The sequence below is a fragment of the Eptatretus burgeri genome, chromosome 7, assembly GCF_056783735.1.
Source record: "Eptatretus burgeri isolate ZD-2024b chromosome 7, Ebu_testis_v1, whole genome shotgun sequence".
In the NCBI taxonomy this organism is placed as follows: domain Eukaryota; kingdom Metazoa; phylum Chordata; class Myxini; order Myxiniformes; family Myxinidae; genus Eptatretus; species Eptatretus burgeri.
Genome location: NC_140967.1, coordinates 19,999,003 through 20,143,181, shown reverse-complemented (window position 1 = coordinate 20,143,181; position 144,179 = coordinate 19,999,003). Strand labels below are relative to the sequence as shown.

At 43.5% G+C, this 144,179-nt stretch overlaps 2 long non-coding RNA genes and 1 pseudogene across 3 annotated transcripts in view; 2 read left to right on the top strand and 1 right to left on the bottom strand.

Moving 5' to 3' along the window:
- LOC147022783 (uncharacterized) overlaps positions 1-1,534 on the bottom strand; it is a 3,793-nt gene extending 2,259 nt beyond the window's left edge. Inside the window, exon 1 of the long non-coding RNA XR_015059705.1 lies at positions 1,404-1,534. This is a non-coding gene — a long non-coding RNA (uncharacterized LOC147022783). The remainder of the gene's footprint in view (positions 1-1,403) is intronic.
- A 6,190-nt stretch (positions 1,535-7,724) lies between these two features.
- LOC147022782 (uncharacterized) lies at positions 7,725-17,950 on the top strand (annotated as a pseudogene).
- A 65,559-nt stretch (positions 17,951-83,509) lies between these two features.
- On the top strand, positions 83,510-132,819 carry LOC147022781 (uncharacterized). 2 transcript variants are annotated; one of them, XR_015059915.1, is made up of 5 exons: positions 83,510-83,624; positions 84,774-84,832; positions 106,673-106,768; positions 132,035-132,266; positions 132,563-132,819. It is a non-coding gene; the product is annotated as an uncharacterized LOC147022781 (long non-coding RNA). The 2 variants fall into 2 exon arrangements; XR_015059914.1 differs by lacking the exon at positions 84,774-84,832 and having other exon boundaries at positions 83,515-83,624.
- Positions 132,820-144,179: the final 11,360 nt, after the last annotated feature.

Sequence of the window (144,179 nt, the reverse complement as noted above, 5' to 3'; positions counted from 1 at the left end):
GCATGCAACACGTTCTTCTGACACACACCTTTACTTGGGCGGTGTATCGGCAATTGACAGCTGCCTCAATTGCTCCAGAAAATAATAATAAAAAAAAACCTGGGTTACATGCATGAAGCAAAAAAATACCCACTGCTTATAATTCAAAACACCTCACTACACTGGAAAACAGGACAGAAATATACTGTACTGTACTGTACTGTACTGTAGGTGGTGGAGACTTGTAATACCCTCGCTCACCTGGAGGTGGCGCTACACGATATACATTTACATTGGAAATTGCTGGCCCCCATCCCTCTCCCAAGACCACAGGCAAAGATAAAAACACCCCTATGCACAAATTAGGGTCATGCTGATCCTATGTAGCAAGTCTGGATGTAATAGGCCCAGAGCTGTAAGAAGATAGTGCGACAAACAAACATACAACGGTCTGTGAATTACAGTAAGGATACAGGTTAACGATATTCCATCATATAGTGACCTTTCAACTCACAAGGTTTACCTATCAAAAATTCAATGCCAAGTTCAACAAATACATATTCAGAATCTCTGCATTGTATAGCTCACACAGCTAGTTACATTGGTTTGAAAGAAATTAACCGTTGAGGTTAATTCCTCATTGAGAAGACACCAGCAATGCAAAATTATATTGAAATAGATATTTAATGGAGTTTTAAAGCCATTTGGGCTGGTGGGATATCCTTGAGGTGAAAACACTCACCTCTTTGCTGCCTAGCCTAGGTTCGAATCTCAGCCCAGCTATAAACTGTGATCCTCGTGTTTTGTCGGTAGGGTGATTCATCAACGTGTGTGCCGTCCCTCAGATGGATTTAAACTGGGTGTCCCGTCTGCTGGCATTAGTTGGTGGACGTTAAAGATCCCACGGCTTCCTTTGTGAAGAGTGGGTGACCTAGCGCCAGCACCATGGCCAAATTCCAAATTCGTGGCATAACGTTCGTCGAACATCAGGCCTGGCCAGCTGGTTTCTGAAAGATTTGGGCCAAGATTCCCTCGGCCAACCCCCAAGAACATGGGAATAATTCTGGCTTTTAAAAAGAGAAGAAATATATGAACACACCACCATTCGCATGGTGTGCACATACACATGATCACCCCGTCCTCCTGGTCACTCCCATCGGGAGCTGGTGTTTCTAGTGTTTGAAATTTTCCAAAGGTGAAGACTTCCTACCCCCCAGTATACTATGTAGTCTAACATTTTGTGAATAAAGGCCAAAGTTGTGACGAATCATACAAAATGAAAAATGAACATGTACTCATGTAATGGGATTATTCATTCCCCATCACCTTCGTCTTCTTCCTGTGCATCACCTACAACTAATATGTGGGATAATTACAAAACACGAGCAAATCTACACTGTATCCGTATAGTATTCCATACTCACATCTCAGTGACTTTTGCTTCTTCCTCTGCCAGCAAAATGTGGGTGTTTTGGAACCTCCACTTCCTTATTTCCAATCCAAGTTGGGAAGTACTGGAGAAGGAGACACAGGGAACTTCAACACAAGAGGCGACAAGATTCCTGCGCTATATCGACACTACATTAAACCAATCTCTTAGTTTATTGACTCCTGGGGGAGTTAGGGCGAGAACAGCCGGGCAAGCACAGGGAGTATAACATTGTTGTATAATATTGATATAAGAGAACCGACACTTCCTTTATTACTTAACTCTGCAAATGCCCATGAAATATACAACTTCTTATTAATTACATGAGATGGCTGGTCACGTGATCTTAATTACAAGAGATGGTTGGTCATGTGATCCATGATGTATGCAATAAGATACAGTAACTTATCACTGTTTTTGCCACTCGTTAGTCTCAGCCGAGTGTGCAAAATGAAACGAAATAACAGTACGACATCCCAGGACCTGCTGATACATTTGGGTATTCCATTTTTGTTCGAACAGTGTAATGCAAAGGAAGTGCAATCCTCGTTGGAATTGTATATATATATATTTTAAATACACGCTGATATGAGTTTGTTCATCCTGCCACAAGTAATCAGTGTGACCACTCCTTGGCTTTTTTCACAAGATCTTGGCTATTTGTTGTTCACCCTGGCATCTTGGTTTTCTAGAGGTTTTCTTGGCGTATAGGTTTTCTATTTTCATCGCTTTTCTGAAACCTTGTGAATTCTTGGCTTTTTTTTCATTGGCCCACCTTGGCATTTATGAAAATGAGGAGTGGTCACACTGCAAGTAATAGCTCATAGATGTAGTGAAAAAAGTTCTTCCTGGATGCTTTATTTGTGAGCTGCCACAATTGTTTTCTTCCTGGAGGAGAGAGAGGAGAGAGACAGAGACAGAGAGAGAGGCGTAACAAGTCAAAGTTGTGCATATGGCCTGTAGGCTTTCCTTTCCAGACAGCCGCTGTCCAATCGTCCTGACTTATGCACATCAAAACACTTTTATTGTTCACTATGGACAGCTCTGTGCAAATGTCCCTAATCAATGCGACGACGGAGCTTACATGCATTCCCAACGGCAAACTCTCGGATGGTGTTGACGGTGGCATGACAACTGCAGCACCCATCTTATTGAGGTCACGTCTGTGCCTCGATAACAATCACCCCGTTCCCGTCACCTGGAGAATACGGCGAGCGGCAAGAAGGGAAAGAATTTCACAAGTTAATCTGATTATATAGGAAATCAACTGAATCATTGAGGAATACTTTCTGACTGATCTCCAGTGATACAACACATCAATTGCTTTCTGGTTCATAACCCCAGGCCACTGAAGGCACCAATTTCCATTGCAATCTAATTTCCATTCACCTAATATTATGCCGGGCGACTGAACTGTCAATTTATCCACATAATTGGAGCCTGCAAGCTTCACGGCTGTCTTTGATTGGTGCGGGGATTGCTTTGCACAAAGATGAAAACCCACTGCGGCTTTTTGGAGTCGCTCTGCATAAAGGCTTGTCGGATATCCGCACGTGTCGTGGAACTGATCAGTCGGCCATGCCTTTGCACTAATGATGCTTTGGCCAGTGGAATTCACATCATTGCCCTCCGTCGTTCCCCTCTGCCGCTCTCGCAAGTTTAAATGAGAGAAATGAACGGCATTCATGGCCTTGGAATGCTCTTTTTTTCCTTTTCTTTCTGTGAGATCGCGCACATGCTGAGATGCGATGCATTATACATCAGCTGTCATCTTTGTGAAGGCTTTTCACGTGATGCTAGAAGTCCGCTCCGACTGTTTGCAGCTTCGAGGTCCAGAACATTGTTCGTAGTCTAATTTTATCAGTTTTCATCCGGTGGTATTTTGTTTGTGGATGCCAAGAACCGGACTTGGCATCCTGAGAAATTGGGCGAAATTGCTACCGGAAGGTCATTTTTAAAGATGGTGAAAAATAATTAAACAAAACAATGACTAGCAGTTGAGGTTTAAATTCTGTTGTTTGATGAACTTTGTTTTTTGTTTTTGAAATCTGAGATTAAAAAAAAAAGTTCCAAAAGAAAAATGAAAATATGTTTCATATCGGTTTGATTCTTCTCAGATATTAAATTTGACGGATAGCAATTGCGGACAAGGCTGTCGTGCCATATTGAGTGTACTGCATATGGTCAATGGAGAGAGGGAATTTCTGTGATGGGAAAGGAAACTAAACAGCGATGGGAATCGACAACGAATATCGATGTGAATAGAAGTTTAACAACTCTACATGAATAGAAACTGAACAAGAATTGGAATGGATATTGAATTGAACATAAATAGAAATTCTCATTGACAAGGTTACAGGCTGTTTAAAAGACCATTTTCTGTACGTTAGGCAATAAGATATTAGTAGCAGTTGGTTTAATATGTCTGTGAAGCTGCTTGGAGATGGCCTTTAACTGAATTTGTCCTTGGTTTTTGGTAAGGGAACCGTTGTACCGTTAGTTTGTCTTAATCTCTTTGGCCGACTGCGAACTGAGTGTCATGTAGCCTTGAGATGGTGGTTAGGTGATTGTAAAATGGACATAATCTCGTTGCAGGCTGGCTGCGAGACGGTTTCCGTGTCTGCACACAAGCAGCAAAAAACATACATTGTAAAAATGTCAAAAAAGGGAAATTGACATCCTAAAAATATACAGGAGCCAGTATTACAATGAAGTTCTAGGTTCATAATTTGTACGACAGGGTGCCCCACAGAAAACCAGGAAATTTGAGATTTTGAGATTTATTTTGCCGTATTTTACCATACCAATAAACTAACATATAAATAAAGTGTATCTTTGTTTTACACTACATCTAAGTTTCCTTTTGTTTTGTTTTAAATAAACTGTACCAAATTTCCTGGTTTTCTGTGGGGCAGCCTGCATAAGAGATGTTTGTCTGTATTGCCATTTTCCCAGAAATGGCCAAAAAGATCTTCGTCAAACTTTCAGAGGTTCATCAGTGACTGTTGGGGAGTGTTTTAGGCAAAAAACGTTTTTGAAAATTTTGAAAAAAATAAACAAGTTTAATTTTTTTTATTTATTGTAGCTGCATGAAAGGTGATATTAAATGATCCCCCAACCCCATTCCCGAGTGGATGTAGGGAAGTGTTCAGGCCCCCCGCACAAAAAAATTTGAAAAACTGGAACAACACTCTGCAGAGGGCATACCTCCACCAGGCTGAACAGTTTACATTTTGTATCCCACTCATAGGCCGGATCTGGATCTTGACCTGAACCAAAATCAAATCGGCTTGTTCTTGTCACCCAACCAACTCATCCACCTCGTTTTGTTATAGCTCATCAATAACTTTTTTGAGAACTCTTGCTATATATAGATTTTGACCCATTTCTCAATGGTCAATTAAAAAAATTATCGGATCCGGATCCGAATTCGGATCTTCACTAAAATCGAATAATTGACTCCTTGGCACACACCCAACCTGTCCACAAAGTTTCGTCTGAATCCTTCCACAACTTTTTGAGATATTGTGCTATATAATGTTTTTGACTTTTAAAAGTTCTAGTATCTGGATCTTCACCAAAATCTAATCGTTTCGTCATTGTCATACTCTAAACCACTCCAACAAATTTCGTCCAAATGCGTCCATAACTTTTTTGAGATATCTTGCTTACAGACAGACAAACAAATGGACCAGCCGGTAGGTGGCGATGGGTCGCTGAACATGGAAACTATAAAATATAGAACAAAATGGATGTCATATAGCAGATAGGAAATCACCTTAAGATTATGCATATCAAATCTCATCCAGTTCCATCTTCTGATAACTACTCGGTATCCATTTGAATGAAAAGTACTGAAAATGCGGTTTGAAATCGGAAATCCCCAAAGTTCGAGGGGGTGCTGTGGGTGAACAAAGATCGAAATCGAAAATCCGGCTCGATCATTTATGCACAATGTATTCCAGACGATCAGTGTGAATTTTCATGACCATCCGACCATAACCCAAGGAGTAGCATTTGGCGCGAAGGCACCTCCAGCTCTCGCATATTATCGATTTTTACACTAATTGACCTTTGACCCCTGACCTAAGCGAAATCGGTCAATATGTCCTGAGGCAAAGTTGTCGTACTCGTTGAGTACCATGAACCTGCAAAGTTTCATTCGTATCGATGCACTCACCTGGTCGCTAGGGGGCCTTCAATTTTCGCGTATACCCTAATTGTAGGGGGCGCTGCGGGTAAACTGTTCCATATATCACAAAAACCGGAATATATTTGATAGAGCATCACCTGTAGATCATTCATGCCAAATTTCATAACCCTACGTGGCATAATGGCTTTTGGAATTGATTTCGCGTGAACGGTACCGATTTTGAAGGTTTTTCGGCTGTTGCTAGGGAACCAAAGCGTCCCTAGCAACCATCACAATGTCCAAAGCACTCGGTCACAAGGTGCACCTACCACCCGAGTTTGGTCAAAATCCGCCCACGTTTACTACCAATTATGCTGATGACAAACGAACAAACATCCAAACAGACAGACAGAATTACTGACAATATGGGTCACCTATTTCGGTGACCCAATGGACAGACAGGGGTGAAAACATAACCTCCATCCACCTTCAGTGGTGCCGGGTATCCCTGCTCGTCTTCGATAAAACATCTTTCTCAGATACAAGGCTCCCGATGTTTGTCCGATTTCAAAGTAGACACCTTGTGGAGCAACGAACTTTAACCTCATGCAACTTGAGTTGCTTGATCCATCACTCAAAAGCTTCTTTTGGAAAACTCAGTGTCCTGTGGTTTATTTGCAACAGAGGAATGTACTCAATGTGACCGTAATATGGAAGGCCTTTCATTTTTTTCTATTTAACCCAAGAAGAAAATGAAAAGTCACAGGCTCCCAGTTCACACAAATATGGAGTACGAGTGAGAACAACAACCGGCTGCCAGAATGCAAATGTGCAACGAACTGAAATTGTCATGAGGACAAAGGCCCGAGCGTACAAGGACGCACTGCGGATGCACATTTTGCTCAGTTGGTTGAGATTGGTCTTCCCGACAGCAATTTTTATTTTAATTTATAACATTGTATTTTGCCAAAAGCTCAAACACCGGCATGACTGTCGATGGAGCAATCTTGTGCAACAGGAAAAGCGCCCTCTCACTAATGACAATTAAAAGTGACAGCTTCTGATCTTTGATCCAAGCCATTCCAGCTGCGCATAATCTTCCTCTTTAACATGTACGTGACGGCAAAATTATTTTGTCGACTTGCAATTACTTTGTTATTCAGTCGACAAATGCACGCAGAATTGTTTATGATCCCAGTGTGTATATCTAATGATTTTTCATATGGTCTGGTAGGCAAACATTGATGACACAATAATAGAAAGCGCTTACAAAATATTTGGACAATTTCATTATGTGGAAACAATGTATCATTGACAGAATATAAAAACTTTTAACTATCTTTATTTTTTATTCATAATACTTATTTGGAAGCGACAACAAGCAGGAATCTCTCGTTCCTAGTTCGATTACAACCATAGATACATTTAGTCAACAACATACACAAGATGTTCTTCAGTAGAGGCTCCAAAATGTTTACCGGTACTTGATTTCTATAATTATAGGCAAAAGTGAGGATGCCTACAGGTCTGTGACCCAGACAACTGACAATTTCTCAAATGAAGAATCGAATGTGCCTTCGACTTTCCCAAATAAGTTTTGAAGTCTACACTAAACGTTAGATACATCTATGTGATGTCATCTGTAGTCCAACGGAGGTATGGAGTTTGGTCAAAATTGATGCAGGAGGTTAAGTCAAAGTTGTGATTTACCATAACCAATGCTATGAGGGGTGATCATGAGGCCAACAGTTGAACGATGCAGCTGCCTGCATGAAGTGCTCGGTGGACTCGGGATGTGACCGGGCTGAAAATTTAGTCAGAGAGAGAGAAAGAGAAAGCCAGGAAATCCATGATCTGACAATCAACCACAACAAATCTCAAACACCCAGTCTGTCTCTCCGAAAGGACTGTCTGGCAAACCCTCTCATCTACTTCCAAAACAAACCACTTGAAGAGGTTAAGTCACTCAAACGTTGGGGCCTCACCAACACCCATGATCTTTCTTGGCCAAACCATACTTCCAAGATCGCCTCCAAAGCCAGCCACGGACTGGGCATCCTTTGTTTTTGCAAGGTCTTTCCTTGGCCAATCTGAAATTTTGGCAAGGCCTTAATTCACAGGTTGGAGTATTGCTGTCCACCTTGGGCTGGTGCCCCTGCCTCACACCTTGCCCTTCATGATGCCATGGAAAGCAAGGCCCTCAAAATCGATGAGGTCCTCAAGGCCCCCATGACATGGCTGAGTGTCTATGCTTATTACTCTTACACCGCAGACAGGTTGTTGGGCTCTCTGTATACTACCTCTGTATTCTGCCACCTCAGTGTATACTATCTCTGTATTCTGCCACCTTGTTTTTGGTATTGCATCCTCAACCCTCTCTTGGCTCTGTCCCTTCCAGGTTCCTGCAATATGCACATGGTCTGACAGTAACCCTCTTCTTGTTAAACCCACAATATCTCTGCTCACTGCTCACCTCCAGTCATTTGTTCCTCTTTTCTCTCACCTATGAAACCAACTTTTCTATTCTGTTCAGTCCCATATTCTTCCCTCCAGGGCTTCAAGAAATCTGTTCACCACTACCTCAGGTCATCCCCCACCGATACCCATGACGTTTTCTACCTCAAATGACTCCATTCTCAAGCACTCCTTTTTTGTGAATTTTTCCCTGGTTCTCCCTCATCTCTTTGGGGTTGTTAGTTAGTGTGTTCCTTTTCTGTTTCATCCTCACTTTCACCTTCCTCTTCTTGTAGTGTTTCATTCAACTTGTGTACAGCTTGTTCACCACCATGTGTCCTTCTACCCCTCCCCTTGATCTCTCTCACTGTCCCTTCTACACTGCTGCTGGTGTTTCCCACTTTCCATTTTGTTCCTTTCCTTTCTGCTCTAGCTTTTCCATGAGCCTCCATCATGTATACAAAAAAAATGAAAGTCAGTCATCGACTCCTGGAAATGTCCAGCTCCATTTGAAGCAGGAATATAGTGGAAATGAATCGGCATGCACTTATAAACACAACCTTACAATGTGAATGGTGCGACCTTTGAATACGGCTTGCTAATTCCACCGCGGAAGCATTTGGGCCAAAACAGTACATTCACCGAAGTCCTTGGAGCTTTTGGAACCTCTCCCCCCCCCCCCCAAAAAAAAAAATCATGTCTTGTTCATTGATGAGGCAAATTTTCCTTTGGATGGCAATGTGAACAGGCATTTCAGTTATTTGATCAGGAAATGCAACAAAATACAACTTCTGACTTTCCACGGTGCTTGAGAAAGCGGCGGCCACTTTTAAGGAGTTCACAAAGAAGCTTTGAAATATAGTGGGGCAACTTAGCTAAATATAGCATAACAATTGTGCATTTTGTGAGGAAAGCACCAAATTTGGCACACTAGTAGCCTATCATATTATGAACAGATTTGGATATTGGGCCATCTCAAATTCAGCTGCTGATGGCTGTGGCAGCCATTTTCCACTGCCATCAAAAATTTTGAGATGGCCCAATATCCAAATCTGTTCATAATATGATAGGCTACTCGTGTGCCAAATTTGGTGCTTTTCGCACAAAATGCACAATTGTTATGCTAAGTTGCCCCACTAATACCTTCATTGCATCCAAATAAATCTCTCAACTTCTCCCCCTTCATTCATTCCTGTTTTCATTGAAATCCTTTCACATTTGCAGGTGCTATTTCATAAATAATGGTCCAGTCTTACGCGGAAGCACCTTGTATTTTTACAACAATTTACACCTTTTTATATGTTGAGACTTCTATGTGGAATTTGCGGAGAGGGCTCTTCGAGAGTAAGGGGATTTTGCTCGCGGTGCTCACGTACCGAGTTTACAGCGAGCAAAGGGGGTGAGACTGCTCGAAGAACAGAATTTCAGCTCGAAGGCCTCAAGGGAGGGTTTGTCACAGCACCACCTGGGTGATGTTTAGAAGGTGTTCATGGTATTAAAGTACCATACAGTCACTACGCCGTAATGCACTACAAGTGATATTGTGGGGGTCCTGGCGATAAGGTATCCATTACAATGAATACACATATTTGTAGGTATATCCCGTTGGCATTATATCTCGAACATATATGTTGTTGACGACTTCGCACTGACCTATACAAAAGTTTAAACTTTTCACAGGGATGTAAAGGCTACAGGATTCACAGGTGCATCAAAACAGGTAATTGATATTGAACGATAATGAAGACAAACTGAGCACAAAATCGGCTTAACAATGGAGCAGAATGCCATGTAATTAAGAGATCAATGTGAGAACGCTTGGCCCCGTGATGCTAGTCTAAGAGGAATTGCGCTCATGTTGGTCGATATATCACATTCACTGAAGTTACACTCGGTGTTGCACGTGTTTCCAACGGTGAAGGATTATTCGAGGTTAAAAAGGTGCAATGGCGAAGATGATACGTTGGAAGTTCTTTGTAAACCGGTACACACACCAACCCCTGCGTGAAATTGTGGATGAATGCGAAACGTGCATTTGAGAATTGAGTCAAAAAATTGTTTTCGCGTCAATCCGATGCAGTTTTATTTGAGATCCTGCGATGGTCAAGCTCACTCTTATGGGCCTGTCACTTCGCCATTGCAGACAGGTCGGTGGTCTCTCTGTCTTCTTCTGTCTCCTTTCTGGTCTTGCACACTCTGTTCTCTCTGTGCTCTGTCTGCCACTCCTACCCCCCACCCCAGGTATCTGCAGGGTGCTTGCGGTCCACCAGCAACTGCCTCCATGTGAAACTCACAAAATCCCAAAGCACTGCTCACCAAAACTCATTACCTCCACCATCTAAGGTAGACGGAGGTTATGTTTTCACCACTGTTTGTTTGTCCGTTTGAACAGGATATCTCAAAGAGTTGTGAATGTATTCGGACGAAACTTGGTGGACAGGTTGAGTAGGTGACAAGAACCAGTCGATTCGATTTTGTTTAAGGTCCGGATGCAGATACAGCCTATCCGTGGGATATAAAATGTAAACTGTTCAGCCTGGCAGAGGTATGCGCTCTACCGAGTGCCGTTCTAGTTTGTTCGTTTCCCCCCCCCCCCCACCTGTGGAACCAACTTCCACATTCTCTTGCATCTCATTTTCCCTCCAGGTCTTCAAGAAAGATGTTCACCACCATCTCAGATCGTCCCTCATCCAAACCCATGATATTTTCTACCCTCGTTAAACCATCCCTGCCCCACTCCAATTTTGCTTCTGTATCCATCTTGTATCCACCCCTTGCATTCTACATTCTACCCAACCTCTCATTGTTACCTGCAGCTGTTGCTTGTCCATCTCCATCTGTTTTCTCCATAGGCCCTGCCATTCCCATTTCTCCCTTCTCTTTCTGTTGTTCATTTTGTCCTGTTGTGTCCTGATCTGTTCTGCGTTCTCGCTCTTTGATGAGCTTTGACAGTATGCAAAAAAAGATGGATCTTGACGGTAGGAATATTCAAGTGCACTTTTTTTGTTCGTTTAAAACTATTTTACTTTTGTATTCACTGTCCTGTAATGCAAGGATCATGGAAGAGCTTGCACATGTATCAGGTGCAAAAACAAAACACATTAGGAGAATCGAGTGTGCATCAATGTGAATGATAAGGATCCAACCCTGCATTGCCAGAATCCTAAACAACACATTCATATGGGAATGCTAATAAACATAGGGGTAATACCCCTGGGCGCTCACCTGGTCGTGGCTGGATAACAAAACCAGGAAACTACTGGTAGGCATGGATGACCCACAAAACACAAAATGGAGGAGAAAGTAAATACCTCTGGATTTATTTTTTGATGCCATGAACAAAGCTCGGTACATCACGGGTGATAAAGGTTGCGGTCAAGTTTCATCTAAATTGTCGGTGGTTTCAGAGAAGAAAGAAACACCTCTTTTGAGAGGAAACCCCCCCAAACCCTCACAGGAGACACCTTTAGACCCCGATTTTTATTATTATTATTTTTTTAATGATGTGATCAATCTTTGGTACATCATAGGTGATGAACGTTGTGGTCAAGTTTCATTGAAATTATGTGTGTAGTTTCGGGAAAAAAAGAAAATACATATTTTGTGGGGCAACCCCACCTTACACCCCCTTAGAACCTGATTTTTTTTTTTTAATATAATGAACAAACTTTGGTGCATCACGGGTGATGAAGGTTGTGGTAAAGCTTCATTGGAAATGTGTGTTGTTTCTGAGAAGAAAGCAAATACCTCTTTTCGGGGGCAACCCCCACCCCCCGGTAGACCCTCTTCGGGCTCAAATTTTTTAATGGCATGAAAACACTTTGGCACATAATAGGTGATGAAGGTTGTGGTTAAGTTGATTTCAAATTGTGTGTAGTTTGAGAAGAAAGCAAATCCTTATTTGGAGGGGGGGGGCAACCCCCCCCACCCTTCGATCCCCTGAGGCCTCAATTTTTAGCAGCGTCTCGCGTAGCCAACGCTGCTCATAGAGAGCTCTGCGTTGTTCTTCTTCTTGTTGTAGTGGGGCAACTTAGCATAACAATTGTGCATTTTGTGAGGAAAGCACCAAATTTGGCACACTAGTAACCTATCATATTATGAACAGATTTGGATATTGGGCCATCTCAAAATTTTTGATGGCAGTGGAAAATGGCTGCCACAGCCATCAGCGGCTGAATTTGAGATGGCCCAATATCCAAATCTGTTCATAATATGATAGACTACTTGTGTGCCAAATTTGGTGCTTTCCTCACAAAATGCACAATTGTTATGCTATATTTAGCTAAGTTGCCCCACTAATGTTCTTCTTGTGAAGACAAAACCTTAACCTCTAGGACTTGGCACTTCTATATACAAGGTCCAGATCTCCTTAAATACTCATCACATGTCCACATCCTCGCATTGACGGTACCTTTTGAGAGCGTCTATCATGAACTTTTAAATATATTCGGACATTTGCTTTAAAGTTTCGAAAAGTTCACGTTACTATTTAAAGATTATTCCATTTATCGTATTGTAATTTCATAAATACATTATTTATTTCGTAAATACACTATATATCGTAAATACATTATGACGGGTCTCGCTATTGACTTAATCAAGGTACGTGATGAAATATCGGAAGTTGTTGTTTTTTATTTATTTTTTAGCCAACAAAACCTTTAGGACGCTGCTCTTGGACACATTTGTCCTTGTTTGTAATGCCATGAACAAACTTTGGTACATACATGGTGATGAACATTGTGGTGAAGTTTCATCAAAACCATTTGTTTAGTTTCAGAGAAGTTGAAAGTATTTGTGGACAGACGGACAGATGACGCACCACCACATAATATACAGGGAATTACATTTCAGGTGAGCTCAAAATCAAGTCAAAACAAAGTAATTAATTAATTCCCTTTTTGCCTTTTTCTTTTTCATCTTTTTATATGTTGGTCTCCATTTGATTCTATTTTTTGATTTGTCAGATTGCTTAAATGACTTATCTTCTGTGGTCTTCGACTCTCAAGATCTACTCATGGACAAGTCATAACTCCCATAGTGGTTCTTTCATTTCCGTGCACACCAGTTTGCATGGCATTAAATCATTACTGTAAAAAAGAGGAGGGACTTATCCCCAGTCTAGCAGTGAGCAGACCATGAGCTTGATCTGCCGCATGCTTGGAGGTCATGCTTGTTGAATCTCACGAGAATTGCACCGACACAGAGGCAGGGAGCCACGAGCTTTGATTCGAATCTCGTGGCCTTCCGAGACTGTTCAATCAGGACGTGAGTTTCGTCTCGTGGTCCAGTCAAGGCAACACGTATAATAATCATGGCAGCTTTGACAGCTTTTCAAAAAATCTGAACCTCATTAGATATGGAAATTAAAATACCTATAATTATTGTGTGCATGTGATGATGACAGGATTTTGAAATTGTAATTACAAATTGCTGGCATGAGTATTGATTATTTAACAGATATATAGTTCATTGGGTGATGCCTAAGACGTGCACATGTTTAGGAAGCTTTATTTATTTATTTTTTGACACGTACAATGTCTGAAAATTCCAAATTTATCTAAATTGGCTTTTATCCACCTCCACTCCTTTGTCCCCATTATCTCTCAACTGTGGAATCACCTCCGGCAGTCAATCTCTCATGTTGTCTTCTACACAGAGTCATGAGCTCATTTCAAGTTCTTGCTAACCCCAATACTCTCTGTTTGCCTCCAGCAATATCTACTCATTCTGATGTTAATTGTCTTTCTGTCTCTTGTTCAGCTGTTCATCTTGCTTGGTTTGTTTACCTTCCAGCTGTCCCCCAATAAACCTTGACTTCTGCACAATCCTTGGGTTAATGGGTTTCATTTTCTTTCTTTGCTGTTGCAATGTGGGCGTTGCATGTTGATTTGACAAGATACTGATGGGCTTTCTTTGAAACCACGGTAGTCTCAATCGTGATGGTGAGGGGAATATCTGGAGCACTGGTATTAAGTACTATATCTGGGATAACCTATATTGATTAAAATGATTATTATTTCATCTGCAGCCTGCGGCTGCTGGTTGCATCATTGCTGGGGGCACGGCTCTGCCGCTGATTTAGTACCCCCTGTTTCCAATCAGCTGGGTAGACAGGGCCCAGCCAAGGAAAAACTGCTATTTTTCTGTTAAAGTTTTCTCAGTGGTTCCATCTTCCTGAACCTATGCCCTTTGAAGCCAGCTTGGGGCCACCTAGGATATGGCCACCAAAATCCAAAATGGCCATCAAATTTTTGAAGGTACTCTTTGCCCCATCAATGAACGTTTTGTGTCTAATATGGGGTTTGTATGGTACAGGAAGTGAATTTTGTGATCTAGAATACTCACCTGAGCTCTATTATCATGTAAATATGCCAATTTAGCTCACAATAGGCAAAAATAATGCCAATGTTCAGGTGAGATATTCAAGTTTACAGCATTGTCCAGGCAGTTTTTAGATCCTCGTCAGAGGATCTCTAAGTCTTACTCACGTTGTTGTTCTTGTTCTTCTTTTTGTGGACTTTTTTGTTTCACAGCCAACAGTTTTCATCGAAATTCCTGAAACTTGGCATACATATGTAAAAAGACCCTGTGCAGACAGTAACCATCTCCGATTGTGAAAATTAATCCTAGAAAAAAAAGTTATGATGTCATAATGTCTCCGCTAATGGGAATCGCCCAAAAAAATTATCTCTGAAACTAGGAATGCTTTTTGAATTCTGTTTGCGGGAATGGAACGGGGCATTAGCGCAGATGATTTGATGCCAATCTGATACATCACAATGACGTCATATTCGTTTTATGACTTCATCACTATTTTCTGAAATATTTTGTTTCACAACCAAGAGTTTTCATCAGAACATCTTGAAACTTCACATGTTCATGCAGAAAGCTCACACGCAGACAGTAACCATCTCAGATTGAGGAAATTTTTCCAAGAAAAAAGTTATGACGTCATAATATCGCAATGGAAATCGCATAAACAGTTATCTCCGAAACGACGCAAGCTTTTTGAATACTTCAGATGGAATCGAAAAGGGCATTAGAGATAATTTACCGCACACATGATACATAACTGATAACTATGACGTCATCACTAAGAGGACGAGGATCTTAGCTCATTTGAGCGTGTTCCTTCACTGGGCCCTGTCTATTATATGTTCTTCTTGTCCAAGTTTATTGTAATTCAAGAACGAAAATTTAATAACTTGAACAATTCTGTTTCTTCAGGATCAGCACAATAGTGGCTACCCCCTTTTTTGAGTACAGGAGCAGATGACAGAAGAAGGTGCCTGTTTTGCAATGAAAATATCAAGGACAAGGAAGACATCTTAAATGTAACAATAGCTGGATTGTAATCTCTCCAAACACTTGCCGACATATGGTTAAGCATTGATAGGAGTTTATGTACTCAGCCTCCTTATGCTGAAATCCAATTCGCTGTGCTAAGACTGTCCAGCCACCACAAGGATATGCTTGTTCACGAAGGGTGCCATATCACATTTCGAAATTGAGTGAAACTCAGTCCTGTCATCTTGAGCAGTCCAGTTCAGAGTCTGTTCCTGAGTCCATTGGAATAGATAGTCAACCAAATAGGTTCCCCAGGGAATCAACACAGAAGAAGTGTGTGTCTTTCATTTGCAATTTGGAGAAAAGGGCTGACAGTAACTGATATAACAATGGTTGGCTTGGGAGATGTTCGGAAGAGAATACTTTTAGTGGAATTAAAAAATTCAATGGACTTGAAAATCAATGATGAGGAGAACAAGTACCATGCTGCAGCTAAGAGTTTGGATGTATTACTTTGTGGCGTATCCTATGATGTATTTGCACTTAATCTTTACCACCACAAGACATGTTACATTAACTTCACCAATGGTTATGATAAAAAGAACCCCGCTGCACGTGACATCAGAAACGATGAGTTAAGAGTCAGAAGTTATTGACAAGTTTTTTTTCCGGCTATTTCACTGTAAAGTGATCAAGGATCAGGAAGCCTATCTTTTTACAGAGTTTTTGGAAGATGTGAAAGAGATAAGTGAAGATTATGACCTCGATGACCCACCAATCAATAAACCATTTGCTCCAAAGCAAAAGCTGATAGAGAAATTTGGGGATTCCATTGATTTTCATGTGGTTAGTCGGCGGCTCATTGTGCACCCTAATGTAATAAATCCCTTCATGTTTTCAGCAGCTACACTTCAAGGCCATGGACTCCGAGAAGATGACTTAATCAAAGCGTTCTCGAGACTGATTCGTCGTAAGATTTCGCAGAGGGAACCTGTAAAATGGCCTCTTGAAGTGCAAGAGTTGCTTGGTTTGCTTCATACCTTCAAACAACTGTGCTGTATCTATAATGTTCTTTGCTGGTCAAGAGATATCAGGAGATCTAAAAATATCCTTGGCTATGTCACAGTTCCGAGCAAGATGCAAGCAGAGAAAAATATCAGCTATGAACCAGAGTTGGGAAAAGATGGCCACTGGTAAGCGATCACCATTAGGAGCTGCCCTGAGTCTGACCATCCATGGACTTGCAGGTAGTGAAGAAACAACCACCTTGCTTTATCGATGTGGAGTTGGAATACCCTACACCGATGTCCGCCACTTGAACATCAAATGGGTGAAGTCTGCAACAATAGAGCACAGGAAGATGCTGCCTCCAGGTTTCACCAAGGGTCGCAGTGTGCACGTAGTGTTTGATAACTCGGACAGGAAACGACAGACTGACCGGAGCACATACCACTTACCACACAACTGGAACCATATTCCAGGCTACATATCCAAGTGATACCATGAACAACCCAGCATCCAAACCAGTGCAGTTGGAGATCAGTGATCAAGAGAAATCTGATTATGGATCCTTCAAAATCCCCAGAAAAAGATACATCCTCCATCATTCCCCAAGTTCAATGATGATGACAAAAACTCCCGTTGCTAGATGATGCGATGGCACGGGACATCACCTGGGTTTTGGTTGGTACCGTTAGTGACGACTGCCAAGAAAAATGATTTTCAGAAGTAGAAAAAGTTGCACTGGGGCCGTTTAGTTCTTAGACAACACTCATGATGGGTGTAACTGGTTGCGCAACAACAAAATGCAAGCTAGAGTATTTTCCTGTGGTTAATTTGCCTCTGGATGACAATGTCATTAAGAATATGATAATGCAGATTGCAAATGACCTCGAGTTGGGTCACACATTTGCCCATGACGATGAGGCAATTAACTGAAGATGTTGATCATTTCGTGGATCAATTAGAAAAAGGTATGACAAAATCATACCTCTCATGTGAGAATTCCACACAATTTGGGTGAACCTCAATATTCTGTTTCAAAAATATGGCTGTCTGAGTTTCAGTGTTTGTTAGATGGATGCTGGAGCTATAGCTGAAGGATCTGTGGCTCAAGCAATTGAGGGCCACCATTACTGCAGAAGCATCCATCTGCACAGACATTTGAAGCTCTAATTAGGAACCGGATGAAGGCAAGCAATATCGGCGCCAATTTGGACCTGCTCATGAAAGAAGCAATTGCTCAACCTCAGACATCTTTGTCCAGAAATTCTTGAATCACGAATGAGTCTGCCTGGGTTCAAAGGCATCTATTATTCATTGATATCATCAGAAAAGACAGGCAAAGATGATTGTGGAATATCTCACGGACGTTTCAGTGATTTTGCGTCTAATGAGTGCAGTCAGAGAAATTCACCGAAAGACACTTAGCAGCAGAACGGGCCATATTTCCAAAATGATTCGCCTTTGGGCATATCAGCTATGCCAGACACCTTACATTCCAGCATGTTAACCTCCAAGATGTCAAGATGAATAATAAAGAAGCATGGGGTAACCTGGCCCAAAATGGGTTTGTCGGGTCATTGTCTGGTGAGCCCTTCTCTACAATCCATGGGGATTTGATAACTGATTTAGCGGCTAATTGGAATTCAGCATCAGGAGGCTGAGAACATAAACTCATATTGATGCTGAACCACCCATCAGCAAGTGTTTGGAAAGATTCTATTCCAGATATTGTTGCATTTGAGATTTCCTCCTTGTCCTTGATACTGTTACGGCTGTGGAAATTTGCAATACACCAGAAAGGTCCTCAGGTTAGATATATCGATAAGTTCATGTGTAGTCAGTCCACACCCGTTGCTTAGAGGGAATATGTGTGATTCATCCGGGCTGCGACGCTTTGAGTTGGCCATTTTTCTTTACCTGTCGTTATTTTGGAACAACCACGCCATCTCAACAACCACGCCATCCACACCACAATGCCAGTAAAGGAGCAACGAAACCAGCCCCACCCCAATTTCTCCTGCGGTAAACAAGTTTGACAGTTGGAAACCAGCCCCACCCCAATTTCTCCTCCGGTAAACAAGTTTGACAGTTGGAAACCAACTCCCGCCCCAATTTCTCTGGAATGTTCCTCCCCCCACCGACGCGCCGCGAAGGGCGGGGCAAATGCAGGAGAAATAAAAGGGCAAGAGGAGTGCCGGGAGAGCGCGGATAGCAGAGACTTGGGGCAGTCGTGTGGAAGTCTTGGTCGTCGTGGTCTTGGTCCAAGTCTGTCGTGGTCCAAGTCTTTGTCGTAGACAGACTTGGGGCAGTCGGGTGGAAGTCTTGTCCTAGTGGTCGTGGGGAGAAGGCGTCACGACCTGCCCACCGTTGCAAGGCCCGAGATCAGGCGCGGCTGTCCGAGTGGCCGTGGGGAGAAGGCGTCACGACCTGCCCACCGTTGCAAGGCCCGAGATCAGGCGCGGCTACGCGAGTTGCCGTGGGGACGAGACGTCGCGACCTGCCCACCGTCTCACCACGAGGGTGCGGGTAAGACCCTTCAGTCTCGTGGGCATTTTCGGTCATCCACGGCCCACGACCATAAAGGTCTACGGACCCCGTCTATCCCCTTGCCTGTGAGGGAGGTCTTTCTTTGTTTTTGTATGCATGCTGTGGCGCCATGTCCTGCCAAGTAGAAACTGTGTAAGTGCTTGTAAATAATAATTATAGTCGGTCATATTTCTTTTGCATTCTATTTGTTGCTTGTATATTCCATGGTTCCTTGCTTGTGTTGCGTGTGCAATATGTGCTTTGTAATAAGTGTGCTTGTGTGAAATGTATCCCATTCGTTTATTGTGCTTGTGTGAAATGTATCCCATTCGTCGTCTCTTTCCCCATTGAAAGTGCCATCTTGCATCACGTAAGGGATTGGTAATGGGTTGAGACACCCAGTAAATAATCTGAACCGTCGAGGTCGGCGATAACTTCGCTCGGTTATCCCTGCAGCACGGAACAAGCCGCTTAAGCGGTTCGTGTCCGGGGTCGACCTGCGGCGTGGTTAACTCCTCGGTACGCTACCCACGCGGGTTCTTAGGTATATCGACATTTGGCGATTCACCCTATTTCGCGCGGGTAGAATGCGGACTGGGTTGTGGTGAGGTTAAACCCCCACCCGTGGCTAGCTCCTTGGCGGTAGTTCCAAGAGGGTCACGACTGAATTGTCCGTTCCGGTGGACGACGCATCGTGATTTGAGTTACGTGGCCGATCACACGCCGGGCGGGCAAAATTTGCAACAATATTTTCATTGCAAAACAGGCACCTTCATCTGTCATCTGCTCCTGTACTCAAAAAGGGCGTAACCACCATTATGCTGATCCCAAAAAGTACAATTGTAAAAGTTATTCAATTTTCGTTCTTGAATCGCAATAAACTTGGAAAAGAATAACATATAAGAGAAAGGGCCCAGCGAATGAAAAACTGCCCAGACTATGCGGTAAACTTGAATATCTCAACTGAACATTGACGTGGTGTTTTTTGCCTATCGTGGACTAACTTGCCATATTTACATGATAATATAACACAGATGAGTATTCTAGATCACAGAATCGATTTCGTTTACCATGTAAACTCCATATTAGATACAAAGAGTTAGTTGATGGGGTAAAGAGACCATTCAGAAATGTCATTTGAGGGAATTTGGTGGCCATTTTGGATGTTTCAGAGCAACTGCTTTACCACAGGATTCAGTGTACCATGGGCAGGGAGAAGGGTAGTATAATTGAAGACAAGATGGGATGGATGTTTGCGTAAGCGAGAGTAGGTTTTTGCACAAAATTCGCAGCCTGACTTAATATCAGTGGAAGTCGATGCCTGACAACAGTCCTGAACTACGATGACCGGTTGCAATTCCTGACAATCTGCCTGCGTGAACTGTCAGACTTACTGGCACTGAGATAGATGTTGGCTCTCACAAGGACATTATCAGATGAACCAATTGGAGCAGAGGAAGATCGGTAGACATTTGTGGGAAAGGTAGTCATCACCAAGTCCAGAAGGAAGGATTTGCCATTGGGAGAAATCCGGGATGGAAAGTTCACAGATTGAGTCAGTCCCATGGAGTCACAGATGTCCTTTGCTGAACTGCCATGGTTGGTGAGAGAGATACCAACACCTTGCCAAGTTGCATGGTGACGATTGTAATCACCACATATGAGGAACAGAGAGTTGTGATGATGGTTAAACGTTTGTCCATGTTGTCTGAGATGGAGTCATCACTGTTTGAAGGACAGTATAACACACGGACAAAAAATACATGGGAACGGAGGGGAAGTCACAGCCAAAGGTACGAATGAGGGTTGGGAGGTGTTAGATCAGTACATGGACAGTGGGAATTTTGAGTTTTTGATGTAAAGTGCAACTCCACTGCCGGGGCATGGTTAAGAGCTATCAAATCAAAGGAGCCAATAACCAGGGAGATACACTAATGAGTCAGAGACATCCTGTGGGAAGAAGGCTCTGTTAAACAGATGATGTCTGGCCTGTCAGCAGCGGCCTGAATTGAGAGATTGAGAGATCTATCAGGTTAGAGCAGAGTGAGGTCCACACAGTAAGGGATAGTGGAGTAGGCATTTGGAGGGTGGTGGGACAGGGGGAGGGGACTGGGAGAGTGAGGGACAAGGGTGTAGAGGTTGGAAGATTGTGGGATTTGGGGGGGGAGCAGCTGAGAGGAGTTGGGGAGAGGAGGAAACAGAGGAAGTGGGATGAGGGCGAAGCTAAGAGTGGGCAGGATGAGGGGAAAGCTGAGATGGGGTAGGACTGGGGACTAGGAAATCTAAACATTTCGTAAGTAACAAGCAGTCATAGACTGGTACTTACGAAATCGTCAACTTGACCTCTGACCTTGTCTAATAAAAGCTGTCTCTGGAGAAGGTAGCGAGGCAAACCAAAAGTTTCTATGATGATTCTGTACCAAACCATCAAAAATCGAATGTTTGACCTCACTGTGACCTTGACCTTTGACCGATTTTGACCAAAATCTAATCAGCACTAGCCACCACCCTCCTCAATCACGTGGTGTAATTTGACATTGGTAGCTTCTTCCGTTCTCGAGTTATCGTGCCTACAAACAAACAAACACACACACAAACAAACACACAAACAGATGACGGAAGTCATCAATATACTTACGAAATCTAAAGATTTCGTAAGTGACAAATGAAAAATCGTGCTTGGCACAACACTTGGCGAATTAGTTGACCTTTCCGTGTGGTGGTCCAAGCTGTAATGTCATGGAATGTGTGGTGTTTATTTGTTCGTACATTAATAAAATGACGCGACGTCACAAATAACAATTATCAGGCACGTGTTGTCATGGCAACTGCAGCAGATTGAAAATTTTCACAACTCATTTAAAGCCACCATGTGGCATTCAACAACTCATCATCGGTGCTTGTTGCCTTCATTCTGATCGTAGAAAATATTTGAAAATACCTAGGAACGTTGCTTTTCAACCAGCTTTACGATCCCGTTATCAGGTTTGAAATATGTTGTAAAACAAAAATATGTATTTTATATGTGTGTTTTTCATGTTTTGGGTGACCCTGACCTTGACCTTGGGTCAATTTCGATCAAACTTTGTACACATGTTAATATTGCATGCATAAATAGACAGTATAAGTTTCAATATAATAAGTGCAAAACTGTTTGAGAAATAGCCATGTGTAATTCACAAAATTCCCCATTGGTTTATAATGGGCGATAATATAAAGTGATGCAGAATCCAAATCCTGATCTTGAACATCACCAAAAGTCACATATCTTTTTGCCCTGTGGATTTCTATCAGCTGTTAAAATTTCATCCAAATCGGTTTAGAATCGTGACCTGTTGAACGAATAGAATTTTTTTAAAATCACACCAATAGCTTAAAATTTTGACGTCATACGCTTGCGAAAACTGTGCATAATTTGTACTAACATGCATTTTAAAACATTTAGATATTCCATTGAAGTTTGTTTTGGCGTCAACAGGAAGTCGCTACGACTTCCGGTTACTGAGTTGTGTTCAAAAGCTTGTTTTCACCTTTTTTTGACATAACGTCGTGATGTTAAGTGCGATTATGACGTGATTTGATCCAAGACTATTTCAGCAAGATTGGCTATCATGTGTTGAAAATTTGAGAACGATTGCTTCAGTAGTTTCGGCTGCACACGAGCGTAAATATTTTTAAAAAAAATGACGTCAATAGGCAAAATTTTGACGTCATACGCTTGCGGAAACTATGCGTAATTTGTAATAAGATGCATTTAGTAATCATTGAGATATTTGAATGAAGTTTAATTTGGCGTCAACCGGAAGTCGCTACGACTTCCGGTCACTGAGTTATGTCCAAAAATGTGTTTTCACGTTGTGTGATGTCACGTCGTGACGTTTCGTCCGATTAAGACGGGGTTTGGACGCGGACCGTCTCAGGTGGATTGCCTATCAGGTGTAAAAATTTAAGAACGACTGGTCCAGCCGTTTGGGCTGTAGACGACCGGACAAACAAACAAACAAACAAACCAACAAACGGAACAGACCAACATACTTGACAAAATCGAAGATTTCGCCAACTAACAAACAGCTAAACAAGCAGTCATAGACTGGTACTTACGAACTCGTCAACTTGACCTCTGACCTTGTCTAATAAAAGCTGTCTCTGGAGAAGGTAGCGACGCAAACCAGAAGTTTCTACGATGATTCCGTACCAAACCATCAGAAATCGAATGTTTGACCTCACTGTGACCTTGACCTTTGACCGATTTTGACCAAAATCTAATCAGTGCTTGCCATCACCCTCCTGAATCACGTGGCGTAATATGACATTGGTAGCTTCTTCCGTTCTCGAGTTATCGTGCCTACAAACAAACACACACAAACAGTGGACGGAAGTCATCAATGTACTTATGAAATCTAAAACGGACCAAAATTCAGTGAGGGTAAAGATTGACTGAGCTATTGGTTGAACCAGTTAGTATGGGCGCGTGCAGAAGTAACAAACAGCACATCTCTGAACATAAAAAAAATGTATTGCTCTTCACATATTTACATCTTTACAACTAACGGTATTGATATGATTACAGAGCCAAATAAAGATTTAAAATTTTTCAATCTGATAAAACAATTAACCACAAAGAGAATTGAAATGCTTCACTCCGATAAAAAAAACAAAGAACATTAATTATGAATACAATTTAACGAAATATGTCTCCACGCAGAGAAATATCATCAATGAACATGTACAAAGATAGAAAAACATAAGGTTAATGTTGGGAGCTCCCTTTTAACTCTTTCTCCATCTGCCCAAACTCACAATCTATGGGGTTTTAAATCAGTGTGTTTCGGCTGGTCTGGAAATGGAAGCTTCAGAAGTTACAGGTCATGCTTACATTGGTAAAATAGGAAAATCTAATTTGTGGCTACGGCGCTTAGGGTGCCCTCCCCCTGCTGTGCCCCTTGATTTGCATCATTGCGGAAACGTCATTTGTGAGGTCCAAAAAATCCCGAATGCAATGTCGGTGGAGCTGTCCATCAACTGTTTTGGCTGGGTGGTCCAGGGCATATCCCCCCAAAAATTATTGAAATTGGTAGTCCTGAAATCAATGTCATGTCAATTGCCTTTTCCACATTTTATTTCATGAAACAAGGACTAAATATAATATTGATAGGTTGACGTAGATAGCATTGGTAATTGTAATAAGAACTTAAAGGGCACTCTTCAACATCATGAGGTCACCAGGTATGCCCTCCACCCACATTATTACATCATTATACATATTTGTTTGCAATTTGGTTTAAATCCCTGAACCCAAATTAAAAAAAATTTAAATATTTCTGGTTGCCAGACCACGCATCTAGTCAGGTTGAAATTTAATACACATATTCTCCATGACTACTAGATCATAATTGTGATGTTTCACTTTGATTGATGAAGTGGTTCAAGCAAAATAACTTTTTTTTGTTAAATACAATATGGCTGACAGACCATGTCACTCATTAATCATTCGTGAACACCGTGGTATCCCCAAGGCTTGGGGACCATGTGGGCAAAGTTTTCCTTCAACCTGTCCAGACTTTCTGGAGAAGAATATTTTAAAAGGTTTATTCTTCAAAAAATCATCACTGCCAAACCATGTGACCTATGACATCATAGGTGAAGAAGGTGAGTTTTTTTGGTAGTCCACCACCATCAATGGTGGACTTTTTGTTCCTCATGAATAGGCAATCATACTTATCAAGTTTCACCTCGATCTGTTCAGCCGTTTCGGAGAAGAAGATTTTTGAAGGTTTTTATTTTACATACAATATGGCTGCCAAACCACGTGACCGATGATATCATCAATTTTTTTTCCCCCATACAATTTAGCCCGAGATGACCCTCACAAACGAAGCCACTGATGACATCATCAAAAAATCGCCCTTGTTTCCCATGGGGAGTATTTGACATCTGGCAAGTTTCAATTTTTTCTACAAAGCGGTTTCGGGGATACAGAGGCCCAAAGTTTTTCCTTCTTTCCAATATGGCTGCCACACCATCTGATCTATGTTGTCATAATTATCATAAAAACTTCTACATGACTCGTCACCCCTGTGGTGCCCCTGTGGAAAGTCACCCCAATGTTTAAAATTTTGTGTCAATCGGATATGTGGTTGCAGAGAAAACAGAGAAAATTTAAATTGACGGACGTACATATGTATGTACTAACGTATGGGTGGACGGACAACCCGAAAACATAATGTCTCCGGCGACTTCATCAGCGAAGGCATAAAAACACAACTCTGAGTGCACTGAAACATCTTGATATAAACCATCTTGATACACCACTCTGAAAGCATCCAAATACAGATAGCTGGTGTTTAGAATGACTGACAAACTGGAGGTGATGGCTGGAGGACTCAAGGCATCTGTATGCTCCTTGTGGACATGGAGTAGAAGAAGGTAATTAAAGTGACATGACTTCATTGTTGTCCACAAGTAGGTTTACAGACACCTCAATGCATTGAAAGGTTGCTCGCTCACAGCGTTGGTGCAGGGAATTACCAAGATTAACTTCGAGGCTGTAATAACTTCGCTGATTAGCTGACGCTCCTGCTCTGACAGTTCAAGAATGTGCAACTTAATGTCAGACATCCCAACATCACCGTTGTGTTAAAACGTCGCCAAAAGAAGTTCAATGTGCAGTTTCAGCTGCTCAGAGTTGAGGTCATTGGAGTTGAAGGTCGTGACTATCTTGAAGCCCTCATTCCAGTTTTCATCACAAAGAGCCTTCAACAGCAGATCTTGGAGGTTGCGATACAGTTTCAATCTGGTCTGGTCAAACCGGTCAACAGGAGCAGCATTGACATTCAGATCCACAGCTTCAAGGTATTTCTGTACCATGCTTTGGCATCCTCAGCAAAATCTATCTCAGCATTGCCAGTTTTAAAACGTTGAGCCCCTTTTCTTCATCGTGGTAACTTCAGCTCATTTACCTCAACCTGCGCTTTCTTCAAATTCACTGAGTGCCAGAACCAGTCAAACTCGCCATCAACTTTGAGCTTTTGCAAAGTAGCCACAGTCATCTTTGCAACCCATTGACCTTCTGATGCTGACATATTAGGTGACTGCAGGGTCTTGCTCAAATTGTCTGTTTGGCACAGAATGGACTCTTCAAGCATAAGACCGAAGAGATAATGGAAGGTCTGCAATTGGGCCTGCACACCAATGATTCAACCCTTCATGGTTGGATCGGATGCTTGGTCCTTGGACATATCCCAAAGCTCTTAAAGTACTTCATATAATCATTATGTCGACCACAGATCTCAGGCAGTTTGTTCGTACAGTCCAACGTGTGGGGCATAGTACTCTGAAGCCTGGTGATTCAGGCACAAGGGTGGTCTTCAGCTTCCCAAACTGCACATCATGCTTTGGGGAGTACTTAACTAACTTTGAGACTTCGAAAGTAGTGACCAAAGCGTTTTTCATAACTTCACATTTCTTTATTGTATCTCATTTCTATATTGTACAGTCCAGCTGCGAGATTGAGAGCATGTCCATGATAATATGTGAACAATTCTCAAGGTTCCTCGTGCATCAGTTGTTTGGCGACGACAGCCTTGGTTCTGCTCATATTTGAGGTGTCATCATAACCCTGACTACGACACTTTGATCGGGACATATTTATGTGGATCAAAGTGTCTTTGATCCTGGTAAGGATGGTCTTGCCACTGATGTCGTCAACCTTGTATCATCCAAGCTAATGCACTCATCACACATAATAGAAAAGAAGTTGGAATTGTTATCAATGGATGTAGCAATTACTCAGAGCACAGATAATCCCATCACCTTCAGCAACTCATTCCAAGCATCATGGGAAACATACTTGTTAGTTTTGTTTTAGCCAGCCAGCAATCCTTGGATCATCCATTCCACTTAACTCCAGAAATCAGGTGAAATTGGAGTCTCCATCATCTCGGTCTGCACGAATATGTAGCCTTTGTCTTGACAGGAACTTGAGGTTTGAGGGAATTTTCAGAAGACATTCTCTGTTGGATATCTTCTAGTTTGCCAACTCGCTGGAAAACAAAAACAAAACAAACTCCCCGACATCTTTGCATGTAGTCGGTAAAATATCTTTGTCATTTGCAGTTTTTTGTGTGGATGTCAGAGGACTCGTGCTTTTTGAATGCCAGGGAGACATCCTTCCTCTTCAAGAAGCCTTTGGACAAGAATGCAAAAGTCCCCTCTCTTGATAGTCATCTTCTTGGACCTCATCACAGAAACGTACATGTAACAGAGGATGATAACCATCTGCTCATCATAATGAAGCCAAGGCCACATCTAAACCCACTCGTATTTGCAGCTATAGTACGTTTGACACCAACATTCTTACCAAATGAAACAGCTGGCTAAGTTTCTCTGGAAGATTGGATCGTTTAACGTCAGCAGTTAACTTGGATAATACCACCAAGTGACACACAACAAGCAACAAAATGCCGACATGTAGCGCACATGATACACGAGGAGCACATGCAGATCTACATATGTGGCCACATGTGACAGGCCGCCTGTTCTCGTCGGAATCCTTGTACATGCTGTACTATGGGGTCTTTTTGTGGGTGAATTTTTTTTTTCATGACAGGTAAAAATTGGTCCGGCCATGACCGATTCCAACCGTATGAGCTCTGTCAGCCCAGGAGTATCTTCCCGCTTTTCACCAAGGTATAGTTAGAGCTGAACTGGGGTGAAAAGCAGAGCAGAAAAAAAAGACCTTTGATGCTTTGTCAATGGGTTAAGGCTGTAAAAATCAGCTGCACCACGTTTCCCATGGTGGTGACCACACTCACCAACTTTAGTTGATAACATCCATTGTTGATCTTGCCCTCCAATTCAGAGCCACAATGACCTTCCCAAAGAAGAGTATGCTATTATATTGATACAGCTGGTCTCAAAATGGGTCATTGGAATCGCCAAAAGGGTGAGGAGGGAGGGGGGGGGAGGAAGAGTGTAACTCACTCAATCCTCAAAGGCAAATCGAGATCTCAAAGTTGTGAATGAGACATTTGATACACTAATAATGCCAAATTTGGTCGAGATTAGCACAGGTGTTTTCAATTTTGTAATTATCAAACATACATACAAAAACAGATAATTACCTTATTTTGTATACAGTACTGTAGTAGGTTGGCTTTAGAACAATGAATAAAGCCTCGAGTGCTGATTGTTTGTAAATGTTTTCATGCACCACACTGGCATGCCTGGTGTTGGCTTCCTGGTAAGTGTGTTAGGTTTGGGATCTTAGGGTCCTGGGTTCAAATCCTTCTTGGCTGTAGCATTAAACCAGGTAGGGTTGGCTCAGACTGAAGTTGGCAAAATGAGCTCCAGCTTTCTGGGCTGATTGAATCATTCAAGTATCCTGTGTTGGAGTGGAAACCCATCCAGGATTGTGCCAAATAGCCCAGGAGACTGCATTGGCAGCACTGATGCTCTGTACAGAGTATGGTCCAAATGGATGGATGGACCACACTGGCAGAAACTCATTTCACATTTACCTATCTTTTAACTTCTGCCCTCCAAGAATCAGACAAAAAACAATAAACATGAGACAATGTCATTCAGCAAACACGTGAAGCAAAGTCTGTGAAGTTCAATCCACACATCGACATGCAATTTACAAAATTAATAAATTAACTCACTCGTGCAGTATATTACCCCCCCACCCCCCTCCCTGGCTATTCATACCACTGCATCAGTATTTTCCACCAGATATTAAATATTCAGTTCTTCAAATCAATTAGTGTACAAATTGGGACAATGTACTAATAGTGTAATTATTATTATGAATTTTTTTCCCATCATTTCCAAAGAGTGTTTTTTGAACTTCTTTGAAGTTTTTCTGTCTCTTATCACAGTATGTGCGATCAAACCCAAGTCGACTGGATTTCCAGCCTCACTGCGAAACCTGTTTCCACAGTGGCTTACAGTATGGAGCTTGGACCTCAAAATGTTTGTCCTTGCGCTTGGATCACTTTATCTGTCCCTGGCACAGCTTGCAAATGGAACTTTTTGGTAACTTAACCACACTTCTGGGTTTGTTTATTCAAACCTGTATGTGATCTGCAAAGCTTGTTTATTGCTTCAAGTTTGTCTGCATTGCTGTAGCCGATAGCAGAGCTCAGTTGGAAGTATGCTTAACCCTAAAGCTGCCTCGTCTCGGTTTGATCCCCGACAGGGTCTCGGTTTGACTTCACCAACGACTGCCTTCTGCAGTCGTTGATTCACTCATTCTTCTGAAATCTGTACAGATCGTAGAATCGTCGTGGCCTGTTTTGCACTGGCTGGTCGACTCCTCGCAAAACAAGCCTGTAATTGTTTCAGTGAGATTAACTCTGCTCAATGTTACTTTGGCTGAGCACAGCATTCTTTCCTCCAATTGCATTTCCTCACCATGTTGAAGAACAAAATAGCCCTTTCTCTTTATTTTCACATTTTGATTGCATTTCTCATATCGCTTCTGGCTGAAATGAAGTTGCAATGCATTTTGCATCCAGGATGTCAACCATCCACTAAAAGAGCTTGGCATGCTTGACCACTTAGTGATGGTAAACTCTGCAGTTATTACTTCCACCACCAAAGGTGAAGGAGGTTATGTTTTTAGCACCTTTCTGTCTGTTTGTCCGTTTGTCAAAAAGTTGTGGACGGATCCGGACGAAATTTTTTGGGCGGGTTGGTTGTGCGACAAGGGTGAACTGATTAGATTTTGGTGAAAATCCGGATCTGACGACTGGAATATTTTAAAGTGATTCTTCACCACTGAGAGATAGGGCCAAAAACGATATATAGCATGATATTTCAAAAATGTATTGGGCCCAATATGTTCTCGTGGATCAAGCATTGTGTGGTGGAGGTATACGCTCCACCGAGTGCCCTTCTAGTTATATACCGTACAAGCAAAGGTACCCGGCGTTGCCCAGCAACGCTGGGTCTCTCTTCCCTCCGTTTCCCCTCCCTCCACCTACCCCTTCCTTGTCTTCTACCACCCCACCCCCTCCCTCTGGATGTCCACTCCAAGCCTTCCTCTCCCTCCTCCCGCCTCCACCCTTCTCCTCCCTCCTCCCACAAAGGTACACGGCATTGTCCAGGATCTAACGTACATCTCTTGGACTACCACAATTAGGCACATATTTTGAGACAAACATTTTATTTATCAAGCTGCAAAATATTGAACAGAAATGTATATATGGAGAGGTTAACTAAGCTTGTAACCTTTTTTTCTTTCTTTCTACAAACTCTTCCTTCACCCTTGAGAGTTATGTCATGAGATGAGCAGTAAAATACCTTTAAATCGATGTATAGGTTCTGTTTGTACTATTTTCATTTTTTGAAGAATTAGCAATTAGCGCATTTGAGAGGTCACGTCACTCCGCCAATCTTACCCATCGTTGTAAGATCCTAATTAATATTTACTTTTCACATCTGATACCATATTTGACGATCGGAGCTCTCACCACCCCACCAATTATATCGGCATCTGGGTTTAAATCCCCCAAAAAATTGTTTTTTTTTGTAGAGCATTGTATAGATGGATCTGTATCCTCGGAGATGGTGACAAGTGGTGACTCATGCATTTATAACTTATGAATGGTTAGAAAATGATTGTTTAAAACCCTTAGTAAGGAGCATCATGTTAAAAAAGAAAGAAAGAAGTGATCCTATGAAGTTTTGTCCCGATTAACCTTAATTGGTAGATCAGAGGAGGAGAGAAAATTCACATCACTCCTATCTCCTAATTTGAAAACTTTTTTTGGTTTTGCTACTCCAGTGGAGGTGATGACATCGGTGTAATAAGAGGACATCATGGATCTGCCATGGCTTCTGTGGCATGAACACTGAGGGGCTTTCGATCATTTATCCCGGGAATTGGAAGCGAAAGACGTGCCATCGTTTTCAAACTTTTCCCAGCTGTATGTGGAGGAGTTTCATCAGCTGGAGCAGTTGGTCACCCCTCTAATTCACCATTAAAACAACAACTGCAGGACATGCATTGTGCCAGGGGAGTGGCTAATGATCACTCTTCGATTTTTATATTAGCAATTGGTTTGATACGAGGGCATCCACACCAATGGACGAATAACAACTATGACCATTCAAGATTGATCGTCTTACAGGGCCTGACTCGATGCAATTTTACACGACCGGCTGTCCACAGCAACCCATTTTCTATGACGAGACCTTCCACTTGAGTCACATTGGAGGAAATCAGTTGGTGTGGCCGAACCTTTATAATAAATGGGCTGGACAACTGTGATTGTTGTGATACAGTTGAGCACAGTAATTGTACTCGATATTCAGAGTGTGTTTGTTATCCCTGTGTCGTAAGAGGCGACCAGGGTTGCGTCAGGAAGGGCATCCAGCGTAAAACCTGTGCCAAATCTCCATGCGGATCATACGGATGATCCGCTGTGGCGACCCCTAATGGGAGCAGCCGAAAGACGAACAACAACATTCAGAGTGTGTTTGTGAAGCAACCCTTTCTTCTGATGCTCAGATATCCCAAATACTCTCAGCACCCTGGTACACCACGGTCATTACCTTCGCATTCTGCGAAAGGTTATGTATTGGTCGCTGTGTATTTATTTATTTATTTATTTATTTGTGAATATGTGTGTGTGTGTTTGTTTGTTATTCGCATAACTCAGAAAGTATTAAACCAAATCGCTTGAAATTTGGTGGGATGATTGGTTATTATACAAGGAACATTTGCTTGGATTTTGGGAGCGATCGGGTCAAAGGTCAAAGTCAAGGTCATGGAAAGGTCAAATTCGTATTTTTACCATGTCGCGGTCAATTTTGATCTAATTGGCATGCAACCGATGCCAAAATGTTCAGAATTCATTGCCCAATCTTGTGATGGGCGACATGACACAATTCCGTCATTACCCTTGTTTTTAAAAGAAAATGTCCCAAATCCTGGCATTATAATCAGTACCAAAATATATGTTTGTGGGCGATGCCAATGATTATTCATTTGTTTGTTATTCGCATAACTTAAAAAGTATTAAACCGAATTGCATGAAATTTGGTGGGATGATTGGTTATTAGCCAAGGACCATTTGATTAGATTTTGGGAGCAATCAGGTCAAAGGTCAAGGTCATGAAAAGGTCAAAATCGTCTTTTTACCATATCGCGGTCAATTTTTATCCAATTTGCATGAAACGAATGCCAAAATGTTCAGAATTTAATGCCCAATCTTGTGATATGCAACTTGACACAATGACGTAATTGCCCTTACTCGCGGTTGGGGGTCAAAGGTCAGGGGGGTCACGACCTTGCAGATGTGCATATTTTTATCATAACGCAGTCAATTCTTATCCGATTCGTATGAAATCAGCACCAAAATGCTCCTTGTTCTGTTCCCCACACTCTTATGCCAAGAACAAAACAGTAGCGGCGGCGAAGGTAGATGATCTCTACGAGTTCCCGTTCTAGTTTTATTCTCATATTGATATTGGTCTTAGACTATGTTGTATGAATTTTGTGTCCACTTTCGCATCAATTTTGGGAATTTTTTGGAAACCTTTTTTTTTTGCATACCACAGTTGGAAACTATGCTGCTAAATTAAAGGCCCTGGAGAAAGAACAATTTGAAACTTCAACAAAAACACAAAAACTCGCCAATTTGTATGATTTTTCAGAAGTTAGCTATTTCATTTGGCACACGTCAGCTGTATACAAGTTTACAACCGGCAAGGCGACTTAGCCGTTTCTCCGAGCCATCCAAAGTTTCACAAACCTATTGCAATGGTGACCATACTAAGCAGTCTCCTTGGCTATTGGGCACAATCCTGCACAGGTCACCACTCCGACACAGTATACCAGCAAGCTGGCACTCATTTTGCCGACCTCAGAAGGATGACGGGTAGAGTCAACTCCACCTAGTATTCATTCAGCAGCCGAGGGGGATATGACTCAGGATCCTAGGATCCCAAGCCCACCACCTGAACCATAAAGACAACACCAGGCATAATGGTGACCGCAACATCCAATAACCACTTTTGCCTGCCGTTCCACACATTTACATTATATTTTAAAGACAGACCCAGGCACATTTCCATTGACACTTTCACCTCTGTTTGAAGCAACACAGGTGGGAATTGATTTCCTGTTGGCGAGTCTCTGCGAAGACCAAATTCACCTGGGCATAAAGTCATTTATACATGAGTGTTGCATTCCCAACGTGATTTCCGTTTGATCATAATAATACTCGATGAATTGACACATCCGCCCTGTGTACTTGCTGAACGATTGATTAATTGACTATGGCGGCGAAGAGGCGGTTTTGTCATTTAAGGGACGAGGGCCGAAGCACCAAAACAGGGAGGGAGTTTTCTTTGGAAAGCCAGTGCTTTGTAATTAAGTGTCCGACAATGCAAGGACATGCGGAATACAGTAATATATTCTGGAAGCACCAGCTAAATTATCCCAGTCAATGGATAACATGCTGAAATACTCCTGTAGAATTGAACAGGTAGATGCTGCAGGCACTCTGGAACATATTTATTTATTTACGTATCAATTTTATGATTTTTCCCTTTACATGGGCAGATACAAGTGGAGGTTCCAGGGGGTCTGGAGTACTCCTTCCCCTCCTTTTCATGAGGAAATGACATTTACCTCGGCCACCGAAGGTGGACTCCTGTCTGTCTGTTTGTCTGTGAGTAGGATGTCTCAAAAAGTTGTGGACGGATTCGGACAAAATTTGGTGAACTGATTGTTTCGATTTCAGTGAAAATGTAGATCCAATAATTATTATTTTTTTTTTTAAAGTGATTCTTCGCTCTTGAAAAATGGGGCCAAAAACGATATATAGCATGACATTTCATAAAGTTGTGGATGGATGATAACAAAACTTGGTGGATGAGTTGGGTAGGTGACAAAAACAGGCCGATAAGACTTTGGTTCAGGTCCTGAACCAGATCCAGCCTATCAGTGGGATACAAAACGTAAACTGTTCAGCCTGGCGGAGGTGTGCGCTCGACTGAGTGAAGTGATAGTTTTTAACTGTATTTTTTTTCATCAAATAGAAAGATTTTGTCCTGACCTGTTGTTTATTCTTATAAAAAACATATTTGCTTGTACAATATTATTATTTCATATGCAGCCTGTGACTGCTGGTTGCACCAATGCTGGGAGCATGTCTGTGCTACTGATGCAGTGCATCCCTATTCGCAGTAAGCTGGTACTTATTTTTCCAACCTCAGAAGGATGACAGGCTGTCAACCCACCTGGTGTTATTTAATGATATGACAGGGGCTCAAACTCAAGACCCTGAGATCTTAAGCCAGTTGACATAACGATTAAGCCAACACCAGGCTTATCCTTTCTTGTCATTGGTCATTATTTAAGTGATTGAGACACAAACATCTCGGATGACTATTATGACATGCCTTCACTGTTGTGGGACCAGTTATCAGGTGTCACAGCGACTATTTCCGGATGGATCCTGATTAACACGACATGTCTGCCACACGTCTTGCTGTCTGTGATCCATGCCAGAAGATCTTGAAAGGTAGCCGGGATGATTACACTGAAAATCATAAACTCTTCCGGCTTTGTGCCAGCTTACAAAGCAGAATGTACTCCCACTTCAGCCACCTCTGGGATAGGTCATACCGCAGTACTATACAACGGGCTGCAGTGAGAAGCGGGATCTGTTTTGTCAGGCTGCACAAATCCGGAGGAGCTGATGCTTTTTTATCCCAGATGAATCTTTCATCCCCTTATTATGAACCAAGGCCAGAATTGTAATGTGCAAGTTTGAGGTGTGAGGACGTTAGGTGGTGTCAGTGAGTTTGTGTAATGCGTGTTAATTTCTTGCGGCAGAAAACCATTGGGACATGTTCATATCACAAGGAGTTGGTTTCTTATGATTATGAATCCAGGCAAACTGGATCATTGTACTTATGAAACAAAATTCATGGAAGATTAAAAGTCTTTGTACTGTACGTAATGCGTATATAACTTCCATGTACAATGTAACTCCTATGTATCATGATGTATTGCTGCTTCTTGAATGACTCCAAATATTCCCACCTTGAAGTGTGAGTGGCTGGTGAACGGTTTTGACTTGAGTCTTTCACGAACTGCCTGGCCAACCTGACGTTAGGCTGAAGATGACATCATGAAGTCTTTAACATCCACCAATTAATGTTGGTTGATGGGATACCCAGCTTAACGTCCGTCCAAAGGACAGCGCAATGATTGGTACAACTTTGAGCCTGTGAAGCACCTGTTTGACAGCTTACAGGTGGGTCAATAATGAAATCCAGAGAAGACAGCTCAATGGTGAATGTGGCTCCCTTTGTACCAACCTGTCACACTAAAAATCCCACAAAGATTGATACCGTTTTAAATCGCATTTGACGATCGAGTCCATATCCAATCCTGGTAGTGAGTGCTGCAAAACCAGTCTCATGGCAACACGTCCACTGCGTGGTTTTCCAATATGTTATGAAAGGTTGTCAGGAAAGAATTTGGAATTTGGTCAGGGTGCTGGCACACAATAGCCAACTCTTTGGCAAAGATACTAGCACCCACCAGCCGCTAATGTTGGCAGACGATTCTGCGGCTTCGCACCCATTCTAACAGACGGTGTACTCATCAATGCAATGCCATACCTGTGACACACAATGAGGATGACAGCTTATTGTCGCGTTGGGAATCGAACCCAGGCTAGATATCTGAAAATTTAGTACGATAACTCTGAGCTGTCCTGTCATCCATAGATTGGTTGGCCTGTAGGTATTAGAAAAGGCTGACAAGGAAGGAGCATATAAAGACACTTCCTGAAATGAAATGACCACAAGCCACATTTTAATTTCTGAAAGACCATGGTTTATTATGTTTGGAGATGAAGAATTGTCAGGTTTTTGAAGGATGGATCGAATGAGCAGCGTTTCATCAGCATAATAATATAAATCAATCATGTTTGTAGATAGTTTCTCCCAATGTATGAAAGTGAATGGAAAATATAATTGGTCGAAGTTGTGAAGTGGCTTAAGGACGAAAATCACAAGGTTTGTTACATGGTGGACAAAAACATTATTTTTTGTCCACACGAAAGTACCACATGGGCCAAAGGATTGAAAAAAGTTCACGATCCCAAAAAATTGGATAAGCGGAAAGGTCCCGTATGACGTCATTCTTTTAATTATCTTAGAAAAGAAACAAAATTTTAAAATTAGATTTTAAAATGTCCTGGTGAGATTTTAAGTTACTAAGTTGATGTTTTTGAAACAATTCAATGGTGATATCATCATGTACATTAAGTGATGTGATATCATGATGACATCATCTCTTAATTGTCTTGTACAAACTGGAACTTCACTTTATAAATGCCATAATTGGATTTTAACTGTCTCTCTTTATGTTTTTGTTGTGGCCAAGGATTTAAACGATGATATTACTTCATTTCATCGAGCTGAAATAATAGGTGTTAAGACATCATGACGATGTCATATTAATAATTGCCCCTAAAACAAACAATAATTCTTTAATTATTGGTGCTTATGGTTAAAGAATGAAATTGTGGTATTATTTGCCTCACTAAAACTCATATTGGAGGTTTCATGGTGTTATTATGATGTCATAATGTCTTAATTACCATTAAATCAACTTACGGCAAGCTCTGATATGTCATCAAGACAATTTATTCAAAAAGGCTGCCGGTTTTCTTAAAAAAAACCCACAAGTCTGGTTCTACATTACAGAACTGAATGTCTTCAGTGGGTAATCACATGTTATGGATTTTAAAGAAATCCAGTGGCCATTAAAAAAAAAAAGACATTTTAGAGAATGGTAAATTATGGTAAATGAATGGACATTATGGTAAATAAGGTAATATGACATCAAAATGACTATCAGACCTCCAAAATTCGATATATACATACATATACTAGTGGGAATACTGACACAATGTGTTAGCATATGAATTGTGCTTCCCCATTGTCTTGGGTCGCTCACCTGTATTTGATTTTTTTTTCATTTATTTATATTTTAATTTATGGATGCTTTCCAACATTTCTGTGATTTTTTTTCCTGGTGTATCGGCTTCGATGTCCGTCGGCACACAAAATTACTGTGCTTCCCCATTGTCTCAAGTCACTTACCTGCATTTTTAATACTAGTCGGGGCGTAAGCGACGACTGGATTTGGGCATTATTTCAATTAGATCGGACAAACCATATCATAAATGGCCATAACTTGGGAAACACCTGGGAAACATACTCAGGTCCCCAGCGTCAATTGTGACGCCCCTCTCTCTCGCCCCTCCTCTCTCTCTCCCCCCTCTCTTGAATTGTGACGCCCCCCTTTTTCTTCCCCCTCTCTCTCCCCAATCCCCACTCCCTCCCCCCTATCTCACCCCTCGTCTCGCCCTTCCTCTCTCCCTCCTCCTCTCTCGCCCCTCTCTCTCGCCCTTCTCTCTCGCCCCTCTCTCTCACCCCCACTCCCACCCCCTCTCTACCCCCGAGTCTTGCCCTTCCTCTCTCCCCCCTCCTCTCTCCCCCCTCCTCTCTCCCCCCTCCTCTCTCACCCCTGTCTCTCTCGCAGATATTGGTCGACAGATCAATGGCCGTAACTTGGGAACCGCTCGTCCGATTAATGTCAAACCTCGAAAAGGCACATCTGCGGGGCCCTGGCAATATTCCTGGCAAGTTTCAATCAGATCGGACTGGCGGTTGTCGAGAAACGGCGGTCACGGACAGACAGACAGACAGATTGCTGGAATTATCGATAGATGCTGTTATCATTATTCTGAGAAAAAATTGCACGATAAGGTGATAAGGTGGAACGACACATCAGCTGCCATATATACACCTTTTCAACACTGAAAAAAGCAATAAAATTAAAAGAAAAAAAAAAAGAAGAAGCATTGTAACGTCATTCGTGACGTCAGAGCACCGTGTCCTGTCTGGTTGGCAGACAATATAAAGGTCATTATTGGTTGACAGACATTGGTCATTGTATCACGTTATTCTTTTTATTACTGCCAATTATTGTGCTATTATTATTGTTAATATGCTGTTATCATTATTCTGAGAAAAAAATGGCATGATAAGGTGAGAAGGTGGAACGACACTTCAGCTGCGATATATACATCTTTCCAACACTGAAAAAGGCAATAAAATGGCCGTAACTTGGGAACCGCTCATCCGATTGACATCAAACCTTGAAAAGGAACATCTGCGGTGCCCCGGCAATATTCCTGGCAAGTTTCAATCAGATCGGACTGGCGGTTGTCGAGAAACAGTGGTCACAGACAAACAAACAGATGGACAGACAGACAGACAGACACACACACACACAGATTGCTGGAATTATAGATAGATATTGTGATGGAAATGGCTCTTATTCGATTACTAAATATAGGATTAGCTCAGATCCCCCATTAAATGCATGTATAGCTAGGTTGTTTGGTAAAGAGACATTATATGTGTGTCGGGAGGCGTAAAAGGCTGTTTTATGTTCGTACAGTGGTGGTGTGCCAAGGGCTCCCTCTTCTTCCTCTCCTCTACGGACGATAGGCCCCGCCCAGTCGGCTGAGGGGGTGTGGCCTGGAGAGAGGGTGTGGCTAAAGGGAGGAAGTGACGCAAGAGAGGCGAGCTCGTGTCTCGAGGCGAGCAAATGAGAGGAAACGAAGGCTTCGTAAAAAGAGTGCTCGTGTCTCGAAGTGAGCAAACGAGAGAAGAAATGAAGGCTTCGTAAAGAGGGTCAAGTGTGTGGAAATAGTCTCTCTCTAAGTGTGCTCGTGGTTAAAAACGAGCGAATGAAGGTGTTGAGTTTTGAGAGGCTGCCTGCACGTCGAGGATTCTGCCGTGAGAGGGACGGCAGCCGGCTTCGAGGCGAGAAAGAAAAGGGAAGGCAGTGGTGAATCGGCCGGGAGAGAACACTGAACCTGAGGGTCGAGTCTGCCATCGGCCGAGAAAGAAAAGGTGATTCGACAGAGAGAGGAACTGAAAGGATGAAGCGGAAGTCGGGCTTCGAGGCGGGAAGGCAGGAGAGGAGATGCCAGAGCGTCTGACGGTCTTTACTCACCTCACGGCTGGACACGTTGTCGATCCGCCTGCGGAGCCCGACACCTCAATTTGGGCCTTGTCTGGTGAACGGACCAGGCCTGGATTTGTATGCTGAACCCTGGAGAGAGATCGGCTGAGGCCCATCATTGATCTGGCGGACTTGTGCCGTCGACATTGCGCGGGGTCAGAGCGCTCGGAGACCGCGTGCGTGAGGTCTGCGACAAAAGGTCAAGCGCCATCTTGCCACGCGGCGCATTCGAGCGGGAGCTCAAATCCGTGGACATCCGCCTGTTGCGAGCGACATTCGTGCTCTTGATGCTGTCCTCTCGTCCATGAAACCTCACCAAGTACTCTGTCTTGTCTTGCATGCATGCTGTTTGTCTATCTTTCTTTGTCTGCACGTTGTTTAAGGCATATTTAGGTAGCAACCCCCTCGAAATCTGTAGGCCGTGGTTCCCTAGTTAAGAACGGGTTGAGGATTGTTAATAAAACCATTGTCATGAAATTTGCTTCTGTTGTGATCCCCAATGTTCCCCAATAAATCTGGTTAACTCGTATGAAGTTGCTGCTATGGATTAATTCGTGTCACGTCGTGGAATGATCCGTTTGATTGGCAAATAAAACCAAAATGGTTACAGACTGGCAGAAAACACTCGGCATCTGACAAAACCAGTCTGTAACCAGGGGTTCTATTTCCCCAACTGGCAAAGTACAAGGATAACGTTGGTATCGCGATTGAAGGCGCGCAACCCAAGGCCTGTGCTGAGCCGGCCGGCGTTATAGATCCCGGAGACGCCCGGAGTGGGTTGAGAATCCCTCCGTCGCTGAATCCTTAACAATATATATTTTTTTTCATTTCGTTTTTTGCTTTTATTTTCATTTCTGTACTGTATGTTTTCCGACGATTCTGTGATTTTTTTTTCCAGTGTACTGGCTTCGTTGTCCATCGGTATGCAAAATTTCAGCTTTCAACCTCATCCGGAAGGCCCGGATGTTTAATATCAGCCAGTGAGTCAGATTCCAGTGATGATTCCATTACATGTTCTGAAACCTGCATGTGTGGAGACAACAAGCGACCTACACAAACACACATACCCATGAAGGTGGATACTTTGAGACCTGGGAGGGCTCAGTTCCACCTTCTGAAACCCGCATATGGAGATAACTACCAACAAAACACACACACACACACACACACACACACACACACACACACACACACACACACACACACACACACACACACACACACACACACACACAATGGCAAAACTCCATCTTGGATGGGCTAATGAGGAAGGATGAATGAACTGGAAAACTTAATCCTGATTCATTCATTCCTCAATGTACAGCACGCAACTATGGGATTGCATTTCTGTTTGAAGCACAGTTGGGCCGCTGCTGGATAGACCCTGTAGATTATGGCAGGACAGGAATTTGTGATTTGCACAGGGTTCCGGCTCTGACTCACCGATTCTTCATTGAAAGACTTTCGATATATAATGTCCAGCAACTAACGCAAGCACAAGAGTCTCCAGCTTATCATCCATCCAAAGGATGCCACACACTCATTGGTGCAACGTCCTGCCTGCGAAGCACCAACCCAATATTTTACATTTGACCAAAAAATCAACACAAGCAAGACAGTTCAAAGGTAAGTGAGCGAGCTACCTCTGCACCATCTCATCGGGCAGACTTGATCGTGACGACATCTCACAGACAGCCTATTGTGGCTGCAAAATTGCTGAGTGTACAAGTGGGTGAGATTCTTGTGCACACAGTAAAAATACTATGAGGAATATTTGAAAAATCTGGCATTTGTTATTGAAACGTGAATGATAAGGATACCATTGATAATGCGTGAGCATTTGCCCACCTTGGTAGATCTCCTGTCTTTTATGTCCTGTGTTATCTCATTTGACACAAATGTAAAATTTTATGGACTAATATGATTTGTGGAATTTGTATCCCTGATTGCGTCATGACTCGTACCATTATGAGTACAAGAACAAACATAATGACACTTATGCCGTGCTATATCTTCAAGTTTCAAGTTTATTTTCCATGATCCAAAAAATACAACCATTTTCAAGAAGAACAAACAAACAGCCACAAAATCACAAAGCAAACAAAGTAGAAGAATGCCAAACATGAGTATATATATATATATATATATATATATATATATATATATATATATATATATATATATATATATATATATATTTCTTCTTCTTCTCCTTCTTTCGGCTGCTCCCGTTAGGGGTCGCCACAGCGGATCATGCGTATGATCCGCATAATGATTTGGCACATGTTTTACGCCGGATGCCCTTCCTGATGCAACCCTGGTCGCCTCTTACGACACAGGGATATGGTACACCTATATTAACCAGGGTATACATATATATATATATATATATATATATATATATATATATATATATATATATATATATATATATATATATATATATATATATATACTCATCTGTATGTTACGAATTCTCGCCTGCCGGCGTGCTAACGACTGCGTTTAACCAAATCGCGGCTGCTTCGCCCACCGAACGTGCAATTCAGTCGCGACTTTCCGGAACAACGCCGAAAACCAGTCATGGGTGTGCTCCAAGCACACCACAACCTTGTCCGCACTCGACCCGCGCTACAGGGTCCGATCGCCAAATAATCAATTTACCTAATTATTCGCGCGGGTAGATAACCGAGAGATTGTACCTCAGTGAGGTCTGCTTGGACACGAGCCGCTTAAGCAGCTCGCTCCATTTTGGGATAACCGAGCGGGGTATTATCGCGAGGCCTCGCTGGACCCAATTTTATTATCGGCTATTAAAAAGCCCGCTATATCCTGAGTGCAAGATGGCAGTTCAATGGAGGGAAAATGACGCGACGAACAGGTAAACATTCAAACAAGCACATTTATTCACACACGTATGCAGTCAGGTACTCATGCAAGAAAAGCACGTATACAAGCATGCACATATGCAATAATACAGCCAACAAAAACAATGCAAAGGAAAGAGCTAATACCGTCTATTTATTATGTACACACTTGTACACAGTTCTATTTAACGGATTTGGCGCCACAACTTTCATACAAAGAAAAGCAAGGAAAAACCCCCTCAAAGACAAGGGGGTAGACTGGACCTCTCGGGGTCTTTATAAACCTGGAGCTTTGAGGACCGAAGGAGCTCCAAGAGGCCTTGTAGGTTACCTTCCTCGCTGGGGCGACCCGGGACATTCCTTCCCCATGGCAGCTAGCGTAACCGTGGCGAGGCCGCGGCCTGGTGATTCGGGCCCCAGCTGGCAACGCCTGAGAGGAACGAACGGGTCTTTGCTCTTTCTGAGTTGATGCTCTCTTTAAGAACCCGTCCGTCCCTCAGTGATGCTCAGACTGTTCCGAAGCCCGATCATCTCAGACCGTTCGGTGCTGGTTGGCGAGCTCTCTCCGGCTCGCACACAAACACACAGCTCCGCGCGGCACAGCAGGCTTGGCCGTGCTCGCATCTTCTCCGCTCTCCTCAGCTTCTCCACCGACTGCAGTCTTCAGGCTCCAGGCGCTCCGAACCCCAACAGACACTCCACTGACTCACACGCTTGGCGTTCCACTCGGCCTTTTATAGGGCCCGAGAGATGAGGTTTGGACTTCGCACTCTCACCTCTAATCTCTGACCCCCCCCCGGCTGGCTCCGCCCCTCTCGCTCTCTTGATCCGAATTCCGAGGCGAAGCTTGCACAGAGCGGACGTGCGCAAGATCACCAACTTGCGCGGCGAGCAAACCCCCGCGTCTGCCTGCAGCGATGCCGTTTGATGTGGACTCGCCGTGGCTGGCGCAAAGATGGCGTCGTTTCGGAAATGAAGGTGAGGCGACATTGTTCGTGTTGATTTATTGAGGGAGATGTGGATTAGGGGATGGTGAGGAGATGTTGTTGTTGTGAAGGCGGTTGTGGAGAGGGTGGTTGGTGGTTGGCATAGTGGAGAAGGTGGTTGGTGGTTGGCATGGTGGAGAAGGTGGTTGGCATTGCGGAGAAGTTGGTTGGTGGTTGGCATTGTGGTTGGTCCAAAATAAAGATAGTAAAAGAAAAACGGCAACCTCAAAGATCACAGCCCCGGTGATACGAATAAACCCCTTTAGACAACGGTGGGGAAATCTATCTGAACACAGACTTATCGGCATAACTGATCTAAGGACCAATATGGTGTTCTGCGAATTTCCATAGCCGTAACAATATATATATATATATATATATATATATATATATATATATATATATATATATATATATATATATATATATATATATATATATATATATATATATATATATATATATATATATATATATATATATATATATATATATATATATATATATATATATATATATATATATATATGTATGTCCACCCTTGAAGCCTGGTGTTGGTGCAGTGGTTAGGGCAGCGGCTTGGGATCCAAAAGGTCCTGAGTTCAAGCCCCGTTGGGCCACTGAATAAATACACCAGGGGGTTGACTCAGCCTGGCATCCTTCCGTGGTCGGCGAAATGAGTACCAGTTTTCTGGGCCGGTGTATACCCCGGTTGAAAAATAGGTGTACCATATCCCTGTGTCGTAAGAGGCGACCAGGGTTGCGTCAGGAAGGGCATCCGGAGTAAAACCTGTGCCAAATCTCCATGCGGATCATACGGATGATCCGCTGTGGCGACCCCTAATGGGAGCAGCGAAAGAAGAAGAAGATATATGTCCACCCTTGTGCAAATTAATTGACTCAAACGTTAAAAAATGAAAATGAGAATTTTAATCAAAATGATCATCTATTCGTATAATCTCATCAACTTTTGTCACATTTTAATAGGAAGTATGTCTGCCTTTATTGTTTTTCACCTTTTGAACTTGCTGTGGCATAGAATCCATGAAGTTTTCACAGTTTTCCTTGATCTGTTCCTCATGGTACCATTGCTGCATTATGGCCTCTATGAACTTGGTTTTCGTGGTCCAGTCCATTTTGCGCAGGAGAGATTTAATGATGGACCACAGATTTTCCATGGATTCAAATCCGGAGAGTTTCCCGGCCAGTCCAACACCTTTATCTTGTTTCTTTTGGAGAAATTCGTCACTACCTTCGACGTATGGCAAGGAGCAAGATCCTGCTGGAACACTCCTGAACCATCTGGAAACGCCTTCCGCATGTCTGGAATCGCTTTTTCCTCTCTCACTTCAATGTAATGGGCAGAATTCATCATCACCTGGATAGGACGAAGAGATCCCACGCCAGCATAACTGAAACAACCCCAGAACATTTTCTTTTCAGGGTGTTTTACGCTTTGGTCGATGTGACATTCACGGAGCTTCTCACCTGGGGAACGGCAAACATGTTGACTCCTGTGTCCTTGAACTAAAAAGTGGCTCCCCTTGGAAAACATCACTTTCTGCCAGTCCTCCTTTGTCCAGTTCTGATACTTCTTGGCCCGTAGCAATCTTTTACCCATCATTTTCTTCGTCAGTCGTTGTTTCTTGACTGGTCTTCAGGCTATCCGACCCGCATTCAGGAGCCTTCTTCGACCAGTGCTGGAACTCACAGTGACTCCTGATCTGGCTAGATCTTTTTGCAGATCATCGCTGGTCTTTCGAGGATCAAGTTTGCTTTTACCAATCAAAAACAAATCGTTTCTCAGTGCCGTTTTAAGTTTTCTTCCACACTTTCCTTTACCCTTTGGTGACAGAGATCCAGTTGTGATGCCTTGGTTCATAATCCATGAGACAGAGCGCTGACTGACACCTACAATCATTGCGATCTCTCTCTGTGACTTCTCAGAGTGCTCGAATAGCATAAAAATCTTCATCCGATTCCGAGGAGTGATGTCCGTCGTCTCTCACGAGCTGTGTTGAATGCCGAGTGAAACAATTGGGCTGACATAACGATCCCTATTGCATCATCCACCCAGTAGTACTGCATCACCCACCCAAAGTTTGCGCATGTGCAGTACAGCAACATCCATACTCCTCCTGAAAAAGCTCCAACAAACGCCAATGACTTAAAGATAATAATAAACATGAATTTCATTGTAAAAACGGGTATATTATGGAGGGATAATACAAAATGTTCGGAAAACGTGAAAAAACGTCAATGAGTCAATTATATTTGTACAAGGGTGTGTGTGTGTGTATATACATATATACATATATACATATATACATATATACATATATAACAAGAACAAACATAATGACACTTGTGCAGCAACATCTTAATTGCTACATCTTCAAGTTTCAAGTTTATTTTCCATGATCCAAAAAATACAACCATTTTCAAAAAGAACAAACAAACAGTCGACAAAATCACAAAGCAAAGTATAATGACAAAAATGAGTCTATATATATATATATATATATATATATATATATATATATATATATATATATATATATATATATATATATATATATATATATATATATATACATGTAAATGTACATACTGTATATATGTATGGATCTATACGAGGTCTGTCGAAAAAGTAACGAGACTGACTTCACAGAAATTTTATTCCAAAAAAGATGTTGAAATCACAGCTTGTCCCATTCAAAATAGTTTCCCTCCAGTCTCACACACTTGTCCATCCTTCTTCTTCCACGTTCCCATGCACCCCCGGAAGGCTTCTTCTGGAATCCTCCGGAGCTCCGTCATCACGGCCCTTTTCATGGCCTCTACATCAGGAAATCGGGTCCCCTTGATCACCCTCTTGAGCTTGGGGAATAGGAAAAAATCACAAGGGGCCAAGTCTGGTGAATACGCGGGTTGCTCTAGAGTTGGCATGATCCTGTCCGCCAGAAACTGTCGAATTCTCAGGGCACTGTGAGCAGGGGCGTTGTCATGATGGAGCACCCAGGCGTTGTTCTCCCACAGATCCCTCCTCTTGTCCCGGACTGATCTCGAGGCGCCGGAGGATCTCCTTGGACACGTATTGACTCATTGTTTGACCCTGCAGTAGAAACACGAATTGGACGATGCCCTTGATGTCAAAAAAAACGCGATGAGCATTACCTTGACCTTCGGCTTTGACATCCTTGCTTGCTTTGGTCTTGGTGATGCCAGAGTTTTCCATTGACGACTCTGCCGTTTGGTCTCGGGATTGTATTCGAATATCCACGATTCATCGCCAGTAATGACTCTCCTGAGCAGGTCTGGATCGTCTTTGAGGCGCTCGATAATGTCTTGACAGACAGATAATGTCTTTGCTGTTATTGGTCCTCGGACAACAGCTTGGGGACCATCTTTGCGCACATCATGCATATTTCGAGATTTGCAGTGATGATGCTCCAGACAGTGTCCTTGTTGATGGAAATTTCCTCAGCAAACATCTGCACCATGAGTCGACGATCTGCGTGCACCATCTGCTTGACACGTTCGATGTTGTCCTCCGTTCTGTTTGTTGAAGGTCGTCCAGACCGGGGATTGTCTTCAACCTCCTCCCATCCCTCTTTGAACCTCTTGTGCCATTCAAATGCACGTGTACGTGACATTGCTTCTTCTCCATAGACTTGCTGCAGCATTGTGACGATTCGGAAGGTGTTTTTCCAAGCTTGGCAAGAAACTTCAGATTGGCTCTCTGCTCACGACTCGTAGCGCGAAGACTCAGACTAGACAACGTGTAAAGCACAATCTGTAAAAAATCACACCATGAGTGCAGTCAACCATCACCAATCATATATATTGCTGGAATGTTGCGAAAGACTGTGACGCAGCCTGTTCATTCAGGTTGTGGAAGTGGAGCAGCCAGCGGGCTCAGTCCCGTTACTTTTTAGACGGACCTCGTACACACACACACACACACACACACACACACACACACACACACACACATATGTGCATGGATATATATATATATATATATATATATATATATATATATATATATATATAAATAAATATATATATATATACACACACACACACACACACACACACATTGTAAGTGATAATGAACAATGCTTCTCCATTGTCTCCGGTCGCTCACCTGCATTTGATTTTTCATTTCTATATTTTCATTAATTTTTTTAATTTACATATATATTGTGACGTCCACCAGACTTGAACAGTCCCGCAAACGTAGAATGAGCCAAAACGATGGAGGCGGTTTATTTGTTTATAACCCAAAGGTGGCGGTTTTAATCGCTCCAAAGCAAACGGGACGAGGAAGGTGGCATGAGTCGCTTTTCACCGAGTTAATAATGTTTATTTCTCTAACCAGAACGATAATAAGACTCGGCAAGAGGAGGGATCCGGGGCGATTCGATGGGAGGTTGTGTGGGTTTGGGCGTGGGGGAAACACAAACTATTCCAATGGATATACAAATCTCAAACCCTCTAAGGCGCCAGGTACACACGCACACACAAAACGTAGCTAGTGGTCAGGCTTGCCCGTGGAGTCGACGTAACAGTCACTGGATTGGTGCCGGACGAGCTGGCGTTTTGCTCGTCAGGGGCAGGAGACACGGTGGTGCCGAGGTTCCGTCAGCCCTGCCGCGCAGAGCCGTGGTTTCCGGCCTGTGAGCTCCAACTAGCCACCGTGGTGCTGTTCCTGGTGGTGTCGACCTCCTGGTGTAGGCCCAAGTCCACTCACAGCCGCCAGGGAGCCAGTTCTAGCGCCAAGATGCGAGCAGGAGAGGGAGACAGGTCCGCCCGCCGTTCGGTCCCGTACTCCGAGCCAGCAGAACTCCAGAGCCAACCGAGGTGAGGCACGAGGCACAGCAAGGTCACGAGACATGATGAATCCAGGAACGAACCAGCGCAACGAGAGAGCATGCTCCGAGACCAACAGCCTCGACCAGACGCTTTCTTTTTTATGACTCTCCTTTCTTCTCCCGAACAGAACCTTTTTATACTCGAGTCCTCGTCACTTCCAATCGAGCCCTTTTATTGGCCCTCTGCCGTCGCCTTCCGCCAATTTTGATCAAGGGGCGGAGCCATTCGCAGCACTGTCCTGTTATGTCACGGCAAGCCTACAGGGAATACTAAAAGGGATACGCGTACACACTTACCCGAACCCGTCCCCCTATCTAATTACGTGACAATTATCATTTCCCCCTCAAAGAAATGGACATTTACGAGACAACTTATCACCACTGAATTTCTACTTATTACATCAAGATCCTGGTACAACTCGAACAGCATGGCATAACTAATTAAACCTCCTAATTACCCTTTGAATGCATACCCCTCCCCTCAGACGTAACGCTGCCCCCTCCTCTGCTACCGCAGCTCCTGCAAGGTATATCACAGGCGCTGCCGTACCAGCCTTAACACTTACTGACTCGCACCTATTTAACCTAATGAAATAAAGTAGGAGGGGCAATGGGCAGCGAGCCGCAGCTAACTCACCTATCCTGCTTAACGTCAGGTCAGGTATGGGAGCATGTGCCAGAACAGCGCGTCGCTGCGTCCACTTTCCGCCGGTACTCCGGGGGCCTCCGTCTGGCCATCCCCTAGGCAGATGCCAGGCCCATCCCCATCTCCTTGAGATGATGGTCAACCTGCTGCAACCATGAGGCACGTGGTCGGCCCACTGGCCTCATCCACTCATGAGACTCCCTCGCTGAGAGAATCTGGTGAGCAGGATCAGCGTCAGGAAAACGAGCCACATGTCCATACAGCCGCAGCTGACGCTCACGGACTATGCAGGTAACAAATCTCATCCGAGTCTCTCTCAGCAACCGCTCGTTGGACACAAAATCCGACCAGCGATAGCCAAGGATTCTCCGAAGAGACCTGGTACCAAAGGAATTAAGTCTCCGTCTCAGATCCTTGGTCAAAGTCCAAGTCTCGCACCCATAGAGCAAGACTGGAAGTACCAAGGACCTGAAGACTCGGACTTTCGTCCTCCCGCACAGATACCGGCAGCGCCACACCCCATGATCCAGTGAATCCATGACTCCCCAGGCCCGACCCAGACGTCTATTGACCTCCGGCTCACAACCTGCGGAGACATGAATATCACTGCCAAAGGTAAGTGAATCTATCCACGACCTCAACATCCTCACCACAAACAGACACAGACAGGACAGCAGCATCCAAGATGTCACCGAAAGCCTGGATCTTTGTTTTGACCCAAGAAATCCGTAATCCCAACGGCTCCGACTCCTCATTCAGCACCTCGAGGGCCCCCAAGAGGATGTCTAAAGTCTCCCGCAAAGATGACTGCATCATTTGCAAAATCAGGCTCCGAGATCTTGACATTGCCAAACGATGCACCGCAACTTGATCTCTCCGACATCCTCCCAAAAATCCAGTCCATACAAGTGCTGAAAAGTGTGGGGGCAAGTACACATCCCTGACGAACTCCAGTAACAACTGGAAATAAGTCAGAGGCGGTACCACCACACTTCACAGCACTCTCAGTACCAGAGTAGAGTTCAGACATCAGATCGATCAGTTTCGGTGGCACCCCACGAAGACCAAGAATCCTCCAGAGGACATCCCGATTCACTGAATCGAACGCTTTACAGAGAGATCAACATAGGCTGCAAGCAGCCCCTGCGAAACTCTCGTCTGCGTTCAGTGAGGACACGAAGAGCAAGGATACGGTCAATCGTTGACCTCTTTGGTGTAAAGCCTGACTGCTCTGGACGCTGGTGCACAAGCAGATGGTGGCGAACCCTATCAAGAATTATCCGAGCAAAGACCTTGCCCGGCACTGAGAGCAGCGTCACCCCTCGGTAGTTGTTGCAGTCTTGGCGATCACCCTTCCCTTTCCAGAGAGGGACAACAAGGCCCCTCTTCCAGTCAGTTGGGATGATGCCTGTGTTCCAGGCAGAGCACAAAACTGCATGCAACGACGCGAGTGCAGCATTTCCACCAGCCTTGAGAAGTTCAGCATGGATGCCACAGATCCCTGGAGCTTTGCCCCGTTTCAACTGGTTCACCGCAGCCCGTGTTTCCACAAGCGATGGTGGACCACAGTTGGTCGAGGTCAGCAACAGGGATTGTAACACCCTTGACGTCCAACTCGACAGCTGGGGGATCAGCCTGGTACAACCGCTCAAAGTAACCGGCCCAGCGGGCCTTTTCACTTCAGACTCCTCTGTCAAGAGCCTACCACTCTCTGCTCGAACTGTAGTGCTCCGAGGGATGGGCTTGGATGAGCATGTACGCGAATTCCCCTGTAAGCGGGACGAGAATCACCTGTCCACAGGTGATGCTCTACCCCCTCACAGATTCCTCGCACATAGGCCTCCTTGTCCACCCTCAGTGCACGTACAGTTTTACGCCCTCAGCTCCCTGAACAGCTCAGCTTTGCCATTCAGCCTGGCCCTGCGACTCTGGTCAATGGTATCCAGTGTCCCTTGAGAGACAAAATTCTTCTTTGCCCTGTGGTGAACTCCAAGGCATCCACCGGCAACATCAAGGAACGGTGGTCTTGAAGGTGCTCCACAACTCTTCAGGACCCCCAAAGCACCCAGACCCCCCAAGTGTCCACTCAGCCTGTTCGCAAACTCCTCAGCTACTCTCTCATCCCTGAGCTTGGCAACATCCAGCCTAGGCTGGGATGGTACCATTCTCCAGGATTTAAGGTGCAGCTTTAGAGTTGCTACAACAAGCCTGTGGTCAGTATTGAGGAACTGAGCACTCCGGTAGACCCTGCAGTTCTGGATCATCCTCCAACGACCGTCAATGAGGACATGGTCAATCTCCTTTGCCACACCGCCAGCGTTGGAATACCAAGTCCAGCGATGAGCTTGCGGGCGCTGAAACCATGAACCAGCCACCCTAAGTCCATGACTTCTTGCAAAGTCAAGGAACTTAGTGCTATTCTGGTTCATAGTTCCTGACCCATGGGGACCAACACACACCTCATAACCATCCCTATCAGTTCCAGTCGATGCATTGAAATCCCCCAAGACTAGAAGTGTATCTCGTCTGGGGCACTGATCAACCACAGACTCGAGTGTGGCGTAGAATGCATCCTTCACGGTAAGATCACTCGCCTCAGTCGGAGCATAAATAGAGAACAGGGAAATGACACCTAAGGAGTGACGAATCCTTAATCTCATAATACGCTCGTTGACCGGTGTTACCTCAATTATCATTGGGGTCAGCTTATTGGACACAGCTACAGCAACTCCTTGGGTATGGTAACCATCAGAGCGATGCTTAACGTACTACCCCCTTATGGCCTTATCCTTGCCGAAACAATCATTCATCTTTTTATTTATTTTATTTCATCACATGAGAGCACTGAGTGAAGTTGCACTCCATCCTCTGGATCATCGCTCCTGTCCAACACTCTTCCAGTGATCTGGGGAGGAGAAACAAAACGTTCCACAAACACACAACACTTATACTTTACATTCCTACTCTAAGCCTGAACGACACTATTCACGGGCTATTTACGCGCGACCGTGTCCCCCAGTGGATGCGAATAGACCCAGCGTTACCTGGGGAGCCAATTTTCAAATTTGCTTCACCCCAAAATTATGCGGACATCATGCCCTTGCTGCACATGTCAAGTTGTGCGGGATCGAGTGGGACTCACACACATCTTCACAACACTCACACCATGGTCATCATCACATTTCTAGGTCATGGTCCCCATTTTAATGATTGCAGGCTGAATCCCGTCATGGCGGTGGGGTGGGTTACCACAAGATGATGGGGGCATCTCAGGTGCAACCATGCCCACAGGTAAGCTTTAGTCCAACCCGGACGTTTCTCCGCCTCGCTCCCTTTGATTCCCACCCCCCCTGGTAGCCAGCAGCTCTAACCCCGTACAACACACTGGAAGGGGTCTCACTGGCTCCTCTGGCCTTCCTGGGTTGCCAAGGTCCAACCCGCCTTGGTCGCCCAACCAGACCCTCTCCCAGTTGCCTCCAGACACTGTCACCATCAGCCACCAGGGGTGAATCTCCTTGAAGGGGGTCGCAATTCCCACTCACCGTGAGCCTCAGCAATCCCTACGGACAAGCACATCATCCCCACCCACATGACTCCCCCCCACCCCATCGGCCTTATATGTGACACCTGCATTTCTAACACTTCACCGACCATGACCTTAACTGTTACCACACCATGTCCAATAAAAAATCAATGTGTGCACCATACATTTCACTTCTTAACTTGAAACAACTCGCACAGCACTTCTCCTCACCCGATCCACGCACCAGCCATTGGACAACCACTCATGCCCGCTTTGTTACCAATTACCCACTGTCCCTATTGTCACTCTAAAACCCAGCAGAACTTACAAACTCTCACCTTCAGCACATGGGGAAGGCGGCTGCCGGGGCCCAAGCTCCTGCACAGAAGCGGCCAATCTTCCCCTCACACGCTCGATTCAATCCGGAATATCCCAACCCATGTAAGAGCTCAATCGGTCACAATGGACTATCTGTGGGAGTGCGTGGCGGCCCATCTGGATTTTAAAAACTACATCGGTTACCTGTCGGAGCATCACACCGGGGCCCTTCCAGGGGGAGGTGAGTTTCGGGCACACACCCTTCCTCCTCTGTGGCCAGAAGAGCCAAATGAGGTTTCCAGGGAGGAATCGGGGGGCGTGTCTCCGAGTCATACCTCAATTTAGCACGCGAGGAAGCCAAACATATTCGCTCCCTCGCAAAGTCATGAGCTTTCTCTATGCCCTTACACATGTTGGTAGCATAACCCTCCGCCAAGATCCATGTTGAGGTTTCAGGTGTCACGCCCAGCCACAAATCAACAGGGACCCGCATCTCCCGACCAAACATCAGTCAGGCAGGGGTGCAGCGCGTGGCCTCATGCTGCGCGGTCCTGTATGCCATCAGGACAAAGGGGAGATGTTCGTCCCAGTCCTGCTGATTCTGGGAGGTAAAGAGAGCTAACTGGGTGAGCAGAGTTTTATTAAACCTCTCCACCATCCCATCCGACTGTGGCCTTAGAGGAGTGGTCCGGGTCTTGTGAATTTTTGAAGGAGCTCGCACACTGAACGTAGGAGTTCGGACTCGAAGTTCCGGCCCTGGTCTGTGTGCAGCTCCCTCGGAGTCCAAAACGGGTGAAGAACCCCTCCACGAGTGCTTGGGCAACCAGCCGTTCTTCCTGATTGGGCAATGCATAGGCCTCCGGCCATCTGGTAAAGTAGTCCATTGCCACCAGAATATACTTGTTGCTTCGGTGGGTGGTGGGTAGGGGCCTGACCACATCAACCGCTACCCTCTCAAGTGTTTCTATTACATTATAAATTTGGAGGGGGGCCTTACGTGCGCATAGTGGTGTTTTCTTCTCCCGGCAGAGATCGCACCAACGTACCCATTTTTGGATGTCGCTGCCCAAGTTCACCCAATAGAATCTCTGCCTCAATTTCGCTAGTGTTTTGATTACACCTAAGTGTCCCATCGTTCGTGTTCCATGTTCAAGTCCCATCACCTGTTCTCTCAATTTCGAAGGTACCACCAACAACCAGGAAGCATTTCCACTTGTTGGTAATTCCCACTCGCAGTACAAAATGCCATCCTTCAGCTGGAGCATCTGCCATTGTGCCCAATACGCCTTTACCTGTGCTCCGAGCGAAGCAATTTCTTCCCACGCAGGCCGTTTTCCACCCGCTAGCCAATTACAGAGGTGGCCCAAAACAGGGTCCTCCTTCTGTTCCTTTTTCCAATCGGCAATACCAAATTCAGGAGGTGGTTGTGGCAGAGTCTGACGGGTTACTCTGGCAGCACATAGGCATGCATCAATTTGTTCCTGCCCAATCAAATCCCTATTCTCTTGACGTTCACAAAATTTGCATTGGTGCTGCCAACAAGGTCGCCGAGAGAGAGCATCTGCGTTGGCATGTGTTTTGCCGGGCCGATGTTGCACAACAAAATTGTACTGCTGCAGTTTCTCAAGCCACCTTGCAATTTGGCCCTCCGGCTCCTTGAACCGAAGAAGCCATTGCAAGGAGGCATGATCAACCCGGATCACAAACTCCCTCCTGTACAGGTAAGGATGAAAGTGTCCAACTGCAGACAGCAAGGCCAATAATTCTTTGCGAGTGACGCAATAATTTCGCTCGGACTTTGACAGAGCCCTACTATAATAGGCAATCACTCGTTCGACTCCTTGTTGGACTTGAGACAGGACCGCCCCCAATCCTCCCTGACTAGCATCCGTGTCAAGGGTGAACTGGCCAGTCTCGGCCGGATATGCCAAAACTGGGGCTTCTATCAGATGTTGTTTTAGGTGATTGAATGCTTTGGTGCAGTTTTCTGACCACACAAATTTAGCTCCCTTCTCTGTCAATTGGTGCAATGGTCTTACAATACTTGCAAAATTTTCCACAAATTTCCTATAGTAAGAACAGAGGCCCAAAAATCCTCTGACCTCTCTTACATTTCTGGGGGTGGGCCACTCTTTTACTGCCACTGCCTTTATTGGGTCTGTGGCCACACCGCTCTCATTAACCACGTGACCCAGATAAACGACCTCTTTCCTGAAAATTTCGCATTTCCCAGGGTTCAGTTTTAACCCGGCCCCCCTCAATCGCCTGAAAACCTCCACCAAATTTTTGGCAGCCTGCTCAAATGTGGGAGCGTGGACAGGAACGTCGTCTAAATAGATCAGGCATGTTTGCCATGGCAGCCCAATCAAAACACATTCCATCAGACGTTCAAATGTGGCGGGGGCATTGCACAATCCGAAAGGCATGACGACAAACTGCCAGAGGCCCTTCCCTGTGGAAAATGCTGTTTTCTCTCTCCCTTGTTTATCCATTTCCACCTGCCAGTAGCCACTCTTCAAATCCAATGTAGTGAACCATTTTGAGCCGGAAATTGCATCGAGTGTATCATCAATACGTGGCAGGGGATACGAGTCCTTGAGCGTCACTTGATTGAGCTGGCGATAATCCACACAGAACCGAATGGTCCCGTCCTTCTTTCTTACCAACACAATGGGTGACACCCAAGGACTTACAGAGGGCTCAATAATTCCAGCCTCCTTCATCTTTGCCACCTGTTTTTCAGCCTCATCCCTCTTTGCAAGAGGTAGCCGTCGTGCAGGCTGTCGAATAGGTCGAGCCTCGCCAGTGTCAATTTGGTGCCTGACTAGACTCGTGCGTCCAAAATCCTCGGGGAGAGAGAGAGAGAGAGAGAGAGAGAGAGAGAGAGAGAGAGAGAGAGAGAGAGAGAGAGAGAGAGAGAGAGAGAGAGAGAGAGAGAGAGAGAGAGAGAGAGAGAGAGAGAGAGAGAGAGAGAGAGAGAGAGAGAGAGAGAGAGAGAGAGAGAGAGAGAGAGAGAGAGAGAGAGAGAGAGAGAGAGAGAGAGAGAGAGAGAGAGAGAGAGAGAGAGAGAGAGAGAGAGAGAGAGAGAGAGAGAGAATGAATGAATGAGAACATCCACATCCACATTAGCACCAACCAAATTGTGCATTGACCTTACCTGGTCCACTGTTAACCCCTGTTCTGCTCAGTTTACCATGTCCCTTACTCCCTCTGGCCAATTTGTTTTTCCAAAATTTTGCACCGACTCCGGCTGAACTGGCAAGTCTGTGGTTCCGTCCCCTCGGGTGATCTCCACTACACTGCTACACTTTGCTATAACAGCTCCGCCCCTCACTGTGTGAGGGCTGTTAGACAGGTTGAGCAACCGAACCACTACCATGGGCTGATGTGTATCCACGAGTGTACGACCCACCCTCAATCCTGCAGTTTCCCCTGAGCTCCACGGCTCCACCATCCTGAGCTGGCCCACATGATTGGTTCTTGCTGATATCCCGGCCAACACCACGGTCTCAGACCTGGGGGGCACGGTCACGGTGTGCGACATCTCCAGTCGGGCCCCCTGCGCCTCCTCGACTTCCCCCAGTCCCTCCAACCGTAGCTTTTCAGTCCCCAGCCACATGTGACCCCGCCCCAGGTCTAGTTGGCAGTCATGTTCCACGAGGAAACTCAACCCCAGAAGGCATCGGTCACACACTTCTGCCACCCACACCACCGCATCGACCTCTAGGCTGCCCAACTCCATCCTCACAACCCCACGACCCATTATCGGCGTCGTTGCTCCCGTAGCCAGTTGGAGACTGTGTCCTGCTAGTCTATCGATTTTGTCCCAACCTCCAACACTTTGGTCCAACACTGGCGGGCTAATAACAGTGTCACTTGCACCCGTGTCCACCACTGCTTCACAAAACTCTCCCTCTATCTTTACCTTTACCCGCAAATTCCCCACACCAATTTCCCCACAATTCACTATTTTCACCAAGGGAGGGCACTTCGCCAAAATCTCACCAGCCAAGCATGGCCCTGTATGCTCAGCCCGATCTAGTTTCCCCTGACCCCCGGCAGTGATCTCCAGACTCGACCTAGGTAAGGGCACCTCGGATAGACCTGGCGGTTCAGCAGGAGGATTCATCCTCTCCGGGCTTGAAAGTCTATTGGAGGGTCTCTCCATCGCCGGGTACCGGCAATATCGTTGCATGTGTCCTCTTCGCCCGCACCGGAAACAACTCCCCATAAAAGGCCCCCGTGGGTATCGGTGTAATGTCTCTTCTGGTTCCGGACCCCCTCGGCCATAATCAAATTGCTCTATTGGCTGGGCTGGACCCCGCCGCTGTGCGCACTTACTGCCGAATTACCCCTTATCAAACTTGACAGTTTCTGGCAAATTTCCTGAAACATTTGGGTAATTCCAATTTCTCCCAGCCCCTCTCCCTGATCCTGAATCTCCGCCTGTCGGACCGTCACCGATGGCCTCTCTGGCACCCGACCCGGCCGCCTCCACGAGGCCAGCCTGGCTGCGCACTCGGCCGCTCGGTGAACGGTGGGTGGATCCTGTAGCTCCACTAGCGCTCTGACCTCAGGGTCCAGAAGAGCAGCTAAAAATTTCTCTAGTGCCAGTCTGTCCCATGCCTCCACTGTTAGGTCCCGATACGCGATCCAAACTGATTGGTAAATGTCCTGTGCCAGCTCATGCACTGTCTCGCCCGACTTTAACCTGCGGTGCTGGAACTGGGCCCGCACCAGATCACAGTTTGCTGCGAACCCAAACCGACGGCTCAATGCCTCGCAAATGTGGGAGCTGGTCAACATCCCTCCGCGATCACGTTTAACACATCTGCGGCTGGTCCCCGCAACGTTGCCACCAAATTCCCTGTACGTTCCCGCTCATTCCACCTGTTTAGTCGGGAAATACACTCAAATTGCATCAGAAAAGCTTCAAGACTCCCTGACCCGTCAAAATTTACCAGGAGGGATCACTTTCCCGGTGGCCCGCTTCCCAGTTTCTCCCTTGTCCGAATCCAGCCCAGGGATCAAACACCCTTGTGGCTGCGTATCCAATTTTGGAGCCCCCTGTGGCCAAAAATATTTTGTGGTGAGGGTCTCATGGGTCAATTTTGCCTCCTGTTCCAAACGTTGAATGGACCGATTCACCTCTTCTCGCAGGATCTTCTGGGCCCGCACAACCTCCTCCAAGGCTCCGTCGCGAGTTTGTAGCTGCTCCTCAACCAACCCGGACACTCCACTTACAAAACACGGCTCTACCAGGCCTTTATCCAAGTCTCCCTCTTGGCTCATAATTTTATCTTGTTCGTCCAAACGAGCCTCCAATCCTTTTACCTCCTCCGCCAAATTCATCCCTTGCGACCTCAGCTCTCCCCACTCTTCTTCTTGCAGCTGCATACGAGCATCCACACAGGCACGATGACGTTCCAGGCCTTCATCCACTTTATCAACCCAAATGTTCGTTGAATCAATTTTATCTACCAATGATTTCCGTTTATTTTCCCCCTCCAATGCAATTTCTACCTTTGTTTCCTCCAATCTATCCTCAAATTTACTTTGTATTTCCCCCAATTTAACATCCACACACTCCTGCATCTTAGTTTTCATTTTCTCCATCTTTTCCCCCAATTCATCCCTCATGAAATCAATCCATGCCCCCAACTGTTCCCGCATTAACCCCAATTGATCTGTCATTTCCGCCCCCTGTGCCGTCATTTTTGCCCCCCTGTGCTGTAATTGCACTCATTAAACGTTCCAACATTGTCCAGATCGACATCGCGCCGGTTTCCGGCGCTGCCGGCTCCATTACAGGCGATGAAGCACGGTCCATGCTCGGAATGGGGGAGGCTCCAATCCTACCCCCGTCTCTCCCTTCTTCCCCCGACTCGCTGCCCGAAACGTGGCCTTCCTCCTCAAACATCTGCACATCCGCCATGGTGCAGAAGTCCCGTTTGCCGCCAATTAAATTTAATTTGAAAACTCCCGCAAAATTTTCCCGCGCTCGCGCGCTTTTCTGTAATAGTTTTGTATTCCAATTCGTGGCGAGATTTTAATTCTGGTATACTCTCCCGATACCAAATATAATTTAGAGGGGTTCGAACATCCCACTCCTGACACCAATGTGACGTCCATGGGACTTGAACAGTCCCGCCAACGTAGAATGAGCCGAAACGATGGAGGCGGTTTATTTTTTTATAACCCAAAGATGGCGGTTTTAATCGCTCCACAGCAAACGGGACGAGGAAGGTGGCATGAGTCGCTTTTCACCAAGTTAATAATGTTTATTTCTCCAACCAGAAATAATAAACTCGGCAAGAGGAGGGATCCGGGGCGATTCAACGGAGGTGGTGTGGGTTCGGGCGTGGGGAAAACACAAACTATTCCAATGGATATACAAATCTCAAAGCCTCTAAGGCACCAGGTACACACACACACACACACACACACACACACACACACACACACACACACACACACACACACACACACACACACACACACACACACACACACACACACACACACACACACACACACACAACGTAGCTAGTGGTCAGGCTTGCCCGTGGAGTCGACGTAACAGTCACTGGATTGGTGCCGGACGAGCTGGCGTTGCGCTCGTCAGGGGCAGGAGACACGGTGGTGCCGAGGTTCCATCAGCCCTTCCGCGCAGAGCCGCGGTTTCCGGCCTGTGAGCTCCAACCAGCCACCGTGGTGCTGTTCCTGGTGGTGTCGACCTCCTGGTGCAGGCCCAAGTCCACTCACAGCCGCCAGGGAGCCAGTTCTTGCGCAAAGATGCGAGTAGGAGAGGGAGGCAGGTCCACCCGCCGTTCGGTCCCGTACTCCGATCCAGCAGAACTCCGGAGCCAACCGAGGTGAGGCACGAGGCACAGCAAGGTCACGAGACATGATGAATCCAGGAACGAACCAGCGCAACGAGAGAGCACGCTCCGAGACCAACAGCCTCGACCAGACGCTTTCTTTTTTTTGTGACTCTCCTTTCTTCTCCCGAACAGAACCTTTTTATACTCGAGTTCTCGTCACTTCCAATCGAGCCCTTTTATTGGCCCTCTTCCGTCGCCTTCCGCCAATTGTGATCAAGGGGTGGAGCCATCCGCAGCACTATCTTGTTCTGTCACGGCAAGCCTACAGGGAATACTAAAAGGGGATACGCGTACACACTTACCCTAACCCGTCTCCCTATCTAATTACGTGACAATTATCAATTCCCCCTTAAAGAAATGGACATTTACGAGACAACTTATCACCACTGAATTTCTACTTATTACATCGAGATCCTGGTACAACTCGAACAGCATGGCATACCTAATTAAACATCCTAATTACCCTTTGAATGCATACATCTCCCCTCAGACGTAACGATATCTGCTCAATTATGGACACTTTCCAACAGTTGCATGATTTTTTTTCCCCGGTGTATCGGCTTCAATGTCCATCACAATGCAAAATTACTTTGCTTCCCTGCTGTCTCAGGTGGCTCACCTACATTTTTTCTCTTGTTTTTTTTTCTTCATTTATTTATGTTTTCATTTACGAACACTTTCCAACAGTTCTGTAATTTTCCCCAGTGGATTGGCTCCGATGTCCGTCGGCATACAAAATTTCAGCTTTCTACTTCCCTCGGAAAGTACCAAACGATATTATCAGTCAGTCAGTCATAAATTCAGTGAGTCAGTGGTTTGAATGAGCAGTATATACTAGATATAACAATATGAATGAATGTGGAGGAGTGAGTCTATGTAAAAAAGCTTGGCTTGTCATATATAAACCCCTTTTATTTGCATGTACTTATTGGTAAAGATAGAATCGTTGACATCTTACATCTTCGGTGCAAAGCCTGACTGCTCTCAGCACTGGTGTTCTAGCAAATGGTGGCAAACTCTGTCAATAATTATCAGAGCAAAGACCTTGCCCGGCACTGAGAGCAGCGTCACCCCTCAGTAGTTGTTGCAGTCCTGGCAATCACCCTTCCCTTTCCAGTGAGAGACAACAAAGCTCCTCTTCCAGTCAGTTGGGATGATAGTGCCGAAGCTCCAAAGAGAGCACAGAACTGCATGCAACGACACGATTCCAGCATATCCCCAGTCTTGAGAAATTCGGTACGGATCCAAGATGTCTCAGGAGCTTTACCCCCTTTGAACTTATTCAACACAGCCTGTGTTTCCACAAACAAAAGCTGGTTCACTGTTCATTGGAGGGTTAGCAAGAGGGATAGTAACACCCCTGACATCCAACTCAGCAGCTGGTGGATCAGCCTGGTAACCGGCCGCTCAAAGTAACCGGCTTTAGTGGGCCATCACTTCGGATTCTTCCGTCAAGAGCACGCCATCCTCCGCTCTAACTGCAGTGACCATCAATGAGCACATGGTCAATCACCTTTGGCAAACCACCAGCATTGGAATACCAAGCTAAGCGATGAGCCTGTGGGCACTGAAACAATGAACCAGCCACCCTAAGTCCATGACTTCTTGCAAAGTCAAGTAACTCAGTGCTATTTTTGGTTCACATTTGGTCCCTATGGGTCTGCAACTGTGACCCACATGTTCCAGAGCATCTGGTTCACAGTTGCAGACCCCTGGGGAACAACACGTGTCTTATAACCATCCCTATCAGTTCCAGTCGATGCACTGCATTGAAATCCCCCAACACTAGAAGAGTATCTCGCCTGGGGCACTGATGAACCACAGACTCACCCCGACACACTACCACAATCTGACATGGGAAGGTTACCCTGTGGTTTTCCTCCTATCATCAGAGAGTGGGGGTCCCGAAGGCTTTGCTCCAAATATCGTCATCCAGTGAGTTGCCCTGTTGAAGGCAGCTGCACAGGAGGTACTCCCACGGAGACGGTTTTTGTTTTATTTGTGTTTTTTGTGTGTGGCTTTTTTTTTCTGTCGCAACTTTTTGTAGCCTCGAATAGTGAAAATTGTCCCTTTTCTCAACATCTTCCTCGTTTTGCATCATTCTTCCCAAAAATTGGACTTTCTACCTCCTCGAGATTATCCCATTTCCCCTTCTCGCTTCATAAAAAAAAAGAATAAAACGATAAGAGCACTCTTCAACGTCGCAATGTCGCCAGATATACCTCCACCCACCTTATCACCGATTTTGATATAAATTCCTGAACCCAGATTCAATATATTAAATTATTCTGGCTGCCAGACCATGTGTCCGATCAGGTTGAAATTTCAAACATAAATTCCGCATGACGACTAAATCTTAATTGTAAATGTTTCACATCGATTGATGAAGCAGCTCAAGAAAAATGTACAATTTAATGATTTGACGTGTCACACCTATGGTGAAAATTTTGTCAATTGGGTAAGCGGTTGCAGAGAAAACAGAGAAAATTATCATGGACGGACGTACATTCGTATGGACAACCCAAAAACATAATGCGCCCAGCCACTTCTTCAGCAGAGGCATAAAAAGAGACATCAAGATAGATTAAAAGGAAGGTCAGTATTTATTACGAGCAAAAGTACCCAGCCCCATTGATGGAAAAATCAACCAAAAGTACCCGTCCGCAGTGACGGAAAATGTTTAAGTTAATCTGTCAATTTAAATTATTTCATGGACTTAAAAATGGAAATTGCATTGCACAAAGAAAAAAACAAAAGCTCTGAGCTTCCACAGAGTGGTTTTTTGCAAATTTTTCCAAAGAAACAAAAGCTCTGAGCAACCTATAACACCCACCACGAAATGGCGATGCAATATTGGGTGGCAGATTTTGGATCAGTCTGAAAGAGCAAATACTGTATTTCTATTTTAAATTATTTTACTCCATAAAGATCCAGCTGTTCATGTTGATTTTAAAGATTACTGAAAGGGGCAATAAAGTGACTGGGCTGACAGGATGGTATGCACGCTCGCATCTCAGCTGTGTCGACTGTGTTTGAATCCCAACCCAGCTATGAAGTGTCAACCCAGTGTTTCACAGGCAGGGTGATTCATCACTGAGTGTGCTGTCCCTTGGATGGATGTTAAACACGATTCCTGTCTCCCATCATTTGTCGGTGAACGTTAAAGATCCATCGCATTGTGTCCTTCCCGAAGAGTAGGTGAGTGATCGCTAAATTCCAAATTCCTGCCCTACGCAACAGAGAGCATTGCATCAGTGGCACAGCCGCACCCTCAGCCAATGATTCGACCCCACAGCCTTGTGCTGCATACGATAGAAGAACAACAATAAAGTGACTGACTATATTGCATCAAAAAAGGTGAAATTAATATTTACAATAAAGCAGCTTTTCAAAAGCGGTGCAGGAAGTGGTTGCCATAAACTGGAGACAGGCGAACACATGGACAGATGTGACTCTTCACAATGCTGTTTGGTGGTGTATGTAATGGAGGATTTCCCTTCAAAGAAACTTCAATGCAGAAAGAGACCATTCGGCCCACGAAGCCTGTACAATGGTTGCAAACCTATGACAGTTTGTCCATGCTCTATCCTCATTAAATGTTGAGCATTAAACAAGGAAGCAACACACACCATTTTTATAGTCTTTGATATAACTAAGGACTTGGCCGGGGTTTGAACCGCCAACCCCCTCCAGATGCTCTAATTCTAACTCCAACGAATTACATAATTGAGTCCACCAAGTTTTTTTTTTTTCCAATAACTTTATTTTGAAACTCTGAAGTTCATTATTAAATGTTATTTTTAGGTCACAATGCTAAATTGAGGTTTTTGTTTGATGATTAATGGATGAGGTAGGTGTGTGTGTGTGTGTGTGTGTGTGTGTGTGTGTGTGTGTGTGTGTGTGTGTGTGTGTGTGTGTGTGTGTGTGTGTGTGTGTGTGTGTGTGTGTGTGTGTGTGTGTGTGTGTGTGTGATGTTTGCTTTTTGTGTATTAACTATGTACTACTGGAATGTACCTTTTGACCTTTGACACTGCTGAGACCCCTTCGACCTTTGAAGAACCCAAAGACCTCTAAAGACCCAAAATTTGCAGAGGACCCTAAGGATCCAAAAAGACCCAAAAGTTCCTGAGGAGCCAAAAGAGCCAGAAGACCTAAAAGACCCAGAGGATCCCAAAAAACCCAAAAGACCCTGAGGATCCAAAAGACCCAAAAGTTTCTGAGGACACAAAAAACACAAAAGTTCCCAAGGACCCAAAAGACCCTGAGGAACCAAAAGACCCAAAGGATCCAAAAGACCCCAAGGACACAAAAGACTCACAATACCCCTAAGACCCCGTAGACCCGTTAAGATGACACTATAAATGGATGAGGTGTGTGTGTGTGTGTGTGTGTGTGTGTGTGTGTGAGGATTTTTTGTGGAATTGTACTAGAACATTCTGATGTGAAATGTGATCCACCAAAATGGTCATCATGACCTCCTGAGTTGATTAGGCGAATTAACTACAAAAAATCTTTTAGAATTCCCATGTTTTAAAAGCATGCCATGTTAAGGTATATTAAGCAGCTTAATACATCCTTCGACCATTGCATAACATTCTAATTACAAAATAAATTACAAAAACAATAACGTTGTGACAAACCAAATATTAATTAATACTCATAATATTTACAACAACAATGAGAATAGTAGTATCATAATGCCAAAATAAAAATGAACATAATCCCCACGCTGGCCTTCAGCACTTATGGCTTGCTGAAAGGCAAGCTAATGCTCAAGCAGTACAGCAAGCAGGTATGTGACAAGGCTATGAAGACCAATAAAAATTTGATCCATTGGACCAATGTGTCCACAAATTAATAAATTGATTGCCTTGCACTGCAACCTTTGTTCAAAGACTTTCAGTCTAGGTTACTGTTATTAACAACGCAGACATGGTTTGTTCAACTTTGTGATAATCCTCAGGTCGTATCTTAATGCACAAACCAAATCCATGTTGTAGTTATACATTTAAAATGTATCTTGTTTGTTATCATGCTCTTCTTCTGGGTGAATGTTGAGCTTTGCCTGTGTCTGGAGCTTTTCAAATGCAGCACTGGAAGCGGCTGCCGTAAACGGGAGACAGATGAATGCATGGACAAACACCACGGTTTACATTATATAATAGATTACAGGATATGAATGTAATGTTCATGTGGAGTAAAACAGCATTAGATAGCAACGAATTTTAATCGATTTGGAAAAAAGGATGGATTAGGTGAAGAAAATCGATAATTAATGCGATTCAGATGCTTTCCAAGCATGGAGGGTCAAAATCTTCTGTTCCTGTGCTTTAGCAACCTTGTTTTTATGTTTTACTTATATAAAGTAAAGGTAATAGAGCATCAGTTCAACCTTTATCTTTTTACAGAAAACTTGCACAATGAGGCCAAATTAATCTTTACAACTATACTCGGGCTTAATTAGCTTCCTTCTTCCCTGAAAATGAGAAACTTCTTGCACGGCCTTTAGAAGTGCTCCGTGGATAACAATGTGCAGAACATACATTTATTTTTTCGCTCGTTTTCAACCTAATTATGTGTTAAATGTAATGTCTAAAATCGACGTTCATATCACTTTGTCCTATTTTTGGGGGACTTATCTTCACCACGAATTCTGCTTTTTTTTGTTGACATGACCATTGTAGCATTTTGATAACTACGCAATGCAGCCATTCAGAGTATTTGCCACTGGATTGACCAAAAAGTGAAAATGCAAAAATAAAATATATTGCACAAGGGAGCATAATGAGCTTGTTTTGAAAGGCAATTGGATTCACCTGTAATTTGTGAATATATGAAAGAAATGCATATGGATTTTTGTAATTCCCATCGCACGCCAAATAAAGTGATGACATCACAGTCCTCACACCACCTGCCTTCAGCTTATAAATCAAGTCAATTTTGATTTTTATTCTAATTTTATTCGACGCACCATTTAGCAAAAACTGTGAAGTTAAAACAGGGCAATAAAAATGAAAAATGGTGCAAGGAAAAGCAAATGGGATAAAAACAAAGACAAGGTGGTGTTGACATTTCACAAAAAATGAGTGGTCAGAAGTGGGGTTTGGGGCAAGCTCTTGAATCGTTGTGAAATGATCTATTCATTGTTGCACCCTGTAGGGCTTGCTTACATGATGACTTTGATGGAAATCTAGAGAAAGATGGCATCACACACTTTTGAATTATAACAAGCACATCTTAATGATGTACACTAATGGTAGCATACCATATAGTTATTCTATCACTTGCAATGACTCGTGTTTTATACCAGCTATCGATGCAATGCACTAACCAGATGCTGCAGAGTCGTAATCGGATACTGAAGGGGGATGGGAAAGTCTTCAGGTTTTTCCTTACTATGCTTAGGCCTGTGCTTGTATAGTGCTATACATGTTGGGGATGGGGTAGGAGGATTGAAGGGGGTGGTTAAAATTTCTGACATGTTGACATAATAAGAAATGCATGGCCTCTAGGAATACAGAAGTAATATCAGAAGTTGTTCAGTAAATATGTTGAAAAAAGGCAAATTAACGAGAGTAATAACAAAGCCTAAAGATGCCTTGACAACCAAAAGAAGGGAATAACATGGCAAGGATAAGGGTAATTGGATAAGGAGAGCAGCAAATGATATAGTTTTCAGCAACATGTCGTAAGTAGATATAAATAATGAGCATTTTTACTTCCAGCACCGTTCATTGTTCATTTGGCAACAACTCATCCACACAGAGCACCACAGCATTTCTCAGAAGCCTGTTTTTAGTTCTAAAACATCTCTTTCGGTTTTCCACTGGCCTGTGCTCAGTTTCTAGGCATCCAGATGCACAACATGGAGTCACAAATTTACAAAGTTTCTGCACTTTTGAGACCAATGGGTGCTGCAAGTGATTTGCGACATTTCCCTCACTCACCATGGGCCTTCCCAAGTCAACAGTGCATATTGTCCTTTGGAAATGGGAAAAGAAAACTCGGTATGGCTCACGTTGAAAATTGGACAGGCAGGCCAAAATAAGTGACAGGTCACATGACAATAACCTAAAACATGGAATGGTACAATATTTACTTGATATTTACCAAAATTCAAGAAGTGTTCATGAGAGTATGAGTTGTTTGTGTTGCCAAAAGGAGACAAACATCCTGTATATGAATCAAATAAACAGTGAAGGTGTTGAGGCCTGTGATTACATTTTGCTTCGGCCTGAGCTTGTACAGTGCTTTTGGATTTTTTGGGGGGAGGGTGGTTAAAAGTTCTGACATCTTGGCAAAAGTAAGAAATATATGGTCTCCAAGCAGAGAAAAGTAATATTGTTAAGAATCTGGAAGCCATTTTCACACAAACAGACAGCGGTCCCTCAGCTTAGTTATTTCGATAAGTATGTGTTTATAGTTAGAATCCTTCCTTCTGTCCAATGGGGGAATTTCGTGTGTGTGCTACGAGTTATTTTTAGTTAGGTTTTTTACATAAACTACAACAACAACATCCCTCCTTCGCTCCTGCTACCATCGGCCTTCCTCACGCGCATGCGTGCCGAGCACCTACGTGGTCGGAGCTTCCTTCACCTCAGATCGGAGCCCCGCTCCAAAAAAGGGCATGGAGTGTTTCCTCTGCCCAATGAGCCAAGGGCGAGCATCGCACGCGCGCCCCAGCCAATGAGAAGCCAAAAATGCCGAGGAATAAGTCGAGTGGTGAGCAGTCATTGTGGCGATTGGCTTGGTCTTGGTCGTGGTGGCTTTTCATCTGCGGTCCTTCGAGTGGCTCTGTGGCGCAATGGATAGCGCATTGGACTTCTAGTGGAAGCAGCAATTCAAAGGTTGCGGGTTCGAGTCCCACCGTGGTGGTTGAAGTATGGTGTGACCGCACGAGGCGGAGAGGTACCCGACAAGGCCCTGGTCCTCAGCTCACCTTTCACTCCTGGGCTGAGGGACTGAATAAAGACCCCATGGGGTCCCGACCCGAATAAAGTGTGGACTCCTGTCACGCTGCCTTCCCTTCCCTTAATAAAGACCCGAATAAAGACCCAGAGTAGGCCATGGGTCCGAGGGACCGGGATAGTGTAGTGGGCACAGGTGGCCCATCGGAAACGGGACCCGGGGCACCAAAGATGCCACATGGGCATATACGGGGGAGTAGCCAAGAAGGGCACTCCCCACATTCATACGGAGCAGGTAGGCTCGGAGACGGCCTCAGCTGCCCTGGGGTGCCGTAGTTAGAGTTTGGCAGACGGAAGTCCCTGCCAGTTGAGCCACACTGCCCAGCCACGAAATTGTGCAAGGGCACGAGAGAAAATTTGCGGGCAGGGCCCAAATTGATAATGGACACCAACACAGGCGACGGGAATCATGGTTTCTAGAACCAATAGTTTAAAGAGACAGACGTGTTGAAAAGCCCCAGGGATAGTTTAGAGTTTAATAAATGCTCGGATAGATAGAAAATGTACTCCTTTGCACCATCCATCTCTTTGCTCTCTGTTGGCTGCTGGACTCACTTTGGGAAGATTGCTGAACTCTGTGGAGGCTATTTTGAGGCTTTGTTGGGCCTCGAGGCAGGATACTAGTCTCTCCCTTCTTCCCCTGCAAAAAAGGATCTTCGGGGTTGGGAGTGGACGGACAGGATAGGTTAGCCGGACAAAGATGGTAAGGGGGTTAGGGACAAGCAATTGTAAAATAATTTTTTATAATAATAAGAAATAAATAAATTAATAAAGAGGGGGAAATCTAAATTTTGTTGTTGCAAATTAAGGGAGTGGGTGTGGACAAAGACAGGCAAAGGCGATAGGTTTTGGGGAAACAGTACTGTAGGTCCGAGCCCGTTTTCGGAGTGGCCGGCACCACCGCACTCCCTCCACAACCTCACGGACCAGATCAGAGGCCGGCCAGCTTCATATGCCGGCCTGTTGTGCTGTATTTGCTGGTCCGCATTTGCCTTTCCTCACTTGACTGCCTTTGCCTTGACCCCATGCCTGCTTGCCCTTGGTTGCATTGCCCCAATGTCACCATCTCAACCATGTGCGCCAGGACCATCTCCGGTGTATGCAAGGACTGCCCTGCAGGCAGCCACTCCACAAAGACTGCGTTGACGCAGCCCATGCATCCATTCCTTATTTTTGTTTTCTGCACCAAAGACTTTTCCTTCCACAGATCACAGGTCCTGGGCCATGGTTAGTGTAAATAAATAAGGTAAAAATGTAAATAAGTTCTTAACCCACCTGTGTGTTTGTGTTAGCGTCGGCAATTTAGTTAAGTTGTCCGAGTGAGTCTGATTGTTTAGTTACGCAGCGCACTAGGTTATTTATTTTTGATATGGACACAAATGTTGCACTCAGGGATCAATAGGTAAAATGTACGAGGGGAAGAACCTACACCTGCATGGCACACAAAAATTCACGACTCAGGACGAGTCTGTGAAAAGGGGAGGGGGTAGTGTTACAAATCTGGAAGCCATTTGCACACAAACAGACAGCAGTCCCTAAGCTTAGTTATTTTGATAAGTATGTGTTTATATTTAGAATCCTTCCTTCTGTCTAATGAGGGAATTTCATGTGTGCGCTCTGAGTTATTTTTTAATTAGGTTTTTTTTTTTACATTAACGACAACAACAACATCCCTCCTTCTCTCCTGCCACCATCGGCCTTCCTCACGCGCATGCGTGCCAAGCACAGATGTGGGCGGGGCTTCCATCGCCTCAGATCGGAGCCCCGCTCCAAAAAAGGGCATGGAATGTTTCCTCTGCCCAATGAGCCAAGGGCGAGCATCGCACACGCGCCCCAGCCAATAAGAAGCCAAAAACGCCGAGGAATAAGTTGAGTGGTGAGCAGTCATTGTGGCGATTGGCTTGATCTTGGTGGCTTTTCGTCTGCGGTCCTTCGAGTGGCTCCGTGGCGCAATGGATAGCGCATTGGACTTCTAGTGGAAGCAGCAATTCAAAGGTTGCGGGTTTGAGTCCCACCGTGGTGGTTGAAGTACGGTGTGACCGCACGAGGCGGAGAGGTACCTGACAAGGCCCTGGTCCCCAGCTCGCCTTTCCCTCCTGGGCTGAGGGACCGAATAAAGACCCCACGGGGTCCATTTCTTTTGGGTGTGTGTGTGTGTGTGTGTGTCCGTGGGCCCTGTCTGTAAGTAGAAATTGTTGAGTGCTTTTGTTCATTGTACATTGCTTTGTTTGGATAACTTTGCTCTTTGTGCTCCCCTTGATAAATAAACCCCCAATTGTTCAATGTACCAGCTCGTTGTCTGTCATTTTCTTTCATTGACCCAGCACGGTGCGTAATGAGAATTACAGAGGCCGTGTGCCATAAGTTGTCATTGGGACCGGCGCGGCTCTGGTAACTCCCGCTCGGTATGCCGGACCCGAGTCGGTACATGCGACTTGGTTCGGACAGAGTCGGCCGAGGGTGTGGTTTCCCCGGAAGCTAGACAGCGTGTGTACTTAGGTAAATTAGAATTAACAAGTGGACCCGACCTCACCCCGTCCAAATATTGGCGACCACGGTCCTTTAAGTGACCCGTGACCTTTCGGAGTTGTCCGCAGTCACAGCCTAAATTCCGGGTGTTCAGTGGGAGATGGCTCCTACTGCTCCCCCTGGTGGTCGTTTATTGCCGCCGAACCCCGACCCACAACAATATTAGCTTTTCAGTAAATACGAGAATGTAAGACCCATCACTTTTCTGACAGGAACACCAATCTTTGCGTAATTGCTAAAAAAAAATGCTTCTTGTTAATGGTAAAAAAAAATCAAGTTAGGTGGTGTATCGGTACCAGCATACCAATACAGTACACACTCAGGGAGTGAGGATGGGTTGAGTGTTAATGTAATATTCATCAGGACCCTTTTCGATGCTGAATTCCAAATAATATACAACAATATACTAAGAGGAAGATTAAAATCAAAAAAATTCTGACCCTCCCCCACCTCTCTTCCTTATTTTGATCAAATTGTCTGGGGTATGTATTAGGCAAGGGCCATCCCAGGAAGAAACTCTCCTCATGCGTGTTTGTGCAGCACATTATATGCTGCTTGTACACAAATTTGTGTATGCGTGTAAAGGCATGCATTGCTATACTGCGCTGTGTATAGGATACCGTAATTGCTTGATGAGTGCTACCCCTAAAGGACAATTGTTGACAGACGGATGCATGCAGGCACACATGCAGACACACCGAGACCGAGCTCCTTTTATATATTAGATGCTGAACAAGGCAAATGAACTCAATGTCCGCATCTTTGCTTGCGATTGCAATACCTCTGCTGATACTATGTAGATACATACATACATACATATATATATATATATATATATATATATATATATATATATATATATATATATATATATATATATATATATATATATATGAGGTGTGTTCAAAAAGTATCCAACCTTAATTTTTCGTGCGTAAACAAATGAAGCTCGGGAGGCGTGGTTTGGTGCACGTATGTAGGCGATCGTAATTCGTATGTGTGAATATTTTCCCGCCTGTAGAAGCTGTCAGTCGCCGACAGACCGCCGATGAGTGAGGAAGTGTAAGTGAGTGCCGTCGGATTTTCGTTTTTGACAAAATGACGGAAAAACTTGAACAACGCTACTGCATCAAATTTTGTGGAAAGCATGGCGATTCCCAAGTGGAAACGATCCGCAAGATTCAACAGGCCTTCGGGAACGAAGCAATCAACACCACACAGATAAAAGAGTGGTACAACCGCTTCAAAGATGGTCACATCAGTGGAAAGTGAAGCACGTTCTGGTAGGCCCTCAACATCCTCAAATGAGATTGTCATTGACCAAGTGAGGACCCTGCTGATGCAGGAACGTCGCATCACGATCAGAGAACTTGCAGACGAAGTGGGCGTCAGCATTGGATCCGTTCATTCCATTGTGACTGAGGATTTGGGCTTCAGGAGAATCTCTGTGAAGTTCGTGCCAAAGCTGCGAACGATCGAGCAGAAGCAACTCCGTTTGGAGATCGCACAGCACATGCTGGAGACTGTGAACAGCGACCCAACTTCTTCAACACAGTGATCACTGGCGATGAGACCTGGGTTTATGGGTACGACCCAGAAACCAAGTTCCAGTCATCACAATGGAAGCATCCAACATCCAACATGGAACCAGGCCAAAAAAAGCAAGGAAGGTCCGCAGCAATGTCAAAGTCATGCTGACCGTCTTCTTTGACTCCAGTGGCGTGGTTCAACATGAGTACGCACCACACGGCACAACCATCACCAAAGAGTACTACCAAGAGGTACTGCGTCGCCTTCGTGACGCAAACGGCCGGACCTGTGGGCAGCGGTCAATTGGCAGCTCCATCAGGATAATGCACCCACCTATTCTTCACATTTGATACAGAGTTTCCTGGCAAAACACAACACACCTATGCTTCGTCAGGCTCCCTACTCTCCCAACATGGCTCCGTGTGACTTCTGGCTTTTCCCAAAGATAAAAATGCCCCTGAAAGGGACCAGATTTCAGTCCAGAGAAGACATCATGCGGAATGCGACGGACCAGCTGTGCGCCATCCCAAAAGACGCGTTCCAGCACTGCTTCCGACAGTGGCAGAACCGTTGGGAGAAGTGTGTGGCAGCCCAAGGGGACTACTTTGAAGGAGATTAGTGTAAGTTTGTTGTATCTGAATACGAGTATTTTTTATGCACAAAGGTCGGATACTTTTTGAACACACCTTGTATATATATATATATGTATATATATATATATATATATATATATATATATATATATATATATATATATATATATATATATATATATATATATATATATATATATATATATATATATATATATATATATATATATATATATATATACATATATATATTTACGGATTTCAGAATCCGGTCTGATGAATGCATCCACACATCCAGGTCCTCAGACAGTTATTTCCTTAAATGCATGTCCAGATTAGCCCCATCCCCATGTCTAATGGGATTTTAAATGTGATGCGTTGAGAAGGGTAAAGAATAGATCCTCTCTTTTATGGGAAGTTTTTTTTTCTTTACGACAGACACATTTACACACATTTCTTTCGCGAGCTCCGACGCCTGCCTTTTTTGAGAGCGCACGGGTCGTCATGGTAACTGTGTGCAAGTGGAGCGGGGTGAGCTTGGGGCGGACTGCGCCGCCAAGACGGCCCGCAGATCTCAAACGAATTGGAGGTCTGTTCTGAAGAGAGAGGAGTGAGAGGAGGCAGAGAGAAGAAAGAGAAAGAAAGCCAGAGAGGAAAAGGAGGAGGAAGCGTGCAAGCCCACAAGTGAGCAAGCGAGCGTGTGGTGCACATGTGGGTGTCTCACCAGCGCCAACAACGAGACAATTCATCCTTCCCAGTGTTTGAGCAAGCGAGTGTGTGGGTGTGAGCAGCGCCGACGAGTGAGGCATGGGTCGGTCACCAACGTGTGAGGCGCAGGTCAGTCACCGACGGACCGTGTCGGTCAGTGAACGTCACCATTTTCGTGAAGTGTGAGGAACTGCCCGAGTCGCAGCACCAGGGTCTAAACCCGTGACAGACGATCTTGGTGCCCTCCCAGATGTCGACTGGCATTCACGGCTGTTCAGGAGAGGGTGCATGACAAGGCTGGGTGCTGGCGACGGACGTGACATGCACGCACACATTTCAGGACGTTTTCACTTCACGGACGACTACTCTGGTGAGCGAGATGATTCTTTCTCCCCCCCCCCCCCACCCCGAATGATCTGTTGGGTACCCTTGTCTGTGTTTAGCTGTAAGTTAGTCAACCCCTCCCCCCCCCAAATAAGCATTTGCTCCTTGTCTCTTTCCTGGCATTTTGATTGATTTTGCTTTGAAATTCATTCTTTGTTTACCTCAGAAAATAAAAAGTTCCTTTTATTTATTTATTTTATGAATTTTATGAATATTTTATGAATAAATAATTTGTCGATTTCCAACCTGTCCGTGTTTGTCCTTTCCGTCCATTGGTCTAGCATTGTCCGAACCGAGATAGACTGGGAGGTAATTACCACAGATTTAACCAAAAATCGTCGGCACGCACCAACGGTTAAAACGCTCGGCCGCCCTAATTAAAATCTAATCGAGATAACATTGGTGCTTTACCGAGGGCGTGCTCCCCGTTCAGGTAACCATGTGACCTCCAGTAAAACGGCATAATTAGATGGTGGACACTGGAACTCGTGGTTGACTGGGTGGCGTTCGTGGTTCTAAAACAATCCACCGTACCACAACGTTAATTGTGAGCGGTGGCCCCAGGTCCGGCTCCACCGAGGACAACTGGGGATTAATCCCCCTGAGTGACAAGCTGGTGTCTCGGTACCCGTAGCCGCAATATATATATATATATATATATATATATATATATATATATATATATATGTATATATATATTTATATATATGTATATATATTTATATATATATATATATATATATATATATATATATATATATATATATATATTTATATATATATATATATATATATATATATATATATATATATTTATATATATATATATATATATATATATTTATATATATAATTATATATATATTTATATATATATATATATATATATATATATATATATATATATATATATATATATATATATATATATATATATATATATATATATATATATATATATAGTTGTATATGTATATATATATATATATATATATATATATATATATATATATATATATATATATATATATATATATATATATATATATATATATATATATATATATATATATATATATATATATATATATATATATTGTTACGTTTGAGGGGGGGTATGCATTCAAAGGGTAATTAGGATGTTTAATTAGGTATGCCATGCTGTTTGAGTTTACCAGGATCTCGATGTAATAAGTAGCAATTCAGTGGTGATAAGTTGTCTTGTAAATGTTCATTTCTTCAAGGGGGAAATGATAATTGTCACGTAATTAGATAGGGACACGGGATAGGGTAAGTGTGTCTGCGTAAATCCCTTTTGGTATTCTCTGGAGACTGGCCGTGACGTCACCGGACAGTGCAGCGGATGGCTCCGTCCCGTGATCACGATTGGCAGAAGGCGACGGCGGTGGGCCAATAAACGGCTCGATTGGAAGTGACGAGGACAGGAGGATAAAAAGGTTCTGTTCGGGGTCGAAAAGGAAGAGGAAGAAGATTACAACCGAAATGATCGTGTTTTTTTGGTGTGAAAGCTGTTGCGCGGGGAGCATCCTTGTTGTTGTGCTGATTCGATCGTGTTCTTGATCGTGTCTTGGAGCCTTGCTGAGCCTTGTGCCTCACCTTGGTTGGCTCTGGGGTTCTGCTGACTCGGAGTACGGGGTCGAACGGCGGGCGGACCTGCCTCCCTCTCCTGCTCGCAACTTGGCACCAGAACTGGTTCCCTGGCGGCTGTGAGCGGACTTGGGCCAAGACCAGGAGGTCGACAGCACCACGGTTTCTCCTGCCCCCCTGACGAGAGCAAGGCCAGCTCGTCCGACGCCGATCCAGGGACAGTTGCGTCCACACCACGGTCCAGCCTGACCACCAGAAATAGCTACGTTTTGTGTGTGTGTATGTGTGTGTGCTTGGCGCCTTAGAGGGATTGAGAACTGTATATTCATTGGAATTGTCTGTGTTTTTCCCCACGCCCGATCCCACACCATCCCGTCGAATCGCCCCGGATCCCTCTTCTTGCCGAGTCTTGTTATTTCTGGTAATAATAAAAACAAATAAACATCATCGACTCAGTGAAAAGTGACTCGTGCCACCTTCCTCGTCCTGTTTGCGGTAGAGCGATTAGAACCGCCATGTTTGGGTTATAAATAAATAAACCGCCTCCATTGTTTCGGCTCATTCTACGTTGGCGGGACTGTTTAAGTCCCGTGGACGTCACAATATATATATATATATATATATATATATATATATATATATATATAGTTGTATATGTATATATATATATATATAGTTGTATATGTATATATATATATATAGTTGTATATGTATATATATATATATATATATATATATATATATATATATATATATGTATATATGTATATATGTATATGTATATGTATATATATATATATATATATATATATATATATATATATATATATATATATATATATATATATATATATATATATATATATAGTTGTATATGTATATATATAGTTGTATATAGTTGTATATGTATATGTATATATATAGTTGTATATGTATATGTATATAATATCTATATTAATATTTCAGCATGCCCCTTTTTTTGTTCCACCATCAGATTTTTGTTACTGCATGAAATGAAACAAGCTTTGACAAATATAGTAATGATATTATTGTTTTCCTTTAGAGGCCCCTCAAAATTCGTTTTGATGATTATGGTAGTTAAACAGTTAATGTTCTCCATTTGCAAAATGGGAGGAATTATTGCACAAAAAAAATGGAGAGATTACCTACACTCCCGCATGGTGCTGTTTTTATTATTCCTACTGCACTTCATTAGAACATAGATCGTGGATGGAAGCGCAGATCCCAGGAGAACAACTATAGCTGTACAGAACAATTAATATTATCGATGGATAAAAATGATATTTAATTGATATTATAATAAATTGTTTATTTAAAATATCTTCAAATTTTGTGAGTTTTTAGTTTGTTGTGAAATATTAGGTCCTCGGGTCTTCGCATAGTGGCGTACAGGCTTAAGTCGTACTTCTGTTTACTACCGTAGAAAATCACAGAACCATCCGATCGACATGCTGTTAACAGTTTCAGAATCAGGTAAATTCTGCAACATATGAATATGGAGACGAAACTGATCCGGCCAGCTAAAATCTACAAGATATGAATATGTAGACGAAACTGATCCAGCCTTTTGGATCACTTTAAAGTAGGGTGCCCTGTAATTTTAATGCGCTCTATGGATCCTCTGGAACTCACGAATGGTACACGTTGTGTAGTCACTAAACTATGTGGTAATGTCATCGAAGTGGAACTACTGCGGGACAGTCGAAGGGGAAAACCTGAATGATATTCAATGGATAAAAATGATATAATATATTGTTTAAAATACATTCATGCTATCTGTCTTTTACTATATGTTGCCAGTGATGCCAGTCGAAGACTGGCACCTTTACTAGTATGTATATATTGTTACGGATCTGGAAACCATATGCATTCAAACATACAGATGTACCAAGGGTCAGTTATTCCATTAAGTACATGTGAGACAGATTCCTTCCTTTTGTCCAGTGCGAGAAATCAAAGGTGTGCGTTGCGTTGTCATTTTAGGTAGGTTATTACATCTAATGACCATCCAACAAACCATCTGACAACCATCCAACAGACCATCCAACAAACCATCCAACGAACCCTCCAACGATCATCCAACAGACCATCCAACAACCAACCACGTTACCTTCCAGCGCTTGCCACCCTCACTTCGCTGGCCACAGCAAACGGGGCAAAAACGTCCAGTCCACTGTTCCTTTGTGCTTCCACAAACGTTCCTTTTCAACGTTGGATCTTCCACTTGATGAGTCCACGTGCGTGGAGGGGGGATCTGCTCCCAGTTTGGTTGAGGCCCCGCCCAGAAAGGGCGGACCCCATGAAGACCCTGCCCAATCGGGGCGGATGGTGACATCTGTTTCACCGAGCCCCCGCCCCGTTCGGAGAGGTCCATAAAAATACGACGCAATCCTCAGAGTGAAGGTTTTTGGGAGGAATTGAGTTGGTTGGTGTGCGTCATGCAGTTTGAGCTGGAGTCTGGGACGTTCGAGTGGAGTTCTGCATTTGGCTGGCGTTCGTTGGAGTTTTCCTGGGTCCCGTCCGCGACCCTGATCTCCGCCCTGGGACTCCGACTGCTCCGCTCAGGTTCCTCCACAGGCACAAGCCCCACGCATGTGACTGTGGGCCAAGCCGCACGGCCAATAGCAGGTGCCACACCACGGAGCACCCCCTCCCTTCAACGTGCAGGTTTCCAAGCGAACTGTGACCCCCAGCTTCTCTCTCCCTCTCTGGCTGCGGGGATCTTTTAATAAATCATCTGAGTGTGTGGGCCCGTCTTTGTAAGTGGAAACTGTATCAGTGTTTTTGAACATTGTAAATTCTTGCTTGTATATTCTGTGATAAGTCTCACTCTGTGTCTTCTTTATTGTAAATAAATTACTGAAGAAATGTTCCCAGCTCATTTCTGTCCTTTCTTTCATTGGTCCAGCATGGTTCAGATCTGAGTTTTAGCTGGGTTTTTATACCCGATAATCCGTTCATTCGAGCCGGTACGACCTTGGCAGATCCGCTTGCTGCATCCGAACTGGAAAGGTAGTTGGCAGTTGGTAGTCGGTAGAGTGGTCCGGTTCGGGCAAGGCGTACTGAGGGCGTGGTTCCCCGGTAGACGACACCGCATAGTTAATTAGGTAAATTGGTTCTAGACAAAAAGACCCTACGCTATGCGGTGGAGGTATTGGCATCCACGGTCGGTTAAGCGACATGCCGCCTCACGGAATTATCCGGAGCGATGGCCTACAATTCCGGAGAGTCCAGTGGGAGACGACGTAACCTCTCCCACCTCGTGGTCGCTCTCGCCACCGACCCCCGGCCCTCAACAATATGTATGTATTTATGTACGTATATATGCTGTATGTATGGATGTATGTTTGTATGTATATATGAATGTATGTATATTGTGTGCCGAATTGGAATGATTATTTTATTCTAAATGGTCACATTGCTGTAGGTTTTGTCATACAACATGAATATTTAGCTGACAAAAGTACACTGGTTTTTCAAGCTTGGGGAAATAATAAATACATAAATAATTCCCACCATTTTGAATTTTCGGCTGCGTTGTAAGATTTGCCGAACACATCAAGTGGATTTGTCGAGAGTCGACTGTAAAATGTATTTTCCACAAATACATAATTAATACACAAGGAACTTGGATGCACACGGAGGCTATTTGGCCAATCAAGCCTGCACTACATCTGCACCACATTAATTAGCCCGCGTTCATGAAGTGAAAAGCAGGTTAAGCGATCGGTCAAGTATATGCGTATGTATGTGTGTGTCGGCATTTTGTAATTCCCTTTTCTCTGGAACCGCATGTCGGATTGATACAAAATTTTCACCATGGGTGTGACTACTCATGCAGAATATTTTAATGATAATTATGATGTGACGGGTCATGTGGTGTGTCAGCCATGTGGGGAAAAAGGAGAAACGTTGGACCTCTGTATCTCTGAAACCGATCCATTAAAAAAATTGAAACGGCATTTGGCAAGTACTCCTCATGGGGAATAATTGAGATTTTTTATGATGTCATAGGTGCCTTCATTCTGACGTCATAATTGCGAACGTATAATGCTATATCCAATCAGTATGAAAATTTTTGAGGGTCATCTGGGGATAAATTGGTCAATAGAAAAAATTATGACATCATCAGTCATGTGGTTCGGCAGTTTATATATATATAAATATATATATATATATATATATATATATATATATATATATATATATATATATATATATATATATATATATATATATATATATATATATATATATATTTAAAAACCTTCAAAAATCTTCTTAACTGAAATGGCTGAACAGAAAGATCGAAGAGAAACTTTACAGGTATGACCGCCTATTCATGAGGAACAAAAAGTTCCCCACCTATGATGTCATAGGTCACATGGTTTGGCAGCCATATTGGATTTACCATAAAACCTTAAAAAATCTTCTCCAGAACGGCTGGATAGATCAATTGGAAACTTCACACACATGCTCCCCAAGCCTTGGGGATACCAGGGTGTTCATGAATAATTGATAGGTCACATGGTTTGACAGCCATATTGGATTGAAGGAAAACACTTTAAAGATTCTCTCTTGAACCACTTCATCAATCGAAGTGAAACTTCAAAATTACAATGTAATAGTGATGGGGAATATTTGTTTTAAAATTCAACCTGATCGGATGCACGGTCTGTTAGTCAGAATTATTTAATTTTTTGAATCTTCATTCTTTTTGAATAAGGCTCACTTGGCTGTGCCAGAATGGGTTTTGAGGGTAGAGGAATAGCAGCTGAAACAAGTCCCATCAGGTTCGTCCTGGTGACTTGTTTTATTTTTTTTAATTTTTTTGCTTGTTTGGGTTCTTTCTGATATCCCGGTGTGTACCCCGGTCAGAATAGGTACACCGTATCCCTGCGTGTCGTAAAAGGGTTGGCGTCAGGAAGGGCATCCGGCCATAAAAACATCGCCTCAAAAGGAAACCATGATGAGTACAACTGATGGGCAGGGTACAGCCCGAAGTACCCCGTGGGGGTCCTCACCCCCTCTCGTTAAAACTCAAGGTGGGGAACCCGATCGAAGCAAGGGAGGAAATTTTTCCATTTATGATGACCAATCGTCTGATGCCCCACGTGGAGATCGGTTTCTGAGGTTTGGTACATGGAATGTAGGGACAATGACAGGGAGATCTGGAGAAGTGGTTGAAACATTGGTCAGAAGAAGAGTGGACATATGTTGTGTGCAGGAGACACGGTGGAAGGGAAGTGGTGTGAGAATGGTGAAGGGAAGGCAGGGGCAGAAGTACAAGTTCATGTGGCAAGGGTGCCCGGAAGGTGTGCATGGTGTTGGTGTAATGTTTTCTGAGGAGTTTGAAGACAGTGTAGTGAGTGTGACTAGAGTGAGTGAAAGGTTGATGATGGTGAGAATTGTGATCGGAAATCTCTTGGTGAACGTCATCTCGGGATATTCCCCGCAGGTCGGTCGAAGCGATGAAGAGAAGAACATGTTCTGGTGTGCGATGGAGAAGTTGATGGAAAATGTGAAAGATGAGGAAGTTGTTGTGGTTGGAGGAGACTTGAATGGACATGTGGGAAGGAGTACAGACGGTTTTGAGGGAGTCCATGGGGGTTATGGATATGGTGTGAGAAATGGAGAAGGTGAAAGGATCTTGGAGTTTGCTGATGGAGCTGATTTGTTGCTCTGTAATACTCAATTCCAGAAAGCGAATAATAAGCTCATTACATACACGTCAGGTGGGTTGACGACAACCATTGACTACCTGATGGTGCGTCAGCGAGATAGGGGAAACCTCCGGGACACAAAGGTGATCCCAGGGGAGGAGACTGTTTCGCAGCACCACCTGGTTGTCTGCGATATAAGGGTGAAAGGTGCGCGGAGAATTCGGCGGGTGAAGTACCAACCGAGGATGAAGGTGTGGAGGTTGAAAGAGGCGACAGTGAAGGAAGCATTAAGAGAGAGGCTGAGTATGGTTGAAGATGATGTGGTTGAACTTGAAAGTGGTTGGATCTCAATGAAAGCTAGTCTATTGGGAGCCATTGGTGAGGTATGTGGATGGACAAAAGGACCACCGAGGCACTCGGAAACATGGTGGTGGGGTGATGAAGTTGGAAAGATGATTGAACAGAAGAGGAAGAAGTTCAAGGAATGGCAAAAGGCAAAGGATACGGTGGAAGAAGAGGCTGCACATGAAAGTTATAAGGAAGCCAAGAAGGCTGCAAAGAAAGAGGTTGCAAAGGTGCAGGAGGCCCATTGGAAAATGTTTGGAGAACGCTTGGATTCGGAGGAGGGTAAGAGAGCGGTATTCAGGATCGCAAAGCAGATAGCGAGAGAGAGATTTGATGTGACGGGGGTGAGTTGCTTGAAGGATGAAGTGGGACAAATCGTTGTGGATTCAGATGTAATTAAGGAAGATGGAAGAGATATATAGAAAGGCTGTTGAATGTAGAAAATGAATGGGATAGAAACATCGAGAGTAACCCAGTTTTATGACCAGCAGAGAAGATAACTGAGAAGGAAGTTGAGGAAGCTATAAGAGCAATGAAGAGTAGAAAAGCAGGAGGGCCGACGGGAGTTGTGGGAGATATGTTGAAGGCAGCGGGAAGTTGGGGTGTGAAGAGAATGACAGAGATCTGTAATCTGGTGGTGAAAGAAGGCCGCATTCCAGTGGATTGGGAACTGAGTCCCCTCGTCCCTCTGTGCAAGGGGAAAGGTGACCCTCTGGACTGTGGCTCCTATCGAGCAATAAAGTTATTGGAGCATGGAATGAAGGTATTGGAAAGGGTGTTGGAGAAGAGGATAAGGAAGAAGGTAAAGATTGATGAAATGCAGTTTGGATTTATGCCAGGAAGAGGAACGACAGATGCAATTTTTATTGTAAGGCAGTTGCAGGAGAAGTACATGGAGAAGAGGAAGAAGTTGTTTTTTGGGTTTGTCGATCTGGAGAAAGCATTTGATAGGGTCCCACGCGAAGTAATGGCATGGGCATTGAGGAAGTTAGGAGTGGAGGAATGGTTGATCAGAGTAGTGATGGCCATGTATGAGAGAGCACGCACAGCTGTAAGGACGAAGGATGGGAACAGTGGTGAGTTTGAGGTGAGGGTAGGAGTGCACCAGGGGTCGGTACTAAGTCCACTTCTATTTGTAGTTGTGATGGAGGTGCTGGCTCGGAGGGTAAAGGAGGGTTTACCGTGGGAGCTGCTGTATGCAGATGATCTGGTGTTGATTGCAGAGAGTATGGATGGACTGAAGGAGAAGATGAACAAGTGGAAGGAATGTATGGAGGCAAAAGGTTTGAAGGTGAATATCGGAAAGACGAAGGTGATGGCAAGTGGTAAAGCATGTGGTGAGGTGGAAAGGACTGGGAAATGGCCGTGTGCTGTGTGCAGGAAGGGTGTCGGAGTGAACTCCATTCAGTGTACAATGTGTGCTGAATGGGTTCATCGAAAATGTAGTGGGGTGAGAGGGTCAATAACCAGTGTGGCAGCTACATTCAAGTGTAAGGTGTGCATCGAGGGAGCAGCAGATGAAGGAATTGTTGAGTTGGATCTTGGAGATGGTGTGAAGCTGGAAGGGGTGAAAACATTTTGCTATCTCGGAGACATGCTGAATGGAGAAGGTGGATCAGACTCTTCGACGGTTGCTAGAGTGAGATGTGCATGGAAGAAGTTTCGGGAACTGAGTGGCGTGCTGACGAAGAGGGGAGTGTCGTTGAAGCTGAAGGGAAAGGTGTATGCTTCATGTGTGAGGAGTACGATGATTTATGGGAGTGAGACATGGGTACTGAACATGGAGCAGCAACAAAGGCTGGAAATGGTGGAAATGCGAATGGTTCGGTGGATGTGTGGAGTATCGTTGAGAGAGAGGAAGACAAATGATGACTTGCGGAAGATGATGGGAATAGAGTCTGTGATGGAGGTTGTGAAGAGAAACAGGTTGAGATGGTTGGGTCATGTGTTGAGGAAGGATGAAAGTGACTGGGTGAGAGGAGTGTTGGAAATGAGTGTAGTCGGAAGTAGAGGACGGGGAAGACCGAGAAAAACTTGGCTAAATGTGGTGGAAGAGGAAATGTGGGCAAGGGGATTAAGAAGGGGAGATGCAGAAAACAGGGTAAAGTGGAGAAGATTGTCATGGGGCCCGCAAGGCTAACCCCTGCTTTAGCGGGAAAAATGGCCTTTAAATGCTTGTGTGTGTGTGTGTGTGTGTGTGTGTGAGTGTGTGTGTGTGTGTGTGTGTGTGTGTGTGTGTGTGTGTGTGTGTGTGTGTGTGTGTGTGTGTGTGTGTGTGTGTGTGTGTGTGTGTGTTCTTTCTGATGACTCCAATGTAGTACCTTTTTACAGCACTTGCGCTGTATACAATTGCATCGAGTTTGAAATGTCCCCAATGTCCCTCCCCTCCCCCCACGTGCCTCAAGTGAGTCAATGACGGCCGTCCGGTAGATGGCAGTGCGTAACCTTAACGGAAATGGCGACAATTGACGGAAATACCCGAGTATTTCAATGGAAATTTGTGAAACTAATGTGTTATACATGTGAAAACCATTGAATTTATTGCTTGACGGGAAAGAAACCAAGAAACGCTCCCCTCTCATGTACGAACGGACGAAAGACGTCATTTCCGCCCACCGTGGCATTTCGCACCGAACGCTGAACGCTGAAAGCTGAGTTCTTCTTATGCCATCATTCTCTTTCATATTAGCCATAAACAAGTGTTTCGTCATGCATTAGTAGTTGAAATTTACTTACAATTATGGCAGATATTGGTGGCAAAGTGATAAGTGGGTCTTTCAATAACATTAGTGTACTCATTTGCTTCACCACACGTGCTATATTGAAGGATTTAACTTGTTTTTTTGGTCTTGCATGTGATTTGAATTTAATTTTTTTTCATTACAAATTTGCCACCGGAAGAGTTGGCTCACACCAAGTCCTTCTCAAGACTGCGCGGGGTAAGTATTTTTTGAATACCATCTCGTTCAATTTCAGTGTATCAAAATAAATCCACTGGAGGTGGGGATGTGTGGTTAGAGGAGTGCAGATGAGAACAGTGGGGCAAACACAAACATCACCATGGTGTTTATACACATATATATAATATGATATTGTTATTATTTTAAATTATAAAGGATTTAAAAACATTTTTTACTGTATTCTTTTCAATTCTTTTTTGTTTTGTTTTGAAGGGGGTGGGTGAATGGAAACACGGGTGTGGGGGCGATTGCGGTTGTATGGTGAGGAATGGACAAACACATTCACCTTTTGACGAGACCCTCTCACAGACATCACAGTCAGGACGCAGGTGTGCAATCACCCATCCACACATCAGTTCCCTACCATTCCTGCCAATATCAATGTACTCCTCTATCCCCAATGTTTCTAGGTACCTATCTAACTCGAATTTAAACTTGTCTACTGTTGATGTTGCCATAACCTATCTCGAGGGATATTCCATGCTTTTACTACTCTCTGAGTGAAAGACCCGTCCGTGCCTTTCTCCCGTGCTAACTCTCCATTTTTTAAATACTCCCAGGCTCTGGCCCCTGCCCCTGGTCCTGTGACTGTCCAGTGGTCCTGTCAAATGTATACTTCCTTTTGTTTCTTGCAGCTGTTTTTAATTTGTCGACATTTTTGGATCTGTGTATTGCCCCTTCATTTTTCTTCGTACATATGTCAAGTGTGATGATAATAACTGGTGTATTGATTGCTAGAAGGATGGCCAACTTCATTCACAGGCATTGTTTGGGTTGCTACGATCGAGTTGCTTTTTTGATAGAATATGGCCAAAATTGGGCAACAAACTCCCAAAACTTAATCCCTGAGGGAAGATTATTCAATACCAAAGATAGGGCGTCGCTCGCTCTCTCAAATATACGAACATGTTTTGCAATGAAGATGACTGCCACAAAGCTAGGCTTTTTGTCACTTCTGTCGCTAAACCCTGTCTGTGATTTTACTGCAGATATCTTCTGTTCAATTATCATTATCATCAAAAACCGTTAAATTTGATTGCTTTTGTAGTCTCCTGGAACTGTTGTTTTTTGCCGATGGCGCTGGACTATCGAGCGGCTGTGAAACCTGTTCAGGCAATGCTGCTGAATTGCATCGGCCTTGCTTAAGAGCATCACAATCATTTTGTGAAGCATGAACGCCAGACCTACCAAAGACACTGAACGTTCATTATGTGATAGAACTCACGTTAATTGGATAAATAAATACAAGCTTCTCATTGGATGAAAAACGACAACATGCTGCTCGGGTAGGTGTCCATCATCGAGGACAACCTGAGCAGAGAGCTGCTATTGTGACGACAATAGACTATTATAAGTGAACTTCTATATGATGCAATAACAGGATCAAGTTGGCCATCCTGCTCACAGTGTACACCTAGCTTAACTCTGCTGCCTAAAGAACAAGTATTCATAACAATACTTTCTTTTGCCGTTTTCAGTCCAACAATCCACAACAATAGGCTCCGAACAAACGACATCAAAAAGTTCATATTCAGAGGTAACATATGACTGAACAGTGTTTGTCATATCAAGGTGTCACGACTCCTCAACGTATAGACAATTTGTGCACAAAGTTATAAACCTTTTTTGGCAGAAACAAAAGGCATAATTTGACACCTTCATCAAGTGGTTGAAGTGCAGGGGTGCTTCATGAAACCACCTTTTTATTTAATTCTTCTTTCCCTTAACTGCTCTTATATGTTTTGTATGTCGTTTGTTCTTTCACTTTGTTTAGGCATTACATATTCCCCTTTCATTTGTCTTCTTGCAGATTGTCTTGATGTAAGCACTCTGCCCATGTACACTTATTCATGTCTTTCTTTTCCTGCCAGTATATCCAGCTGTCTGTATAATTTAGTCCATTCTTCATTTTTAGGAACATAGCGATATGGCCTTCACCCTTCTTTAAAACCCTGCTTGTAATATTTTTTATTTCCTGACAATGCACTTATTCATGTTGGGTTGCTCTGTTCTATTTTTGCCCACAACTTCATCAACCAATTCTGTAATTATAATGTAGTTCTCTTACACAGGGAAGGTTTATTGTACGAGGTTTTCAAAGAATACTCATGTTCTGCTGAAATTATAAAATGGATTCTCATGGCATTAAATATAAACTTTCAAAGTCCATGCCTATTAGAATCTACAGCCCGTGGGAGTAATTAAGTTGTTATAAAGATGCTAGCAAAAGCAAATTTGAATATTATCCAGAATGCTCAGTATGTCAATTCAACCAATATCAACAGAACTTCAAAGTCTTATTGCCTGGTGAGGGGTTTGAAATGGTCTCGAAATAGTGTGCCCGGCATAGCTGTCTGGTTATGGTGTTGCAATTCCTGATCAGGTGAATCTGGCGATAAACTGCAATTCTGCTGTAGTGACATCAGGGTTTCTGTACAGTCAGGCATAATGCCCTTCAGAATAAATCTGACCATCTTGTCTCCAATTAGGGAGGGGATATAAACGGTTGGATGCTCCATTACAAATACACGATGATGTTAAGCACAGATATGTATATTTATACACATATAACCGGGCGTAGTGGCGTGCACCTGTAATCCGGATACTCGGAGGCTTGGGTTGGAGGATCGCTTGAGGACGGGAGCTCTGCACTGGGCCGCGCTATGAGAGGGTGTAGGGCAGCCCGGAATCATGGCGAAACCCAATCCTTATCCCTATGTCGTAAGAGGCGACCAGAGTTGCGTCAGGAAGGGCATCTGGCGTAAAACCTCTGCAAAATCAGTATGCGGATGATCAATCAGTATGCGAATGACCCACTGTAGCGACCCCTAACGTGAGGCAGCCGAAAGAAGAAGAAGAAGATATCATGTATATGTATATGTGTATGTATATATATATATATATATATATATATATATATATATATATATATATATATATATGAGACGCCGCGAGGCGGAGTGATGTCAGGGCCACATCGGCCATTTTGGAGTTAATGCCATGCAGCACTATTTTAACCCTTACCCGATCATCCGAGCCGATCATTATCATATCATCAAAAAAAATGTCGCTTTCATCACATCACTCCTCCTCACGGAGCCTCATATATATATATATATATATATATATATATATATATATATATATATATATATATATATATATATATATACATATATATATATATATATATATATATATATACATATATATATATATACATATATATATATATACATATATATATACATATATATATATATATATATATATATATATATATATACATATATATATATATACATATATATATATATATATATATACATATATATATATATACATATATATATATATATATATATCCTGGTGTGTTGGCGCAGTGGTTAGGGCAGCGGCTTGGGATACAAAAGGTCCTGAGTTCAAGCCCCGTTGAGCCACTGAATTAATACACCAGGGGGTTAACTCAGCCTGTCATCCTTCTGAGGTCGGCGAAATGAGTACCAGTATACTGGGCCGGTGTATACCCCGGTTAAAAATAGGTGTACCATATCCCTGTGTCGTAAGAGGCGACCAGGGTTGCGTCAGGAAGGGCATCCGGCGTAAAATATGTGCCAAATCACTGTGCGGATCATATGGATGATCCGCTGTGGCGACCCCTAACGGGAGCAGCCGAAAGAAGAAGAAGAAGAAGATATATATATATATATATATATATATATATATATATATATATATATATATATATATATATATATATATATATATATATATATATATATATATATATATATATATATATCTTTTGTCAGGCCAGATTAGATCTGTGACTTGCTGCAAGTATCTTGTAAACCTGTATTAACCTGTTCCATGGTCAGGTTGTCGGCGACTTAACCGTCTCTCCCACCAGGTTTTTTTGGTGAGGAGGGTGTTTGTATATGGACACCCAGCAGGATTAAAAAAAAAACTGTCAGAAGGCGGAGGAGCTCCTTGTGAGCCAATGGCCATCCATGTCTAGTACCCAACTGTGTCTGCGGATGTCCTCCTGCAGTTGGGTTACTTCTTTTTAGGAGGTTGGTGGCAGGATTTGGACTCTGGCCACCGTAAAACCCTTCATTCCGCAAGACACAAAAACGCAAAGAAATCTGAAAAACCACTCCATGGGAGTACCTCCTGTGCAGCTTCCCTTCACAGGGCAGCTCACCAGAAGATGGGATTGGGGCAATGCCTTAGGGACCCCCAATCTTTGATGATAGGAGGGAAACCACGGGGTAACATTCTATTGCCGGGTCAGATTGCAGGAGAATGTGTCGGAGTGGTGCTGAGGTGTTGTCCACCAGACGGCGGTCTCCTTGGGCTAACCTGAGGTGGTCCCTTCGGGTGGGTTTCCTGGAATGTCCTCTTCCGAAGACAGGATGATCACCTGTCGCTGTTATCATCTGTGCTCAAGCATTTGAAAATCGGTATTGCAGCATTCTCGGAGGTTCGGAGACCGGATTGTGGCGAGATCATGGCGGGTGGTTTCACCTACTATTGGTCTGGTCGATTTGATGGTTACCATGCCCAAGGACTTGCTGTAGCTGTGTCCAATAAGCTGACTCCAATGATAATTGAGGTAACACCGGTCAACAAGCATATGATGAGGCTAAGGATTCGTCACTCCTTCGGTGTCATTTCCCTGGTCTCTGTTTATTCTCCGACTGAGGCAAGTGATCTCACCATGAAGGATGCATTCTGTGCCATGCTCTTGTCTATGGTTGATCAGTGTCCCAGACGAGATACACTTCTAGTCTTGGGGAATTTCAATGCATCGACTGGAACTGATAGGGATGGTTATGAGACGTCTGTTGGTCCCCATGGGTCAGGAACTGGGAACCTTAATCACACTAAGTTCCTTGAATTTACAAGAAGTCATGGACTTAGGGTGGCCAGTTCATGGTTTCAGCGCCCACAAGCTCATCGCTGGACTTGGTATTCCAATGTTGGTGGTGTGGCAAAGGATATTGATCAAATCCTCATTGATGGTCACTGGAGGATGATCCAGAACTGCAGGGTCGAACGGAGTGCTCAGTTCCTCAACACTGACGACTGGCTTGTTGGAGAAACTCTTAAGTTGCACCTTAAATCCAGGAGAATGGTACCATCCCAGCCTAGGCTGGATGTTGGCAAGCTCAAGGATGAGAGGGTAGCTGAGGAGTTTGCGAACAAGCTGCGTGGAGATTTGGGGGTCTGGGTGCTTTGGGAGGTCCTCAAGAGTTGTGGAGGGCTTCAAGACCACCGTCCTTGATGTTGCCGGTGGATGTCTTGGAACTCACCGTAGGGCAAAGAATAATTTTATCTCTCAAGGGACACTGGATACCATTGACCAGAGTCACAGGGCCAGGCTGAATGGCAGAGCTGAGCTGTTCAGGGAGCTGAGGCATAAAACAGTACATGTGCTAAGGGGGAACAAGGAGGCCTATGAGTGAGGAATCTGTGAGGGGGGTGGGGGGTAGAGCATCACCTGTGGACAAGTGATTCTCGTCCTGCTTACAGGGGAATTCGCGCATTGCATTCATCCAAGCCCATCCCTTGGTGTACTGCAGTTCGAGCAGAGGGTGGTAGGCTCTTGACAGAGGAGTCTGAAGTGAAGGCCCACTGGCCTACTACAGCCCCTGTAACGCAGGGGTGTTACAATAACTGTTGCTGACCCTCTCATCAACTGTGGTCCACCTTCACTTGTGGAAACAAAAGGCTGCGGTGAACCGGTTGAAATGGGGTAAAGCTCCAGGGATCTGTGGCATCCATGCTGAACTTCTGAAGGCTGGTGGAAATTAAGCAGTTGTGTCTTTTCATGCAGTTCTGTGCTCTACCTGGAACACAGGCATCATCCCAACTGACTGGAAGAGGGGCCTTGCTGTCCCTCTCTGGAAAGGGAAGGGTGATCACCAAGACTGCAACAACTACCGAAGGGTGACGCTGCTCGCAGTGTCCGGCAAGGTCTTTCCTCGGATAATTCTTGATAGGGTTCGCCACCATCTGATTAAGCACCAGCGTCAGAGCAGTCAGGCTTTACACCAAAGAGGTCAACGATTGACCGTTTCCTTGCTCTTCGGATCCTCACCGAACGCAGACGAGAATTTCGGCAGGGGATGCTTGCAGCTTATGTTTATCTCTGTAAAGCGTTCAAGTCAGTGAATCAGGATGCCTTCTGGAGGATTCTTGGTCTTCGTGGGGTGCCATCAAGACTGATTGATCTGATGTCTGAACTCTACTCTGGTACTGAGCGTGCTGTGAGATGTGGTGGTACCATCTCTGACTTATTTCCAGTTGTTACTGGAGTTCCTCAAGGGGTGTGTGTGTACTGGCCCACTTTTCAGCACTTGTATGGACTGGATTCTAGGGAGGATGTCTGAGAGATCAAGCGGCGGTGCATCGTTTGGTAATGTGAAGATCTCTGATCATGATTTCGCAGATGATGCAGTCATCATTAAGGAGACTTTAGATATCCTTTTGGGGGCCTTCGAGGTGAGGATTCGGAGCCGCTGGGATTATGGGTTTCCTGGGTCAAAACGAAGATTCAGACTTTCAATGACATCTTGGATGCTGCTGTCCTGTCTGTGCCTGTTTGTGGTGAGGATGTTGAGGTCGTGGAGAGATTCACTTACCTTGGCAGTGATATTCATGTCTCTGCTGGCTGTGAGTCAGAGGTCAATAGACGTCTGGGTCGGGCCTGGGGAGTCATGGATTCACTGGATAATGGGGTGTGGCACTGCTGGTACCTGGGCGGGAGGACGAAAGTCGGAGTCTTCAGGTCGTTGGTGCTTCCAGTCTTGCTAAATGGATGTGATCTGAGAGATCTGAGATGGAGACTTAACTCCTTTTGAAGCAGGTCTCTTAAGAGAATCCTTGGCTATCACGAGTCGAACTTTGTATCCAACTAGCGGTTGCTGAGAGAGACTCAAATGACATTTGTTACCTGCATAGTCTGTGAGCGTCAGCTGCGGCTGTATGAACATGTGACTCGTTGTCCTGACGCTGATCCTGCTCACCAGATTCTCTCAGCGAGGGAGTTTCGTAAGTAGAGGGGGCCAATGGGCCGACTACGTGCCTCATGGTTGCAGCAGGTTGATTGGCATCTCAAGGAGATGGGGATGGGCCAGACGGGGGCCACAGGGAGTACCGGCGGAAAGTGGACGCAGCGACGCGCTGCTCTGGCGCATGCTCCCATACCTGACCTGACCTATATATATATATATATATATATATATATATATATATATATATATATATATATATATATATATATATATATATATATATATATATATATATATATATATATATATATATATATATTTATATATATATGTATATATATATGTATATATGTATATATATATATATATATATATATATATATATATATATATATAGAGCCTAAAAATTGTGTAAAGTCCACACCCCCTGTCAAAACTTTCACCTATTGTTGCCTTGTCGCCTTGAATTAAATTGCATTAAATCAGACTTTTTCAAACTTTATTTACACATCGTAACCCACAACTTCCAAGTAAAAAACAAATTCTTCAAATTTCATAAAATGAATTAAAAATACAAAACTACATCTTTATTGGAAAAGTGTCCAACCCGCTTATAATAACAATTGTAAGTTTGCTCAGGTGTGACCAATCACCTTCAAAATCACACACCAAGTTTGATGGCCTCCACCTGTGTTAAATTGTCGTGATTATGATTATTTCAGAATAAAATCAGCTGTTCCTGTAGGTTTCGTTTGCTGGGTAGTAATTTCACAGGAAAGACTCAACCATGAGCACTAAGGAGCTTTCAAAAGACCTCCAGGATAACGTTGTGGAAAGGAACAGATCAGGGGATGGGTGTAAAATTATTTCAAAGGTCTTGAATATCCCTTGAGCACAGTCAAGACAATCATTAAGAAGTGGAAGGCGTATGGTACCAGCAAGACCCTGCCTCGATCAAGCCGTCCCTCCAAACTGGATGACCAAGCAAGGAGGTGACTGATCAGAGAGGCAACCAAGAAGCCAATGGCAATTTTTAAACAGCTATAGGCGTTTATGGCAAAGACTGATCACTGTGTGCATGTCACAACAATATCCCAAGCACTCCACAAGTGTGGCCTGTACGGTAGGGTGGCAAGAAGGAAGCCATTACTCAAAAAAGTCCACTTGGGACTACTTGAGGTGTGCAAAAAAAAAAAACACTCCGGAGATTCTGAAACCATGTGACAAAAAGTGTTGTGGTCTGATGAAGCCCAGATGGAACTTTCTGGCCTAAATGCAAAATATTACGTTTGGTGCCAACCCAACACATCACATCACCCAAAGAAGACCATCCCTTCTGTGAAACATGGTGGGGGCAGCATCATGTTATGGGGATGTTTCTCATCAACAGGGACTGGGACACTTGGCTGGAGAGAAGGTAAAATGGATGGAGCCAAAAAACAGCAAAATCCGAGAGGAAAACCTGCTGTCCTCTGTAAGAAAGCTGAAATTGGGACGGAGTGTTCACCTTTCAGCATGACAATGAACTGACTCACATAGCCAAAGCTACACTGGAGTAGCGAAAGAACAAAAACATAAATGTCCTTAAGTGGCCCAGTCAGAGCCCCGACCTAAATCCAATTGAAGATCTGTGGCATGACTTGAAGATTGTTGTCCATCAACGCCCCTCCCCCACACAATTTGATTGAGCTTGAACAGTTTTGTGCAGAAGAGTGAGCAAATATTGCCCAATCAAGGTGTACATAGTTGGTATAGACCTATCCCAACATAATCACAGCTGTAATTACTGTCAAAGGTGCTCCCACCAAGTAATAACTCAGGGGTGTGGACACTTATTCAACAAAGATATTCCAATTTTGTATTTTTAATTAATTTTCTGAAATTTGTAGAATTTGTTTTTCACTTGGAAGTTGTGGGTTACTATGTGTAAATGTGGTTACTGCAAAAAGTCTAATTTAATGCAATTTAATTATCGGCTTTGAGGTAACAAAAGGTGAACATTTTGAAAGGGGCGTCGATTTTATATCGGCATTGTATATGTGTGTGTGTATATATATTGTTGCGGGCCGGGGGTCAGGTGAGAAGACCACGAGGTGGGGGGAAGCTGCTATCTCCATTCCCACTAGACTCCCCAGAATTGTAGGCCGTCGCACATGGATAATTCCGTGACACGGCGGGTCACTTAACTGACCGAGGACGCCAATAACTCAAGCGCGTGACCTCGGTTCCTCCCGTCTACGGGTTATTCGGGTTACCTAATTGATCACGTGGTTTAATTACCAGGGAACACGCACTCGGTACGCCTTGTCCGAACCGGATAACTCTACCGGATCGGATCACTTTTCCGGATCGTATGCAGCCGAGTGACACTGCCAAGGACATACCGGCTAAAAGGAACGGATCGTTGGGAATAAAGTCCCAGCTAAACTATGATTCAGACCATGCTGGATCAATGGAAGAAAAGACAAAAACGAGCAGGGAACATTCCTAATAATAATTTATTAACAATGGGCAAGGAATGGTATGTGGCACGAACAATATTTATTGGGGTGTGTTGTTCAGAGATAGGGGAGAGAGGTGTGGTACAGCAAATAAACAGGAAACTTACAAAAGGGGACACAGAGCAGACTTAACGCGAATATAATAACAATAATAATGATACCGATCTTCTGCAGTATTAATTAAGCAGACAGGCGCCAGCACACACACACACACACGCACACCCACAGACACAGAAAACCCATTGAAGAGAAAGTTTTGAATCAGGAAGGGAAAGGAGTTGTGGCTACGTTATTGGTACCTTTGTGCTTGATAGCACGACGCACCACCAATACGTTTTTTTTTGGGGGGGGGTATGCTCCGTAGTGCGGCACGCGACAGCTGGCGCATCGTCTCTGGCTTCAGCAGAGCGTGTGGAGACCGTGTTCGGGAAGGAGGGGCTTGAGTGGAGAAGGGGCGGAGTCCAGGGTGCGTAAACGGAGTGGTAGGTGGGACCAGGTAGGCGGGTGGGGTTGACATTGTGTGGGTGAAGATGAGGAGGTAGAGTCCAGACAGCAGGAGGCGGGTCATGCTGAGGGACGAGGGCGAGGCCAGAACGAGCGAGCGAAAGAGAAAGAAGAAAGAGTCGAGGAGACTGCTCCGACCTTTATAGGACTTGCAGGGGGTGGGGGAGGGGCCACCCCAAAGCGATACGTCATCAACTGAATTGGGCACTCCGGTGGGCCTCGACCCCTCAGGTGGCTCACTAACTTTGGCCGGAAACTGCCTCACTTCATTTCCGGCAAGGTCATCCCAGACAGCGAACATATTTCGCTCCGACACCACGACATGACACGAATCGCCCACACCAAAATTGGCACGTGATTCGTCCTGCAAAACCCCCCGGGCTGTACCCTGGCTACTGGTCGACGGTCCCGCATGCCCACTCGGGCGTCCAATCAGCGCCGGTCAACGCACGCCAACGCGGCAGCACTGTACATTCCTCGGCTCAATCGCAGCTTCGCTGGCGTCGAGACAAGAAGACGTTCACCATCTGTAGGGAATCCGCTGCTGCCAGCAAGGGCCGAAGGTACATCGTTATGGATAAATCCATGCACGTTTCACGAGCGGTGTATGTGTCTGCCTTCGAGCACATTCTATACAGTGTACATTGCACGGCGTTCGGCAATTACGCACGTGGTCAGCCCTGGCGTTCGCACGACTCTGCTAGCGTGTGCGTGGGGCGAACACCAATACGTGTCAAATATTTGCTTGAAAAGGAACGCGCCGTTTTTACTCTGCACACTCATATCCCGCCTAACATGGCATGGAGTCGTCTTTGTCGGCCTCCGTACGCGTTTCGTGCAGCGTGGGCGTCGTGCTGGCTGTGTTTCCTGTGTTGTGAAAAACACCATTCGTGCAGCCTCTAAAGAGGTATTCATTCGTATACCTTTTTATGCAACCGGCAATTCTCCAGATCATCTGAAGCTCGAGTCGATAATCTTGCACTGCAAAGCGCGCTTTATGACTCGTTGCACAAGCTTGGGAACAAGGGCTCTGCGCCATCGTTTCCTCACAGCGGTGCTGCACGCGCTGGCCTCCATGAGGGCCCACCTCACAGCGAACGTGCACGTGGCTGATTTACCTCAGGAATAAACAGACAAAAAAGAAGAGTTGGGGCGAAATGAAGAAAAAAATGATCTAAGCAAACCTTGCTATGAGATCATCGCAACGCACTCCCTTGTTGTCCCACTAGACAAAAGGAAAGGGACTATCTACACGTATATTCATGGAATAACTGTCATGGGACGACTATGTGTTTTATGCATGTGATTCCGAGAACCGCAACTATATATATATATATATATATATATATATATATATATATATATATATATATATATATATATATATATATATATATATATATATATATATATATATGTTGTTACGGCTGTGGAAATTCGCAGAACACCATAAAGGTCCCTAGATTAGCTATGCCGGTAAGTGAGTGTTCAGATAGGTTTCCCCACCGTTGTTTAGAGGGTTTTCTTTGTGTTATCCGGTCTGTGATCCTTTGAGATAGCCGTTTTTCTTTTTTCAATCGTTATTTTGGACCAACCACATCTCAACCACCATTACAACAACCACCTTAACTACAACGCCAACCACACCACCATCACAACAACCACGGTCGCCTCAACCATCAACCACACGTGCCTCTCAACAAACCACGCCATCCTCACCACTTTACCCCCAACCACCAACATCGCCTCACCACCTTCTCCACCCCATCAATCACCCAACCACCTTCGCAACCACAACGCCAACCACCAGCCACAACTACAAGCTACCACACCACAATCCCACGCACCAACGAATAGCATCTGCGAAAGCCAGCGCAACGCGAGCAAAAACCGCCAAGGAGAAACCTCCAATGGTGCGCGGATTTTTCCCGCCTATTTTCTCCGCGCTTGGTGTGGGGGAGGTGTGATCCGAGCAGAGGTCAAAGGTGAGAAAGGGTGGGGCCTCTTTTTGGGGGAATGATTTCCTTGGACCTGAGCCAAAACTGACTTCCCCCATCCCCCGTACGGCGTGCGGGGAGGGGGGCGAGAGGGCATGCCCCTTTTCGAGAAGTTTTTCGAAGAAGCTCGAAGGGAGGCGGAGCCGAAAACGGGGAGGAGCGAAGCGCTGAGCCCCAGGAGATATAAGGCGGACAAGACGCGAGCTTCGCACGGTGTCTTTGTCTTTTGTCTTGGTCTTTTTTTCTTTCAAGCCGGTGTGGTTCAAGCTCGTTTGGATCGGGGCTTTGGTGGTTTCGCCTTCTGGGGCGGACATCGAAGAGGTGCTGCCTTTCCCTCTGGGCACAAAGTCACGAGTGGAGGACCAGCTCTGCCGCGCAGTCAGGAGGAGAGTGCCGGAGAGAGCTCGCCGACTGTCGCACCACGAGGGTGCAGGTAACCAGCGTCGGTCTCGTGGGACCCATTCGGTCAGCCAAGTCCCACGCCATAAAGGCCCACGGGCCCAGTCTGACCCCCCTGTCTGTGGGGGTGGTCTTTTCTCATCTTTTGTGTGAATGATGTGGCGCAGTGTCCATAAGTAAAACTGCTTAAGTGCCTGTAAATGAGTATTGCTTTTATTCGGTCGTAGTGCTTTTCCTTTGCATACGTCACGTGATTGCTTTTGTTTGCCTGTATATTGCATGATTGCCTTGCCTCATACATGTTGTAATGAATAAATGTGCTTTGTTCAAATGCACCCCATTTGTTGCGTCTTCTCCCGATTGGAAATGCCATCTTACATCGTGGAATAAATAGTTGGGTTTTAAACACCCGTTCAATAGAATCGGATCCGGCGAGGTCGGGCGATAATACCCGCTCAGTTATCTCTGCAGAATGCAACGGACCGCTTAAGCGGTTCATGTCCCAAGCCGACCTGCGTCGAGGTACGGTCGCCCGGTCGGCTGCCCGCGCAGGTACTTAGGTCTATCGAATTCTGCGAGTGACCCTATCTTGCGTTGGTAAACAATTGGCTCGGCCATGGTGGGGATTAGAAACCCACCCGTGACTGGTTTCCAGCGTTAGCTCCAGAAAGTCACGACTGAATTGTCCGTCCGGTGGGCGACGCGGTTGCTATTAGTGGAAAGTGTCCGATCGCACGCCGGTGGGCGCGAATTCGTAACAATATATATTTGTACACACACACACACACACACACACACACACACACACACACACACACACACACACACACACACACACACACACACACACACACACACACACACACACACACACACACACACACACACACACACACACACACACACACACACACACACACACACACACACACACACACACACACACACACACACACATGAATATGAGACATAATGGGCCAAACGGCCTTTTCCTATCCTTGTGTCATCGGGTGCCCTTTCATGAAATGCAATACACCATTTAGAATTCTTTCTATAAAAATAAAAACGAAGAAAATATCAATTGAAAAATATTTTTGCAGCTAAATAGTAAATTATTCAGGGGAACAAATGTTTTAAAGCTGTGTAGTAAATTACCCCCTTTGTATAAAAGTGGTGGGTACTTTCACATGTGGCTATTGCAAAAATCATTGTTATGCAGCTGGAGGAAGTAACTGCACCCTTCGCTCTGCTCATCCAGTGATGAATAAGGGACAGGCAATTTCCTATGGGCCATAGCTATCTCAGATTAGAGATCTGCGGATGTATTTGTCGCTATTTATTCTGGCATTGGTGTTATCGGCGATCTGCAATAAAGTAGCTTGAATGCAGCATTTGATTTTCTGAAATTTAAACCTGGCCGGAGGAAAATTAAGGTTTTCTCCTTTGAATGTAATATAGTCTGTGCCATTTCCCGGTGGCAAGTCATGTACTCAGTGGCCCTGTGCTCAAGGCTTATGGGCAGTGATAAAAAGGCGATGTCTGCATGAAAAAAAAAAACTTCATGATGTGCAGCCTGGCGCATTGATGAGGTTGTATACAAAGATCTGAATACAATGTATGCGATAGACACAATGTAGAGCTCAGATGCTAAGACACAGACAATGTACACAGCCTGTACACAATGTATGCAACCTGTACACGATGTACAAGATTTGGAGGAAATGTCTGATATGTACATACATATATGTATGTATGTATATATATATATATATATATATATATATATATATATATATATATATATATATATATATACATATACACACACAAACATATAAGTGCCTATATGAAGTCTACACCCCTTTCAAATATTCACCTTTTGTTGCCTTACAGCCTGGAATTAAACTGCATCAAATCAGACTTTTTCCACCAGAATTTACACATCGTAATCCACAACTTCCAAGTGAAAAATAAATTCTACACATTTCAGAAAATTCATTAAAAATACAAAAATAGAAGATCTTTGTTGGGTAAGTGTCCACGCCCCTGAGTTAATACTTGGTGGAAGCACCTTTGGCAGCTATTGCAGTTGGGATAAGTCTCTACCAACTTTGTACACCTTGATTGGGCAATATTTTCCCATTCTTCTGCACAAAACTGTTCAAGCTCAGTGAAGTTTTTTTTGTGTGTGCACCGTATGAGAGCTAATACACAGAACGTACAACAAGGGGAGCAGGAGCCAAGAGGGGTGGGAGGGGAAGGAAAAAAAAGTGTGGAAGAGAGATATGAGATCTGTGGAAGGGAGAGGGATGGGGTGGGGTACACAGGGTAAACAAGATGGACACAACAGGAACTTTCAGGTCCTTACACAACAGGGACTTTCAGGCAAGAAAGCAGGGAATTTGAAGGAGGTTGGTTTGGGGCAGATTAGGAGGGGAAGAAAAGATCATTGTTTTGGATGGGTGAAGTTAAGAGAAGGTGGTGAACACCTGTTCTTACTGCTAAGAAAAAAAGTGTTTATTTGTTTAATTTACACATTGTTTGACGTACCAGGCGTCTCCAGGTGGTGTTTGTTTTAACTGATCGCTAATCGCATGCCAAGCCAGCCATTCCTTATCAACCATTTCATTGGAGTGCTTGCTCAAGTGCTTAGTATTGGTGGGCAGAATCGATTCCAAAGTACTCGATTCCAAAGACAGAATCGAAAGGAATTGAGTAGTGACCCGTAATCGATGTCAATTTTGAGTAATTCCAACTTCCGAGAAATGAGTGTTGTTTTTGGGGATTTTTTTTTCGTCTCTGTTGAGCATTTTCCGGTTTCACATGGCCTGCTAAAGTATTATTTGAAAAGAAACATGCCTCTGGGGTCTCCTGTTTGGAATATAGGAGCAAAAGCAAGTCACTTGAAAACGAAAAATGCCCAAGGGTGTGTTCCTTTTAAATGAACATCAGCATATTTAGACTTGGCCGGTAAAGCATGTTGATTGCTTTGCTGATGGACCGGAAGGCAATCCATTGACCGATAAAGTTTTGACAATCTGTCATTCAAAAGGTCTCGAAGTGCAGTTTGGAACTATTTTGGCAAAGTTAAAGAAGACGGTATGAAAGTTGCATGCTCACTTTGTTCATTAGTCCTTGCTCATCACTACAATACATCCAATATGCTAAAATATTTGAAAACCAAACACCAGAGAGTACCTATTCGTGACAGTTAAGGATGCTGATTCAAAGAAACCAAAGTCTGCAACAGCAACGAGTTTGCTTTAGTTATAATCGATGATTGAAAGCACTTTCACCCTGTTAAAGCCCCAGTACACTGCCTTCCCTTCCCCTCACACTGCCTTCCCTTCCCCTCACACTGCCTTCCCTTCCCTCTCCTCATGCTGTCTTCAATTTCCCTCTCCCATGCTGCTTTATCTTCCCCTCATGCTGGCTTTCCTTCCCCTCCCCTCATGCTGCCTTAGCTTTCCCTCTCCCACACTGCCTTCCTTTCCTGTCATGCTGCCTTCCCTTCCCCTCACATTGCCTTCTCCTTCCCTCACACTGCCTTCCCTTCTCTCTCCTCATGCTGTTTTCTCTTTCCCTCTCCCATGCTGCCATATCTTCCCCTCATGCTGCCTTCCCTTCCCCTCACACTGGCTTTCCTTCCCCTCCCCTCATGCTGTCTTAGCTTTCCCTCTCCCACACTGCCTTCCCTTCCTGTCATGCTGCCTTCCCTTCCCTTAATGCTCCCTTCCCCTCCCCTCATGCTGACTTTCCTCCCCCCTCCCTCCTAGCTCCACCCTCCTCACTCTTCCCCCCTCTCTCTCCCCCTTCCTCCCCTCTCCCTCCTCTCTCTCCACCCCTACTCTTTATTCCATTCCTCCCCTCTTTATATTCCCATCAGCAAAGTAACAGTTTGTATTTCCTCGTATATACTGAAAGAAAGGAGCACATTGACCCTATATACATATAAACACATGCAGACATTAAAAACACCTGTCATTATAAGCATGCCTCACTGGGATGGATCATGATGCATAATGAAAAGCTTATTATTTTGCAAGGCAAAATAAAAAAATTATAATATCATAAGATATTATCATATTCTCTGCTGTTCCCTTCACTCAAAGCTGCATTGCCATCACTTTCTGGTGTTGCATCTCAATCAAATGATTGGGCAGAAGAAAGTCATGAATTGCTAGATTGGTAATTAGCTGCGGTATGTCTTCTTATTAGAGCATCTTCAAAGAGATAAAGAAAAGATCAATGTATTGTCATGCACCTCCAGTGTGGCAGTTTACAACAACCCAATTCCAGAGCCCTTATGATTGCAACCATAGGTGATCTGATCGTGTGGAGCTGAAATCCATCTGCTTAAGCAACATAATTATTTAATTTAGAGTCTAATTGCACCACAGGATATAATAGTATATAGACTATAATACAATAGAATGATAATACCATTTTTTATTTCAACCAATAATTTGATAGATATGCAAGAACAAACGAATTAACAAAAAATGACCTATATTGCTATGGATTGGCAGTGGAATATTTGGGGAAAGAGAAAGAAACAACAGCAAATGGGGATGGATGGATAATAACAAAAAAAATTAGAGAAATCGGAACAAATTGGGACAGATGTTTGGAGCAGGAAGAAAAAGGGGATCAAGGTGGAAAAAGAGGACCTCATAGGGATGGATGTTGGGAGCAGGTCCTCCTGAGGAGAATGAGAGGCCGAGACAGCACGGCGAGGGAGAGATGACGTTAGCAAGCTCCCTGAAGGACTGCCGTGGTGACAACAACCCATAGACACTGGTGAAGGAGTCCGAGGACGTCGTGAACTTGTATTTCGCCACATTGAATAGAAGCAGAAGAATCTTGGGGATCTTCACAGCATACAAAGCACTGTAGTGGCCGTAGAATTTCATAGATATGGACAAGTGAATCCTGAGGGCATCCGTGCCAGGAAGGGACAGCAGTGGGTGCAAGTTGTTCGAGCCCTGAGGACTTTTACAGCACAAAACATCACTGCAGATGTGGTACACTTTTGTAGATACAGAGAGGAAAGCCCTCAGGGTATCTATGTCAGGAAATTGCTGTTGTGGGTATAGTTGTGGGAGCTTTGAGGGCGTATGCGGCACACAATGCACCATATTGGCATTGCGGTCTCATATGTATGGCAGGAGAGCTGTGAGAGAATCTATAGCAATAATGATCCTCCATGAATGCAGACAGACATAAACGAGATAGCAGTGTTAAAAGGCTGGAACCGAGTTCAAATCGTCACTCAATAACCCACTGTTCTCATTCGTTCTCTCTCTCTCTCTCTCTCTCTCTCTCTCTCTCTCTCTCTCTCTCTCTCTCTCTCTCTCTCTCTCTCTCTCTCTCTCTCTCTCTCTCTCTCTCTCTCTCTCTCTCTCTCTCTCTCTCTCTCTCTCTCTCTCTCTCTCTCTCTCTCTCTCTCTCTCTCTCTCTCTCTCTCTCTCTCTCTCTCTCTCTCTCTCTCTCTCTCTCTCTCTCTCTCTCTCTCTCTCTCTCTCTCTCTCTCTCTCTCTCTCTCTCTCTCTCTCTCTCTCTCTCTCTCTCTCTCTCTCTCTCTCTCTCTCTCTCTCTCTCTCTCTCTCTCTCTCTCTCTCTCTCTCGCCTGCTTTTGGATATGGATCTTTAACAACAGGAACCCACAATATTAAATACATATTTTGCAATTCCGTTACGTCATATGCTTAAGGATTTTAACTTGGGAAGCATGAATAGGCAACAACTCAAATTATAAACAAACAAAGAGGATTGGTAACAACAGGAACCAACAATATTAAATATATATATTGCAATTCCGTTAGGTCATATGCTTTTAAAAGGATTTAAACTTGGGAAGCATGATTAGGCAACTACTCAAATTATAAACAACCAAACAGGATTAGTAGCATTATTCATTATATCCATTATAAACATTTACACCCAGCTCAGCAACAATTTTTGGAAATTCGATGTTGAAGCTGAAGATAGAAGTTGTAATGAAGTTCACAAATAAGACAAAAAACAAAAACATGAGACGGACAAGCAACAGCAAAGTTTTATGAAAAGACAAATGTCAACACACAATGTTTTGATCACAGGTTGGCCTTCATCGGGGGACTACTAAATCACTCAGATGTGTTTCAAAACCGTCTCAAAACACCTGAAATAGTTCAATAAACATTGCAAGATTGTTTGAAATGGTTGCAATCAATGTTTTCTCAGCTATCGAGATCTTTTTCAAAAAACGATTTCTTCTTCCGCTCGAATCACTACAAATGGCAATTTACAACACTTTGCAAGTAATTTTCAAATTCGATGCTTGAAATGGTGGTTTGTTCCTGTCCAAACACCAAAACAATTACATCGATAATAGCTTTGTGTCCTACATTTGCAGGGGTGGATACAAACAGTCTTCTGTAAGTTGGTCAGATTTTGCAATGCAAATATCCAATTGGGTGACTTTTTCCAAATATTGGGTATTTAACTTGTATTAAATAAATTACTAAAAAATCTTATTTTTGTGATAAACAATTAAAATTATGTAAATCAAATGAAATATTGTTGATGAAAAATATCACAATAAACAAACAAGAAAGAAGTCGTGCAGAACACGATACTTGCGAAATCCCTAAAACAAATTGGACCATAAAAATAATTGGTGGTTGAATTCAATGACCAAATATGTAACTCCTCTTCAAATTTTAAGTCAATTGGATGAAAATTGTCAATCTTAGAAATTCGGCTTATGCCAACTTTTAGGCCGAGGTTTACCTTTTTGCCTCTGCTGACCTCAAAATTAATTGCTGGTTGAATCCAGTGACCTGATATGCAAAACCTCTTCAAATTTTATGTCAATTGGAGAAAATTTATTTTACATATTCCACATAAGTTGTTGACCTTTGGCTTTTTGGTCTATGTTGACCTCAAAAATATTTTGGGGTTGAATTTAGTGACCTGATATATAAATCCTTTTCAAATTTTAAGTCACTCGGATGAAAATTGACAATTTTAGAAATTCGGCCTAAGTCAACCTTTGAGCCTATGTTGTCTTTTTAACCTATGTGGACCTCAAAAATAATTAGTGATTTAATTCAGTGACATGATGTGCAAATCTTCAAATTTCAAGTCAATCACATGAAAATAGAGGATTTTAGAAACTTGACAAAGTTGCAGGCCTTTGGCATATGTTGACCTTTTGAACATAAAACCATTAAAAAAACAGGACCATAAAAATCATTGGTGGTTGAATTTAATGCTTATGACGAACTCTACGAGGTCGTGAAGTTTCGTGAAGATTGGTTTAAAATTGTGACCTATCAGCAGTTGACCGACAAATAAACAGACAAACAAGAAAAAGATGTTGTGCAGAGCACGATACTTGCAAAATCCACCCAACTCTCCAAAGCATCGGCTCTTAAACTGGGGGGGCGTGAGTAATTTCCAGATAGGGCGTGAGCCCGGAGAAAAAAGTAGGAATTCCTCTAATTATTTTTGGAATTCTCTTCACAAGTGGTTGCATAATATCGTGATGAACATGAAAAAAAACAAAAGTATCGCCTTTAATAATTTTCGTTTTCTATTCGCAACTCGGCCTACCATTTTCTATATTAAAATCAATTTTAAAATTTAACATTTATTTTAATTCCAATATTAAAATTAATTTTTTCACAGATTTACAGTACCCATTTCAAACTAAATCATTCACAATGAGTGCAAAAAAGCAGAAGTATCTTGACGAATATATTCGATTTGGATTTGTGTCCCTCCAAAAGGGTGACACAGAGGTACACCAATGCGTGCTACAAGACTCTGAGCAATGATGGCATGCGGCCCACATGCTTGGAACACCACTTGAAGACAATGCAGCCTGCTCTAGCTGCCAAACCCAAGGCATTCTTTGAAACAAAAAGGCAGTCCTTGAAGCAAGCAAAGATGGACAGCAGTGGAGCATTTTGGCAACAGACTTCAAAGGTTGTTGAGGCTTCCTATGAGATCACCATGTTGATTGCAAAGAGCAAAAAGAGCCGTAACATCGGAGAGACTCTCATAAAACCAAGTGTACTGCGTGCAGCAGAGCTCATTCTGGGGAAGGATAGTGCAAACAAGCTTTCCCAAATCTCTCTATCAAATGATACCGTCAAGGGAAGGATCGGTGAAATGTCTGAAGACATCAAAGATCAAGTTCACGACCAAGTAAGAGTTTCTCTTCTATTTGCCATCCAGTTGGACGAAAGAACTGATGTTGCTCAGTGTTCTCAGCTGCTGATGAATGCTCGTTTCGTGTTCGGCAATGGTTTAAAAGAGGAAATGCTCTTCTGCCATCCCATGGAAAGTTATACAAAACAACCTATATTTTTCAAGTGGTATCAAACGTCTTCCAGGAAAATCAACTTTCGTGGGACTCACTGGTAGGGGTGTGCACTGATGGAGCTCCAGCCATGCTTGGTTTGCAATCTGGTTTCATAACAAGAGTGAAAGAAAAAAGTGTCCATCTGCTATAGGTACGCATTGCATCCTTCTTCGTGAAGCCTTAGCATCCAGAACTCTACCTGCTGAAATGAGGGATGTCATGAACCTGGCTATCAAGGTAGTCAACATCATCAAAGCTGGAGCCTTAAACAGTCGTCTCTTTAAACAGCTGCGTGTGGATATGGATTCTGAACATCAAGCCTTGCTTTTCCACACAAATGTATGATGGCTTTCGAAGGGAAACATGCTTGGACGGCTTTATGAACTATGACAGGAAGTGACAACATTTCTAGATTCGCAGCAGAAAGCAGATCTCCATGACAAGTTCCAGTCTGAAGGATTTTTGCCATCTCTACCTTACCTGGTGGACATATTTGAAGCGCTGAATGCCATCAACCTCAAACTCCAATGGAAAAATATTAACATAATCATGCACTATGACCTCATTCGAGCCTTCATGGCCAAACTCGACCTCTGGAAATGTCCAATTCAGGATGGAAACACAGCCAGTTTTGCAAACTTGGATTCTGCTCTCATTCACAGTTACCTTGATTCTGAGTTCAAGAAACAAATAATTACTCATCTGACTGAATTGAAAGCAAAATTCGTCAGATACTTTCTGGATATCGATGAGAAACGGGAAGCCTGGAAATTAACTTGGAACCCATTTCAATGTGAAGTAGCTGATATTTCACACGAAGAGCAAGAGGAGTTTCTTGAGTTAAAGTTCAACTCCTCGGCTGAAGAAGACTTCAAAAGACTGGATCTAGAGACGTTCTGGGCCACGTACCTTTCTGCTTACCCTTTGATCTCACATCAAGCTCTTTGGATTCTGACAATGTTTGGATCAACGCATCTTTGTGAAGCTGCATTTTCCATGCTCGTTGCTGTCAAGACCAAGTACAGAAACAAGCTGAAGGTTGAAGGGGACTTGTGTTGTGCTCTCTCTGGCATTCGACCACGCAGTCAAGATCTGGTAGCTCCGAAGCAATGTCAAGTATCTCATTAAATGTCATCTCATTAAATATCCTGTGTATATGAGTGTTGCTTATACAGAATTCTTTGTTCAATAAAAAGACTAAAAACACACATTTTTTTCAGTTTTTCTTTTTAATTCAGGAGGGATTTTTAATCATTTGGTTGAAGATGTGAAGGGGGGGGGGGGGCAAGGACCAACTCCTAGAGGGGGCGTGGTGATAAAAAGGTTATGATTTCTTTCTATTTTTTCTTTCTTTCTATTTTTCTTTCTCTCTCTGAAATGAAAATGTGACTTCCATTTGGGGGCTTTCTTTTCTATGTTTATAATAAAAAAATACAAAAGTCCCTCTCTTTCTCTTTCTCTTTCTCTTTCTCTCTCACTTTCTCTCTCATCAATCTCTCACCCTTTCTCTCTCTCGTCTGTCTGTCTGTCTCTCTATCTCTCTGTCTGTCTCTCTCTCATCTCTCTCTCGTCTGTCTGTCTGTCTGTCTGTCTGTCTGTCTCTCTCCTCTCTCTCTCTCCTCCCTCTCCTCCCTCTCCTCCCTCTCCCCCCTCTCCTCCCTCTCCTCCCTCTCCTCCCTCTCCTCCCTCTCTTCTCTTTCTCCTCTCTCTCCTCCTTCTCCTCCCTCCCCTCTCTCTCTCTCTCTCTCTCTCTCTCTCTCTCTCTCTCTCTCTCTCTCTCTCTCTCTCTCTCTCTCTGTGTCTCTCTCTCTCTCTCTCTGTCTCTCTCTGTCTTTCTATTTCTGTCCCTCAGGACCTTGTATCCATCCGCAATAGTCACGATATAAATCCAATTATTACCTCCACCACTGAAGGGGAAGAATGTTATGTTTTCACCCCTTTCTGTCTGTTTGTCTGAGTGCAGGATATCTCAAAAAGTTATTGACTGATCCAGATGAAATATTGTGGACAGCTTCGGTGTGTGACAAGGATGAACTGATTAGATTTCGGTGAAGATCTGGATCCGGATCTGACTACTAGAATTTTTAAAAGTGATTCTTCATCAATGAGAGATAGGGCAAAAATTATATATAGCACAATATCTCAAAAAGTTGTGGTGGACACGTTATATGTGGCAAGGACGAATTGATTCGATTTTGGTGAAGATCCGAATCCGGATCTAAATGCGAGAATTATTTAATTTTTTTTAAGTGATTCTTCACCATTGAGAGATCGGACTACAAACGATACATAGCCTGATATTTCAAAAATGTATTGATTGGGCCCGATATGTTCTTGTGGATCAGGCATTATGTGGTGGAGATATGCGCTCTATCGAGTGTCCTTCTAGTTATTATTTATGATGTTTGCTCAATTCATTGTTTTGGTATATTGTGTTATGGTACACGATCTAACTCTTGCAGATAAGTCACTGGCTAAACATTATATTAGCTTGCTTCAAGTTATTTGAAAAACACGTTTTAATCATATTCAAACATGTTTTGCAATTTGTTTGTGCAATACTGTATTCAATGCTGACTGCCATTCCAAAATTGTGTACACAAGTGTGCCTCGCTGACCGGGTCTTCAGTCGAAGTCCTCAGCATCATCCAGTTTCAGCCCTTCAGCCTCGATACGGTCATCTAAAGTGGGCCAGCAGGGGTACGTACGCCTCCACATGCAGCAAGTACACTTGGATGCATAGATACCACCACCCCCAGTTAATGAGAACACAAACTACAACAACAAAACAACAGCTTCCATCCACTCCCAGAATCCACAGCACCAATAATATATGTTGGAGCAACCAACCAACCACCCATCCTTGCAACATACATTACTCAACAGCAAAAAAACACACACACACACACACACACACACACACACACACACACACACACACACACACACACACACACACACACACACGCACTACAGTAAAAATATATCTTGTATATTCAAACGGTAATGAGTACATAGATTAAAGGGAGTATGTTTGCAGGCGTGAGCTGCAATGGGACGTTCAGCATACACATGCTTTCCTTCAATTTTCAAGACTTACTTGAGCATCTCATTAGAAGAATTCAAATTGGGTAAAATGGAAGGAACGGATTCACCCTCCAACACCTCCCAATTCAAAATGTACAATCAGACACGCGGTGATGCAAACTCATGAATTTTCATTGACAGAATTGTTGTGAAATGTTTGAAGTGGTAAAGGTGGTGATTTACTTTTGGTTCCAGTGTTTTCCCTTGTTAAGAACTATTATACTTTCATAATCCGAGATAAGCGTCAAGGTATTACAAAGCGTTTTGTTGCTAGCTGAATGTGTGCTCAGTCCCATCAGCTTCCTTACACCTGAACACTGTGCAAAAAAAAAAAAAGAAGAAGAAAATTGGACGTTAAAAATGGTTTTCAAAATGGCCTTGTCGCTTCCTTTTCTCTTCCCCTCCCGCAATGGTGCTGCTGGATTATGCATAACTACCGTTTGTCAAAATGGCATTTGCATCGAGCTTGTCCGCTCCATCTCTCAGCCCGCGAGCCTGTCTCGTCACGACATCGCTGGCACCTCGCATTAAAAAATGTGAAGCCGTTCTAACAAGCCTGCCACACTTTTCAAGGTCACAGTGCTTTATGGTGTGCCGGGTTAGATCTCATTTCAATATGCAGCGATACATCTCCCATGCACCGGGAGACTTTTCCCCGGCCACGGACCTCGCCTTGAATGTTGGTGAGGCCTGGCTGAGAGGCAGATAACAAACCACCGGACGATCGACATGCCTTTCTCTGCTCCTGATTTGACTGTATCCATGTCGGTGGCTGGTTCCTTCCCAACATTACATTTGTGCTGGCACATTAGACCTCGAGCAGTTTGGTGGTCAGGTGATTAAAGCATTTCTTTTGGATTGCCATCTTTGCTGTGCATTCGATTCTCATTGCTGCTCAGCTGAAATTTCACGAGCCTGAAATGTAGTGTCGGTCTGTCCAGGATTGGTTGTTAGCCGCAGGAACACTTGTCGTGAACTGCAGCATGAATCGTCAAGAGCATGGGCCTCCAGTACCACTTTAAACCTCGGCATTCTGGGGATGAAGGAAAGGCTGCGACGTCTAAGCACGTACAGGGGTAGTTTAAGAAGGTCTAACGATATGGCCTTGGAGAGTTAAGTACAAATTTGACTCCGATCGATGGGCTGAGTTCTGCATTTCACTGCAGCCCTCCTGACAAATGTTTTAAATAATTTAATTGAATAACAAATCTCAATTCCCCCAATATAACACACTGCCCTTCCACGCTGCTGCTGCTGCTTTCCTCAAACATGTTTGAATGTTCACATGATCTTTTGAAAAGCTTTCGGTTTGTGATAAATATCCCGTCACAACGCCTTTATAAAACAATGCTCCTCCTGATATTTGCTGACACCTGTGATTACCTAACCAATAAATATTTATAGTTGTTATATATTCATTACGAGAAAATTGGTTTTTCTGCATATTTGAGTGATGTTCTTTACTTGTGATGGGATTGGCACATTTGTCTGGCATTCTGGGATAGGCAGGAAGTATGTTGTTGCCAATTTCTCTCGATGTAATGATGTTGCTTGTACTCTCGGAATAATCCGAAAGCATGTTAAACTTTTACCGTCTGTTTCACAGGACCAGCCTTCACTAATAGAGATGGGCCTGGTCAGAATGACTGTTAGAATTATGTATATGTATATATATATATATATATATATATATATATATATATATATATATATATATATATATATATATATATATATATATATATATACAGCGGGGAGAACAAGTATTTGATACACTGCCGATTTTGCAGGTTTTCCCACTTACAAAGCACGTAGAGGTCTGTAATTTTAATCATAGGTACACTTCAACTGTGAAAGACGGAATCTAAAACAAAAATCCTGAAAATCACATTGTATGATTTTTAAATAATTAATTTGCATTTTATTGCAGAAATAAGTATTTGATACATCAGAAAAACATAACTTAATATTTGGTACAGAAACCTTTGTTTGCAATTACAGAGATCAGACGTTTCCTGTAGTTCTTAACCAGGTTTGCACAGACTGCAGCAGGGATTTTGGCCCACTCCTCCATACAGATCTTCTCCAGATCCTTCAGGTTTCGGGGCTGTTGCTGGGCAACACAGACTTTCAGCTCCCTCCAAGGATTTTCTATTGGGTTTAGGTCTGAAGACTGGCTAGGCCACTCCAGGACCTTGAGATGCTTCTTACGGAGCCACTCTTTAGTTGCCCTGGCTGTGTGTTTTGGGTCGTTGTCATGCTGGAAGACCCAGCCACGCCCCATCTTCAATGCTCTTGTTGAGGGAAGGAGGTTGTTGGCCGAGATCTCGCGATACATGGCCCCATCCATCCTCCCCTCAATCCGGTGCAGTCGTCCTGTCCCCTTTGCAGAAAAGCATCCCCAAAGAATGATGTTTCCACCTCCATGCTTCACGGTTGGGATGGTGTTCTTGGGGTTGTACTCATCCTTCTTCTTCCTCCAAACACGGCGAGTGGAGTTTAAACCAAAAAGCTCTATTTTGGTGTCATCAGACCACATGACCTCCTCTCATTCCTCCTCTGGATCATCCAGATGGTCATTGGCAAACTTCAGACGGGCCTGGACATGCGCTGGCTTGAGCAGAGGGACCTTGTGTGCGCTGCAGGATTTTAATCCATGACGGCGTAGTGTGTTACTTATGGTTTTCTTTGATACTGTGGTCCCAGCTCTCTTCAGGTCATTGACCAGATCCTGCTGTGTCGTTCTAGGCTGATCCCTCACCTTTCTCATGATCATTGAGGCTCCACGAGGTGAGATCTTGCATGGAGCCCCAGACCAAGGGAGATTGACTGTTATCTTGAACTTCTTCCATTTTCTAATAATTGCGCCAACAGTTGTTGCCTTCTCACCTAGCTGCTTGGCTATTGTCCTGTAGCCCATCCCAGCCTTGTGCAAGTCTACAATTTTGTCCCTGATGTCCTAAGACAGCTCTCTGGTCTTGCCCATTGTGGAGAGGTTGGAGTCTGATTGATGGAGTGTGGACAGCTGTCTTTTATGCAGATAACGAGTTCAAACAGGTGCAGTTAATATAGGTGAGAGCCGGAATTCTTACAGGTTGGTTGGTGATCAAATACTTATTTCATGCAATAAAATGCAAATTAATTATTTAAAAATCATACAATGTGATTTTCAGGATTTTTGTTTTCGATTCCGTCTTTCACAGTTGAAGTGTACCGATGATAAAAATTACAGACCTCTACGTGCTTTGTAAGTGGGAAAACCTGCAAAATTGGCAGTGTATCAAATACTTGTTCTCCCCACTGTATATATATATATATATATATATATATATATATATATATATATATATATATATGTATATATGTATATATATATGTATATAACTATGTATATATATATATATATATATATATATATATATATATATATATATATATATATATATATATATATATATATATATATATATATATATATACTTACACACACACACAGTATAACAATCATAACCTGAACACCTCTAAACTCGAGGCTACAAATTCCTGCCCTAAGGCGTAAGTCACAGTTGCTCTACGGCTAGGATACGGCGGCCGTCCCCCCCCCCCCCGCTGAATTGACAGAAACGTGCGGTGGCCGTAGAGTTTCTGAAGTGGCCTCAGGATGGCCCTACACCGTATGGCTATCTTTTACAGGCCGTAGGGGTCACCGTGGAATTATAGCGCGGAGTTATAGCTTTTTTAATTTCTATGTTCGCCGTAGCAATTCGACAAGCCAAGCTGTGACGTAGATGTGTTCCACGTCGACCTACGTAGGGCGTACGGTGGGCTTGCGTTATTCGTGCGGCTGCCGTAGGCTCTTATCAATGAAAAATGAATTTTGCCAACCCCCAAAAAATTATGGCGGCCGCACTATTTCCACGGTCGCCGTAGGGTAGTCCTAAGGCGTCCCTGTGTTCAACGTACGGTGGCCTTGCGGTCTGTGTGACTACCTGAGGGCAACGCAGGGTCGACACACGGTTCCCCTACGCCCGCCGTGCATCCAACGTACGGCCTCCGTGGCAGTCTGCGTCGACCGTGCGTCCACCATGTGCTACCGCTAGAGATCAGAGTATAGGTGTTTGCCTATGTACTCTGAACTGGTATATTTAGTTATATATATTATAGTTATAGTATATTCAGTTATATACTGGTATATTCAGTTATATATATATTATAGTTATAGTATATTCAGTTATATATACTGGTATATTCCGAACTGTTATATTTTTATTTCAGTAAAAAAATAACTGGTATATATACCCACTCGTTACCGTCCGTCTGACCGCACGTTCGCCTTAGGGCCCCCCTGCGGGCACCTTGCGTCTGCCTTGAAAATTCTATGGCCGCCGCAGGGACACCCTAAGGTCACCGTGCGACATCAAATCAAAGACCGTACGGCACCCCCACGTTTTCGGTCTCCACAATTTATAAATACGCCGTGCGGCTCCCCGAAAAATAATAACATATGTGACTGCTACATTGTGTGACTGTGAAAATACTGTGGCCGCCCTATAATTGCTCGTGGCCGTACATTTTGTAGACCCTACGGCCGCCGTGCCACATATGACTTAGGCCTGACCCATCCAGGATCATGCTCCCAAGTCAATTAAACTGCCTTGATAACCCTATGCACCTAAAGGTGCGAGGAGCATATTGATCTCTCCTAAAAAATGTCAGTGTGTGTGTGTGTGTGTGTGTGTGTGTGTGTGTATTTGTTTGTTTTTGTCTGTTTTTATAGATGAGTAGGTGTGTGTTTGTTTTTGTTTGTGTTTGGGTGTGTGTGTGTGTGTGTGTGTGTGTGTGTGTGTGTGTGTGTGTGTGTGTGTGTGTGTGTGTGTGTGTGGTTGTATGTATGTGTGTGTGTTTATTTTTTGTTTGGGTATGTGTTTGTCTGTTTTTTATTTGTTTTGTGTGTGTGTGTGTGTGTGTGTGTGTGTGTGTGTGTGTGTGTGTGTGTGTGTGTGGGGTTGTATGTTTGAATGTATGTGTGTGTTTATTTTTGTTTGGGTGTGTGTGTGTGTGTGTGTGTGTGTGTGTGTGTGTGTGTGTGTGTGTGTGTATGTGTGTGTGTGGTTGTATGTTTGAATGTATGTGTGTGTGTTTATTTTTTGTTTGGGTATGTGTGTTTGTCTGTTATTTATTTATTTGGTGTGTGTGTGTGTGTGTGTGTGTGTGTGTGTGTGTGTGTGTGTGTGTGTGTACACCATCGTGGCCAATACACAAGTGCCTATTTGGATGTGCAAAATTGAACAATAATCAAAGAAAATAAGGAGAGTAAAAGGATGAAGAGGTCAATGTGTAAGAGGTAAAGTGAAATTGAAGGAATGATGTACAAGAGAGTGAGTGTGGAAAAAAGTAAAAGAAAAAAAAGAAAAAGAATTACACATTAAGTGGCCAATGAACTGTGAAAATGATTGAAGCAAAGGATGAGGAAGTGATTGAGCTTTCGTTTATGACAGATGAAGTACATGGTTGTCCAAAGGAAGCAAATCAAATTTCAAGAGTATCAGCTGCAGAACAATACAGCATACCAATGGAGCTTACATCTGTATTCTTCCAACACCATGTTCTACATACGTTTACAAAATAAGAATACATTTGCCTGGGAATTTAGAGCTTTTTGATCAATTTAAAGTGAGCTGCAGATACCTCCTGATGTGCAAAGCATGTTATATCCACAGGATTTGTGTAAAAAGCATGATTCCCAGGAGTGGAGGTTTTGCCTCATCAAACTACAATGCCCTTTCAGAATAAAATGAACACCCTGATTAGAAAAAAAAAGAACTTTATTTGAACACTGCTTTACCTGAAGAAACAAATTTCCCTTACCCTAATTTCAATAAAAGTAAAAAATGTGTACAAGCACAGTTAAATGGAGTACTGCACATATATTCTTGTCCAGGGGCTTGTGGTGCTTGCATCATGTGGTGCTTGAAATTGTGATGGGATCAAATCAATAACATTCTGATTAACAGCCTGATCCAGGTTTTCCCAAAATCCGAAGAACATTTTGTTGCAGCTCTTACATATAATATTACTTGGCAGAGGTCGGCTTTTCCGCAGCTCCCAATCCATACGTTCCAAGATCTGTTTGATGGTGTTAACCCTTGCAGCCAATTTGTTTAGTTCACGTGAAATTAAACTTCAGAATATAAGTTAAGGTGAGTTAGCCTGTTTATCATTCCCAATTCAAGGTATAACTTATATTTCTGGGATGCATTGTTGTCATCGCACATTCCTGTGTTGATTTTGTTTTGTCCATTTTCTACTATTATCCTTGTAATTCACGTCACAGTACACCAATGTCTACCACTGTCTTTGTCCTGAATGCGATTCCTGTGGAAACTCCATGAGGATCCTCAGATCGATGTGCAGTTAATTGCATTCGTACCTCCGCCACCGAAGGTGGACGGTGGATCCCTGTGTCTCTGTTTGTCTGTCTGTGTGCAGGATATCTCAAAAGGTTATGAACAGATTTAGACAAAACTTGGTAGACAGATTGGATGTGTCACAAGAACAAATTGGTCTAATTTTGGTGAAGATCCGGATTCAGAAATGAGAATTTTTGTGCCTCCAGTGACGAAGTTGCCGGTGACATTATGTTTTCGGGTTGTCCGTCCGTCCGTACGTCCATGCGAATTTTTTTCTGTTTTCTCCGCAACCGCTTATCCGATTGACCTGAAATTTTCACCAGTGCTGTAACAACTCATGCAGAATTTTTAAATGATAATTATGATGTCATAAGTCACGTGGGGTGGCAGCCATGTTAGAAAAACCGAAAAACTTTGGACCTCTGTATCTCCTAAACCACACCATGGAAAAATTTGAAATTTGGCATCTGGCAACTACTCTGCATGGGAAATAAGAGTGATTTGACTGTGACGTCATCAGTGAAGTGGTACTTCGGTCAAAATTCGACATGTAGAATGCTGCATTCGATCAGTATGAAAATTTGTGCGGTTCATCTCGGGATAGATTGAGTGACAGGAAAAAAAAATTGTGACGCCATCGGTCATTTGGTTTGGCAGCCATATTGTTTCCTTGTTTTTTTAAGGAAATTTTTTTCTCCAGAACCACTTTAAAGATCGAAGTGAAACTGCACATAAATGATCGACGAGCCATGTTGAATAACGTTTGATGATTATGACATCACAGGTCACAAGGTCCGGCACCCATCTTGGATTTACCCTAAAACCTTCAAACATCTTCTCCAGAACGACTGGACAGATTGAGGGCAAACGTTACACAAATATTCACCATGCCTTGGGGATACTAAAGTGATAAAGAATAATTGATGTCACGTGGTTTGGCAGCCATATTGGATTGAAGAAAATCGTTATTTCTCTGGAACCGCTTATCCGATTAAAGCAAAATTTAGCAAGTATCATCCCACAATATCGCTGCATACGATGTATAAATGATGACGTCATAGGTCACGTGGTGTGTCAGCCATATTGGATAGAAAACGAATCTTATCCGATCAAAACAAACCTTCACACACATGATCCCCGACCAAATCGTAGGCAGAGTCCAAATTTTCAATGCCAGAGGTTGCGTGGTTTGGCAGCCATGTTAGTTTGAAAACCAAAAATGAAAAAATATTTTTCTCCAAAACTTAACAGATCAATGTGAAACATGTTCCATTATAGTCCATTTGCCAGAGAAGTAACCTTGTTGTCCTCAAAAGTGTATGGTTTTATGGTGGTTTCTTGTTTAGAGGCATGTATAGACAAAATTAAGCTTGGTTGCCCTGATGGCAACCATGGGGAAATCTGTTATTTTTGCGCAAATACAAGATGGCCATCATCGACCGGGCTGAAAATATAACTTTTTAGGTAATTAACTTAAAATTACACATGAGATCTTTTCCATATAATTTTGGCACGAGGAATCGATATTTAACCTTATTTTTATGATTAGAAGTAAATTTGTGGTCAATGTTCGAGTTCCTGGCAATTGTTTGCCGTGTGAGATACCTTCCGCATGGTTTCGACTGCCCTTCTCATTTCCTTCCTCACCACTGGCCCCAAGACATTCCAGGAGTTGTGCAGCTACCTTGAGACATGCAGACAGCACCCAACTGGGAAGCACTGGGTTGATAACTTCATCAAGCCTACTCTGCTTGTTCATCAACTTCTGCGTAATGAGAGGGAGGCAGACTTCCTGCTGCAACAGCTAACACTTGAACACATGCTTCCCTACTTATTTGTTGCTGGTCTCCATCACTATGCCCGTTACATCACCCATCACCTTCTGGAGATGCGCTATCTGCTGCCACCAGATGCCAAGTCAGAGCTCATATCAGGTGCTTTTGTGTGTCGTCACCAGGAAGGCATTTGAAATGGTGTGAGCTCTGATCAGTTCGGTGAACAAACTGCTATTAGAATTGGCAAGGGTGGCCTCAAGGGTATGACTCTTTCTCCAGAGATGGAAGCAGAGTGGATAGATTCCTTTCCTGTCACTGCCTACATCTCAGATACAATGGAGCACATCTACCCTGACTCCTCAAACAAGGACAATGAAGACCAAGTGAGAGAAAAGGACACAAGAATCAGACCACGTCACAAGGAAGAGGGGAAGAAGAGGAGAGAACTTGATGCAGACGATAGGCGCTGGATTTTACTTGAATTGTCGAATGTGTCTCATCCTCTTGAGAATCACTCACCACATCTGTACAACATTGCCAATGGTCGAATTGCTCCCCGAGAAGCTGAAGTGAATGTTGAGGATTCCGTGGTTATAGGTCAGAAAATGGTTGCAGAGTTCCATGCATCCCTTCCAGGTGGATTCCATGCAACCATCTCATGCCCCATCAAGACAATGGAGCACTTACAGAAAGGAGTGAAAATTGGAAACAAGACGATCTTTGATCTGGAAACCATCTTCCTCAGGCTGCTGACTATTGGACAGCAAAGACAAATGGAGCTCGGACCTATCTTCCAGTTTGAGCTCTGTGCAGTACCCCCCTCACTGATTGATGAATATGGGTGCTTAAGGAAAGGCAACAAAGCACCACTGGCACACAAACTCTGTGTTCAGGCACAACAGCCTCTGCAACCAGATGTTACCATTGTATCATATTGTCTGGCCTTTCAGGGGAACTGTGTCAGTCTGAGTTGAGTCCATCAAGCCAAGGCTGTCTACCATTGCTGGTCAGAAGATCTTGGTCTTTGACAAATATTATGATGTTTCTGCAAAGGACCATGAATGAGTGAGGCGTGCTGGCATTGGTTCCATCAACTATGACCTCACAATAAACACACCCCTGCCGAGTCGAGACGCCATCCTGAAAAACAAGCAGAACAAGTTGCAGCTGTCCAAGGTTTTGAGTACCTATAACTTTGGTGAAGGAATTACTGTGGAGAGCTGTAGCCATGGTGCGTTCAACCATGATGAAGCAGACATTACAATGATCTCACACCTGCTCATGGCTGCTGAATGTAATGCAAGAGTGATACGTATCCTCTCTGATGACACTGATGTTTTTGTATTGATGGTTTACTGGGTTTACCAGCGCAACATCCAGGCCACAGTGCAGATGGAAAGGTGGGATGGAGCAATTTGGGATATCAACACCACCTGTGACCAGCTTGGCCCCAAGTGTCTGCAGCTTTTGGGAATGCACTACATCACTGGCTCAGATACCACGTCATACCCATACGGCAAGGGCAAAGTGTCAGCCCTGAAGACACTGAGAGCTGGCAACTTCCCTGGTTTGTACTCCGCACTTGGCGAGCTGAACGCAAGCCATGAACGGCTCGTGGAAGCAGGGCGGACATTCTTCCGTGCCCTGTGTATGGTCAGCCAGAAGGTACCATGATGAGTGGGATGAGGTACTATATGTACACAAGGAAGTCTGGCAAGCCCCTCAAGCTCATGGCATTACCTCCAACTGAGATCAATCTCTTCCTACATATTTGGCGTGCACATCTACAGACAGTACTTGCAAAATCAGCTGATCAGCAGGCCCCACCTGAACTTGACATTACAAAATATGGATGGGACATCAGAGATGGAATCCCAGTGCCAGCAACTTCTGCTACTCCACCAGCCCCTTTGGACCTCATGGATGTTGTGCGGTGTGGATGCAAAGCAGAGGGGAAGGCCTGCAGTACTGCAAGTTGCAGTTGTCACCATGCAAAGATCTCCTGCACGCTATACTGCACTTGTGGTTGCAGTGACAAGTGCTTCAACCCACACAAGACTGTGAAGGACAGTGAAAGTGAAGTGGAAGAAGGGAGTGTCGAAGCAGAACTGGAAAGAGAGGAGGATACGGAAGGGGACGAGTACAGTGAATGGCAATGAACAATACGTAAGTTGTCTACTTGGCTCTATGTCCTCTGTTCCTAAGATGTCCAATATGATGACATGACAATGTGTATGCTTTCTGATTATCAACATACTGTTGTGAACCATTCATGAGTTCACTTTTGCATTGGTGTTGCATAATTTTCAGCAGAAAATAGTCATGGACATTTCATGTGAACTTCTATTTCTTCCTGAACGTAAAAAATAACCCCAAAATTGAATTCCTCATGTCAAAATCATATGAAAAAAGAGGTATTACACAGGATTATATGTTGACCGATTAAAAACTTAGCCCCATCCTCTGACCTGTAGCGGCCACCTTGAAATTATGCAAATTACAGGAGTTCCCCAAGGTAGCCACCCCGGCAACCAACCTGAATTTTATTAATGGACCCAGGTTAGTCTAAAACTAGAACGGGCACTCATAGAGCGCATACCTTCGCCGCCACTACTTTTTTTGTTCTTGGTATGAGTGTGGGGATCTGGTTTCATATGAATGGTCTTATGACACAAACCACAAATTTATAATGTCATGACCCCCCCCCCCGACTTTCGGGGGCTAGGACTAAACAACAATCAACTCACGTCGTTTTGGCGAGTCTTCACTCGCAAGCTCGGTGAATACAACGTTTCAACAAGAGAAGGTAATCTCGTTTGATGCTGGTTTCATGCAAATCGAATAAGAATTGACTGTTATGCCGAAAACCGCATATTTTTCAAGGGCGTGACCCCCCCCCCCGACATTTTACCCCAACCGGTGACATGTGTTATGACGTCATTGTGTCACAAGATTGGGCATTAAATTCTGAACATTTTGGTGCTGGGTTCATGAAAAGCGGACAAGAATTGACCGCGTTATGACAAAAACCGCATATTTTTCAAGGTCGTGACCCCCCTGACCTTTGACCCCTAACCGGTAACAAGAGTATGGGCGTCCTTGTGTCATATTGCATATCACAAGATGAGGCGTTGAATTCTGAACATTTTGGCGTTAGTTGCATGCAAATTGAATAAAAATTGACCGTGTTATCGTAAAAAGACGATTTTGACCTTTTCGTGACCTTGACCTTGACCTTTGACCCGAACGATCCCAAAATCTAATCGAATGCTTCCTGGCTAATATCCAATCATCCCACCAAATTTTATGCAATTCGGTTTAATACTTTTTGAGTTATACAAATCACAAGATTACAAATAAATAAATAAATAAATACACGCCGACCAAAACATAACCTTTCGCAGAATGCGAAGGTAACAATCATAAAACCATACACTTTCCACATCAACAAGGTTGACAATGGAACACAAAATAACGGCAAATGGACTATTACATGGAGCAAGAGCAGTATATCATAACTGCAAAGTTTTGCTTCGATCGCTATAGCAGTTTCCGAAATATAATTTTTCAAGATTTTCCTTGAAACCAATGTGGCTTCCACACCACGTGACTGATGACGTCATTTTTGTCACATGTGTGCAGCAAGCACAGTGGATCATAACTACAAAGTATAGCATTGGTAGATTAAACGGTTTCAGATAAATAATTGTTGAATTATTTCTTCTAAACAAACGTGGCTGCCACATCTGGTGACTGATGAGGTCATTGTTAAATAATATATTTGCAGCAACAGTGGTGGCTCATCACTGCAAAACCTTCCATCGACAGGCTAAGTAGTTTCAGATAAAAAAAATTTTTTAAGATCGACTCGGCATTGGGAGATGTTGAAAATTTCAACGTCATCGGTCACATGGTCTCGCAACCATTTTGGACAAAAAACCATTATCCAATCGAAGCGAAACTCCAAAGACGTGATCAGCCACCCATTCTGAATTTGATTTGATGAAGAGGATGTCATGGGTCAGGTGGCCGATCGAAGCGGGATTGTATCGAAGTGGGGCACCATGGTTTTTTTTTTAACATCGAAATTTCATGAAATTTTCACCATCGATGCAACGACTCATGCAGAATGTTTTTGTGATAACTATGATGTCATCGGTCACGTGGTGTGGCCGCCATTTTGGAAAAAAAAGAAAAAACATTGGACTATTGTGTCTCCGGAACCACTACATGGAAAAAATTGAAACTTGGCAAATGTGAAGTACTCCCCATGGGGAACAAATGTGATTTATTTTCATGATGTCATGTGTGGCTTTGTTTTGACAACATAATTGCATATGTCAAATGCTTTATCTGATCAAAGTGAAAATTTTTGGGGGTAATCTTGAGCTACATTGTAATTGGCAAAAGAATGGGTGCATTATCGGTCACGTGGTTCGGCAGCCATATTGTTTTTAACATAAAACCTTCAAAAAGCTTCTTCTCTGTCACGACTGAACAGATCGAGGCGAAACATTACAGTATGACCACCTATTCCCGAGGAACAAAAAGTTCTCCACCTATGACGTTATAGGTCACATGGTTTGGCAGCTGTGATTTTTTTGGAAGAATAAACATTTTAAAATCTACTTTTCCAGAATGACTTGACAGATCGAGGAGAAACTTCACTTACATGTTCCCCACGTCTTGGGGATACCAAGGTGTTCACGAATAATTAATCGGTCACATTGTCTGGCAGCCTATATTGGTTTGAACGAATTTTTTTTTTTTAAGTTTCTCTTGAACCACTTCATCAATCGATGTGAAACATCACAGTTATGATGTAGTACGCATGTGGAATATTTGTTTTAAATTTCAACTTGATTGGGCGCATGGTCTGGCAGCCAGAATTATTCAATATTTTATATCTGTGTTCAGGGATTTAAATCAAACTTGGTACAAGTATTATGATGATGTAATAATATGGTCGGAGGCAGACTGAGGACGGCGTGACGTCGAAGGTTGTCGTTCTAGTTTAATTTCTAAAGTGATCCTTTAATAAGTGAGATCTGGCCAAAAACGATATATTGCACAATATTTCAAAAAGTTTTGGATTGGTTATGATAAAGTTGGTCTGAGTTGGATTAGGTGACAAGAACAAGCCAATTAGATGTTGGTTAAAGTCCGGATCAAGATCCAGCCTTTCAGTGGGGTACAAAACGTAAACTGTTCAGCCTGGCAGAGGTATGTGCTCTACCAAGTGCCGTTATAGTTTTTTTTTGTGTGTTTAATTTCAATTATAGGAAAAACACCAACTTCTTATGTAGGACACTGAAGGCTATTTTATCTCTCTCCACCCGTAAAAAACAAATCCAACGAACCACTTACCCATGAACTGCACAACATTAACAAGCTGATGAGCATGTGGTCACTTTAAACAACCAAGCCTCTTTGGATGAAAAATAATTTCATCAATACAGATATCCAAGGCATCTTACCTGTTCCCAATAGGAAGGAAAGGTGGTTGAAGTTGACTCATCTGACTTTTTTTGTATCTGACATTGTCAGATATCTGATCCTATTTGAGTGCAACAGTGTTCACAGACGTGGGAGAAAGCTCCCACTTGTTTAAACACGCACATCATCGCATTTTTCCTTTACCCGATAAACCTTACTCTTGGCCCTTACTCCCCCCTTGCCCCCTCTTCCAATGTCCGTGTTTTTGGAACACCCTTTTTAAAGCTTATCTTAATGTAGCAGGCTTTGCACGAGAAAAGCGTGGCATAACCGGGCGGGGTGGGCGCTGGGTGGTTATCGGTACCTTTCTTGTGGAGAAGCATCCAGAGACTCTCCAGAAGGACTATATATATATATATATATATATATATATATATATATATATATATATATATATATATATATATATATATATATATATATATATATATATATATATATATATATATATATATATATATATATATATATATCTGTGACATTAACCATTTCAAAATCTTCTTTGTTATTAATATTTTTTTGCAACTTATTGGAGCTTGGTTACACAAGATGCTCTGAGAGCCAAACGGTCCATCTTTCAACGATTTTTGAAGATAAAATTTTGCCCATGGGAAATTGCTCCCGAGCCTCAAGTAAAATCCACAAATACTGTACACTCTCTTTAAAACGAATAGGACGAAAAATAAACGAATATTGATAAGATAATTGGAAAATAAGAAACCTTATGATTTAAATCTATATTTTTGCGATTGGTTTATCAAAATTACTCCAAAAGACTAATTTAGATGCAAGAAAACATTTTCTGTTATTATTACTATTATTAGGGTAACATTTGTCTTACAGGCTGTGGCACCCCATTGTTTTTGTTCTGTTCATTTGTTTTTAGGGTACCCAGTCAAATGCACTGGGTAACCTATTGTTTTTCCTATGTTTATTTCTTATTTTTCTTTTTCCGCCGGCAATTTGCGGGCTTTTTCGCTTTAAAAATCATTTTCTCAGAAACAGTAAGTCCGATCAACACGAAATTTTCACCATAGTATGTATCTTTTTTGATAACATACTGAATTGATTATGATGTCATAGGTCACGTGGTATGGGCGCCATCTTGAAAAATCCGATAAATTTTGGACCTCTGTATCTCTGAAACCGTGCAATGGAATTTTTTTTGCTTCATACATTTTAATAAACTCCCCATGGGGAACACGGGTGATTTTTTTCGTGACGTCATCGGTGAAGTGGTATGCCGGTGAAAATTCGTCAAGTAGAACGTTGCATGTGAAAAATCTGAAATTTTTTGAGCGTCATCTACGCAACAAATCACCAGAGAAAAAAATTATTATGACGTCATAGGTGACTTGGTTCGGCAGCCATCTTGTTTTGAAATTTTTAATAAAAACATCTTCTCCAGAACGGCTCAACAGATTGAGGCTAAACTTTACACCTACATTCCCCATGACGTCCTTTCACAAGTTTGTTAATTTCTAATTAATAGGTCACATGGTTTGGTGGCCATCTTGAATTTACCCTAAAACCTTCAAACATCTTCTCCAGAACGGCTGGTCAGATCAAGGGGAAACTTCACATACGTATTGGACACAGGTAGTCAATATAAGTTTGTTAATGAATATAATTGATAGGTCACATGATTTGGCAGCCATGTTGGATTCAAGAATAATATTAAATAATGTTTTCTCTGGAACCACATAACCTTTCGAAGCAAAACTTGGCAACTACAATCTACCCCCATGCCTGCATACAGGGTAAAAATTATGATGTCACATGTCACATGATTTGGCGGCCATCTTGGATAGAAAAACGCACCTTCTCCGATTAACACGAAACTTCACACACGTGTTCCACTATATGATTGAAAACAGAATGTAAACTTATGATGTCATCGGTCACATGATTCGTCAGCCATATTGGATTGAAAATTAATAAATTTTAAAAATCTTCTTCTCCAGAACAACTGGACAGATTGAGGCAAAAATTCACACACACTTTCCCCAAGACATCCTTCCACAAGTTTGTTAATTTCTAATTGATAGGTCACATGGTTTGGTGGCCATATTGAATTTACCCTAAAACCTTCAAACTTCTCCAGAATGGCTGGTCAGATTAAGGGAAAACTTCACAAATGTATTGCACACGAGTAGTGAATATAAGTTTGTTAATTTCTAATTGATAGGTCACATGGTTTGGTTGCCATGTTGGATTCAAGAATTATATTAAATAATGTTTTCTCTGGAACCACATAACCTATCGAAGCGAAACTTGGCAACTATAATAAACCCCCATGCCTGCATATACGATAAAATTATGTCACGAGTCGCATGCTTTGGAGGCCATTTTTGATAGAAAAATGCACCTTGTCCGATCAACACGAAACTTAACAAGCATAATCCACTTCCCGATAAGCGGGAGAATTTAAATTTATGTTGTAATAGGTCACATGGTACGGCAGCCATATTGGATTTAAAATTAATAACTTTAAAAGTCTTCTCTGAAACGGCTGAACAGATCGAGGTGCAACTCTGCATGTATGACCGCCTCTCCATGACGAACAAAAAGCTCCCCCCCGCCCCCACTCTTTTGATGTACGACGCATCATTTGGCAGCCATATTGGATTGAAGGAAAATATTAAGTAATGTTTTCTCTGGAACCGCTTGTCCGATTAAAGTGAAATTTACCAAATGTCATCTAATATCATGGCGACATACAACGTGAAAATGATGACATCATAGTTGACGTCATGACACCCATATTGGATCGAAAAACGAACCTTATCCAATCAAAATGAAACTTCACACATGCCATCCTCGACACAATCATGGGCAAAATGCAAATTTTGAATGCCATAGGTCACATGGTTTGGCAGCTATGTTCGTTTGAAGACTGAAAATTTTAAATCCATTTTCTCCAAAATTGCTTAATGCATCGATATGAATTGCATCAAATTACATGCAAAGTTTTGAATTGATCGCTGCAGTGGTTTCCGAAATATAATTGTTTTTTTTGTTTTTTTTTTCCATGAAACCAATGTGGCTGCCAAACCACGTGACTGATGACATCATTGTTAAATATAATATATGCAGCAAGGGAGGTGGATCATAGTGCAAAGTCCAATATTGATAGGTTATTCGGTTTCAGATAATTAATTATTTTATCATACCCAATATATAATTTCTTATATACTGCATCGGTGCTGTTCGTGTCTGTGTGTGGGTGGATCATAAGCACCACCCATTTTGCAGGCAGGCCATGCCTTTCCCTCCAGCCGCCCAGAAATCGCGGCCATATTTTTCACTTCACAAAGCTCAGTATGTTTGGAGGTCTCATGTACATTAGAAGACTGAACAATGCATCTTTTGAAAAGAAGAGCCCGGTGGGACTGGGGTGTGATGACGAAAGGTTGAAGGAAGAGGTGGGTTTGGAGGAGGCAGGGGAAGTGGTGGGGATGGAGAATGCAGGAGAAGAGGTCGGGTAGTAGTCCAGAGGGACTGTGTTGGGAGGGTGAATGAGTGGGGTGGGTGTCCGGAGGGACTGTGGTGGGAGGGGAAAGGGGTGGGGTTGGGTGTCCGGAGGGACAGTGATGGGAGGAGGAAGGGGTGGGGTGGGAGGAGGCAGGTGATGACGAATAATTGATAGGCCACAGGGTTGGGTGCCCATATTGGATTGAAGGAAAAAATTAAAGAATGTTTTCTCTGGAAAAAAGAGGACGTTGTGGGTCAGGTGTCTGATCGAAGCGGGGATGTATCAAAGCCGGGGGGCGGGGCATGGTGCCCAGCCGTAATTGCTCACAGTTATAAGCATGCCGCCTCTAGTTACAGTGCGGCAACATCGCGCTGTTATTATTATTGTTATTATTATAATTATTATTATTACTTGGAATTTAGATGAGTTCCTATTATATCATTGGAGTCTCAAATAAATTGGGCAACCGCTTAATTTATTGAATGAAACTTATATTCAAACTTTACACTGTATGATACAAATCTATATTTCACATATCATTCGTACTTATCTACACTATAAATATAAAAGGAGCCGTGTGTGCATCTGTGCATGCGAGCTTCACCCATTGGTTGGACAGTTTGCCTGACTCCACCCACAATTTCGAAATTTTACCCTTTAGAATTTTATAATTCACCTTTTTGAACCCTTTAGAATTGGCCTTTAGAATCCCTTATAATTTACCCTTTATAATTTACCCTTTAGAATCCTATAGAATTTACCTTTACAACCATTTAGAATTTATGATTTATAATTTACCTTAAGAACCATTTAGAATTTGAAATTTAGAATTTATCATTTGGAATTTAACATTTAGAATTACCTTTTAGAACCCTTTCGGTTAAAATTAACCATTATTATTAACTCCATATAATACAATTAACCCCTTACAATTAACCATTAGAGCCCATTAGAACCGTTTATTAGAACCCCTTATAATTACACTTTAGAATTTTACCTTTATAATTACCCTTTATAATTTATCCTTTATAATTACCCCTTATAATTACCCTTTATAATTTATCCTTTAAAATTACCCCCTATAATTACCCTTTAGAATTTAATCTTCAGAATAACTCCTTATAATTATAATTACCCCGAAATTACAATCATTTCGAATTTAACCTTCAGAATTGAACCTTTAGAATTTACCTTCTAGAACCCTTTAAAATGTACCCTATATAATTTGGAACACTTACAATTACACCCTTACAATTAACCATTAGAGCCCAGTAGAACCCTTTAGAATTTAACCTTTATAATTACACCTTGCAGTTACCCTTTAGAACCCTTTAGAACGAACCATTAGAACCCTTTATGAGAACCCTTTTTCATTACCCTTCAGAATTTAACCTTTATAATTACTTCTTATAATTACCCTTTAGAATTTATCCTTTATAATTACCCCTTATGATTACCCTTTAGAATTGAACCTTTATAATTACCTATCGAATTCTAATTTAAATTTATCTACTTTTTCTGCTGCCACTACCTTTCCAGGGAGACCATTCCATGCGTGAACTACTGTCTGAGTGAAAGTCCCCTGCCTTACTACCGTCTTAACTCTACTCTTCTTTCCTCTCAAGCTATGGCCCCTGGTTCGATCACTGTCTACTCTCTTGAATAAAAACTCATCTGCATTTACTTAGCTATACCTTTCATTATCTTGAAAGTGTCAATCATGTCTCCTCATTACCGCCTTCTTTCTAGTGAATAAAGCCCCATCTCCTTCAGCCGCTCCTCCGAGTTGGGTCCAGCTAGGCCTGGAATCAATGTAGTAGCCCTACGCTGAACCCTCTCTTTGGCATCTCTGTCCTTCTGGAACTGTGGTGACCAAAACTGCACACAATATTCTAGATATGGCACTCACTAAATTCCTCTACAATTTTAACACCACCTCTTTTGATTTATAATAATTGATCCCCCTCCGAATACAGCCTAAAACCTGATTTGCTTTACCTATAGCTGACTAGCACTGTGCTGCCTGCTTACCTCCCGTATCTATTACCACCCCCAGATCCTTCTCCTGTGTGACACTCTCCAAAATTACCCCTTACATCCTGTAATCTCTATTTTCATTGTTCTTTCCCATCCCCAACACATTACACTTGCTCAGGTTAAATTCTATCTGCCAGTCTTTTGCCCAATCTATACAATCTTTTTGCCCAACCCCCTTTCTACTGCTGTTCCCTTTGTGATGTTGTGTCCTGGTCTGTTCTGCTCTTCCACGAGCATCAATTATATATATATATATATATATATATATATATATATATATATATATATATATATATATATATATATATATGTTTTGCCGAGTTGATAAAAAGTGGGCTGGACACTTGGTGTGGATGGAGGACGAGAGAGAGAGACAGAGAGAGAGAGAGAGAGAGAGAGAGAGAGAGAGAGAGAGAGAGAGAGAGAGAGAGAGAGAGAGAGAGAGAGAGAGAGAGAGAGAGAGAGAGAGAGAGAGAGAGAGAGAGAGAGAGAGAGAGAGAGAGAGAGAGAGAGAGAGAGAGAGAGAGAATAAATTGAGTGAGCAAGATAGGAGGAAAAGAGGTACATCATGGTTGAGATGGGAAGACTTGTGAGCAGTGATATCAATATGGTGGGTGTGATTGGAGAGTGGAGAGAGTTGGCTGAGGACAAGGGGAAGTGGAGGAGAATGGTGGACAAGGCAAGGCAGAAGCTTGGTACCATTGGACCTCACCCCATGTAAAGGTCAGAGACAGCAGACTAAGGATAAAAGCGATAAATCACCATATTTGTTCAATACACTATTGCTAAATACTTGTTTCCTTCACAAAACAATAAATGCTGTATGTATGACTGATTGTTGATTACAATCTGGAATGAAACACTGTATTATCTTAACAACGCTATGGCGGCCATATTCTACGAGAGTGCAAAGCCAGGCCGTGTGTTATGCCAATGTGACGTCATCACCTCGGTGTGCTTTTGTGATGTATTAATTGTTGAATCCGATTTTTAAAATGTTTTTTTTTTGTCTGGTATGGGTGCAATACACAAGAGGGAATGTCACTTACCTTTTGTTGGAATAATTGTAATTGCTTCAGCCATTATAGTGCTGGACTGGATGACATTTATCAACAATTCTGAGGATGAACAAATCGGCGATTATGTAATCCCTCGATTTGGTACTTCAACGATGTATTTTGGTGTTTTTCATTCTTGTTCGTTTTTTTTTTATATAGCTAGTATAAGAGCTAACAGAGAGAACATATAACGAGGGGAGCAGGCGACGAGAGAGGTGGGAGAGGTACGCACAAAACAGTGGGGAACAGAGACATGAGGAGATCTGTGGAAGAGAGAAGGATGGGACGGGGTACATGGGGTAAACAAGATGGACACGACAGGGACTTTCAGGTCCTTACACTAAAGGGACTTTTAGGAAGGAAAGTGGGGAATCTAAAGGAGGTGGGTTTGGGGTGGATTAACGAGGGGATAAAAAATCAAGATTTTGGATGGTGGAAGACATGAGATAGTGGTGAACAGCTGTTTTGAAGACCTGGAGGGAAGAGTGGGATTGAAGAGAGTGTGGGAGTTTGTTCCAGAGGTGGGAAAAAGAGAAATGAAAGAGTGAAGGTGAGCAGCGATTATTGATTAGGGCAGTTTCATCACTATGGGTTTTTTGGCAGACACTGAGCACCCTGCAGAAATATAGGTGGGACATAGCACAGACAGAGCAAGGGGTGGGGGGGGGGGGCAAGGCCTGAGACGAGACAGTAGAAGATGGAAAGACCACTGATCTTTCAGTGGTGAGAGACCCAAATACTCAGTTTCATCACGAGAGATTCCAATGATCCTGAAAACGTTGGCTTCCAGAGTGTGAAACCGAACTAGGTGTGAAGCAGGAGCACCATCCCTGAGGGGAGAGAAGTACCATCCCTGTTGAGGTTTGACTGTCATGGATGGCTGTGGATGAATTAATTTGTATGTGGTCAGGTGATCAGGTGTGCCAAGGAAGGACTTTGCATGACAGAGTATGCCCAGTTGATGACTGGCTTTGGAGGCTAGCTTGGAGATGTGGATTTCGCAGGAAAGGTAATGGCAGATAGTGAGGCCCAAAAGCTTGAATGAAAGGATTTCTTCAAGAGGATTGTTGAGAAAGTAGATGGGGGGGGGGGGTATTCCAGATGGCCCATTCGGAGAGACATAGTGAGAGTGTGAGATTTGTCAGGATTGAAAGACTTGCTCCACGTGTTGGACCAGTTTGTGATTTTATCCAGATCTGCTGAGAGTGAAGTGGCTGCTGATTGCCGGTTTAAGGGATGACAGATGGTATGACCAAGGGTGGAGTCATCAACAAAGAGATAAAGATGATTTTTCAGAGAGTCAGAGCGATCATTGATGAAAACCAGAAAAAGAACAGGGCCCGGAACGCCGCTTTGAGGAACTCCAGCCTGGACAGGAATGAGAGAGAGAGAGAGAGAGAGAGAGAGAGAGAGAGAGAGAGAGAGAGAGAGAGAGAGAGAGAGAGAGAGAGAGAGAGAGAGAGAGAGAGAGAGAGAGAGAGAGAGAGAGAGAGAGAGAGAGAGAGAGAGAGAGAGAGAGAGAGAGAGAGAGAGAGAGAGAGAGAGAGAGAGAGAGAGAGAGAGAGAGAGAGAGAGAGAGAGAGAGAGAGAGAGAGAGAGAGAGAGAGAGAGAGAGAGAGAGAGAGAGAGAGAGAGAGAGAGAGAGAGAGAGAGAGAGAGAGAGAGAGAGAGAGAGAGAGAGAGAGAGAGAGAGAGAGAGAGAGAGAGAGAGAGAGAGAGAGAGAGAGAGAGAGAGAGAGAGAGAGAGAGAGAGAGAGAGAGAGAGAGAGAGAGAGAGAGAGAGAGAGAGAGAGAGAGAGAGAGAGAGAGAGAGAGAGAGAGAGAGAGAGAGAGAGAGAGAGAGAGAGAGAGAGAGAGAGAGAGAGAGAGAGAGAGAGAGAGAGAGAGAGATGGTTGGTTGGTTGCCAGGCCATATCGAAAACTCGTGATACGTCCAGGGATATGGCTCTGATTTCATGTCTAGCATTGAGTATCTCCATCCATTGTTGGGAAAGCAGAAGCAGCATATCCAGAGTGGAGTGACCTGATCTGAATCCAAATTGATGATTGGAAATCAAGCCATTGCAGAAGCAGAGGAAGGATTTTATTTTAAAAGCGATGATGAATTCCATGACCTTGTTGATGGTTGGGAGCAGGCTGATCGGTCTGTCGTTGCAGGGATCTGCTTTTGCACCGTTATTTATGCAGTGCGGTAATGTTTGCTGATTTTCAAGCAGATGGCAGATGACCTGAAGCAAATGAGAGGGTGAATAGAACAGAGAGAGGGTGAGCAAGAGCAGAAGAGCAGCTTTTTAGAACACGAGGGCTGATGCCGTCTGGACCATTTGCAGAATCTGAGTCGAGGTTTGACAGCAAGCTCTCCACAGTTTCTATTTATATGAAAGAGAAACTCAGTTATGAAAACGTTCGAGATTAAAACGGATGGCTTTTAAATGCTTATGACTTCACTCTTTAGTAGTTTTTCAGCGTATCATATTATACACATTTGAATTGTTGAGAATTTTTTTTCCTTGTCATCCCTACATATGGAGTGCTATTGTATGTACAGAGCATGGTGATGGCAGCATCATATTATGAGGATGTTTTTCATCAGCAGGGGCTTGGGCACTTGTCAGGATAGAAGAGAAAATGGATGGAGCAAAAGTACAGAAAAATCCGACAGGAAAACTTGCTGTCCTCTGCAAGAAAGCTGAAATTGGGATGGAAGTTCACCTTTCAGCATGACAACGACCCGAAGCTACACTGGAGCTACACTGGAGTGGCAAAGGAACAAAAAGATAAATGCCCTTAAGTGTCCCAGTCAGAGCCCCGACCTATATCCAAAAGAAAATCTGTGGCATGACTTGAAGATTGCTGTCCATGAATGCTCCCCACACAACTTGATCGAGCTTGAATAGTTTTGTGCAGAAGAATGGGAAAATATTACCCAATCAGGGTGTGAAAAGTTAGTGGAGACCTATCCCAACAGACTCACAGCCGTAATTGCTGTCAAAGGTGCTTCCACCAAGTATTAACTCAGGGGGGTGGACACTTATCCAACCAAGATATTGTAGTTTTGTATTTTTAATGAATTTCCTGAAATTTGTGGAATTTGTTTTTCATTAGGAAGTTGTGGGTTACAATGTGTAAATAAAGGTGGAAAAAGTCTGATTTAATGCAATTTCATTCAAGGCTATAAGGCAACAAAAGGTGAAAATTTTGAAAGGGGTTGGAGACTTTCTATTGGCACTGTACATATATATCCCATCTGATGTACATGGTGTTCCAAAAAACCCGACCAACTTTGCTTGTTAATATATTTAGAACCACAAATGATACAACGATACCCTTTAGTCTTGTGTTTTGATATAGAAACTCAAAGTTTTGTGCACACCATCAATACACTTCACCGTCAGCTGCATTTGTCACTTGCAGGACATCAAGGCAGGACACAAGTTCTTGCCATGTTCGGCTCGGTATGTTTGCGTCCATCAGTATGCATGCAGCTGTGATCCGAGAACGAAGATCCTTCAGGTTTGCCACCTTGGTGTTGCGAGACAACATATTTGACAAACCCCCACAGAAAAAAAAAATCAAGGGGGGTTATGTCTGCTGATCGTGGAGGCCAGGCAGTAGGACCGTCTCGGTCAATCCAGCAACCGAGAAATTTTTCATTCAGGATGGCTCGAACAACTAAGGCACAATGAGGGGGAGCGCCACTCTGTTGAAAAATGATATCAGGTTGCAGGTCTTCAATTTGTGGGAATGCAAATCATTCCAATATGTTCGTTTATATTGTTGAGGTCACTGTATTCTCCGCAAAAGAAAAATGGACCCACCAAGCAGTCATGGAGAAGGTCACACCACACATTGACTTTTGGACTGTCACGTGGATTTTCTGAGCCTCAGATCCTCACATTGTGCCGGGTGTCCTTCCCCGACACATGAAAGGAAGCTTCGTCTGGGAACGTGACGATTTTCAGGAAATCTTCGTCATCCTCGATGCGACTGAGCATTTCCAAGGCAAATGCCTTGCATTTGGGTCCATCATTTTGTTTGAGTTCCTGCAGAATCTGCACCTTATAGGCATAAAGCTTCAGTCTTTGATGTAAAATTCTGTATTCAGTGGTGGTTGGTATGCCCAGTTCTGTGGATGCGCATCAAATTGATTTTCTGGGACGCTGTTGAAATGATTCACGCACACGTTCAACGTCTGATGCACTTATGCTTGGTTGACTGGTACTTTTCTGTTTCTGACAATTTCCAGTCTCCTTAAATCTCTTGTACCACTCCATGATGCTAGTCTGTGATGGTGGATTCCTTCCATACCTTGTACGGAAATTACCCTGAACTTGCGTGTTGGTGAACCATTCGATGCACTGAGCTTTCTCCCATGGAGTCACCATTTTCTTTCTCATAAAACCACCGGACCTGAAAATAAAGAAAACTTTATCAGTTTCTGTATCATATAAACCAAAGGGTATTGTTGTATAATTTGTGGTACGAAATATATTAGCAAACAAAGTTGTCCAGGTCTTTTTAGAACATGCTTGACAGTATTATACTCTGTGTTACAGAGCGATGGATCTGCTGAAGCAGTTTCTTGGCCTGGGATAATGCTGAATGGTTTGCCATTTCTCTCCCAGCAGTAGTCATGGCAGGGATCTGGAACTTGGCCAAGGTGCTGGCGGTGGCTCACCTACTCTTTGGGAAGAACACCGTGGGATCTTTAACGTCCACCAATTAATGCCTGCAGATGGGACGTCTGTTTAACATCCATCCGAGGGACGACACACATTGATGAATCACCCTGCCTGTGAAACACTGGGTTGACACTTCATAGCTGAGTCGGGATTCAAACCCAGGCAAGACGTCTTATAGGTGAGCGTGGTGTGGCTGTGTGTGTGTGTGTGTGTGTGTGTGTGTGTGTGTGTGTGTGTGTGTGTGTGTGTGTGTGTGTGTGTGTGTGTGTGTGTGTGTGTGTGTGTGTGTGTGTGTGTGTGTGTGTGTGTGTAAAATGAAGTGGATAGAAGGTGCAAAGGCCAAGAATCATTGCACAACAAATGGACCAGATTCATGACATAGTGGTTTTTATGATTGAGATAATGTGCCTAAACAACATGACCTGTTGGTATAAACAGATTTTACTCTCCCCTCTTCCTACACCTTCACACAAGGTGTACCGTGTTTACACTACAGCAATGCTCGACCGAGACTACATCCATTGAATCTCCTTAATGAACTGTGATTAACTCGCTGTCTTGGTCTCCACTCCGACAGACACTAAGCCGTCGATAGTGTGTTTACTGTTTTATTGTTATTGTTCACATGTGCACGGATTCTCTCCTGTGAAATCACATTTTATCAATACATGGATTGCCCCGAAATATGAACACGTTGTCGCTGTAATAATGTTTTTTTGCATCATATTTATTGTGTGTATTCAGTTGTATGTTTAACTTCAAGTAGGATGAATACGGTATAATAAATCTGAATCTTTGTTTGTAAATAATAATCAATTTATAATGGCTCACAATTAACGCCTGGTTCGATGCTCAGCTGCGATTTAAACCGTTTTTCAACCTGGCAACGTGTTTATATCACCGAGACGGATCCAGGATTGGAGAAACAGTGGGTTCGCTTCCACAGGTGTGTGTCGAGGGAGATGGGAGAGAGGAATAGGTTACCCTCTTGGGCTCCACCATCCTTTAACTGTTGCTTTGTACTGACCACTGCATTTTTATTGGACTACTACTACTACTATTTCTCTAACAGCCCCAATTCTTCTCACAGTGTGGGATCCGCCAGGAAACAACTTGGCCCACGTCTTTCACAAACTGGCTTGCCAGACCTGGGAAGGAATTTGTAGTTTGTCAGTGTGCTACCGATAACTCACCTAGTCTACGTGAAAGATCGTGGAATATTGAATATTTCAAGTCCACCAACGACCCGTGCTGTTGGGTGGGTCCTCGAGCTGAACGTCCTACTGATAGATGGCGCACACATCGATGCGTCATCTTGCCTGCGATACAACTGAAAGATGAAAGTTTAGAGGTTGATCAAACTTCCAACTCAGGCTATCCTTCCAGCCATTGGATTTCATAGAAACAGGTGAGTAACCTTCACTTAGAACTGATTATATTTCCATTTCAATACCTCTATTTAATTGCAAAAGCGGTAGAGGTTATGAGGATGAAAATGCAGACTGGCGTCAAACTTGTTCAACCCAGCGGCAAAGTGTAAACAGAGTATACAATACAGCGAATCATATTACTTCTCAAAGTTAAATATCACCCAAGAATAGCCATTTATGCCTGGTGCTGGCTTAATGGTTCGGGTGACGGGCTTTTGATCCTTGGATCCTGAGTTAAAATCCAACTCGCTGTTGAATTAATACCAGGTTTGGTTCACTCTGCCTGTTATCCTTCCGACGTTGGCAAAATGAGTGCTAGCATGCTGGTATACTGTGTCGGAGTGGCGACCCATCTAGGATTGTGCCCAATGGCCAAGGAGACTACTAAAGTAGCACCAACGCCCTGCACAGAGTATGGTCCCAATTTGCTCCTCCTCCTCCTTCTTGTGTAACCTCTGTGATGCCCCCGAAGAGGAGTGAGCAATCACATGCTTATTGCAAACGCACACAACTCTCGAGTTCAATTCAAAACACACGTGTTCTCACTCGCACACACTCGGACTTGTACAACCTGCCTCTATAGCTTGGCTTTATTGAACCAGACTCAGTGGTGTTATGGTTAGCGTGTCCACTGCGTCGAGGAGGTCGGTGGTTTGAGCCCCGGCCGAATCATACCCACAATTTTAAAATGGTCCGTACTGCTGCCTTGTCTGACGCTCAGGATTTGAAAAGAATAGAGCACAGACAAACAACCATTGCACCGACTTCATGGGCCTAATGGCCTCTTCCTGCATTGAAGTTCCTTGGATGGGAACTCAGTGTTGAAATTGCATTGATGAAGGCACAACTCAATTGTTCATCGGCAAGGTCATGCTCGAGTTTGTGCAAGAGAACCACAAAAGGCATTTTGGGACAATTTAGCATTAACTTTCATTGATGTCACAAATTCACATTACATGTAATCTACTCCATCAAGGGATGTCAGCCTCACCGGAACACACGGACCTGATAATAATTTTATCAGCTGAATCTGAGGTTGATGTTTCATTAATATGGGGTTGAAATATTTTATGACAAATTATGTGATCTTTTAATTCTTTCCCTTGGATAGTTTGAAAAGGCCGTTCCAGGAGGAATGTGCATGGTGACGATAAGGTTGCATTAATCTCAAAGAATAAGGTCTTCGGTAGGCCGCTTACTCGTGAGATGTTAACAAATTCGATCAAATGTAATCAGAGCACGATATCAAAATTCAAATATTAACAGGAAATGTTGTGGAAATGTCAATGGCTATTGGGTTTCACTAAATTATATTATTGCCCTGAGCTTCCACGAGTCTCCATTAGGGCTGTCAGGATGGCCGACAGGCACGCACACTCGCATCTGAGCCATCTACTCTGGGTTTGAATCTTGGCCCAGCTATAAACTGTCATCATGGTGTCTCGTAGGCAGGGTGATTGATCAATGTGTGTCCCGTCACTCGGATGAACGTTAAACTGGGTGTCCTGTCTTCCAGCATTCGTTGGTGCATGTTAAAGATCCCACGGTGTCCTTTGTGAAGAGTAGGCGAGCTATCGCCGGCACCATGAACAAATTAGAAATTCCTGTCCTAACCAACATATGGTGTTGCTTTAGTGCCACAGCTGCCTCCTTAGCCAATAATGCTACTCGCAGCCATGTGATGCATATAGAAGAAGAAGAAGAAGAAGAAGAAGATGAGAGTCCATGAAATTTTATGCTGGGTTTTTGAGCAGGTCATTTGACAAGGGGAATTTTGACAAGTGTCCAGAGCCAAAGGGTAAAGAAGATGGGAGCAAGGACAGTATTAATTGGCAGGGGTCTTTCAGTCAGAAAGTCAGAAAGTACAGTAGTCAATGCACGGAATGGACCAAGGAGCTTTCCAAAGAAGTCAGACATAAAGTGGTGGAGAAGCACAGGTCAGGAGAGGGTTATAAGAAGATTTCAAAGTCACTCATTATCCCTTTGAGTATGGGGAAATCCATCATTTGGAAGTGGATGACGTATCGTACCACCCAGACTCTTCCCAGATCAGGCCACCCATCCAAACTCAGCACCTGGGCAAGCAGGAAATTGGTTTCGGATATCACTAAATCCAACAATGACTGAAAGATCTGCAAGACTCAATGTCCAAGATGGGGGTCAGGGTTCATCAATCAACAATATCCCATTCCCTTCATAAAGCTGGCCTCTATGGACAGGTGGCAAGAAAGAGGCCATAACTGAAAAAAAGAAAAGGATTCAAAAGCTCGTACAGAGTTTGTGTAAAAGCATCTTAATGATAATGCAGGGATGTGGAACAAAGGTTTTGTGGTCAAACGGGACAAAATTGAACCTTTTGGTCGAAGTTTAAAGCGTAACGTCTGGCACAATCCCTAACACTGCACATCACCCAGTCAACACCATCCCTACTGTCGACCATTGTGGTGGCAGCACCACATTATGGGGTTATTATCATCAGCAGGGACTGGTAAACTTGTCACGATAGAAGGGACAATGGATGGTGTAAAATACAGGATAATCCTTGACGAAAACCTGCTTGAGTCAAAAACCCATGAATCTGAAACTGGGTCGGAGATTCACATTTCAACAGGATAATGATCCGAAGCACAAAGCGAAAACCGCACTGGAGTGACTGAATAAGAAGATAATAAATGTTCTTGAGTGACCCAGTCAAAGTCCTGACTTGAACCCAATTGAACATTTATGGTGAGACTTGAAGATTACAATCCATCGAGAGATCCCCATCAAACTTGGCAGAACGAGAGCAATTTTCACGTGAATAATGGACAAAGATTTCACCATCCCACTGCACAAAGCTGTTAGAGAGAAAGACCTACCCAAATAGACTCAAAGCAATCATTGCTGGAAAAGGATCTTCCACCGAGTACTGACCGAAGGGGCTGAATACTTTTACAACCAGTGCATTTTGATTTATACATGTTTTTACAGGTACCGGGCATAATGGCCTGCGCCTGTAATCCGGCTACTCGGAGGCTTGGGTTGGAGGATCGCTTGAGGACGGGAGCTCTGCACTGGCCTGCGCTATGAGAGGGTGTAGGGCAGCCTGGAATCATGGCGAAACCCAATCCTTATCCCTGTGTGATAAGAGGCGACGAGGGTTGCGTCAGGAAGGGCATCCGGCGTAAAACATGTGCCAAATCAGTATGCGGATCATAACGGATGATCCGCTGTGGCGACCCCTAACGGGAGCAGCCGAAAGAAGAACAACATGTTTTTACAGGTATTTCTGACATGTAACCTCCTTTAACTATAACAGTGTTTCGTTTCATCTCTTCAGTAATTAATAAAAAAGTTCATTTGGAAAAATTGTTTCTTCCTAATTTGTAATTTACCTAAATGTGGTATTATTGGTCAAGGGCACAGTGAATACATTTACAGGCCATTGTAGGTATCTTGAGTGTTGATGGGGAATGTTTTTTTCTGGAGTTGGTGCAGTGCCAACGTTATGGACCAAGTTTCCTCCTCTTGTACCAAAGTTCTTTGTGTGTGAGTTTTTCTTTTGCTTCCTCTTCTCAAAATATTACTCTTCTTCTTCTTCTTCTTCTTCTTCTTCTTCTTCTTCTTCTTCTTCTTCTTCTTCTTCTTCTTCTTCGTACACTTCTTCTTCTTCTTCTTCGTACACTTCTTCTTCTTCTTCTTCTTCTTCGTACACTTCTTCTTCTTCTTCGTACACTTCTTCTTCTTCTTCGAACACTTCTTCTTCTTCAGTCGTGGGAAAAAGATTCTGTCCCAAGACTTTCTCGAATCGTCTGGAAAGACCAAAAAGTGGCAGAATTTGTAATTTCAAAAATTAACTTATCTGTGCTTTCCATGAGACACCTTGCAGTCTTTAAGGTCTGCCAACATCCCTGGTGGTAGATGATGGGTCCTCTGGCTTAACACCATATTGATGGATCGCTGTGAAAAGGAAACACCAGGGTGACAGTTATTGCCGGCTCAAATTTATTGCTTCGCCAAGACCGACTTTTCATGATAATTATTGCAATTTTACCAAAAGTTCGATCAAGTGTCATGTCAAGTTGAACTCACTCAAGGTGCTGAAAGTTTTAACCACGGATTGCTCTCTCCGTCTTTACTAAAACATGCTTTCACATTTAAAATGTGTACTTATTCGTGGGGCATTAAAACAGCTCCTCCAAAAAAGATGTAAAAGATACAAAAAAGTATATTTAGGAGTCTGTATAAATAAATGAATATTTACTTATTTTTCCACTAATTAACCAACTTTAAATTTTAAAAAAATTTCATAATTCGTCAGTGTGGTGAGCAATTTGGGGGCATTTTGAGTATCTTTGACCCATTTGATATGTCTCTCGTATTTATATGATGGAACAGTAAACGAATCAATTCTTTAAAAGTAAAGGAGAAGTGGTGTTTGTAAAACTATGAACATGACAAAAGGTGAGAAATATTTTTGTGGTTTTTGTTGGGTGACGATGTATTTTGAGTATTTTTGATGACTGTCGATAAGGACCTGTTTCAAAAAGAGCTTCGGGTTCAAGTCATACCCCACCGTGGGCCATGAGTTAGACGGATTCTGTACTCGCACACTCTGAATGCCCCAAGTCCGCGATTTTTTCTCAGGAACTATAAACTGCACGATTGGGGAGATAGGGGTGCGTGTGTATAAAATAATGTTCTTTTTCTTCTGTTCTCTGTAGTTGATCAAAATCGAAGCCATCGTTCCAGTGGCCTGATAACCTTTATGGACACGGAGGCTTTTAGTTAATAACTTGCGATAAACGCAGTGCTTTTGGCTCTGCTAAAATGTTAATGTCACATTGCTTTCATGGCAGTGCCCCGGAGAGAAGCGCAGGCGGACTTGGCTCAGACAATAGGCGGATTTCTGATGGGTCAGCCTTTGAGATGCCTTGAAGGTTATCTGAAATAAATTCTGCTATGGAAAAATAAATAACGGCCACAAGGGAATTTGATTTGCGAGTGCGAATTACGCTTGCGGAGCTCCGCACGCCTTGGATTTTCATTGCCTCGCACAGAGGGGCCGCAGGATTTATATTATAAACTGGCCTTTTAATCTGCATTTTGCAGCTTGTCGGCCTTTTTCCCTTCTCTTCTGCCGCCCTTATTTTGGTATGAGTTTTTTTATTTTCCTGACATTATGATATGGTCAGAATTTCCTCCTGGGCTTCAAACAGTGGTGAAAGGCCGGGATTGGAACTAATCTCCAAACAGTGTGTGTATAATATATATATATATATATATATATATATATATATATATATATATATATTCACCATGAACCCCTGTGCCATATTAGCACTTACTGTAAAGTTCCTGACCAATAGAAGGAAGTGCCACACATTCACCCTGAATAGGCATCCATTATACATTTATTGAGGTTTGAATTGGAGCCAGGAAACAAGTTATTGAAGTTAAAGTGCAACTTCCGGTTTACTTGCAGTCTGTAAAAAATAGGACCACCTGTCCTGAAGCTCACCTGGATCAGGAGCAAGTCACTCAACCCCCCCCCCCCCCCCTGCAGACCTCCTTAGACCCTGAATTTTTTGATGTTGTGAACAAACTTTGATACATATACATCATGGGTGATGAAGGTTGTGGTCAAGTTTCATTGAAATTGTGTGTATAGTTCGGAGAAGAGAGCAAACACTTGATTAGGGGGTTGGGGCGTGGGTAAAAAAACCCCAGTGAACCCCTTAATGAGTGCAGATTTTGATGCGGTCAATACACCTTTGTTAGGCATCAGATATGAAGCTTGTAGCCAATTTCATCAAAATCGTGTGTTTGGTTCAAGTGATAATGACTGAAATGTTTACGGACTGACTCACTGATTCACTCACCTATGGATACTGCTCGATCACATAAACTCACCTGACTGAAGTCCAGGTGAGCTAAAAACGATAATGAAGAAATGTAGAAAACAGTAATTTGCAGAAATGAAAATGAAGGAACCATTTCTTCATCACTGCCTTTGAGGACAGAAGCGAGACTGCTCCCAAAATGTCAGGCTCAATAAAGAATTCCCCTTTTAATGCTCAGTTTGCCTTCTTTATGATTCAATATAATTCCTGAGCCACACATGGGGGGATCAATTCGATAATATTCAGTTTTATTTGTCTGAATGATCACTGCATGCTTGGTGTTGGCTTAATGGTTAGGGTGGTGGGCTTGGGATCCTAGGATCCTGAGTTCAAATCTTGCTTGCTGTTGAATTAATACCCGGTGGGGTTGACTCAGCCTGTCATCCTTCTGAAGTCGGCAAAATGAGTATCAGCTTGCTGGGATGATTGAGCCATTTGAGTATCCTGTGTTGGAGTTGTGACCTTTCCAGGATTGTGCCTGAGATGGCTTCCACAGTTCTGATGCTCTGCATAGAGTATAGTCCCATTGGATGGATCACTGCTGTTATCCAAACACACTTCGAATGTCTTCTTTCATAACTCACAGTTGAATTTCTTCTTTAATAACATTCTGCATCGTGCTTCTGGGGATGCCCAGTTACAACGAGTGCTTACTGGTTCATTTAGTTGGAGATTGATCAATGGGGATCTCAAGAACCTGAATATGTTCCAAGTGGGTTGTGGATCGACCACTTTGTGGCACATCAAGAAGACAACCTATGGTAAAGGCTTCATGACATTCTTACAAAATCCTTGGTGTTGGTACATCCTTTTGAAACGTTCAAGAAACGCGTTCCTGATGTGTGGGACTTTCTGTTTGGTCCGTGTTTGTTTATACATCCACACCGAGGCTACAAACCTCTCTTCGACACTGTATGGGCTGATCACACATCCTAAAAAATAAAAATTATTTATTCTATAAATATTTTCAAGTGCTTGCGTGTTTGTTTGTGCATTTGTGCATTATTCTTTCATGGCCGAATCATAGCACTGAGAGGCCTCAAAATTTGGTGTAGGTATTTCAGAATCTGGGCAATGTTTCAAGGTTCCACAAATTGGTCTGGACATCTGTTTTGAGGTCACCAAATGCTGCTATAAAGTGTATTTTGGGATGTGGGGTCAGGTAGTACTGGCCTGCAAGGCAAAAGGTGACCAACATGAGACCAATAACTCCAGAGCTTTTCAATGTCCAAAATGTCGGGAAACCACTGCCGGGAAAAGCTAACTCAGCCAGGCAGCGCCGGTAGCCCCTGCCAGTCATGCACATATGAGAATGTAACTTTTTTATTGGCCTTGACAAAGAAGAACGAAAAAGACCATTCGAAATATACTGATCCCCATCTCTCAGTTTGTGGCCACCCTGTATATTTAGCCTTAGGTTAATATGGTTGTAATCTACTGATATGAATGCGAGACTAAGGGCCTGGGAAAGTCTTCGGTTTATGGATGAAATGTCGCCTGAGATTCTGTGTATTCTACCTATGTGGTATAAAATTGGTTTTGTAGCACTTGATTGGTGTAATTCTTGATTGGCTGTGCCTTATGTTTTTCCTTTTTGAATAATGGATCCCGAACCCTACTGTCAACCTTCCTTCCCGCTCTCACTTAGCTCTTCCATGAGCCTAAATTTTGTGCAGAAAGTAAAAAATATACACACACACACACACACACACACACACACACACACACACACACACACACACACACACACACACACACACACACACACACACACACACACACACACGAAGCGCAAGCCTGCAATAGGGAAAACAATTGCGATCCATCATCTGCACGATGTCTCGGTACTAATTTTTTCTAAAGTATGACAAGCTGCAAATTCCATAATCTCTCTCCTCTCTCCTCTCTCTCCTCTCTCCTCTCTCTCTCTCTCTCTCTCTCTCTCTCTCTCTCTCTCTCTCTCTCTCTCTCTCTCTCTCTCTCTCTCTCTGTCTCCTCTCCCTCTCCCTCTCTCCCTCTCTGTCTCCTCTCCCTCTCCCTCTCTCTCTCTCTGTCTCCTCTCTCTCTCTCTCTCTCTCTCTCTCTCTCTCTCTCTCTCTCTCTCTCTCTCTCTCTCTCTCTCTCTCTCTCTCTCTCTCTCTCTCTCTCTCTCTCTCTCTCTCTCTCTCTCTCTCTCTCTCTCTCTCTCTCTCTCTCTCTCTCTCTCTCTCTCTCTCTCTCTCTCTCTCTCTCTCTCTCTCTCTCTCTCTCTCTCTCTCTCTCTCTCTCTCTCTCTCTCTCTCTCTCTCTCTCTCTCTCTCTCTCTCTCTCTCTCTCTCTCTCTCTCTCTCTCTCTCTCTCTCTCTACCTCTCTCTCTCTCTCTCTCTACCTCTCTCTCTCTCTCTCTCTCTCTACCTCTCTCTCTCTCTATCTCTCTCCCTCCCTCCCTCCCTTTATGACCATTTTACGGTTTACCTATTGCAGAGAGAAGTTGCATTGGACCTTTTATATATATTTTCAGCCATACATGAATCGATCATGTTTATAATTCCTTGCTTCATATAATTTTCCTGATGGTTAAAAATAGACATGATGGTCCACGGGCCGTTGTTCAATCCCCCAAGTGCTTTTTGGGAAGTGAGGGATTTTCCCTTCAATATTTGCCTCATCTTTCTACCCAACGAAAGCACTGAGTAAACTTTCTTACAGCACAGCTTTATTCCAGAGAAGCGTCTTGGGAACGATTGGTTTTGGAATATAACTCTACACTGTTGAACTGGGCAGCATCTCTGTCACGTTCTCAATGTACAAGCTGTCTCAGGGATAGAGACACTGTAGGGCTTCAACCATGGTCTTACAAAGGGGTGGGAATAACCCTTTATTTTGACAAATGCTATACAATATTATGATATCATGACATCTCTGGGTGCATATGTCATTGTTGCTCTGTAACAGGTTCCTTGTAAAATATGAAACATTCAACCAAAATATTAACAAGAGGTGAGGTCCAATGGCACCAAGCTTCTGCCCTAACCTTAACCACCAAATTCTTCCAACCTCCTCTGTCCTCAGCCAACTCTCTTTACTCTCCAACCACCTCTCCCCCACTCCTTACTGATATCCCTACTCACACAATCCTCCCATCTCAACCACATTCTAACTCTTTTCCTCCGACCTTGCTCTCTCAACTTATGCCCTCTCTTTGCCATTCCCCATTCCCCCCATCCACACCAAGTGTCTCGCCCATCTCAACCGAAATTTCACCAATCCCCCTGTCAAGCTCATCTGCACACCAATCTCCTCCCTCAGTTCATCAGTCCTCCTTCTCTCCACCTTCTTCACTCCCACAATCCTCCTGATCCAGTTGTTCTCCCAAACCTGCAGCTTCTGTTGTCTCTCTGTTAGTCCCACCATTTCCAGACTCAAGGTAGGCCGGCATTACACATGACATCAGAACCTTCCCTTTCATTTTACTTGACATATTTCTGTCTGCAATTAATCCCTCCACCCTCCTCCACTCATTTGCACCCATCTGAATTTTCCTCCATACCTTTGCCTCCGACTTACCATCCCCCGGCCCCTGTCGCCCCCCCCACCAGATAATCCAGCCTACTTCCCTGTCCGCCGTCCTTCCCCTCGAACCTGATATTCATTTATTTTCTTTGCTGCCCGACCCTCATCACCTCAATCTTCCCTATACTCATTTTCAGTCCGTTTCCCAAATGCCTCCTTCCAATCCCCCAGTACTTCCTGCATCTCCTGTCTACTCTCCACCAAAATTGCCAGATTATCCACATACATCATCCTCCTCAGAATACCCCTCATGTTTACCTTTCCGCTTACTAGCTCCATGTAAATCCCTTCCATCAACCTAACTTCAACCGGCACTCCCATCCATCTCAGTGTCACCATCACCATCTCTCTCAGGACAGTGTTGTAGACCTTCTCCAGGTCCACAAATCCCATTGCTATTTACCATTGCAATTTCACCTCTAACCTCTTCTCCACCAGCTGTCTGAGGGCGAACATTTCATCCATCATCCTCTCCCCTTTTTAAACCCCCGCTGCTCTTCTCCGATCTCCATCTCCACACTCTTCCTTATCCTCCCATCCAGAATCCTCTCCAGCATCTTCTTGACATGACTAAGGAGCATAATTCCCCTGTACTTCCCTGAATCTTGAGCATCGCCCTTCCCCTTCCATATTGGCACAATTAACCCTGTCCTCAATCCTCCGGAATTGAACCCTCTCTCATATATGCATTCAGCAGCCTCGTCATCCAAATGACTCAGACTTCTCCCACTGTAATTATCATCTCTGTGCACACCTCATCAATGCCTACCACTCTTCCCTTTTTCATCCTCTTCTCTTCTCATGTGGGAGTAGCCTCCGCTACTCCCACATGAGCGTTAAAGTCCCATGCAATGCACAGCATCACATCCAGCTCAACTATTCCCATCATCCTCTCCAGTGCATCCCTGAATTCCTGCTTCTCCGCCCCAGCCCTTCCTGTTTGTTGCCCATATTCCGACACAACACAAACCATTTGCCTCTTTATCACCAACCACGCCATAGCTATCTGTCCCTCCCATCTTTCAATTCTGACCATCTTGATCTCTTCCGATGCTAATATTCCCACGCCATTACTTCTTCCATCTCTACCCACATGCAGCAGCTTGTATGCTCCGACCAATCTCCTCAACCTGTCTCCTTTTCATCTGGTCTCCTGCACACACAACACTTCTAACCTCCTTCTCTGCATCATCTCCACCACGCCACCTCCTCTATCCTCCATTGAT